We start from the raw sequence: 144179 nt of genomic DNA on the forward strand, positions 1-144179 counted from the left end.
AAAAATCAACCTTTCAGCATTTTGGGCAATGTTGAGTTCAACAAAAAACTGTGTTCAACTATTGTGCCTTCAGAAATTGCTCATGTGAGCAACAGCCTACAGAGCACCACAGAAGAAGTGGAATTTCCCTCTGAAATCCTCTACCAAGCTCTGTAAATGCTAGAGCCTGTTCTCAGGGCACATCAAATTCCATGGCAACCGGCATGTATTTCCCCACACTGATGCTGAACCACAGCCTTTTGTTTGGAGGACTAAATGCAAGTATTTTGAGATGTCCTTCAGAGGGTTCCTCAGCAGCTGAGCCAGTAATTTGTATACATTTCTTGTACTTGGTGCTTAAATTACAGAATGCTTTTATGTTAGAGTTTTCAACATGGATTAATACCACAGGGTGGTGAGAAAACAGCCAGCGTTAAAGACATAGCCAGGCTCACAACCATTGCAGCAGGTACACACTGGAGAATAGGCTCACAAATCTCCTGCAGCATGTGGAGAACCTCCCATGAGAGTTCACACTTCTCAGCACTACAAGAGAGCTGAAACAAAACCAGATGATGAAGCAAAACACTCGGTCTTCCACTTGTGGTGCATCTCCAGAGCGTAGTTAGGTACGGTGTATTTTGTCTCTTCCCAGGCAGAAGAGGCCTGGTAGGCCCCTTCTTTGAAGGGTACTGGCTATATATAGCACACCCCTAGATAAGCGGCGCGGTTCCATGAGAGCCCATCCTTCACCATTGCTTTGTGCGACAGGAGCATCCAAACAAGCTCTCCACCCCCAGTGCTTCCTACCTGGAAAGCTCATCCCAGCTCTTCTGTTCCTCAAAGCTATGTCAACACGGATACCTACACCTCACTCCCAGCAGTGTTTCATCGCCTGCGGGGCCGCCCCTGACCCCGGCCAGCCGCCCCGCCCGTCCCTCACGCCCCCGCAGCCCGAGCGCAGACCCCCGGCGGGCAGGCGTGGCCCCGCTGCCCCTCACGGCGACCCTTCAACTGCCGCTTCACGGCCCCGCCCCAGCCCCCCGGGCCCGCTCCCGCCCGCCGGCCCGCCCCCTTATCGCCGGGCCACAGCCACCTCCCTTATCGTCCCTATCTGCCTTATCGTCCGAGGGCAGCGACACCGCTGCTCGCCCGGCCGCGCCCCGCCAGCGGCAGCCCGGCTCCGCCACGGCGGTGGGCGCACGCTGAGACTCGGCCCAGGGCGGAGCAGGGCGGAGGGGAGCGGCGCCCGGCCCGGCACGGCCCCGCCCAGCCCCGCCCCGCCCTGCTCGGGGCTTTGTTCCCCCGCATGCAGCCCCCGCTCGGGAGGCGGCTGTGCCCGCCCGCCCCGCGGAGCGCCCGGGAGGCGGCGCGGTGGGGTCGCCCCGGCGGCAGGCCCGCCCAGCGCGGTGCCCGCCGTCACTGCCGCGGGCGCTCCGGCCGCCGGCGCCTCCCCCGCCGCGGCGGCGGCCTGATGCGGCACCCGGCACCGCCCCGCCCGGCTTTTTCTCCCTTTCTAGCGGCGAGCCCTGCGCTCTGATATCTCCGGGGGCGAGGCGGGGGCGGTGACGCCCCGTGCCCGGACCGCCGGCCATGCGGGGCGCGGCCCCCGGCGGCCCGGCGGTGGGCGGCAGGCGCTGAGTGCGGGCGCGGCGATGCCGCTGCCGGGGGGCGACGGGGCCGCGGCGGCCAGGCAGCCCCCGTCCGGCGAGGCGGCGGCACCGCGGGACGAAGAGCAGCAGGAGGAGGAGGGCGAGGAGGATCTTCGCGACGGCGGCGTCCCCTTCTTCGTCAACCGCGGCGGGCTGCCCGTGGATGAGCCCACCTGGGAGCGGATGTGGCGGCATGTGGGCAGGATCCACCCCGAAGGGGATCGGGTGGCGCAGAGGATCCGGGGCGCCGCCGACCTGCCCAAGGTGAGACCCCCCCACCCCACCCCGGAGCTGGTGCGGCGCGGGGTCCCAGAGGAAGCTCCCGGAGCGGACCGTCCCCCACAGGGCGGACGAAGGGAAGGGGGAAACGGAGGCATCCCGCTGGGAGGAGGCGCCCGCCTGTCCCCTTAGGAGGCCGGTCTCTCCGGCTCGGGAGCGATCCCTGGGATAAACGGGCCCCGGGACTGCTCTGCTGGAAGCGAAGCCACACTTTAACTTGGAGTGCGAGAGGGTATCTATGGGGCTCTGCCGTGCCTGGTGCGCCAGCAGCACCCTCTTCTTCTGCGGCCTTGCTGGAAAACGGACTTCAGGTAGCTAATGTGTGAGCAGCCTGGAGGGCGAAAGGGAGGAATGGGCAGTGGCTAAAGAGAAAGACTGGATAAATGATGAAAAGATGAGGAGAGTTAAATTTAGAGGAGCCCAAATACTTGAGGTGGGGGTTTGAGACAGACGGAAGTGAGACTTTGCACCTGAAGAAATCTGATTTGGGTACAGTCTCCCACACCAAAAGGCATTCTGAAACAGAACTGTCTGTCAGAAAAGACTTTTGATGCCAAATGTTTTAAGAGGAGTTAGCAAACGCTTGCAGAGCTTATTGCTGGTGGAGGGTCAGGTGAGATTTCTAAGCACATTCCTGGCCTTGCTGCAGAGAACTCTATGAAAAGAGGAACCACTGACCATTTCACTGAGCCTTGTACCATACTGAAACATTTCAGTGTGAACTCTTGTGATTGTTGCTATCTGTATTGCATCTCAGCTGGAGAAAAATCTCTCCCTTTTATTGGCATACTGTGAACAAAGGACACTGCAAACATTTGGTGTGTCACTCCACTGGCAGGTTGTAAGAGTATTCCCATGACTCTAATAGTGGAAATTCAGATACAAAAAGATGATGCTTTTTCATCTCAGTTTTTTTTAGCAAGGACTTACCTCCTTGGGAAGGTAATTTGAAGTATGGAAGAACATGCTATTATATACTACACAAACAATCTATACTGCTTTCCATGAGGAATTCTGGAGAAGTATGTGATACAACATCCTTTGTGCAGCAGAGTCAGAGGCATCAGTGGCAGCAGCTGGAACAAATCCTGAGTCCTGATTACAGTCCCTATTCTAACTCCACTAGACTTTTCCTTCCTTTTCAGATTTCCTTCCTTTCCTGTGACTTTGTCCTGAGCCTAGGTGAAGGCTGAAAACATGTTTCAGATCAGTCAGAACACACACTACCTAATTTCCTAACCATAAGGATTGATTTGGTCAAAAAAGGTGAGGGAAATGGAAGAAATCAGCTGACAAACAAGACTCCAGTGAATGATGGGTGGGGAGATACAGTGTTCAGTCCCTTGTTTTCATCTTATCTGAAGAAGTTCCACTGTTCTCGCTTTAGAGTCTTCATCCAAGACGGTTACAATTAGGGGACACCAGTGGTCTGAGGTCTTGTGATAAGAGGCAAAATTGGGCTGTTTTGTTTTGAGAGTTGTTGGGTTTTGGGTTGTTGAGGGGTTTTGTGCATCTGTTAGCACCCCTGGGAAATAGATCTGTAAGCTGTATTCAGCACTCTGCCACCTGAGATGCCATTCCCAAGCTCACTCGCCATACATCTGTGAGGATACTGGAGTTCAGGAAACCACAAGGATGGATGAGCTCTGTTTCCTTAGCTCCTTCTCCCCTGTAGGGATGTATTTTCTTTCTTTGAGTGCTTATCACTACTTGTCTCTGTGCCATCAAGTTTCTTTGAAAGGCTGGTGCAACAGATGAGAATCAGGGCAGTAAGTGTACTGTGCAAGGCTAGCTCCTTTTAAAAGCCAGGTTCTCTCCATATGCTGGAGGGTGAATAGTCCTTTTTAGGTGTTGGGAATGGGACAGTGACTTACCTACTCCAAAATTTTGGCCATGGATCATAGCCAGCATTATGTGTTGGGGGAAATAGCTCTCAAAAAAGCTGTCAATAAACTAAAATACTATAAAATGATGGCTGGAGGAGGCTGTGATTAGACACGTGTTTACAGATCAGCTTCAGGTGCTGTGTCTCTCACTGGAGTCTGAGAGCTCAGAGAGCTCCTATAGTCTCTATTTCCTTCCAGTAGACTTGGGGTGAGTGCCACTTTCCTATAGGTTGTGTTTTTTCCAGCAACAGGGTGGAGTACTGCCATGCTTCAAGCTGCTGGAACTATCAAATGGGTCCAAGCTGGAAGTACAAAGTGATGTGTGCTTGGCTCATAAAGAAATAATGGATTTTAAATGAGATGGTTATGAGGCCAACGACAGTAAGAGTTGCATCTAATGGATTCAGAACAAGAGACCAGAAAAAATAATCTTTTTTTTTTTTCAGTCAGGCTCTCAATCAAGGCTGATACTGCTCCTGTGATATTTGCAGAAGGAAGAGTAGAGGGAGGAGCTTGGATACACATAAGTACCATAAAAGAAACTGTTGCTAAACTAGGCTGGCCAGAAGAGCACCTCTGTGATACCGAAAAGGGTGGAGCTTTGCCTGTGCCTCACTCCCATCTACCTTTCCTCACATACAGCATGGCCCACTTGTAAATGAAAATCTAGGTTGTTCTTAGGATCCCCTTTCTAAAAGCAGAGTCCCGATCCCGTGCATATAGACAGCCTGCCAGGATGCCTGAATCTAGGAGTGGGGTAATGCAGCTACTCCACACAAGTGATGAGGGATCGAGGGTGTGTTCATTTGGTCTGCTAAGCCTGGCAGAAGTTGTATACTTTGGGAAATCTGGGCTCTCTTCAGCTTTCATAATAGCTAGAGGGAAGTCAAAATAGATCTGATTGCCTATCTTTTCTGTTATAAATAAATTCTTCTCTGCTTTCTGAAGGACTGTGAAAACTAACTAATATTTATAGCTCTTTGGAGATATGCCCTGGATGATGCTGGGGAAAAAAAAATTTTAAGGTTCTCTTGTCCTGTCAGTGTGGAATTGAGGGATGGAGACCTTATTCCTCTACTTCTGCTTCTATTGTCCTATTAAAATGCTATAGACCTGATGCAAAAAGAAACTGTAGCCCAGTCTGGGCTGCAGGCCCAGATCTGAGAGAGAGCACAGTGTACTTTCATCAGTTTAATTACTTGAGGTGCAGGAGGCTCTTCCACATTAACTAGTCCCCTGCTGAACTGATTGCCATTATGCTGTCTCAGTGTTGCACAGTCCTTTGAGAAAAAGGAGATTGGGGGTCTGTACTAGTAAAGGGAGGAGGAACTACCCAGAATCATTAGTCTCTGCTGTCAACATGCACTTAATCTGTCTGTCTCCTCTGAAAAGCATTAGTCTTCATGCTGAAGAAAAAAAATCAAAATTAAATAGTCAGCCTGCCCTGATTGTTACCTCTTTCGTTGTTTCTGCCTGGAAATTATTTCCTATGACTCAGTGTGTCAGCTCACAGCATCCAAACTGACTCAGCTCATGCACTACCAGAGATGGCTCCATGCCTGTGCCACTCTCTGGAGCCTTCCCTGCTCCTGCTGCAGCTGAACAAACCAGTTTCACATCTGCTCCCACCATGCCTGTGCTGCCCCCTGCGAGTGAGGCATCTGGTGCCTCTGTGCGATGTGAGAGGCAGCACCTCAAGGTTAAGCAGTCTCTGTACACGGCCCTTGTACCATGGGGGAGCACAAGCAGAGTGCAGCCATGTGGCCAGCCAGGAAAGGGAACTGAACTGGCTGAAAACTACCCATGCTCGCTGGCTCAGCTTTCAGTTGGTCCAGGGGCCTGACCTGGTTCACCTGTCACTTGTACCAACACAGGAGAGAAGAAGGAAGTATATGGAAATGAGTGGCCACATAAATACACGTGAAGGGTGCGCTAAGCAGTACCACTGGCTATGAAACCATGTCCAGCAGAGGCAGTTGTGCATAGCAGAGTGGAAGGCTCAAAGGAAGAACTGGCTCTGACTCACTCTTTCATAGCTGTGGATAGGCCAGCTCTGGGGGAAGTCTGAGGAGGAACTGAAATGTTAAAAGCCAAACAGCTAAGAAAAGATGCAGTCTCATATTAGCAAGGCATGAGATATCTTTCAGGGAGAAAATATTGGGCTGTTTCTCCAAGCCTATCAGTCATCCCAAACTTGTGTCTTCTTTTTGTTTGTCCTGTAGGCAGGTCCCTTCTTTTTCCTTAGACACATTTTCTCAGCTGCTGACAAGACTATGGTTATCCCCTGAAAAGCAAAAGGTGAAAATGGTGAGGAAAATCTGACTGGACCCATAAGGCTGAGGCCTCAGAATGGGACAGCAGTCTGAAAGGTGAACATCCAGAAGTCATTCTCTGACCATGTAATTCAAAACAGCAGATACTGCAGGGCAGGGAGTCATGCTGTCAAGCCTGTCTTCTAGTCAGTGTCACCTCATCTGAAATGCCAGGAAGCAGTGAAGGACCTTTCTACCTTTGCTTGCAGGATTGTTCCACACTCTGGTGATATTGTAAAACTCATTGTCCATTTTTCCCTCTTTCTTTTATTTTTGTTTTGTGCCGTTCAGTTTCAATACTCAAATAAGGCCATGCTCCCTCTGATGATTCCTTTCCTGTCTTGTATCTTGCCTTGTCAGTTAATTCTATCTATTTTGTCCAATGTAACATTGCATAAATGCAGGACCTTTTCACACAGTTTCTCTTGCAGCTCTGTGGTGATGCCTCATTCTGAATCCCTTCCCAGCTTCCATTGTGGAAATAGAGGAATGTTTCTGGTGTGGTCACTTTGGGCAGCAAAAAAGGTCTGGTTTCACAGGAACATGCTCCCTATAGCTATGTGTCACTGAGTTCAGCAAGAAGCTGGAGAGGTTTGGAAGAAGTGATTTATGTTCTGCTCCTCATTTCAGATTCCCATACCAAGTGTGCCTGTGTTCCAGCCGTCTACCCCCATCCCTGAGCGCCTGGAAGCTGTACAGCGCTACATCAGGGAGCTTCAGTATCCTTTGCTGTTACCTTACTCACTGGGGTGATAACCCAGGAGGAAAGAGCAAGAGGACTTTCTTTCCCTGTGACATACAGAAAAGCTCTAGTTGTGGCTGGAGGAGAAGTGAAACTTCTTCCCTGAAAACAGGAACCTGGACTTGGGATAATGTTTTGTTTTGCTGCTCCATTTCTTTTCTTTTTTTGCCCAAGTTACCTTCTGTTTCTGTTCGCTGCAGGTAACAAATGAGCATGTTGTCAAAGGCCTTTCCCCACTACCCACTCTTCTAGGTCAGTGGCTTTACAGTGGTATTTCATTAAAAACACACATATCTGAGATCCTGACAGCCAAGTGTCAGATGTACTACAAACTGCATCACCTCATTGTTAAGATGTGGGTGAGTTGTGGTGATGGGCAAACCTTCTCAGGTCATCCTACTCAATCACTCTTCTCTGTCTAAACAACATTCAGCCACCCTGCTTTTGTGCATCTGTGGTGTGCTGCCCCTTTATATGCAGAGCTGCCTGTGTGGCTGTGTTCTGGGAATGAGATTTCTCCATTCCTGTTGTGCTGGAGAGCAGGTATATGCCATGCAAACACAGTGTAATCTCACTGATGAGATACAGATCTATCTCTGGCTTCAGCCCTAATTCAAGGTAAGAAGGTTGACCTTTTGGCATCTTTCACCCATTCAGGGTGGTTGTGCTCTGGATTGGATCCCAGTCAATCTTAGAATAAGGTACCATGAATTGCTCCATGTATTATGTGTAGATTGGAGCAGGAAGAGATTTATCAAACTGTTCTGCCCTGGTAACTGGAAAGCTGAGCAGAGCATGTGCTGTCAGCATAAACCTTTGGGAATTGGAGTGGAAGCCCATGTGTGGGTAGGAGGAAGAGAAGAATTGACAAGGAAATACAGTGGAAATAAGGAGATGTGTAAGTGGGATAAATGTAGGAAAGGGAGGTAGGGATTTTCTTTTGTTGCTGCTACATTTGTGGGATCATGACTTTGCTGTGAGAATAGTAAATAACATGAACATCTTTCAGACAAGTTTTCTTCAAACTCTACTTTCCAAGCTGCCAAGCCCTTAACTTCTTGCTTCCAGGTACAATCACACTGGGACACAATTCTTTGAGATTAAGAAGAGCAGACCTCTGACTGGGTAAGTACTGGCAGCCTCTACAGCATTTAATCCTTTCTTTGTTGTTGGAGCCCTGCTATACACACTGCATTTTCTCCATCCCTTGCCCAAGGTCTAGTGGCACTTAGGGCTTTCATTACTGCAGCTGCATCCTGCTTAGGGTAACTTTATTGTCTATTGCCTGGGGCATAGCTGTGTGTGGTCTTTCTCAAGAAAGAGAGTAGGGATTTTTTGTCATGAATCAGTAAATCCAGTAGACCAAAGATAATGTATTGCAAAAATGTGCATATTCTGCCTGTTTCTAATTGGAATGTAACTATATGAACTTCTGAGGGATTCTGAAATTAGGTCCTACCCTACAAAAGCTTTGTTAAAGCGAAGTATCTTTACAGGTCTGATTTCATAGCGCCTGTGAGTGCTTTTGCAGAATCTAGGCTCACTAAGCTTTTGGTGACTCATACTTTGAACAAGAAATTCCCTTGTTCCTTTGGGAACTGCTGTGGCCCAGAAGTTCCTGGCAATAAGCACTTGATGTTCATTGACTCTCTTGAAGAGCATATGGAGAATCTCCCAAGACTGACTTCTTACTATTGGTCTAGTCCATAGATTTATGTGGGTCTAAATGCCTTGTTTTGTAATCAGTCCAATGTCTCCCCCGTGGTACTCACTGAGTAGAGACTAGGGTTAATGCCAGAGAAGAAGGCCTTATTGTCCTTGAGCCTTGTGTGGCAAAGCTAGTTCTAGGTCCTTTGAGGGTTTTACTTGTGGACACAGTGGTGCTGTGGTCTCCCTGAGAACCCAGGCTGCCCAGTAAGCAGTTTTGCTGCAACTCACTGAAATGAATTCCTTGGAAGCAACAACAGCATGTAGCAGAGACCTGCTTTGGATTTAATATCTTCTTAAAGAAGATACTTTGTTCTGTTTCCTCTCCTCTGTGAGCCACCCTCTCTCCTGGAAACCTACCTTACAAACATAGTACAAAAGGGCTGAACTGGCCACAGTGCATAGCACAAGCCCTCTAATTGTCCTCATCTTTCCCTTGTCCCACTCTGCAGGCTGATGGACCTGGCCAAAGAAATGACCAAAGAGGCCCTGCCAATAAAATGCCTGGAAGCTGTGATCCTGGGAATGTATCCTTTCCTCTTGGAGTTGTGCATGTCTGCCCATCCTTGTGTTTTTGCCTCTGCTTTCTTGCTTGTGACGCTTTGAGGGTGATGATAATATTGTCACCAAGCCCCATGTTCCTCTTTTTTTCCTCCCCAGTTCTCCCATAAAAGCCCACCAATGAAATCCAAATCCAAGCAATTCTCTAAAGTATCAGAACAACTTTGGAGTTGCTCCTCCTTCACCAGGAAGGGTGGTGCTGCTCTGGTCAGCCATATAAGATTGTAAAAGACAAAAGAGCATCTAAAGAGGAGCAAAAACACTAGCTAGAGTTAAGTCAAGAAATCCTTTATGGATTGCATTGTTCCCTTACTGCCTGTATGTGTTCTGCATTAAAATAACTTACGGATCCTCCCCAACTTCTAATTATGGTGTATGTCACTTACTAGCTTAGGCAATACCTTTATTAGTTCTAGATGTGTGTTATCTTTTAAGTACACAGCTTTCCTAGCCATCTTCCAGATTTAGTTTGTGGTACTTGGGCTGTAGGTTCTTCATGCACCTGGAGGGGCAGAGATGGTGAGTGAATGGTTCAAAAGTTGAGGTTGGTGAGTTTTTCTCCTGAAGGTGTATGAAACAGTAGCTAGTGAAACAGATTAAAACAAACTGAGGAATAATGCTGCAGTGTTAACAGTTTGGGGGCTATGGAATACAGTACACTTGAGGTGCTAGCATTGCAATTTCTGCATCACAGAACTGCATCAAAATTAACTTCTCTTTGTTGGCTGTCTCCTTGAAGAGGCCAAATCTGTTTTCCCCATAACCCAGATGAAAGTAGGGCAGCTTGCAATGAGCTGGGCTCTTGACCTAGAGAACAAATCCTGTCTATGTGATGCCTGAATCAATGGGGAATCTGTTAAGCAGGCTGGGAGGGTCTGGAGCAGGTAGGACGTGTCTTGTCAGGAAACTGTTACCACCAGTTATTTCCTGAATAATGGCTGCTGTCAGTTACCTCACCAACAACATGACCACACTGGACCGTTTCCCCATCAGCTTCAAAACCCACTTCTCAGGGAACTACTTCCGACACATCGTGCTGGGGGTGAACTTTGGCGGCCGCTATGGGGCACTGGGCATCAGCCGCCGTGAGGAGCTGATGTACAAAGCACCTGTCTTCCGCACACTGAGCGAACTCATCTTTGACTTCGAGGAGGCGTATCGCCGCTGCTGGCACACTCTGAAAAAGGTGAAGCTGGGCCACTGTGTGTCCCATGATCCACACAGTGTGGAGCAGATTGAGTGGAAGCGCTCCATCCTGGATCTAGATAAGCTAACACGGGAAGACTTTCGCAAAGAGCTCGAGAGACATGCCCGTGATATGAGGCTGAAGGTAAGCAACAAAGATGGAGTAACTCACTGCTACATCATCTGCCCTGCCTGGGTGCTGGTGTACTGGGGGAATGAAGTGACAGGAAACTTTTACTTCTAGATGTCTGGAGTGGAAAGTGAATTGGAGGCTGGGGCCTCTTTCTTACTGAATACCACCCACTTTATACAAGCTGGTCCCCTAATGGATGCTTGTGTGCAGTGCTGCAGTTGTGATTAGGCTGGACTGTATACAGTCCTTGGAGCCATAGCTGTCACTGTAACTTGTTTTTTCTGGCTTTTGCATTTTTGATGCACTTGCCTTGCCTTTTTGTCTTTTTTTAAAATAATAAATTATTGTTAGTTTTTGTGGGTTTTGTTATTACTCACACTGGCTTTCTGCTCATGCAGCTCTTAATTTTATTTTTCTGGCAGATTGGGAAAGGAACTGGACCACCATCTCCCACCAAGGACAGAAAGAAAGATGTCTCCTCCCCACAAAGAGGTCAGGCCAGCCCCCATCGGCGAAACAGCCGTGGGGACCGACGGTGAGTGGGACTGCTGGGCAGGAGACCTATCTAGAACATCTGTTTTACTCAGACTCCACGTTGCTGATTGGTTTTGGATCCTTTTGATGTCCTACTGTGTTTCTTTAGAACAGTGGATATTTCTCTGACCTGCAGTAGCATTCTTCCCTAGTCAGTACCATTGTGAATTTACCATTGCTTAGGGATTTGAGGGGACAGTTGGGTTTTTTGGCTTGCTTGTTTTGGCAGAGAGGAGGAGGCAGCTAAAAGAGACAGTGATGTTGGTAGCTGACTTTTAACCTTACGCATAGGTCTGAGCTCTGGTGTCTCACAGACCTGTGCCTCAAAGAGATTCCAAAAATTATTCTGCTGTCAGCAAGATTGTTTTCCTGATAATAACCTGGGATTCCAGAATGGTCCTCCTACTTCCTAACTTGCATTCTGTTGAGATCATTGGGAGAATTACTGGAGGCTGCAGAATAGTTCTGTCCTCAGTAGTGCAGGACTAAGGCTAAAGCTCTGTGTACCTTTTCCTGTGCTGCCATCTCTATGTGCAGCATCACCTGACTGAAAACAGTTTCTGAAGAGCTGTTACCTTCTTTTCTCACAGGCCATCTGGTGAGAAGAAGCCTGCCGATTCCAAAGCCATGCCAGACCTCAATGGGTACCAGATCCGGGTATGAAGAGAGCTGTGCCTTGTGTGCCTGGCTCTATGGACTTCTTGCTGGCCACAGTTGGGACCTGGATCCACCTGCTGTGATTCTGACAAATGGGACAGGGGAGTGGGAGCAAAAGAGAGTGCTGATTTTCCCAGGTGCTTACTAGTGGGCCAGTCCCAGAGCTGGATCCCATGGGTCCCAGAGGATTCGCCTGCCTGTTTCTGGGAGAGGTGACCATCTTAATTCATTTAAATATTTTTAAAAAAAAAGAAAAAAAAAGAAAAAATATGTACATTAGTGGGAGTTTGCTTCAGGAAGAATATTAAGTGAGTGGGGTCAGTGGACTTGCTATCTTTGCCTTGACAGCAAGCAGATGGAGCATCTTGTCAACAGTACTTCTTCCGTGTGTGCACAGAAGTTTTCAACCCCTGCAAGGCCTGCAGGGCTGAGGGAGAAGTGATGCTGGAACGGGATGGCCCCTGAATCTTGTACAAAAACTCCTGGTTTTGTCATTATGAACACTTTGTTTATCATTGCTCTTGTGAGAGTAGGTCTGAATTTCCTCAGCCTGATTTATTGACCATACAAAGTCTTCTCATTCAGAAAAAACACATTTTGTACGCTTAGTCCTGCCTATTTCAAAGTATTTCATTGTTGCTGAGGGGGTAGACAGTGGAATGCTGGTGAATTGTTGCTGTAGGTCCTTTGGTGGTTGAGTGGATCAGGATATGACTATACCACTGCTACGTGAAAACAGGCATAGAGAGCTCAATTGTTCGAGCAATGGGGGAGATGGGGCAGGTGGGGGCTGGTGGAAAACCTGAACTTCACATCATCTGTTCATCATCCTTCTCTCTATTAACTTCTAGTGGCTGCTACTCAGAAAGCTTGTGGCAGGCATTTCAGTCACTGAGGTACAAGTTTTAAGAGTAAAAAGTTAAAGAAGGATGTAATAATGTGTACAGGTTTTACAAGCATTTTTTCCTTTCCACATGGCTCTTGCTCCTTCCTTTGTGTTGTGTTAGTGCCAGAGTTGCACACACCTGTTTGTAAGCTCTGCTCAAGGAAATTGCAACTGCCTTCCTGACAGCTCACCCTGGAGCCTCCTGAAAGCAGTTCCCCACCCGAGTGCCAGAGCTGTGCTTGTGTTCTGGCTCTTTGGATAGCCGCAGTATGTAACAGCGCCACTTACACTAACCTTTCCCAAAGGGCTGGGCTGGGCCTCTCTGCCACTTGTGGCCTTTACTTCCTATGCTTCTTTTGGGGGAGTGTTGTATTACTGATTCAGCAGTGTAATGCTTGTCAGAAATCTGGAGTATTGTCAGGATCTCTCTGTTTGAGGCCTAGGCCATGGGAACAGTGGGATTTCCAGAAGTCAGAACAGCATGGTCTTAAAGTGGTTTGGATGCATGGATCTGGGGGATGCATAAACTGAGCTTGGGAGTGGGAGTATCCTGGAGAGAAACAGTCTTGTTTTATCACAGCACTGACAAGCAGCTACACTTTCTGAAATACCACATATTTAATTTTGTTAGAACTGAGCTTATTCTTTCCTTTCTTTCTTTGTTAGAAACATGATGGAACTTAGCTCTACTAGTTTTTTTGTTACAGTATTCCTGTGCCTCATCCTCATAATAAGTAGAGCTATTTTGGTGGCAGAGAATGGATTCTTAACCCCAAACAAATCAGCTCTTCTGCCTAGTTAAAGCAGTTAATCCTCGAAGCACCACCCACAAGCGATTTAACTCAGACCTTACAGGTTCCTAATTGCACGTCCTTAACTGTGATGTAACTTGCAAGATGTATCCATACCACTGCAGTCAGTCCTTCCAATCTCCCTTTGCAGTCTGTACTTTTCTGCTGTGTTCTACAACCAGGAGAAAAATCTGCAAGAAGGTGTCAGAACTTGCTGCTGAGCCAAGAGAAAGTAATCCAGAAGAGGATGCCAGTTTCCACAGTACAGTGCAACACCTGTCCACTCCCTTATATTCCAGCTACATGCAACAACTGAAGTTAACAGCAGCAGTGAGCCAAACACCCATTTGAACATGTCCTCTGGTCATTTTTGTGTGGCTGTCAATTAACATATTTAGTGTCTGGATGCTAACCATGATGTTAGCTGTAAAGGCACCACAGCTACCTGTAAATAATATGGGCCACTTGGAAGCCACAAACTGCCTTTGCATAATGTTTACTATGCAGCAGACTGAAAGTTCAGATGCCACTGTGAATCATATGATAAATACAAGCAGCAGTCAGCAAGGGAAACTGTCAGGTTTTATTATAAAGTGGATGAAATCCAGAACTTAAAGAAAATTATAAAAGATGCCTAGAATGCGTCTTCACTATGATTTTGTTTAGTCAATTGGTTAGTTAATTCAGAGTAACTGGAGAGCTCTTGAGAGTAATTAGTAGTTTAATACAGAGAACATTGAATAACTGGACAGACTTGAGCTTTGTTAGATGGAAAGGGGAAATGTGGGGGTGGGAGGAAGACTTTACAACAGATGAGACAAGTGAAGGGTCAGCTGCAAGTTATTGATGCTTTCTTGAGAGCAGGGCAACAGGGGTGTTCAGCAGTGTTAGATCACCAAGGCAGAATGGCTTAAAACAAAATGCTTTGTTTGACTTTGTAATTAAGAGCTTTCCTGCAGGATGTAACTGAGGCCAATAGCTTAGAAAAAGCTATTTAGCTTAGAAAAAGCAAAGGAAATGGATGTTTAAGATATGAATGACAGGTAGAGTTCAAGGTCTCTTAATCCTCAGCTGCAGCTAGACAAGAACATTCTCTTTCAAGATCTAGTTGCACAATTATATATGTTAGGAAGTATTTAATTCTTTGCTTGTATCTAATGTTGATTAACTTTTCAAGATGGACGCAGGAGCAGACAAGTGCGCTCTGCTAGTGTTACCATTTCAAGCCTTCTACTGCATTTCTATGTGTAGGATTCCTGCTCCTTACTGTTTCTGTATCTCCAGTTCAGGAGATGGTACAAGAAACTGTAAAAGGACCACAGAGTGTTCCCCTTCTTGCTCTTGCTCCCCCCATCTTTGTAACAGAATGAATCACTTCAATTCAAAGCTTAGCTTCCTTCCTAACAAAACCACATCCTTCCATGACAGAGAGGATTAATGCAATCTAGCTTTATGCTGTAAGAAAGCTGAGGGTACAGTGCAAGACAAAGTTTAGCACTTCGACTTCTTTCCCCCCCACCTACTTGGTCTGGTTTCTGGTCTGTCTGCCTTTAACCATAAGGAAAAAAGGCTGGTGATGAGAGTCTTTTTCACTTCTGCAGGCTTTAGAGCTACACAGAAGGAATGATAATATAAGTAGTTCTCCTTTAGTGCTGGCAGAACAAGGAAGATGGATCTCAAGGAGTCCTATTAATTTTTTAATACTAAATATTAATTGGGTCGCTCATGTAGCTCTGTGATGTAAAATTTCACTGTTTAGTAGGTCTCACATGATGTCTGCTCTGCAGTACAAGTCCTGTGAACTCTGTGGAAAGGAACTGTGTTTGTACACTAGGAATGGATAGACACTGCCTGCATTTTATGTGAAACTGAGGTGAGCTTTGAAAGACTTCAACAAATGCTGACCTATTACTGGCAAAACTATTCTAAATGTAATGCAAACCTTGAAATAAGAGGCCCTCTTTATACTTTATGTAGACAAGTCCCTTGATACATAGCCAACTGCAATTTTTTTAATGGACAGATTCATTAGTGAGCAAAACTTTCAGCTACAGCATCACTCTGATACAAACTTTGTATATTAAAGAGCAGGGTTGGGTGTCCATCAGTCTGTGACACACTAACTTTTTTTTTTCTGGTAGAAGCTAAAGGAGTCTTTAGGAAATTGGCGTGTGTTAGCAAGTGTTTTAGGTGGGAGTGGAGTCTGTTCACATTGTAGCTTTATTGCTGTTTTCAAATCTGCTTAACAGGATGAATTTTCTTATAAGTATTTCAGGTGAAAGCCTTAATCAGGTGCCTGCCCCCTAAGGCAGAATCATGTGTGGTGTGGTATAGACTGGAACATGACAGTCCTTAAAATTTCAGAGTTTAAGAAACCATAATGAACAGAAGAAAGCTCCTGTTAGCCAAAGGGCAAGAGTCTGGATTAGGCTGGCTTGACCTTGCTCCAGTGGCTCTGGCTAGTCACTTCAGGTGGTTGCTTTAGCTACCTGCTTCTTCTGAATGAAGTATTATCAAGTGGTCCTGATGATCAAACAGTAGGTATAGGCAGGGGACGTCCCAAGTGCATTGTGTGTGAAGTCTGGCTGAAATAACACCACACATCCCAGTGGCCTTGCACTGTTGTCCTGACAACATTTAGACCTGCATTATGGATTTATAACTTTCCTTAACAAAGCAAGTGCTGTTCTGGCTTGATGTTTGCTCTCCCTGAGAAAGGTGGAGATGGCCCCTCTACAGCCAAGCTGAACTCCTTAGAATTTAATATTTTTGTGTGTCTTCTGAGCAGGTGTTTACTTGTATCACAACCACTCTCCTTCAGTGGTGCCCTGGCCCTTTCTGCTCCAGAGCAACTCAGTTCAGGCTCAGAAGGCTCCTGAATCCCCCATACTCTCTGCAGAGCAGAGTTTCCCTCCAGGTCAGGGTTGAGATGGTGCTAGTGGGACCAGAGCAGTCCCCTTCCATGCACACCAGTATTCTACTCCAGCACTGATAGGGTGCTCCAAAACCATTTACATCTTTATCACTGGTACAGCTCAGAACTAAGAAATTGAAAGTTTCTTTCTTTAAGAACAGTATCATGTGTGTCTTTTTGTAATTAATCAGTGTGGTTCTGTGTTCTTACATAGCCAACACAGAATTTTTATTTAGATTTAGGTTTTTACTGCACTTCCCATGGCCTTCATGTTGATACTTCTTCCAGCTTCCTTTGACACTTAGACAATAAAATTCCCTCTGTACTGCTCTCAGCTTGTGCAGAGAAAACAAGATGTCTGTACTGTCCTTCTTTTTGCTTTAAACCTTCCCATTACATGTCAGCAGAAAGTCAAAGGGATAGCCTTGAGTGATGGTATCAGGCAAATTATGTAAAGATGTACTTTACTTGATACTCTAGCGGTCATGGAAGAACCCTTATCCTCCTTTAATCATCTGAATAGGTGAGTATGTCTGTGCACACAGAGGCAGTTGCCAAAGTACATATGTGGCTGTTTAGCAAAGGCTAGAATTCATGGTTTCCCCCTTGAATTGCCATCAGTCAGGCTGGATGGGGGGAAAAAAAAAAATCAGTACAGGCAGCATCAAAAATTTCACTCTTACAATACTGTACCAAACAATACTCTAAGAGTTAATACAAACTTCTTGCACTGCTCAACTTTTCAATGTACAATTCAGTCTCCCTTCCTGGCCTGAAAAGCAATTCTCCTCAAAGTCTGTTTAGTGACCTTCCAGACTAATGACCTCACCAGGACTTCTCAAGACAAATGCTGGGTTAATAAAGGACAGTCAGCTGCAAGATTCAGTGCAAGGATTCCCAGCAAGGGGATCCAACTTTATTCAGACTATCATCTTTCAGGCATAACATACCCTCTCTCTAAGGAAATGAGTAATAGCCGGGACCAGGGCCAGGATGTAGGCAAGCCTACAGTCTGTATAGGAAAGGAATAAACATTCTCTGACCTGTTAGTCCAAAGAGAAAGGCACATGCAATAGTCCATCTTAGCCAAGTTAATTATATGAACTGCTTCTGCCCTGAGGGAAAGCAATTGCACAGTTCTAAACATCTACTTCAGATGCTTGCTTGAAAACACCCTCTACTCCATGCCTTATAAATTTTGCTTTAAATCAGGTAATTCCTATATCCCCCTATGGATGTATAGATCAGGGAGGAGTGAGAACAGCAAAACAGTGATGCATCCACAGACTTTCTGCTCCCTCTTACATCAGGCTTTTCCCCTGCTACTGGTTGTTCCTGCAGTTTTAGTTTTCAAGTCAGTTAGAGATTATGCTGCTTGGACCTTAAGCAGAAAATCTTTACTGTGGGAAGGATAAACAACATGCTGAAGCAGAAAATAAAAAACAAACCAAGAAACAAAAAAGCCACACCTTGTCAGTTTTTACAAGGAGAGGCCCAAGACTTAAGACTCTCACATGTCTAAAAGCACACAGAAATTCATTCATGAGAGAGTGAGACTGAGCCTTAAGAGCACCATTCATGCAGCAACTGCAGGATTATGGCAGGCAAAGACATATGCTGTGGATAGCAGGCCATTACAGAATTAAATTAACCAGGTTTGTTTTCCTAGATTATATTTTTATTTTGGCAAAGAGTGAGTGCTATCCTATCTCTAACCTCATTTTAAGAGAGGAAAGGAGGAGAGGAATAACTATAGAATAACTAATGCATTCATCTACTCCCACTTCAAGAGCAGCTCCAGGCACTGGCCAATAACTGAATATATAGAATGAATATAAGTAGAAGGCTTTGCATCCAGAAAGAAAATAACAAAAAACTGAATAAAATTGCTAAGGCTTGAAGCCAAGGGCTTTTTTGGGTTTGTTTTGTTGGGGTTGTTTTTTTTGTTTTGTTTTGGCAGTCTTTTGTTTTTGGGTTTTTTGTTGGGTTTTTTGGGTTTTTTTCTGGTGTGTAGAAATTAAAGACTGAATGGAACAAATACATCTTTTGTTGTAGCACAAGCCAGTGTCTAGCTTAGTCCTCCCAGATGCCAGGCTTGGACCTTGAAAGCTGCTGTGTTTGTCTTATCAAAGTTACAAAAAAAATTCCAGCTATTATACAAGAGCACAAGAATGTAGAGTCTAAATCTGAAAGAAAATAAATAAAATTTTAAATAAATAAAAAGAAAATTAGCTTCAAGACTAGAATGACATTTTCAGTTGAAGGAGGAGGACAACTTGCCTTGACAGGAGATACCAAACATTTACAGCTGACCGAAGGAGTTAGAGGCATGCCAGCTGTTTAATCTGTCATCCTGGTTATCATTGTAACAGGTGAGTTCCCTTCAGAAACTCAGTATCATAGTTGGAAACACAATGCAGTATATTCAATTCAGCTTGTGCATTTCAACATGACAGTGCTATGGGAAGCACTACAGGCCAAGCAGCTGCAGTCCGGCAAGAAGCAGGTCACAGCCAGCAATTCAATTAGTCTGCACAACAGGAAGCCTGAAAGGAGATAGTATCCCACTAAGGCTCGTGTGCTTCCCCTTTAGGTAAGCAACAAAAGGGTTCATCTGCATTTGGATGACCCATTGATATGTCTGCAAATATCTAAACAGTACATCCAATAAATGTTCAATACTGAGGTGGTGGCAATGGGAGTAGTTATTGGACTGCAACAACACCCTGCTTTGCAGACTGTTTGCCAACACCATCATCAAGACCTCGTTACGAACAGGACTCATACCTTGATCTGCTGAGATGCTGAACTTCTTACGCCCTCTTGGAGACTCCTTGGAGAAGACAAACTAAGGTCAAGTATATTTCAGAGTTCTGCCTTCACAAAGCAGGTGGCGTACAGAGCACTAACAATAAATCTGAAATCTGGTTTTTTTGTTTTATATAACAAGAGTTACTCCCATATAAGTGTTTGTTCCAGAGCCCCCACTCCTCCCACTTAATTCTTCAGGAGTGAGGAAACCCACTATCTTACATCTTGACACAATTTATATGTTGCATTTATAATAACACTTAGCCCTAGAAAATTGCACCCATAACTTTTAACTGAAGAAATACAGCTGCTGAGAAAATAAACATCAGTAACTCAGAAAGATAACTGGATAGAGTAGTCATGGGAAAACAGCTGCTGGAGAGATAGCTCATAAGAAAAAGGCATGGAGAAAGAAGACCTCAAACAGCAGCCAAGTTTCATTTATTACAAACAGGAAAGAAGCTAGAGCAATTATATTGTTTACCACTCCTCCCATCCCATGTAACTGGGAAAAGTGATTTTAAAGGGCTACCTGCTGAAGCAATGAACTTAAAACTGAGAAAATGTAGGAAGTCCCACTTCTATCTAAATAGAATAACTAAATACAGCCTAGCAGCTGTGGTGCAAATTAAACTCTTTTTTAGCAAAGATACTTAGTCAAATACTTGATTGCCTCAACAGCTGCATGCTCCTGCAGCTTAGAAGGCTGCTAACAGGAAATGTACACACACTGCCAGCAGACTCTGGCATCACTTCCCCTAAGCATCAGTCTCCCTGAACTCTACATCACTACTAAGGTCATGAAGCTGGCAATTAATTACCTCTGTGACACCTTCCCTTTCTGAGCATTGCAGATACTGCTGTTCTACTTTCATAACCATTTACAGATCCCTCTGTAATTCATCAGAAAGTTGTGTTAATGAAAACTCATCATGCATTTAGAAATGAAACAGTTTTAAAAGCTACATCTGGAATCTCAGTTCTGCACCCCATTACAATGCTCATTACCAGAGGCTCTGATTGTATGTGTGGGTGCTATTCTTAAAGCATGACAAAACACATTATTTTTCTCCCAACAACTATATGCTAGTTGCTATTTTACAGTTAGGAACTTTCTACCAACCCCACCTCCAAACCTCTCCTATAATCCCACACGGTCAAGAGGCATTCATAGGTTTCCAGATCCAGTTGATATTAACTCCAAATTGCTCTAGAACACAGGGGTTTTTATTTTCCTGAAACAGACCACCTCCATAAAAGTCCATACAGAGCTCCTGTGACTGCGGCCAAAATAAACACAGAAATCAAATTTTCAACTCTGCCTTTGTGTCTGTATACAGCCACTAGCCATGGTCCTGTATTTCTGCCATAGTTTCACCTATGAGTACCCAACAAAGCATGAGTACGCCAGGGCTTTGAGAGCTGAAAGTCATCCTGGGAACACTATAACCTCCAGAAAGAAGAATAAGGGGACTTGTAGGCATTGTCCATATCCAGTGTTCAAAAACTTAACAATTCCAAGTGCACACCACATTATTTCATGCATGGAAAGGGAAAGCATTAGTTTGAGCTGTGCAACATTAGATTTTCCAGCAAAGTATAGCTGGAACCTTAAAATCTCCCTGAGATGCTTCCACGCAATTTGCCCACAAGTCAATGTTTTGGTTTATATAAAATGGAAAAAGCACTTGTGATACTGGAACACAGGTCCTCCACCTGAGTTGTATCACAGGACTGGCAGGGTGCTTCAGGCAGTACAGGGGCAACCAGTTCATCTGCTGGTGTATGGTGCACACCTTATGGATCTCAAGATGTTATGAGTAAAAAAAGGGTTACCCATTTTTTTAAAGGTTGCAGAATTGCAAGTTGAGCCAGTTCTGGCAGAGAAGAGATCTTTGTTAGCTTCATGTTGTAATCACCCGTTAAGAGTCGGTTGTTAACTCCCTACTGTTGAGAATTCCCCTTTTTGTCAGTACCACCATGCCTGCTGCCAGGAGGATGGCATCCCCCCAGATGGTGAAAGGAGGGGTCATTGGAGTTGACATGCAAATAACCTCAGACCCAGAATGCCACGAGAGAGCCTCCCCGCCCCCCCCACCAAACCCAGGAAAAAGACCTCTAAAACAACGAGCCGACACAAAATTAAGAAATCAAAGTGATGTCTGGACGTAAGGAACAAAGTCCAGAGCCTGCAGAGATGCTGAGACCCTTTTCTGCCCCTCGCCCTAGATAGGAGGACATCAGCTGGAGCCAGGACCCTGGACGTCAAACTGAAAGATCAAACGAAGGGTATCCCTAGGGATCTTGTAAGGATGGAACCCCAGCTCTGCCTACTAGTGGACAAAACTGCACTTTCCTCCTCTTCTGAGCCACTCTTGGGAGCAGCGGCAGCGCGTGGACCTGTTAGGCCTTCCCACGTGAGCTGATCACTTTTAGTAAAGGCATTAAAAAGAAAATAGATCTCCTGTCCTGTTTATTTCAAAGAGAGCTCAGTCTGGCTCTCTTATGGGCAGTTTTCATACACACACACCTTTTCAACTGACCTCAGACTCAGCCAGCAATTACAATAGCAGCAGACAGCTAAAGTTCTAAGTGCCAACACTATGTATCACAGAATTTTTATGGTGCTTTTGGTTGGTCGTTGTTAAACTTTTAGTGTCTTCTAAGGTTCCTATTACAATGTTAACAGCAGGAGGGAGTCATCTGCAACCAGGCTGCCTTCTGGCAACCTTTATGAGCCAAACAGAAAGCAAAGCTCTCAGTTTTCACTCTTTCCCTCCCTTTATAAATACAACTGCTTACAAAATCAGAGTAAGAGTACTTGCAGAAATCAGTCAAACTGTGAGATAAACACAGTCATACAAATGCACACCTCTGCATCCACCCCTCCCCATGTACCAGTGCCATGCCAGATCTATTACCTAAGGGCAAAATTATTCATACCACCCCCCCCTCCAAGACTGCTGTTCACTTACAGAAACTCACAAATGGTAGCAAAAGCCAGACACATCACCAGACAAACACCATGTGGCAGGGCAAGGGGGGAATATGCAGTCCTTACAAGCTCACAAGGGCACAGAACACAACTCCCTCTCCCCCCCCCCACCTTGTTTTTGTAGTTTACAGAAGTGAGCTGTAAAAGATCAGCAGTATTCCCTTCTTAGGGAGGAAGGCAAGGGTTCCTGCATGCAAATCTTTTGGATGGGGAGGTGGGGGATGGAGGGGGCAAAACAAGCCCAATGCCAAAGAAGCCACCTCTGGAATTTAGGGATGTCTTGGGAGATTAAAGAAGGCTCATTTCTTCCCTCTCTTCAACCCTCATTACTTTCTTGTGTAGCCAATTTGCCCTCTTTCACCTTGCAGTCAGCAAAACCTTGTCAAGCAAGTCTTCAGAGGTTCAGCAGCCAGAAACACAAGGTGCCACAGTTACTTTGTGGTATTTTCTGAGATTAGCAGTATTTTATTTTTCAATAAAGAAAGGAACATTTAAAATATAAAATATCAAAGTCCCTCAAATAGATCATGAAGAACAAACAATGTTTCAAGTCTCCTTTACCTTCCTGCAAAATCATGAGGTGGGACCAGATTTCCTGCCTTGTTTGCAAACAGAAGATTGATAATGTTTCTGCCAATATTGGTTTCTGCCAAGACTGGTTTCATCTCTAAGGGAGCACCAAATGTCAGGTTGAACTGGAGAATTTACTCTAGGAACAGGTACAGCTCGACTGCTTTTGTACTGGACAAAAAACAGGACACCAAAGGTACCCTGGGATCCAAGTGACTGCAGTGTGGCTCCAAGTTACACAGCCCTTCCCTCCCAAAGCATGTCAAGAGTCCTTGATCCTAAGGATTCTATCTACACCTAAACAGGGCTGGGTGCAGAAGAAGGATGCAGCAGGGACTTCAGTCTGGCACAGGAGATGGATACTACAGGTTAGCTATCGACCCCTGGCAGGATGAATGCAATAGGGAGTGCACAAAGAACAGGGCAAGTGACAAGATCAGCTCTTCCATCTGATGGCTCTGCTGACTCTCACATGCCTTCCTTTTTCAACTCTCTTTTGGGACAACCAGAGTTACAACCTTCTGAGGTTATCATGCCTTACAGGGTAATTTTTTCCACCGGATATTCACTGGGAGGATCCTAAATATTTTTGCTAAAAATGACAAATTAGGTACCATTCTGACACTGCTAAAAAGGAAGGAAGCCTTCCCCAAGGTCTCTAGGCTTTTACTGCAATTCTAGAGCTGCTGTGGGTAGCTCTGTAGAACCCCTGGTTCCATTCCTGGCAATCCCATTCCCTGGTCCATTAGTCACAGCAAGTAGTTTCTTGTAGAAACTGTTACACCACACAAACTCTTCCGTCAGCAAGTCAGTCCTTACAGATTATTAAGTAAAAGACATTTCTAAGCAGTAGCAGATCCAATCTAAAAGGCAACGCAACAACTAGCCCTGAAAGTACTGAACTATTACTGAGAAATTAAAAGAACTAAAAGAATTTGTTTTGGTGTGAATGAGCATTGGAATATATATCCCATGCTTTTTGGCAGCAATTAAACTAACCAAAAACAGATAGCATTGCCCCTCTCTTTTCCAGCTCCCGGAAAATCTTACACAATGACAAATAAACATGGCCATTATGTTGGTTCCTGCAGCACAAAAACACCTGCTAACCAAGGCAGTGGAACAACGATCTCTTAAAGAGATACTAATGCCTGAATACACCTGGCAGCCCACTGGGAACACAGCTCAGGTTTGCAAAGATGCAGAAAATACCAATGCAAAAAGTGCTCCAACTCTCCCATCCCTGTATTTAGTGAGGGTGTGCAGGGAGAAAAGGACTTCTAGGGCATGACATGGAAAAGGGTTTTCTCGCAAGCAGGTTGTACAATCCAGAGTCTCAACTGCTGTATGCAGAAAAACTTTTCTTTAGGGAAAGGGAACCAACACTAACTCTCTCTGAGGCTGGAGATCTCCAAGCCAAAGCTAGCCAGCAGGCAGAGATGATCAGATGAACAAAAAGGATTTGGTAAGCCATTTGCCATCAAGAGGACATCTTCAGAGAGAAGAGAAAGACGGCCAAGCAGCTTCAGGGCTCCATCCTTGTACAGCCTGCGACCTGACAAAGAAAATGGGAAGAAACATCAACCAGAGACTGGCACCACAGATCAACTCTACACACTCACAGAGGGATGCTTGTCAATCTTTCCCTGTTCTTTCCCTGATAAATGAAGACTGCCTGCACAAACACTACCTGCACCTTTGAGCCTAGATGTGAAAGCAGTGAGCACCCTACAATACTACTACTCATGGCTTCATATACTTGCAGGCATAGGAAGCAAGAATACACTAAATTCACCAGGTAGCTGCTTACATGAGAAGTTCCTTTCTTGAACTGTGGCCTAGCAATAGCTTCAGATTCCCTGAGGAGGAATTAATCTCTTCATTCCTAACTGGTTCCCCAAACTTGATTCTGGTGACCCAAATCAGCTCCAAGAGAGTTCCTGGATGCATTTACATGCAGTTGTTCATCAACAGATCTCCTGTTTCAGGAAGCAGAGAGAAGATGCCACTGTAAAAGAACCAGAGTCATCTCCTTCCAAGAACAGCATGTGGTCTCAGACTGACCAGAAGTCCAAGCCTTGAACTCAGGACCCAGCACTGCCTGTTATCAGGAGCACAAGTAAGATATTTATAAAGAAGAAAAGAATCTATTCTGCTCTCGCTTCCTCAAAAGTCTACATGAACATAAGCAGCCTCATTTTTTTCACAGCAAAGATAAACCAGTGTCGTCTCATGGTACATGAGCAAATGTTACTTCCACCTTGCGTATTATTTCAAAGACAGATCCTGTAGATCCACCAGATTAATGAAATGCACTGCCCATCTGGCCTGTCTCACAGTCCTCTTCCAATGTCACAGGGATAAGGCCTGCACTGCCACACTCACCTGCCCTGTTCTCCACAGGCTCTGCTGAGTAGAAAATGTAATCAACAGTGGCTCCAAGCCCCATGGGCATTGTTGTGACCTCTGGGCGTCCCCTCTGTGGCAAGAAGTGGCTGTAGACAGAGGTCAGGTTGAGGCCATGCTGGATAACACCTGAACACCTGCACACAAACAGTCACTGTTTACCAAGAAAGGAAAGAGACTTATGATTTTTTTGGTACTGCAGTCATAGCTGAATGTTCCCTTGCTGATGCAACTGTCTAAACTACTCCTACTTTATGAGCACATAAAATCTTTCAGAACTATTTGCTCCACTTACACCAAAGCAAGACAGGCTGTGAATTTCCTTTGTCTTCAATACCCAGTCCTGTATATGCCTATGCCCTTCATTCTCAATCTCACCAACAAAATGCTGACAGAGTAGCATCCAGCTGCTGGGACAATCCTGGGTGAATCTAGCTCTTCCAGATAGCCCTCCTTACTCTCCTTCACTCTCACATTTACTTCAACCAGATTTTCATGGCCTAGGAAAACAAAGCTGATTTTGAAGATTGTGGCCATTGAAGGTGCACCAAGTTACCTTGGGACGAATGGCTGAGGATCAGGGTCTTTCACCATGGCAGCAGGCTTGGGCCAGTGTGCAGGGCGGTCTGCAAAGGAGCAAAGAGATTCCAGCCAGACCTACACAGATCCCAGAACAGGCTGTTCATCCCAAGTCTGAGAAGCTTCTGAAACCAAATGAATCTTTTTGCCCAAGAAGAGCAGATAGCTTCCAGTCATGAACATCATGAAGGAAATATCCAAAGGAAACACAAGCTGTAAGACTAACAGGAACACCCCTAGAGCAGATCAGTGCTAACAACTGAGAACTCATTTTCTGTCCTGCTGAGGACATGTCCTTCAAGCATTCAATATTACCGAAGTCCAGGGTATTTCAACATTTGCTCTCAAAAGAAAGTTTGCTTGTCTTAGCCTACAGCTTACTCAAAGGGTGTCTAAAAAGGCAGAACAGAATGGAAAAAGCAGAACCAGCCATGCCACAAGGCCCAGAGGCGCAGGAATGTCTACTGGGTACCAGCTTCCAGAGACATCTATATTAGGACCATCATGTATCACTACAGTCTTCAGGTTGTTCTCCGCCACCAAAATTTTGAAGCAGAAAAAAGAAATATACGTATCTGTTTCAGCTTAAAAGAAGTTTATAAGAAAGAGCTTCAAGAAGCTGAATGTCAGTGCATCTCAAGGAACACAGTCAGTGTGTATGAGGGAGGAAAGTGTACTTCTCTGAGCTCTCATGGAATCTAATCACAGTCACAGAAGGCACCCTTCTGCCTTTCCCTTTCCTCACCAGGCATTGCCTCCACCTCATGTTTTCTTTGAAATCACAGAATCATACAGTTATAGAACAGCCTGGGTTGGAAGAGGCCTTAAAGATCATCTAGTTCCATCCCTCCATCCCATGGGCAAGGATGTCACTCACTGTATCAGGCTGCCCAGGGCCCCATACAATCTGGCCTTGAACATTTTCCAGGGATGTGGCATCCACAACTTCTCTGGGCAACCCAGCCCAATGCCTTACTATTCTCTATGTAAAGAATTTTAGGAAGTTTAAAACCATTTCCCCTTGTCCATCACTATATGCCTGCATAAACAGTCACTCTCCCTCGTTTTTCATAAGCCCACTTTAAGTACTAGAAGGCCACAATGAGGCCTCCGTGGAGCCTCCTCTTCTCCAGTCCAAAATCTCCCAGTCTGTCCTCAGAGGAGAAGCTCCACTGATCTAGGAGAGTGACAAGTTGAAAAGTCTCCCGTGAATACCTGGTTTAGCATCTGTCACACCTTCCAGGAGGACCAGCTGTGGTGGTCGTTCACAGGCAACATCGCAAAAGCGGAACTGCAGCAGGAAGTCACGGCTGTATTCGCGTCTCCCTGCAGAGAAAATCCCAAATTAAAAGAAGAAAGTAACTGCAGCAAAGTCACACCTCCAGGGAACACCCACCTATATTTTAGACCTTTGGGCCTCTTAGAGCTCTTTAGTTTGAGAGAGGCTTTTGCACCCAAGCACTCTGATACCATGAGAATAGAAATCACCTAAAACCTACATGCCAAACAGATGTGTAAAAGTAGAAGAACAGAGCACAGCTATTGCTATCCCTCAAATGCAACAGTCATTGTCAGCACAAAGTAAGAATGTCCTCTCTGAGACACCAAAAGTTCCAGGGACTTACAAGCAGATCATTTAGTGTGCAACTCCAGGAAATGTCTGCTGAGAAAAACATTTCTGGAGATCAGGCTGAATACAAGTTCTACATTCAAGATTTTAACAAATGCTATTTGGAGTGGGCTCTATTTTTTTAATCCTCTCTATGGATGCAGAGAACAGACATGATTGTAACTGGATCTTAGGAATGATTTCTTTACAGTGGTTTGTAAATACTATCCAAAACCACACCCCAAACACCCGGAGATTAAAGCAATGCCTGCTGAACATAGTTTACAACTGCACAAAAGCGTAAGTCTGGGAATATGAAAGAGACACACTGAGCAAGTGTTACTGGTAGAGGAACATTCTGCTCCTGACTAGAGAAAGATGGCAGAAATGGCAGAAATCCAATAGGTTCTGGAAAAAATTGTATTTAATTCATATACAAAGTAGAAGGAGAGAATCTTTGTCAAGTGGCTCATGCAGCACATGCTCCAGCTACTCAGAGAGACCAGCAAGGCCCACAAACTGCCCATCCTCAGCAAACTCATATTGTCAGTGCACACTGGAGCTTACCAGGTTTCTTTGGCTGGCACAGGGTGACATACTGGCACTTGTCTGTTACACCCAGTGAGCTTGGCCACAGTGGGGCCAGCAGCTTTCGTGAATACAATTGCTGGGAAAAGTCTTCCTGACCAGACACCTGCAAGAAGGCCAGGAAAGGAGAGCAACCATCAGTGACAGAGAGCAGATGTACAAGCTATAGAAAATGTACATATATACACTTGCCAGGAGCGAGACAGGAGAATGCCCTCTTAGAAAGGCATGAACTAAGCTATTCAGAGTATGGTAAAGGCATAGTCAACCTTCAACTGTAGGGGACAGATATAATTAGCTAAAAGTCACCTGACAAGATACTTTACAGGTATCTTATTGAAGTGATGATTTAGCTTGAATGACAACCATATATTTGATCACAGACACACAGTAAGACAACCACAAGAGACCCTTCAAACTTTTTTAGAACAAACGTCCACAAAAAATTTCAGTAAGTCTTGGTGGAGTTGCATTTCCCTACACTTCCAGTCACACAGGAACAAAAATTCCATAGGAAAGGGAAAAAAAAGACTTGACATTAAGCGATCTATTATCACAAGTGTGCCCCAAGAGAAACCAAAAGAGCAGCGATGGAAACAACATGCATGCACTTGTCCGCTTCTTTCCCCTGCAGTGCTGGAGACATTGGGGAAGACTGCTGAATAACTTAATTCAGTATTAAGACTATTTCTTCACAAGAGGAAGAATACAGCCATGCATTTCTCTAGCAGCAGACAATAAAGAGCTATCCAATCCCAATTCTGGCTGGCAACTACCTTCCAGGCTGGCATCCCATGGTAGGAAAGTTCACCATTCCGAATGAATTTGTAGAGTGGAGAATCAGGTACAGAGTTCAGGTCTCCACACAAGATGACAGGATAGTAGCTGCCTTCAGTAGTTCTTGCAATTTTGTCAATCTCTGCTAGCAGCAATGCCACCTGGGCCAGTTTGATATCTCCTCGACGGGGATTGAACAACACATGAGTGTTGGCCACACACAAAGGACTGACTGCCTTCAGACCTAGACCTTCTGGGAGCACAGGCTGCAGCAGTAGCACCAAGCCCACATTATCCCGGTTGAGGATGTCCAGGCCAGGCCGGAAGTATTCTATGGGGCTGAGACTGATCAGCTGGAACCTGCTACGCTTATAGCACACTGCACATCCATCTGTCTTCGTCCCGGTTCTCCGTTTATAGAAGCAAGCAAAGCCTGAAAAGAAACAATCACCTATTAAAAGGTTTATCCAGTCACTACCTCAGGCTCAGCAAGTCTGTATAGAAAAGGTTCCTACTACATTTGGGTACGGCAATATACCCAATTCTTTTCCAGTAACTACCCTTTATTATTAATTACTGAGGGTATTTTCTCTTTCCTTGTCCTTCCAGGGCCCTCCGTTTTGTTACTGATCCTTCAATTCAGAGACATCAATTGCAAAAGAAAGGATAAAAGTCTAGGCAGATAGCTCAGAAGTAGGGCCAGCAGCCACCTGGCAAACAGGAAGAGGTCTCTTGAAACTGAGTGCTTTGAAGATGTTAAGCAGGAAGCACTGCTTGGCCAGTCCCATGAGCTGGAGGTACAGACCCACAAAAGCAGGACATACCCATCTCCTTGAATGTTGGTTCCAGTTGCTCCCAGTAATGGTTCTCTTGCACCTCCTGGAGACACAGAACCTGGAAGGAAGACAGAGACCTCACTTGCTCCACAAGTATTTGCTAGTTACCTTGTTTTGGGGAAGGAAGAAAGTGGAAAAGTGCATTCACGTGCCAACCCTCCAAACAGAAATGTGATCACTGCAACTCTATCCTGCACTTTCCACATGAAAAGCACTAACTTTCTGGGTCACAGTAGCATATCATTCAGTTTTCCAGTAATGAGATAAAAGATCCTTCACCCCACAGAGAGGACTCAAAGAATAGAAAAATTCATGGAGTCCTCTTCTATGCAGGCTTCCCCTCCTATGCTGCCTTAGAAGACTGGTCCTTCTTCCTCTATTTCTGCTGTTTATAAAAGTTAAGCCCTGCTATTGAAGTATGACTAGTTTCTACAATCAAAGCAAGACAGACACCAAAAACAGGGTCTGTGAAAGTCTCAGACCAATCACTGCTCAGTTACCAAGCAGGTAATATCTTCCTAGGACTTGCCCCCATCTTTTTCTTTTCTTAATACTGTTATATCAAACAAGGAATTCAAATTCTGGTGACACTCATGTAGAGAGGGCTTAATCATACTTACGTCAGGATCCCAATGCTGGATCTCCTGCAAAAGGTTTGGAAGGCGGTAGTTCCAGTTCAGGATGTCTGGATGACAGTGTACATAGAGATCAAGGCCCTGCTCCACCAGGTCCTGGGCAAGGATGTTGTAAGACATGACTCGAAATTCAAAGAGGGGAGTGTTTTTTGAGACCTGCTCTAAAACACAGGGCTGGACAGAAAGATCCTCCCAGTCTCTCCATAAGATCTCTATATGCAAGAGACAAAAAGCAAAGTTACAGCCGCACTGGGTTCCTTGCTGATACTTCGGTTCCCCTGGGACCCAGAGACAGCCATTCTCATTCCCTAAGCTAGGGCACTCTAGCCTCTGACTAAACCCACACCCACTCTGGTTTTCAGATGCTCTTTCTGGATATCTTTGGATAGTTGTCTGTAGGGATGGCATAACACATGACCAGAGTCAAGCATACTGAAACACAAGACCCAATTTTCAATGCTTCTTAGAGTACAAAGCCAGCATTTGAGAACAATAAGGAATATATATTGATATTCAGACCAGACAGTCTCACAGCAGAGAAACCACTAGCTGTGACCAGTCCCTCCTCAGCAAAAACTCACTTCAGTTTTCACTAGCAGATCCTGTCAACTCTGCAGAGGCAATCAATGTCTTGCTGATAGCAAGCCCAAACACAATAACCTGACCACATTCACTACAAATTCCAATCCCAAGCTAAACATTAGATTCAGAGCCATCACTGACCATGGTAGGGCACCTCCATTGAGACAGGATAAAATGGCACCGCATCCTGAATGGGCTGGGCTGGGAGCACTGGTGGCACTGCCTCTGCATCACATGCTAAACTCCAGGCCAGCACAGCTGGGTCATCATTCAGCACTTCCACACTGATACCAGCACAGCCAGCTGTCTGGTGATCTGTCTGTGGCACCACAGCTGCCCAAGGGGCACTGCCTGCTACAGTTGCTGTTTCCTCTGATGGTAATCTTGCCATTTCAGCCACTGCATGATCTTGCAGTTCTGAAGGAGCCAAGGCATTTAGCTCTGAGTGCTGCTGATCAGCACACCGGGTGACTTCCGGAGACGTATTCAGGTCACTGAGGCTGGTCATCAATAGCTCTGAACCTTCTAACCAGTCACTAGTGAGTGTAACTGATACTTTCCTCACTGTTGGAACACTCTCACTGGCTGGCAAATTCCCTACTCCTTCCTCCAGACACTGCTGGAGAAGGGCTTCTTGCTCTTCTGGAACTGATCTTCCTCTGGTTGCAGCAAAGAGACCTTCTATCTGGGTGGACGGGCTCTTCGCCAGAAGCACATTCTTTCGATAGGTAAAGAAAGCATCTGTCATTTAAAAACAAAATCAAAATAAAACAGCTTTCAGAAATGCCTTCTTACTCATTATTTTCTTATCACAACACATTTGCTGTAACTCTGTGCAATACAACCATTCAGTATAGCAACCCAAACAAATTACTTCTCTGAGCGAAAACAGTTACAGTCTAAATAACTTCCCCTGCCTCCTCCAGAATGCTAAGGCACAGTCCAAATCCAGTCGTATTAGTCCAAGTCACTGAAACTGCACACAATAGCAATGGCTTTATCAAATCTGGAGAATGCAATTCTAACTCATGCAGCAGCACAGAGAGTCAGCAAAGCTGAAAGGCCGTGTGGAAACTATTAGCTCTCAGAAACATATGTAAAGGCAGTCCCTAAAAGTTAGCTGATCAGGTGCATGGGCTAAGAAGCCAAGGTCTTGTAGATCATCATTTGGAGCAAGTTTCTTTCCAGGGACTGAGCAAGAAAGCAGTCAGGTAAGAGAGTAAAATACATCATAAGAATGCACTGTAGAAGAAAAATAATTCTGTTACTAAGAGATGAAAAATAAAGACACATAGGGATTAACATATTTCTCATTAGAGAGAGTATATGCACAGAAGAAATCCTGGTAAGAATTACAGATCACCTGATGACTGACATGGGGCAAAAAAAAAAATTTCTAATGTACAATTGAATACACTAATATTTGTGTGGTAAAGTAGAAAAAGACAGAGATTCTTTTCACTTGCATCTATACAAGAGATGGCTTTTATGCTTCACTATGAATTCTACACAGACATTTGTCCCTACTGTTAAATAGCAATTTCTGTTGACTACAAATCACTTTTTTCTCTGCATCCCTGTCAGTCAGCCAGAGCAGTAATACAGAGGAGTCAGCAACATTCATGTATAGTTTTACTATTTCGTGTCAAAATTTTCTGTATGTGTCAGAAATTGAGCTTTAAGAACCATACTCCTCTCTGTTTGTAATTAAGTTCATTAATGTCAGAAACACCAACGCACTAAGATAATTTTTCCACACGCCATGGGCCAGGCACGATGAGTGCCTACAAGAGCCTGTTAATACACAATAGGAGCTGAATTTGAGAGGAGTCAGCTCGCTGCTCACTATGAAAAAAGACTGTGTGCCAGTCCAGTAGTTGCAACAGGCCCAGGACAGGTTCAGGCTGGAGGGTGGCTTTACATCAGCTGAGTAATCAGGGACTGCGAAGCAGCAGCAGGATCTAAGGAAACTACGTGAAATAGCGATGCACACAAAACATAAGTCCATCCACGAAGTCACCCGCAGGTCCTTGGGGATCACAGATCTCTGAGCTGCCCATCTCCAAGGATCTCTCCAAGCCTGGAGAGCAGGTTGGCGGCAGGAGCTAGAGCCCCTGCACCAAGCGCAGTCTGCCTCTGCAGCACAAACAGCTGGCAGCTGTTCCCTTCAAACACGCATCTACCCGCGCTGCCCGGGGCCAGCAGCACCGACCCGGCCCGGCCCAGCAGCCCCACGCCCCACCTGCCAAGGGCCAGGGCCTTGGGAGTTCTGGGGCAGCCGCGCCGATCCCGGCCGCCGGGCCGCACCCCCCTTAGGCCGGGGCGGGGGACGGCGAGGGACATCCCCGCCCCTCCGGGCCACCTCCGGCAGCCCCCACCGCCACCCGTCCGGGGCCGGGTTACCTCGGAGCACCTGGAGGAGCCGCACCGCCGGCAGCAGCACGTAGCAGAGCACGGTGCCGATCATGCCGCCCGGCCCGGCCCGGCCTCCACCGCCCCCGGCCCGGCCCCGCCGCCGCGCCGGCCCCGCCTCAGCTACGGCCTCACGGCGCGGGCTCGCCGGCGCCCGGCATGCCCAGGCACTCACCGCGTCGGGCCCCCGGGGCTCGCAGCCGGCTCGGGCCTGGCCCTCCCCAAGCGCCGCTCCAGGGCCGCCCGCTCCCGGGAGGCCGCGGCCCGTGGTGGGACGGCCCCGGCCGGGGTGGGGCCCTGCCTGCCCCGTTGTAGGGTAGGAGCGCAGCCGGGGCCCAGGGCCTGGGGTGGGGCTCGGCAGCCGTGCTGTGCCTGAGGGGGTCAGAAGCTGTAACCCTGGGCTGAGTGAATGTTGCTTCATGGCTCCTCCACCCTGAAATTCGTGGTTTCAAAAAAAATTGTCACCCTCTGTTCTCCAGGAATACAAACAGGAAATTTTCCATGATTTTTTGTCCCCTGGGAAGGTACCATTTGCTCCAGATGTTACACAGGCTTTTCGAACAGCACTGATAATTGCTAAGGTTTTGCAAAGCGCAGCCTCTATGCGGCAGTGGTGATGGGGTGGGGGAGACAGCAGAGCAGGAGTGTGCCCTCACTCGGTGCTGCTGATAGGTCATCAGAGGTTTGCAAAATCAGTCCTCAGCTCGCTGTGAGTACTCTGGCATTTGCAAGTTGAGATCCATCACATACTGAAACCAGGCAGTTGTATATGAAAAGCAAAGTCCTGGTTGAAGTCCAGAATTTCAATGTTTGCTTCACTCCACAATCCAATGTTTTCAACATCTGAAGGCAAACAGATAGAGCTGAGCACACTACAGCTTTTTTACACCAAATACACATTTCTAACTTGTAATCTCAGTAGCCTTCTCTGAGTACCTGCAATGAAGTCAAGATTCATATAATCCCTGCCTTTTGCACTGGTGAGTGCTGCCAAACTGTCCAGAGTGATCAGCTGCCATCTCATGGGTCATAATTAAATGAAACACTTGCTGATGTGCAGAAAATCACACTGTGAAAAGCCAGTGTCCACAAGAGACAACAAAGGAACCTTGCACCTTTAGTCAAGCAAAGGGATAGAGTCCACTAGACCGTACTCCCATGGGGTCTCTCTCAAATTTTTGGAGGACGCAACCTCCTTTTCTCCTAAACTGGCTGCAGGTTGTCCTCTTCCTTTCCCCGTTAGCTGAGGCACTAGGAAGGTACAGACTTCCTGAACCACCTACTACATATTGCCCTAAAGTTTAGAAGCTCAAATTATCTGGATTCTTCAAAAAATACAGCTTAATATTCATGAAGACATTAAGGCACATTTCTAAGACATTAACACCCATTTCTCCTAAAATCCCTACAGCCATTCTTCCAGAACCTGATTGGTTCTTTCAGCTCAAGTTGTTGTTGAAGACATTAAGACCCATTTCTCCCATTAGTAATTAGCATGATGAGTGTCCACAGCTAGGATCTGAGATGATGTTATAATGTATATAAATAATAATCCTTCCACTCTTTTTTAAATCCCCGTTTATAGAACACTGCAGACCACAGAAGCAGGGACTTGTCTCAAATCCCACAGATGTCTCTGGCAAAGCACTGGACTGTGGTCTCCCATCTCCTGTTACAGTAACCAATCCATCATTAGTTTCTAGTCAGAGAATGTAGGGTGTCCTCCAGAGGAAGGATCTGCAACACTAGGAGCTCATGACTGGGTCATTTAAAACCAGCCTGTTCCTTGAAAGGAAAGATCTAAGAAAAGATCTTCAGACCCAACCCACATCAGAATACTCAGACTGAAATCAGAGAAGAATGTTCGCTGGTGCTACAAACAAACAAGCAGCTGTGGCCAAATAGCCACAGTTGTTTGGCCTACACTAGAAAAATACTTACAAATTTTGGCAATAAAATCAAAGCTGACAATGGTCACCTGCATCAGGATCAAGCCTTCCATTGGGTTTTGTGGTATTTTGGTTTTTATCCAAATATAACCCTTCCACGGTCTCTAATGACTGGACTATTTGAGAGGTCTATGTAGAACCTAAGGGAATGAAGCCACAAAAATTATCCTCTTCTTAGGGAAATAAAAATATTTCTAAGCATATGAATTATTATTATATCAGAAAGCCTCTTCTGTTACAGTTTTGGTTTTAGCACCTTAGGAAAAGTCACAAAGTCCTCGGTAAGAGAGATGTACAATAAGCACTGAATCACTTTTGGTACCAACAGTAGTTGGTGGAATGAGTGAGTACTTGATTCAAGGCCCCATTAAGTGCTGATATGTTTACAAGCCACACTTTATTACTGAACATACTGGGAATTTGGCAGTAGGGAAGTCTGAATTTGTTCCAGACTAAAAAGGTGAATACATTCCTATCTTCATCTCATTTAACACTATAACTGCCACAGTCTGACTTTATAATGAAATTGCACAAATTGGAACATGAACTTAAAGGAGACGAACACTTAGCAATGGCCTTGCGTGACTTTTTAATACATCTGGGGGGAAAGAGGGAAGGTCCACAGCAAAAACCATAGCTATTCTCAGTTAATGTGAGCTGACTGGATCCCAGAACAATGGGGTTTCTGGCACTGAATGTCACTGTTAGGAGTCAGAAGGTGCAGGTGAGGTCACATAAGGGTGATGTGGCAGCAGAGGGCAACCGCAGGCTCTGCAGGGCTTTCTCACAACACCGGGACAGCCCCTGCAAACAAGACATAGGATTCTCCTGTTTATAAGCAGCATAAATCAAGAATCCAGGTCTTACAAGAGGCACCATTCCTCCTGAAGATGTTTTAATGCCAAGCATACTTTTACTATGTATGTGTGAGAAACATACAGGATCTAGAAGGTGGCTGTGAACTCTTCATTTACAGAAGAGAAAAAGTAAATGAACCTGTGACTCACTGGAGCTGACGCAGAGAATGAGTCTGAGAAGGATGCAGGTGCAGGGTTTACTTACTAGCAAACTCACTCCAGAAGTTGTCAGAAATGGCCAAAGAAAAATCAGCAGCAGCTAAGAGGGACTGTGGTTGCACCAGGCTGATCACCAGTTGGGAAGGCTTCTCTCCCTAGGCCAGGCAGCAATGAGAAGAAGGGTGGTGAACAGGGATCCAGAGTACCAGTGGCCAGAGGTGGGAGCTGCCATCCGGGAGCAGTTGGAAAAAGTGAAATGAATCATTAGAGGACTTGGCAGTACCAGCTGCCAGGACACTCCACCAAGCTGCCCCTACTGACTGTAAGATATCTCAGAGCTCAGCATCTTTTGAGACCAGATCTTGTTTGAGCTTTTCATTGCCCAGAAGGAGAGGCAGGGCATGGGGGCAGCAGGGTTTTCTGAACCTGCTGCTCTCAGGCTCTGCTTGTACACAGCAGGGTCAGGTGCCACGGCTGCTCACAGCTCTTTGGCCTGACTTCCTAGCTTAACATAACAGTTCCTCTCAAAATTCTAAACCTTCTTTGGGCTGTCATTTAGTCATTACATGTTAATTTCTTATTTTCCTTTGTTGTTTCGTATGCAATTGTTTCTTAATGCAATTACTGTAAGGCATGGGGGACAACAACTCTTCTAGACTTGTTTTTTCTATATTTAAATAGCACACAATGCAATTTATGAAGTGCCAAAATTATTTCTGAATCTACCTCAGAAGGCTCAATCCACACACTGTGGGACTGACTAATGTACTGGGCACATGACTTGTCTCATGACTTTTTTACATGGGATTTAAGCCTATTTTTACCCTTCCTTTTGTCTTTCTCACACTAGAGTAATGCAAGTAAACCCATCATTTGACTAATAAAATCTGGCAGAAGGAAAGGGTCTTAATAAAGGAGATGCAGCTGCAGAGCTGGTTGAAGTGTGGTGATGTGGGTGCCAGCTGGCCAGTCTTTTCCCCATACAGAGCTGAATGAATAGCTAAACTGCTCCACATTCCACATCAGTGCTAGGTGACACCCAGGAAGGGTACAAAATTGCATGTTAATAGCCTAGAGCTCTAAAGGGAAATAGAGAGTAAGGGAAAAAGGTAGTAAAAGCAGTGAGAGGGACTGGCAAGGAAGATTCAGGGTAGAAAAAAAAATGTATTATACTAATAGCCAGAAATTATTTTGGCAAAATAACACTTCATAATTTTTTCATGCATTTAGTCCCCTTAAAAGGGAATTTTCCAAATTCTCTTTCTCTACAACTATAAAATAAACTATGAATTGTGGACAAAAGAAGCTGTATCACTTCCAGTGAGTCTGCTTACACTCAGTCCCAATGTATGGTGGCATTCAAATGCTTTTTCTTCTGCTATGCAGGACAAGTATACTGCAAAGCATTCCCAGAGTCTGATCACAGAGTCAGCCCCTGTGCCTGGGGAATTGTCAGTCAGTTCAAGAGCGGTAGGAGCAGCTGGTATGGTTTTGGCTTGCATGTTTGTGGGGAAATGGGATGAAGATAAAAAATTGCTCTGCCTGGTGGGCTCAGAAATTGAGAAAGTGGAGAAAAGTAGCTTGTGAGGGAACAAGAACGTAATGTGGGAGAACTGTGAGTTCCCTGCACATGGCCTGAAGAACTTGAGGAGAGCTTAGCCCCAGAGTTAGCCCTTCTCCACACTGGGGCCAGCACCACATGCATGTAGTGCACAAGAAGTGCTGGGCATGAAGAAGGGTTGCAGGAGTACATCCCCAGCATGTTGAAGAGGGGCTTCAGTAAGACAAATGGAAGACCTATCACATCCAGGGAGTCACATCTCTGCTAGGCTTGCACTGACAAACTGAATCTGTTTCATGGCAGACCAGAATGAAATGTCCAAAATGAGTGAGCCTCAGGAGTCTGTCTTGCTGGCTGATGCCTCAGCAGAGAAGGCAATGTAAGCTCCTGACGCTGACCTAGGGGTTGAAACTGAATGTTTTCTGACCATCTGACTCACTAGCCTTTCCATACCATCAGAGCTGTACCTACCAACTGATATGCATCCAAAAAGGAGGTCAAAGACATGATCCTACCCGAATTCTAACAGCCACATGCAATCTGACTATTGATTAAGGTGGGGGGAGAGAGGGAAGGACTGGGAATTTCCATTTAAGAGCTCTCCCTTTGACATCAAACATCTTTTTCAACTGCTTTCTACACACCAGGGCTATTTCTTTGTTACCTGTTGTCTCCTCTAGTTGTTAATAGAGCAGCAGGAAGAGCGAGCTGAAACCAGGAATGGGACTGCATCCTTGTTTGTGCACTCCTGATGAAACAGTGTAGCACTTGTGCTCTGCACCCCACGGGTTTGCCACAACCCTTCTAGTCTTTTCTGGTGGCTCTCCTCTTATTTTCTGCCTTATGAAGTCAGTCATCTGATAAAACAAGTATTGCAGACATTTTTGTAACAGTAGGATTTATCTATGGTCTAGGAAGAGAACTTTCTAACTTGTTATAAATGGAAGGAAAGTCAAAAAACGTAATAACACAAGAACAAAGACTATTTTGTTGAAGGCTACAGACTGAACTGGAAAATTACTTTGTTGAGAGGGGAATTTGTCTTGAGGTTAGACTGCTGAATGCATATAACAGCATGGAGAAATATGACCTCCAAGTATGGGGTTTGATGAAGGAATTCCAAATGACAAGTTTTTGTGGAAATACAGCCTCCAGCTGCACTGATGTCTCACTGCAGCTGTGTCAACAACACCAAGATGAAAATGCTGGCATTCTTTCTGCTGGTTGTAAGCCAGAATGTTTTGAGCTGCCCTACCTCTGCTGGCAAAATCAGCTGCATGCTTAAATTAAGGGGGGAAAAAAAGTTTTTACCTGATGTCAAATGTTCTCAATTACACCGAAAAAATTCAGTCACATCGCAGACTGGTGAGAAGCTGCAGCAAGTCACTGGATGACAAGTGCATAAGCAAGGAGGATACATTTACTCCTGAAAGTCTGGGATAAAGGCATGGGGAGAACCAGGGGATGATAATGCATATGGAGTAAAACTGTGTTGTTGTTTGTTGCATAGTGTTAATTAATTTCATTAAGTGGTTTAATTTATTTAATAGAGATGGAGGGAAACAATGCATCACTTATCAATATACTTTTTCTCTGTAGATCCTGAGAAGGCCTTTGCTGACTTTATGGGCACAGAGCCCATACTTGGAAGCACATAGCCTGATGGAAGTGGTGCCTGCCTCACACTTGATTCAAAATTTGGCTAAACCTTACATAAATCTGAACCACCATGGTCTAGGACCTAAAGTGATGAGTAGCCAGTAATGGTGGAGCCAGTGTTCTCAAGAACAATAGGAATTTTAGGCCTCTCTCAGGCCTGAAAGTCATCAATGAATACACAGTGTGGGAGTAAAAAAACCATAGGAATCCTGGGAATCCCTAATGTTTCTCATCCTCTGCACATGAAAGTTTTGTGTGGCAACTGATATCCTTTAATGGAGTTACCCCCAAAAGCAACAGATGTTCTTCCATGAGACACAAGCCCTCAGTGCTTCTAACCCCTACAGGGCCACAGATAGGGCTGGAGGGACTCCTGTATGTCTTTGTTTACTTTTCTGTCTTCCCAGTCCAACACAACCATTACACAATAAGAGTTTGAAGACAGCTGCATTTTGGTAGAAGGAGCTATATGCATAGGAGAGATGTTGTGAGAGAATTCATCTCTTCAAGAACTGGTACCTGATCTAACATAGTTTGTAGTCAAAATTATTGCTCATCAAGTTCAATCTTCTGAAAGAAAACCATTTTTAACCAAACAACTGTTGTTACCAGGCAAAAACATTCACTTTCTGAAAGTAATGATATTTTCTGCTGCAATACTTGTATAATGTACAAGCTTCTGAAAAGCAGAAGTGTGCATATAGTGGCAGTCTGGTGAGTCTGGAACTGTTATCTTCATTAGCAGATGTGACAGTAATTACCATAACTAAGTCATTCCAGTCTATACTTGGTCAACAGAAAACATGTTTTGGTCAGAAAATTTCATTCTCCGATATGACATGGAGAAACTTTTCTAAATAGATTAAGGGAATAATGCTAAATGTTCAGATATGAACTGGTAGAAATGTTCCTTCAGTTTGAAACAGGGATATACAAAATACATTTTGTTAGGCCGTGGGATCTGTGTTACACTGAAAGAAAAGATTCTTGGCAAAATGCCTCTTGGCTCACTGAAGACAGAGATCTATGTGAAACTGATGACTCTAGGGCTTTATGTGTGTTAGGAAGGATACAGGGTTAAATATACCTATAACCTACACATTAATTACTGTCTGGCTAACATTTCTCATGTTGCTCATCTTATATTATTCCCTTGGCATCCTGGGCACTAAGAAGACAGTAAAACCAATACAGTCTTTGGACCCACCCTTCTTATACTTCCTTCTTTTCTTCCAGAACATCTCTTATAAGCACCTAGACACATCAGGACCTGAAGCCATTGCCAGTTTCCTTTGGATAATTTGTCCTACCTCAATGTTTTTCAGCTCTTGGGGGTTGTATGCACATAAACACTGATGGCAGTAGAAGTGAAGTAATATGTGTTTCATTCCAGTCTCTCACCCTGAAAATATTACTCGGACTATGGGCAAAATCAATCTCTCAGCTATATCTCTGATGGGAACCCAGATTAAGAGTGGAAATCTAGACTGAAATGATTAAATATTTGACCTGCTCAATTTCCAGCAACTCTGAAAACCAGTCCCTCAAGAGGAACTTAGTTAACTTCTGGAGCATCTCCCACATCTTTGGGTAATTCCACTCCACAGAGCAAAGTAGTAAAGTGACTAACTTCCCTATCAGGTTTGGCTGAGGTGGAGTTAATTATCCCCATAGCAGCCCTCATAGTTCTGTGATTTGTATTGGTAGCTAGAAAGGTGTTGATAAACACAGGAAAGTTTTGGTTCCCAAAGCATCAATCAGTGTCTCTCCAACAGCCCCCCTCTTCACCACTTGGCTGGCGGTGGGCAAGATCTTCAGAGAAAACATAGCTAGGACAGCTGATCCAACCTCACCAAAGGGATATTCCGTACCATATGATATCTCCTTAGCAATAAAAGCCAAGAGAAAGGAAGGCAGGGGGTAAAGGGAGGGAGGATGGGAATCTACAGCACCTTTGTTATTATAATATTTGTCTTCTAGACCACTATGTGTATGCACCACTATATAACACCATGTGTACTAAAGCCTGACTTTCTGGGAAGTGATGGGAAATAGAGAATAAATCTTTTCTTTTCCTTTGCTTTAGTGTGTAGCCTTTTGCCTAATTAAACTGCCTGTATCTTTATTCAAAATGGCTTTTTCTAGCTTGTTTTCTCCCTCATTCTGCAGAGGAGGTGAGTGACAGGCTTGGTGAGCACCTGATGCACAGCCAAGGTCAACCCACCACAAATTCTTACAGCCAGATATGGACTATGATGGACTGGAGATTTTACCTAAAAGCACATCTTTCTGCAGACCCCAGCACAGCACCGAAGGAGAGATCAGTGCATTGTTAACATACTTTTCTTCCCCACAAAACAACTTTGGAGAGGAGACTGCACCATACTTTGCTGAGGCATGAACAGTGAGTTACCTGAAATTCAAGGTCATTTGCAGCCCTCACTTGGCATGGTTTCAGTTGGCAATGCCCACATGATTTCCTGGCATAATTCCGCTAAGTGCTTAGTTCAGATATAAGAGAGTCTGAGAGGATACAGTGCTGGATGAACTGCATTGACATTTTTTCAGAACAGCTGAAAAACAAACCTTCAGAACCTTCAATTGTGTAAGAGAACACAACTTCATAAAAGTTTGCAATTCTCCAGTAAATATTTTTACTGGAGATTCTTGACTTCTCTGGACAGTTCCTGTCTCAAAGCCTTTTAATCATTTGGTACCTTCAGAAGATGCCCTGAAGCAAGACCTTGATCTCATAGCAGAAAGAGCTTTTGGTCTAGGGACAATGGTGGGAGTGAAACAGGGACAGGAACAGAATTGTAGGATGTGTTGCTGACCAGACATGAGCTGTATGAAAGAAGCACAACACAAAGTCCAACTGATTTTGATGTTTTGGGAGGATAATCGCTGTGATGTTATATGCCCATCTGGGGACACGCAGTGCCACAATTTCTGTGCTGCTGATGTCCCATGTGCTGAAGATTTCAATGCATCTGATATCCCTCTCTTTCATCCTCATGTTGTTGCCTTGGTATGGCATCTGGCTGCAGCTGGCTGGAAGATCACATTACCTCTGCAGACTTGTCTCTCTATAGGGCAATCAGCAAGTGAAGGAGCTGAACCTCAGCCACAAGGAGTTCTCTGAGAAAGTAGGACAGCTCCTGGGATAGATACTTGGTAACTTATTATTCCTGCAAAGCCAGGATGTCATGGTTTAGGAACAGCACTAAAAATGTTCTGGTTTAAAATACAGCATGAAAACTAAATGCTTTCACCTGCTCTTTTCCAATAATGGAGAAAACACTGGTAGAGATTATAAGATATAATCATAATTTACTGAAAAATAGTACTAACCACAACAACATTAATAAAAGAGTATACAAAAGAGAGAGTGTTTTACCCACCACATGAAGAGAGACACTTTGCAAAGACAGCACCAAGCAGACCTAAATTTCCAGTTAACTACCTGAAAAACAACAGAAAACTAGGGACAAAACAAAACCTGGTGGGACCGGACGGGGTTCTGAAACAGGTTGGGGACCCTTTTCCTGGGCCTGACCTTGTGGGAGCAGAACTGGAATGCTTGGCAGTTCCAGCTGCATCTTGGGCTCCAGCTGCGGTCATTGTGGCTGCAGCTTGGAGCCCACATGGCCCAGCTGGACTCCACTCCACATGGCCACTGCTCTCTCCCTTTTTTCTTTTTTTTGTTCTTTTCTCAGAGCAGCATCTCGGGTTCACTGACTCTAACCTACAGAACCAAACCAGAAAGGCCACAGCTCAGAGAAAGGAGAAAGGGACTGCTGGTGGCAGAGAGGGGCTAGCTCCACCAGGCTGACCCCAAAACATGCACACCCCTGAGCCCAACCCCAGCAAAAGATGATGACTCTTCCAGCTCCAGCTTCCTGTTGCTAAACCCATGCCCCTGCCATGATGTGGGTGGTATGGAATTAAACATTGCTAGAAACTCTACCACATTTCTCTATGACCATGACAAAATCACAATCTCTCTCTCGAGAGAGAAAAAAGGCAGAGAGTACAGTTTGAGAGAGGAACAATTTACCGGAAACAGCAATGAGATAAGAAAATGAACAGTAACAGCAACAATGTTAATAACAAAATTATACAAAAAGAGGATGATTTACATGCAAAAAATGCTCCCAAACTGACTTGATGCATGTGACCCTGACCCTCTGCACCCCTGCTTCCCCTGGTCTGCAAGTCATACCCACCTTCCTCTTGGAGGTAAGAGTCCTGTACTTCGAACCCTGGCAGTGACATGACCTGGTGACAATAACAAGCTAGACATGCCCATGTGGGTCCAAGCTCTGCCCCCTCATGCTTACTGCAAAAAAATTAACTCTATCCTGGCCAAAAACCAGGACACAGGAGTACAGGCACCGGGGAGCTGGATGGTGTCAGCACAGTGAACATGGATTTCCTTTTCTAGCAAGAATGCCCCATGACCTGGTGGGTAGTACAAAAAACAGGGCATCCAGATCCAGAGCTTTCTGGCTGGCTCACAGGCTCACCCTCATCCCCACAGGTGACTCTAGCAACCCTGAGTCGTGTATGAGAACACACATGCAGCATGAGAAACCACAGTAACAGAGCAGTCTGTCAGAGAGGAAGGAGCTGAAAGAGAAGTCCCTCAGGGCATATAAAGCTGAAAATTACTAAAATCCCAGAGGATTGGAGCCATTGTTTGTTTTGATTGCAAAGTTCAGGAGCTACTTCAGTTTTTCATAAGTGGCCCAAACATAATGGTTTTAGCCATTGCACAGTAAGCAGCAAGAGACACAGACTATAAAGGAATAAAATAAAGCTGCCTAATCTGTCTGTTCAGACAAAGTAAGAACCCGAGTGTGCTAGGAGTCCTTCAGAGGAAAACAAAACAACTAGTATTTCAGTAATCTCAGGTGCTGTTTCTACACTGTGAGAGACTTGCTTGAATATCTGAATGCCCTTCTTCCCTCAGTATGTTCCACACACCTGCTACCATGATGGCCACAAGCATGTGGTGTGAGCATCCAGTGTTCCTTGAGCATCTCAATAATACAATGCCTTCCATTTCATTAACGCCTTCCTTCTCCAGGTTCAGTATTTCCACTGATATGTTATCTCTTTCTAATAAAAGTCCATATCTTTAAAGTATGGTACAATTACAACTGAAGCGAAGGCAAGGCAATGTGCTCCTGCCTTGAAAAAGCCTGCAGGCAACACAGAGATCAGTATTAAAACTTTTGACCTTCCTAGTCCAGAAAAATGCCTCTCCAAAATTCAAGGTTTTACATCTCTTCTCTCCTTCAGCTTACTTGAAGCAGGAGCAGTAGAGATTACTGCAGAATCTGTTTCTTTCTGTTTTGTTTCTAAAAGGAATATTTTTAAGTCAGCTAAATTCACCATCTGCCTCCATCCAATCTTCCATACATGGAAAATTTGGATGAGAAATTCTCCCTGAGAATGTGAAGAAAGTGTTGGCAGCAAGTCCTATCCTTCCCAATGTCACAGCAGACACAAATGAATTCACACATACCCTGCTCTAAGTAGAACTTACACCTTGAGGTGTGTGATGCATGTGAATTGGCATTGGCACTCGTACAGCTGGGCACAGCTATCATGTGAAGCTGAATTCCTCTCCTCTGCTAATCAAACATAAGTAGAGTGAGTCTTGATATTTTAGATGTGGCAAGGAGAATCTGGCCATTTTTCACAAAAACCAGGCAGTGTCTTTTAATATAAGAAATCCTCCCTCTCTCTACCTTTCTCCTTCATAATGTAAATGATTTGCTAAGAATTTATTCAAGCACAGGATAAACTGTCTTTGCTACAGCAGGGCAATGCCACAGCACTACCTAAAATAGAGGAGTATTACCAAGCCCTGGCAAAAGAAAGCCAAAACTGTCTTCTAGTAAGACGGGTCAATAATCCCTGAAAAGGCAAAACTGAATAACCAGCTAAGATTCCTCCAGAGGTGTGAACTGAGAGCTAACACACCTTCTCAATCCAAGATCAGACTCTAGGAATTCAGCTCAGAAAAGCCAGCTTGCTTACAGAATGCTTACAAGCTGCATTCTCAGCTAGATCTAGCATCACCATCCTGAGAGCCCACAAATGACACCGTGGTGGCTGAGAGGCATCTTTAAAGCTGTTAATGTAGGCCTGTTTCTGGACACTGCTGTCTTTGCAAATCACTGCAACCACACCAGTCTTTGGGCCCGCTGTTTCAGATTATGTAAATGAACGTGTCTGTGTGCCTTGCTTTTAACCTGGTTTGAGGTAAAGTCACTAGCTCACCCAGAGGCATTCCTCCCTCTCTCTCTGTAGCCATTCAGATTGTCTTAGGAGCTGATAGCACAAAGGACCCAGACAAGAACGTGCCTTCTGCTCACCAACATTAACAAAGAAACTTTTCTTTCTAATTGTAGGAATGGGGCTGCATGTGAGGTCCAAGGTGAGGGAGAGATGATGTTCATGCACTGAGAAAGGCACATGGCAGTGCCAACCCTGTAATGCCAGATAGCCAGACCTTGTAGCAGGCAAACAACCAGCATGAGCTCTGGTCTGCTGTGCTGCCAAGAGGAGCCAAGCAATTGGGAAATGTCCCAAGGGGCACAATCTCATCCAGAGGGGGCCTACTAGCAAGTACCCATTCAAAGGCAGCCCATTGCCTCAGCCTCCCCCCATCATGTGACTGAATATGATGCACATCACATCCTTCTGCAAGACAGATGGATGGATATATGGAACTGATATATGGAATTTCACACTAGGAGACAGAGAGAAACTAAGAAGGCAACTCGACTTGGAAGCTTGCAGACTTTTGTGAGACAGAGACAAGATATGATAAGAGACAAACCCATTCAAAGGGACCGCAGTCTTTCCATGTGCCTGCTGAAGAATGGGCAGAAAGGGTCATCCTTGAGGTTACAGCATGCCTTCTGCTAGACATGACATCCTCATTCTCACCATGTCTGGATCTATGTCTCTTCTTTTACAAATGGCCAGTAATCCCCTGACCACAGAAGATGCCATTGCACTAGTCACAACCATTAGAAAGAACAGATCTCCCTCCAAATTCAAGGCTCCAGGACCATACACTATGCATTTTTAAGAAGTGGGTGGATCACAGAACTGCCCATTTCCAGGAGCCATGCAGAATCTAGTTTTGGTCTAGCTCTGGAGAGGTGCTTGTAGTTTCACCACATTTCACTCACTTCCATTTTCTAACAGCAGAACTAGAACAAGGAGTGAATTACCAGTGGAGGACGAATTCTGTTCATCCCCTGAGCTGTCTTTCTCCAGGGCGGCCTAAGATGCTAGATACTGTGAAGTACTTTGATACTCCATCACTATGCCTGGAGAATAGAAGATGGATGCTTCAAGGCATTGAAAGCAAAGCAGTCCTATTTTTAAAAAATGCAAATAAATCATTAAAAGGCTGGTAGGACGGAAAAAGAAACCAAAGAAACCAAATCTTAGTATACTCTGTAGCAAGGTGGGAGCATGACACATATTGTTGTAACTTCATGTGCTGCCTCTATTGTTTCGAAAATAGGAGACTGAGAAATGCTCCTAAGTTCCTGAGTGAGAGCAGAGGTTGTATTGCAGACCAACACGGGGTAGACACCTGGGTATATATTAGTCCAGTCCTGGCCTTCCCATCCATCCACTTGTTCTTCATGGCAGTAGTTACAGAAGGTGTCAGGGGCCTCAGGGCCTTCCATCCACTTTTGGGAGCACCGTGATTAACGGAGAGTTTTCACAAAAATTAGATTTGGGACTTAGAACATATGTTCACACTTGAAACAAGCTAACCATAACACTGATGGGCAGTTTTGGACACTCAGGTAATAGGTTGTACCTAAGTTACATTTACATGTGTTTCTTTGTTACTATGTAATGAAAGAAACTAAAAATGAGCACAATAAATAATATTCATCCATAGTCTTTCCTGAGAGTATCAAGGGCTTTCAGCTGAGATAATATGAAAAACAGGCATCCCTCTAGGGTAAAGATTTTTTCCTGCATAAATTAAGATCAAAGAGAATTATTTTCCAAGTCTGCAAGAAATGAGGCCTCATTCTGCAAAAATGAAAACTAAAACGGGCTGTATGGGTGCAAAGAACAGCATTGCAATAGAGATAGTCCTGCTAGTTTTATTACTAATAACCTAAACAATTAATAAAATTGGAAAGAATAATAAATTTTAGCTAAATTCTGACAAATTAAAAGAGATTATTGAAATGCATTTATTTAAAAGGAAACACTTCAGAAACTTTGAGGCAAGGAATTAATCTTCAACCTAAATCTCACTATGAATCTGCTTTTTAAGGTTAACAGTTGTTCTCTTCACCTCATCCTTGCAAAAATCTAAATTACCTGGCATTTCACAAGAGAAATAGTCAATAGCATAAATTTACAATGACATTTCAGTATCCTAATCAAATGCTTGTAGGTAAACATCTAATCTATCTGACAGATTTCATTCCACTGTGATGTAGGGGGGGATACTGTAGGGAGGGAGTCTTGCATTTCAATTCTGAGTAATAGTAAATATATAGTGCCAAAGACCTTGAATTGTCTTAAATCTTTGAGACATTAGTAAAGGTGTTAATCCTTTACAGGAAACTTAAGGGAAGACATGAATAAAAGCCTTTTCTGCCCCTTTTCTCAGTGATGCATGCTTATCTTGACTTCTAAAGAATTAATAATTAGTGTGTCTATAAGAGGAATTTGGAATAAGGACATCTAGAAACCTTTGCATGGATTTGACAGTACTAGCAATGGTGCAACAATAGAAAGACACATTTTAAACAACAGTTTATCCCTTCTGACTAGATTTCTAAGCATGACTGTTCCCTACATTCTTTTTATAATCTATTCTTTATAGGGTTCCAACTTGCAGATACTGACAATCAAACGTTTCAGAAATCATGAATCAAAGTAGCTGGCACATGCTCATCTTCAGCATCACAGTACACTAGAAACTACTGCTGCCTTGCAGCTGCCTGCGTGTTGTTTTTCTGGACTGGACTGACTGTGTCAAACATGCAGAAATGCCCAAGCTGGCTTCCTCCAGGGGCTGCTGACCCCAGCACTGTTTGGTAGGCCAGACATTGTGCTTTGGCTATGCTGCTCCTGAGGCTGCACTGGCAGCTCAGCAGCTTTGGCATGGGCTTAAGCCAGACTGACAACCCTAGGGAGAGCCAGCAGCCTTAAAGGCAGTTTGAGCTTTCCTGCAGTGCATTCCCAGGAGTAGGTCACTCTGCTGCTGTCCATAGTGCAAGGATGTCTGAATGGCTTCATCAGAAAGCCATTCCACATCCATGAAACCCTTGGTGCTGGATGAAAACTAAGAAACCCAGCTGCACCCAGACTGGTTCAAGGCTGGGTTTGAGCAGTAACAGTCAAGAGCTTATTGCACAGTAGATGATTAGCTTGTAATGGATCTGTAGAACAGTGGGTCTTAAGTTTCCAAAAAGAATCTGTAAGAATGCATTGTCAAACTATAAATAAACTTTAGGGGAAAATACAGTGCTTTAACTTTTCACAATAACAGAAACAAAAGCTTTCATAAATTTTCTGAGCTGCCTTGAAACTTTCAACAATTAAGTATATAACTAACATAATATATGAACAATTCCCCTGTCATCATGGGTATGAATCATAGTCATGTCTTTAAAAGCTCAATCAATGCAAAGTAAAATTTAGAGGAGTAATTTACAGTGGCATCAATAATATTTGCATTGACTTTCTAACATTTCTAAGGTTACTTTCTAACATTCCAAATCCCTGAATCAGAACACTGTGCTACTGCCCATTCAGTATAAGTTAAAACATAAAACTTACAACATGAACTCTGAAATGCTGAGCAGTCATTGCCCTATTTGAAATTCTTAGGAAAAAACAAATGTCAGGCCTTCTTCTGCTGACTGGAACTTCTTAGGAGTACAAAATGAAGCAGAGCTTTCCCAAAAGTTCTGTTCATCTGAAGATACCTGGCCCCTTCCCAGAGAGGATCATCTTTCTTGTGGGCTATAAAGCCCCATTGCTGGAGATCCTTTAAGGTCTTGGGTGATTCTGATTTTTATTTTTCAGAACTCTATGGCACATTGTGGCCATTAACTATTCAACTTGCAGTCTGAGTCTTAATAGAATGGAGAGGAGACCCGTCCAGGACTGTCTCAGGGATGAACATGAATCACTTGAATGGCTGAAAATAAGAGGTCTTTGGTAAAGACATTTACTAATGAACACCTACCTTGCACTAAGCTAATTTCTACACAAATTAGTAGATTTTTTTCTGTCTCAAACATGGAAAAAGAGAAAGATGAACACTTATTTATGGTTGGATCTCCAGGGTTTCTTGAAAGCGAAGAGCAGAGATAGCAGAAGGCACCATCCTTAGGAGAGAATGGCTAATATATTTATGAACACAAGATAGGTTTTGTTGTTCTCTGAATGTCCACACTGCACTTTCCTTGCCCTATGTAGCACAATGAGTTGATGAATGAAACTTTCATCACGTTGCAGGATTTGGTGTGTCAAATGCATCCTGAACTAGATGTCATCTACAGTAAGGTCAAAGGCTGTATCACCAAGATCCCAAACAGCATCCAAATCCCATGGAATTGAGTCAGACAAGCTACTGAATTGTGTTCTTAGCTCCGTGTACACAGTACACATGCGGTGGACACTTGGAGGGATGGAGGTTCAAAGGGGTAAGTTTTCTTTCAAGTAAGAAATTCAGCCAAATTCCTTCAGAAAAGTAAGTGCACAAAGAGAATCACAATGTTCACACATCTCAGTACACACAGAGTGACTAAGCAAAGCCTTTGATCCTCTGGAGAAGGTATTTCTTCGGGATCTTAGAGCACTGAGGGGAAAAAAAGGAACGTGAATAGATACTTGCTGGCTGTGTAAAACAAATGGATTGATTTCAGGTATGAGCCAAATAAGTGTCCATCCTCATCACAAGCCCATCCCAGTAGCTGAATTTCATAAAACATTTCTCTGACAGTTTTGCTTTAGCATCAAAATTAATGAGCTTCGTAAAAGTAGGATATGGCATTACAAGGACAAGGTGTTTACCTTCTGAAACAGACATTGCTCAGCTTTTCAAGGTCTGCAGTTTCCATGGATAGCAGGAGATGGCGCTGTCCTCCTTTATGGAAGCCAACGCAAGCACTTGAGGCTTGCTGAGCTAAGTAACACTTTTGCACTACCAGCTTCACTGTGTTTCCTAACTGCTGTGCAGATTTTCAGCTAACTGGGTGAGAATTAGCTGTGGATAAGGCTTCAGATGAACTTAAGCAAAGCCTTGGGCTGTTAGCTCACATCAAATAATGCTGCTGTGCTTCACAGCTAGTGACACTTGCACTACCATGCTTTGCAGTTTTTAATAGCCATTCAGGTATTCAGGTACCCTCATTCAAACAGAAGCAGAATTCAGAGAAGAGTAACTAAAGTGATCAGAGATCCGGGGGACAGAACTGTCTTGATTAGACAGCCTAGCCAAGCAGTGGCTGCTGGGATGAGGACCAAATACGCATATGCAATTATAAGGGGAAAAAAAAGCCAGGTTTACTACTGAGTCTTGTTTCAAGGTAAGGGGAGAAAGAGATATAACTGAGAAGAATGGAATTAACCCGAACAAAAGGCTTTTGTTCTGACAAAAGTCTGACTGCACAAGGAGTTGAGAACTCACATCTCTCAGTGATGGGCTGAATAAAAGCAGGGTGATGGAAGAATAAGAGGAGAGCTGGAGGCAGGTATTAGTGGCTGTTTCATGGTCATGCCCATGTTTTATCTCTGCTTCCAACAGAACTCTTTGAAAGAGCACAACCTTCAACTCTGAGAACTTCTTTGGGAATATTGATAAGGATGGAAACATAAAGACTCCTATGGCAGCCTTCTGGAAAGCCATGATGCAAGTATGCCTCTGAAAGCATGGCCAGAACGCTCTTCTGGTAGGCTACTGCTCTAGGGAAACCTCTCTGCTGCAGCACAGCTACCAGCCAGCTTTGCTGGTGACATCATGATGCTTCTGGGTCCCTTCCAACTCAGACTATTCTGTGATTGTTAAGGTTAAAAGGCAAAATTCACTCATAGCAAATGTTGAGCCTAGAATGAGACCAACAGAAATGCCATGACACCTAGTAAATAGTGTAGATAGCATCAATGATAATGGATCAACTTTAGAATATCACAGACAGCCACTGTTTGTATAGGATATACAGGATATTGATAGATTCTTATGCCTTACTGCTGTGGGAAAGTGAAAAATAGACATCTAAACCCTCGGCTGTACAATGGGGTAGACAAAACCACTGTGGTGCTTGGGATCAGTAGTGATGGTCAGCCAGACATGATGTTCTTTTGCAATAATAATAATAATAATAATAATAATAATAATAGTAATAATAATTTTTTAAAGGCTACAATTGCCACCCTGCCACCATTCTGGATTTTTTCCGTCTCTCTTCCTCCAGGCACCAGGCCATCTGCTCACCTATTAGAAGATAGCCAGGCCCCACTCTGATATGGAGAATTTTTCTGCTTAAAATTAGCCAGGTTTCCTAGCACTTCCCCTCTTACCAACAAAGCATCCCACTGAACTGAGTCCAAATTGGTGAACTAGTGCACAATCTAGACTGGAATCAGACAGCAGTTGTGAATTACAGGTGAATGACTCCTGGCTTGTCTTTCTTTCTTTAATTCAGCTTGACACCAAATAAACATAACCTTATTAATCTTAGGATGTGAAGGGACATATGTTTTTGGCGAATCCACTACTCATGCAAATAAAAGGTAAATGAAAAAACACCTTGTATGCTTAGAAGTTCTGTTGAATCAAACTACAAGTCTTATTTTCCAATTAGATAAACTTGCCATGAGAATCTTGCAGGAATCTCAGGGCTGAATGGCATTTTCATTCATCCTAAACCTAAGATGAGAAGCATCAGCTCAACACTATCCCCCCTGCAGCCAAAGTAAGATTTGCAAAGACAGCATACCTGTGCTGTCAGAACTTTTCTTCCATCCTCAGGGACTCAGGTTTTTTTCCTTCTCTCTGATTCCTCTTCTTAGGAGACCTACTTTTCTCTGGAAATCCACCTTCACACTACAGAACTTTTCATTCTCTTGAAAGTGCCTCTTCCTCAGTGCCTGTAGCAATCATGTCCAAGTTCTGAGAGCTGAGCATTCAGCAGCAAACTCCTAAGAGGTTTTCAGTTGCTGCAGGCTAAAAAGCTTGTCATTGGACCCAAAAGTCCCCCTAGATTTTCAGTCAGTTCTGACACGTGACTCATCAGCTGAGAGCCCTGTTAATCATGCCCAAATATTCCCATCCCTCAGCACATACTAACATGTTTAAATGTATGCTGTAGTCTAGTTTTAAAGCTAGAAGGAATGGATCAGTTTTGCTCTTAGCCTCCTAATATTTTTAAAGAGAAGCAAATTAATTTGTTTGGTCCAGTCTTTATTCCTTCACAAATAGCAATACCATACTAAAAGCATCCATGCCCAGATGCTAGATGTGCTTTAGCCTGGTTAATCTTCAGTCAGAGGTTACACAGGATTCCCAGCACTTCAGGCACAACTTAGAGAACTGTGGTTAATCAGTAAGCAGGTAAAACTGTTGAAACCCAATGGCCAGAAAAGACTTCATCTGATGTCCTTAACATGGCAGAGTTGATATAAGGGGGAAAATAGATATGGACAAATATACCCCTTATATAGCTTCTTGATACATTTTAGCACTGTAGCATGTGTGAAATTGTAATATTCACCCTGCAGACAAGAGTCAGAAAAGTTGTGATCTTTGCTGTCCTTACTGTTCCTACCTCAGGCTGTTTCCTCAAGATCCTCTCAGCAGCTTGAAGATATCTGACAGAGAAGGTTCACTTTACTAGAATAATACTCATTCACTTCTTTTCAATCAGTCACTTCAAAGACCAGGAGACAGCACAGAAGCCTGTGGAAGGAGAAATAGAGGAGGAAGAAAGGGAAGAGACATAAAAATGAAGCAAGGAAGCAGATCAGACAATGCAAGTTTGTATGAGAACCACTGAAAGAAAACTCAGAGTGGCTCTGGGCTTGGGGAGGCCGAACACTGGGGATCTGTGATAGTCTGAGTTATTGAATGTAAAAATGAAGCTGATGTTCCATTACACAGCAGATTCCTATAGAGTTTGGTCTTTTTCCATTAAAGAAGGATTGATCCTTTGAACCTGTTTATCTAATCTGTCTTGCTCTGTATGCTGACAGTGATGAACTTACTTACAGAGATGAAGGCAAAAGGTGGGAATTGGGAAATGAAAACACTCATATATTGTTGTTATCTCCTTTTGAGGTAAAGCACATGGACAAACACTGAGGTAAGGGCCGTCAGTCATCCCCTGCCACCTTAGCAGATCTGACACAGGGACCTTTGCAAGAGAAAAAAATAAATTCATGAGAAACTACAGGTCATGTTGTTTAAAAAGTTATGGGTGATAGAAACTTCATTTAATGTCTCTTTGGGAAAAAATATGTTAGAAAGATGGGAGACATAACAGATTGACTTAGACACCATACTTTTTTTTAAACCAACAATAAAAAAATACATTTTACAGTTCTTAAGAAGGAATTAAACCTTGCATATATTAACATTTATTTTAAAATAGAATCTAGAAGATGTTAATTTGTACAGGAAATACATTTTTCCATGTGACCAACTGCCAACATAGACTTTACAACAAAAATCTTGACACACTGGGAAATGTTGGCCACTTTGGGAAGATCAGCTTTCGGTGGAAAGGAAAGAAGATAGTTGCAGTCTGATAGGTCTCTCTTTCCCAATGGAATTAACATGGAGAAAAAAAAAAATCTTTGAAATATCTTGAAACCTCTCATAGAGTTTAGGCGGCTCCAGTGCCTAATCAGAGGTCAAGATGATGGCTGGCATGCTGGCATTGGTGGTATCTGCTCAGCAGTCACCTTCAGAAGGCTTTGGCTCATTATCCCAGCAGGTCTGTGTCCTCTGATGCCTGTGACTCTTCCAGAATTGCCTTGCAATTGCAGTCAGTGCCACCTTCACCTATGGAATATGTGGGGATTTGAGATGAAGAATCAGAGCAGCATTTGAAATGCTGGCCAGTTTGCACATGCAGGTGTATAAGATTGGGGGGGGGGGGGGGGGGTTCTGTTCTTTTCCTAATCATTCCTGAAAAGTCATTACTGTTTCTTGACTACTGCTTAACACTGAGGTACATTTTCATAGAAGCTGTTGTGGTTAGAGTTGGCATGGACCCCAGCCAGCAATCAAGCCCCAAGCAGCAACTTGCTCACTCCACCACTAGTGCAGTCAGGGAGAGAACTGAAAGGGTAAAAAGCTAGAAAGCTTGGCAGTTTAATAGGAAAAGCAAAAGCCACACATGTAAGCAAAGCAAAGCAAGGAAAAGATTCACTGCTTCCCATGGCAGGCGGGTGTTCAGCCATCTCCAGAAGAGCAGAGCCCCATCACCTGTAACAGTGACTTGGGAAGACAAACACCATCACTCCAAACATCCCACCCCTCCTCCTGCTTCCCCCCACTTTCTATACTGAGCACGATGTCACACGGTGTGGAATATCCCTTTGGTCAGTTGGTGTTATCTGTCCCCAGTTTCCTCACCAGCTTAGCAGTACAGAAAGCAGAAAAGGCCTCGGCTCTGTGCAAGCCCCGCCCAGCAATAACAAAACCATCTCTCTATTATCAATACTGCATCCAGCACAAATCCAGAGAACAGCCCCTTGGAAGAAAATTAACGCTATCCCACGCCTAAGGAACACAGGAGCGTACACCAACACAGGATCCTACTCTGGGGCTCGGGGAGGGCGGGAGCTGTCGGTGTCCGTCCCGGAGCTATCCGAGCCCTCAGCCCCAGCAGGCCCCGGGGACGCCGCGCTCGGCGGGACGGGCCGCGGGCTGTGCAGTGCCCGCGCCGGCCGCCAGGTGTCAGCACAGCCCCGGCCGTGCCGCTCGGCCGGGCCCGGCACAGCGCGGCACGGAGGCCTCGCCCGGATCCTGTTCTCATGGAATCATGGAATGGCCGGGGTTGGAAACGAGCTGAAACATCATCTACTTCCAATCCTAAGTCGTTGACAGGCACATCTTCCACTAGATCACCTTGCTTAGAGCTGCATTCAGCCTGGCCTTAAACACTTCCATGGATGAGGCATGCACAACTGCTCTGGGCAACCTATTCCAGTGTCTCATCACATTCACAGCAAAGAATTTTTTACTGATTTCTAATCTAAACCTATTCTCTCTCCGTTTGACATCATTCCCCCTTGTCCCATCACTACATAATCTTACAAAATGTCTCTCTCCAATAGGTTCCCTTGGAGAGATGGAAGGCCACAACTGGGTCACCCTAATGCCCTCTCTTTTCCAGCTGAGCAGTCCCAATTCTTTCAGCCTTTTCTCAAAGGAAAGGTACTCCTTCCCACTAATTAACTTGGTGGCCTTCATTTGGACTCACTCCAACAGGTCTATGTTCTTCCTTTGCTGTGGAACCCAGACCTGGATGCAGGCGAGGTCTCACCAGAGCTGTTCTTCCCTCAAGTACCTCAGTGCTGCTTTGCTGCAAAGAGCTGCCAGCGGGAGTCTCACTGTGCTGTCGTACCATGTTCCTCCAGCACCCTGCTCCAGAGGCTGGTGCCTCAGCAGTGGCTGTGGCACGTTTTGTGCTGGACTCAGTGGGGCTGTGCTTAAGGGACTGAAGATACCTGACATACCAGTGTGACAACTCTCCCATTGCTTGTTGGCCCACACGTGTGATGTGTCACTGCTACAGGACAGTCTTAGTATCTCTTGGACCCACTGAAGCTACTGCAGATGATCCACAGACCTGAGTGCAGATACTCTGCATTTCTGGGGCTGTTGTTTAAAAGAGGTCATGTCCTAGGATGTTCTTCAGTGGCTCCTATTCTGCTGACCAACTGTTCACCATTCCCTGGCTATGTCAGTGAAAAATATCTGTGCCTCTCTCTTCCCCTCAGTCCCAAGAAATCCTTTTTTAATCTACTTTTTTTCAGCCTAAGAGGCATAAAATGAAATACCAACACATGCAGAGTCAGAATTAAGACCAGAGAGTTGTGAACAGCTAATGATTTTATATTTGCACCAAAAAAAAAAAAAAAAAAAAAAAAAAAGAGAGTGTTTTTTGGTTTTGGGTTTTTTTTTTTTTTTTTTTTGCATGACACACAATTATTGTTACATAACAGAAAACAAGATTTGCAGCATCCCAGATTTTCTTTTGAAATGAGTCTTCTGGCTTATCAGCAGGCAGATGATCTAAGGTCATTTAAGCTGGATCAGGAGTGAGAAGTTTCTCACATGTTTCCAGGGTGGAAAACAAGGAAGACAGAACAATGGAATCTCATGGTACCTGATGTCAGAGAGTGAAGGTCCTGCTTCACTGTCCTTACAGGACAGTTTGTTGTTTAGGAAAAGGGTGAACTCTGGAGTACAGGAGTAGCACATACATCCTGTTCAATATCTTTGGTGTTTTCTTCCCACAGTATCTTGGGCTTGCATATGTTACACATGGATCTTTATCTTATGCAAAGTGCTGTTGTGTATTAGTCATGCATTACTATTCCACTTAGGTTTGCACAGAATCAGATGCCCAACTAAACTGATTTGTTCAATTATCACAGTTAAGTTTCTAGATTAGCTACAGCCATCAAAAATCTTCTGTAAGAAAACAACATAATCAAATAGAGATGGGAACTGGCCTGGGGCAGGTGTCACTTTTATTTATCTGAGTGTCCACTTAAACTCCAGAGTAACAACAATGTGGCAGCTAGATTGTACCTTTATACCAGGAAAAACCTGCAGGGAGATTGAATGGTTTCTTTCAGCTGAAGAGTTGGAGACCACATTTTCATTCCAGAAGGGCTTGATAAATAAAAATTATTTATTTTGCCTAACACAAAATCAAGAGATTGAACCTCTGGGAAGGAACTAGATGCAACCTTCTGTCCTACTATGTGGCCTGATGCAACTAAAATTGAGAGCGGAGATTTTGGTCACATGCAAGCAGTGTGGTAGAGGGATGTAGCTGCAGTTTGTATCATGCAGATCTCTGAGCATTCTCAGATCAATAAAGCTTTTTTAAGCTTGGTGGCAGCATTTGTCCCCTTGCTGGGAATTTAGGGATAAATTCTGGTAAGACACTGAACAGGGGCAGTAAGGGAATGGAACATGAATTACTCTGCTGATCCTGCACCTGTGAAATGGCGCAGAAGGAAATGGTTTGGCTAGCATAAATTAAGGCAGCTTTGAGACTCATCTAACATACCTCAGGAATTCAGTCTGCCAGCACAAAATTAGACAGTGTAAAAAGCTGGCTAAACACTACATATCTTCCATAGCTTCTGAGAGTGACACAGCCAAGTGACATTGTCAGAACTCTTCAATATTAGAAAGAAAATAACACTGTTTAAGTAATATGTTTTGAAAACACAACATGCACACTAGGGTATTTAATGTGTTAGATAGTTTAGATGAACCTTTGGGTATCTTGCAAGGAAAACAATCTTTTTGTAACGAATCCCATCCAGCAGAAAGAGATCCAATTCAGACTAATTTCCTAGGCACCATCACAGTGCTTAGGACAACATCACTAATTAGAATCTTTGGAAATCTCAGAGTAAGTATAAAGACTAATCTTTTATGACAAACTATCTCAGCTTGTTCACAGTGAAGACCTTTGATCTGTCTAGCTGAACTGGCCTATGGGTTTTTGGCTTTTAGTTGCAAAGGAGAAAACTCACAGGCTGCCGAAGCGGGTACACTGATCCTAGTCTTCCTCCTTTAAACTTAGATCAATAGTTCTTTGTTCCAGTAGCTTCCCATCCACATAGGGAGTGTTCAGTGCATATCAGTGGACATGCACCCTATGCAAAAAGGTGTCTTGCAGCCATGCACGAAATCAAGCATCACAGGACTGGGAGAATGCCATGCACAAGGTACTGGTCAGTGCAACTAAGATGCTTCAGGCCCCTCACCTGAATCCGTTACAGCAAAGTCACGGAATCTGAAGAAATGATGGAGTGAAAATTTGCAAGGACAAAATTAAATTTTTTCAGCATGAAGCAGCAGATTCAAGTTAATTGACTGGTGCTAATGGTTTTTACAAGACACTGGTAAAGGTCAAGATGATAAATGGACATTTCAGCTCCTGAAGATTTATGTTATAGTTGTTCTTCTTAAGAGGGTCAGTCTTTGTCGGTCAACAATACTGATGCTCTTCCATAGTTTCCTAATCCAGAAAGCCCAACCAAAAAGATTTCCTTCTGAATTTGGCACAACAGAAAATTCAGTCAAGCCAGAGTTCATGCCTTGCCACCCTCTTTCTTGTAGGCTGCTGAAATGGCAGCCAGACACATGCTACAGACCTGACAGATTGTTCTGGTAGCCCTCTCTCTTCCAGACGTTTCATGAAGACCTTACTTACCTCACTGACATGCAATTAACTGTGCAACTCTCAAGGGACAAATATGCCAGCTTTCACGGCCTTATGGGAAGGGGATACTCGATCACCTGACAGGAGGACAAGAAAATAACGTTCTGCCATGTAACCTTATTCACAGGATCCCCCTTTTAGGATACAGAGTATGTGCATTCCATGGTGGTCTGTGTTTCCATCTGGAGACACAGGATAAAGTGGTCGTATAACAGAGAAGCTCTTCAGGATATGATCCTCCATAAGGGACTGAGACTAGATCTAACCATGATTTTCCCGTGCAAGGGAAGATCAAGCCATTTCAACCGTCCTCTTTGCCAGTGGTTTCTCCCCAGCCTATCTTTTTGTGGCTCTGCAGTGGGAGCCAGCTACAGGGGGTATGGTCGCTGAGAACTCAAGCAGCGAGCGCAGCTCGAGTCGAAGGCGTTGCAGAGCGCTGAGCGCCACGACCGGCCCTCCCTCGAGTCACCGCGGGGGCACGGACGTGTCCGTGCACAGGCTCCTGCGGGCAAGTGCCTACGCCTTGGCAGCAGCAGGAACCTTGCTTCTCCGCCCTAGAGCTGTACCTTTGCCTGTTTTTCCCCCCTCCCCAGCGAGCAGAGGGCGCTCCGCCCTCAGAAGTGGGACCTCGGCACATTCCTGAGATGTAGCTAAACCACACGCACACATGCACATCCTAGGAGACAAAAAACCCGAGCTCAAAACTGCGAGCTGGGTAAAGGGTGGTTGAAAGCCTCGGGAAAGCAGGCAGGCAGCAGCCGGCGAGGCGGGCAGGGTGCGGGAGGCGCGGGCGCTGCGCCGCCAAGGGCATCCTGTGCCTGGTCCCCGCACCGCCCAGCGGGATACACCCGCTCCCACAGCATTGTGCGGCGCAGTGGAGAAGCCACAATGCGAGCTGCCCTCTGGGGGGATGGGGGTGGGAGGTGGGGGGTGGAGACAGACACAGGCGGAGTCACGGCTCAAATTCTTGAACCTTTCACATCCTTTCTGTAATTTGAAACATACTTGTTCCCATGCCAGAACCTTTTTTCTCTCTCTCTCTCTTTTTTTTTTTTTTTTTTTATTTTCCTTTTCTTTTTTCTTTTTAAAATTCCTTCCTTGAGGCTGTGGAAATACATTCAGAGAAAAAAAAAAAAAAAGAAAGTAAGAAAAGAAACGAAGAGAAAAAGCAAGCCCACTACTTATCCGAGTCTCCAAAACAAAACAGAGAAACGTGAGAGCCCGGCCCTCCCCAGGCACAACTGCTCGCGGGCTCAGATTTCCTTTCGGAGGGGTCATGGCTGCTGCAGTCACGGGTTTGGAACGCAGCTGGTCCTGCCTGCAATAAGGAGGGAAAAAAATCCCTGCTCTTCTGCAAACGGCAGTTGTCTCCTTTCGTTTCACAAACTCATTGTGCTCAGACGAAAAGAAGCCATTTGCAAAACGCTTGGGGCACTGGATCCCCGTCATCTTCAGTGTGTTATTCCCCCTCACTACCCAGCCCCTTCCATCCACCCTCCCAGCTGGCCTGGGAGGGAAGGGACACATGTCCCTTCGAGTCACATACCTATAAGCACTTCAGTTTACCTCAGAGAGTGCCTGTGATTAGTGTTGTGTGCACACATATGACAGAGGAAAACTGGCTAAGGTACTGTCTGAAGCATTTTGCATGTCCCTAAGCACCCAAAAGGCACAGAGAAGCATGGAGTAGCACAGAGCACTCTCTTGCATCAGCTGGGCCATACTGCCCACCCCTTTCCCCCTGGGTAAACCACAGCAGGTGATTGTCCTGGTGCAGCAGGTATTTTTGTTTGCTTTGTGTAAGGAAGTAACAATTATCAGTGACAATAAATGCCTCCTCGAGTCAGAAGTGACCTGAAGCTCTTGAGTTGCATACAAGCAGTTGCAGTGCAGGTGCCTTGCCGCTGCTGGAGCAGGGCTGCTAAACTGACAGAAGCATCTACCCCTCTTTCCTCCACTCAGGGAGTCACATCCTGGTCTTTCAAACCAGAAAAACAAGGATGAGGAAAGAAGCTTTCATGTTTCACTGCCATTATCATAGGTCATAACTGTGTTAATGTGCTATCAGGCTGTTTACATGTGTATGTTTATGGATGGGTGTGAACCCTTAAGAAGGCATGTGATTTTCCAGAGGAGACTCAAGTGGGCACATGTGCATCACCTGAAGCAGCTGGATGAGTGCCTTACCAGGAGTCATCTCTGTACATGGGGGAGAAGCCATCCAGAGGGAAGGGCAGTCCGTGTCCACAGGATACAGTCCTTACACACTGAACTACTCTGTCACAGCCCCCTGGTCTGCAGAGCTGAGGCCAGCTGGGCAACTTGGAGAGTATTTTTATTTTTCCTCGAGTGTATAGCCAGAAAAGAAGGTACACTACCCTCTAGAAGACAGAGAAGGGGCAGATACATTTATTTTATTGAAAGGGACAGTGTGACATTTCAGGGTTTCCCCATAGCCTTTCAGCCATATGGCCCAGGTAGGACAGCAATTAGGTTATGCCCACTGGGGAACTCCTCTCCTTAGTCCAGCTCCTGGCACTACAAGACACCACACTTGTTCTTTGCAGATTGGCAGGAAACACCATGAAGCCCATGTGTGCTTAAATACTTCACATTACACAGCAAATGCTGTTCTGGCTGCCTGAAACACTGCAGCATTTGGGCTCTCTCTCTCTCTCTGAGAAGATAAAGCATCCTCATAGCTTAGCTGTGTTTATCCTGAAACCTTCAAGACAGTCTTTGTCTATGAGCTGGTCATTTGGAGCTCGCAACGTCTTCTGAATGTTGCCCTCACACGGAAGCCATCATGCTCAGGATATACCTACCACCACTCTGTGCCCATCCTTTGCTCTCAGCCCGAATTCCAGCTTTTTAGCAACACTACTGTAGCTGAGCATCTTGGTAATCACATTTCTATCACTTTGCAAATAAGCCTTAGCTACAAACACAAATGCTCTGCTGATTTTTTCTTAGGCATCATGGATACTAAAGGGTTATTAGTGCTCTATTCAAGCCTATGTTGGCAGTCTCCACCCTCCTCTAGATTGTTATGCAAGCCCAGTTGGAGTTGCTATTAAATATGAGACAAGACCTCAGTTAAATATGTATTAAGTTACAGATTTCTAGGGTGTTACCAACTTTCTAGAGATACCGCATGTGACTCATTGAACTAGATGACAGACTATGAAATAAGTTATTTCATCTGGTCATATTTATCAGAGCAGGTTTGTCCTGCCTTTTTTTACAGGGATCACTGTCTCATATGTAGCAAGCAGGTGAAATGAAATCTGTTCTTACAGGTATTGCTTTCTGCAATTCATTTTTACTGTATTCCAGTCCCACATGCCTGATCATACCATGGTTAGCTGACATTAAACAATGCAGACCCCTCTGATGCAACGATTTTGGAGGAAGACACCTAGATTTCTTTTGGTCATTGTTCAATGGACAAATTCTTTAGATAGGATTCCTATCCTAATCCAAATGGTGTGTTAAATTATGGAGAACAATCAGCACTTGTCATTTTTCTAGTAAATAAAATGTCCTGGAGCATGCTCTTCCTCCCTGGCTGCTTCCCTGTACCCATCACAAGTCCCAGGCGCCATCTGTGAACCTCTGCCAGAGCTCCTGCCCTGAAACAAACAGCATGCCAAAGGTAAGTGGGCCAGAGCCTTAGTCTGCAGATTGTCACTGTTGGGGTGTTGGGCACCTCTAAAAGGATACTAAGTCCTTCAAAAACATAGCTGAAAATTCTCCTTACATGGGGAAATTTCTGTCAGATACTAGCTAAGAGAGGCATCCTACCCATCTGGTTGTACTGCAGAAACAGGTGGCATTTAGGCCACAAGCCAAGAGCTCCTTAGCTGTTCAAACTGGGGACCTTTGTATCTTCAAGACTGAAGGCAAGTAAGAGAAGCTCTTATCTTTCTTTGTCCCTATATCAGATCCTAGTCTTAGGACATGTGTCTGGGATAGACATGCCAACAGCTGCAGGAAGAAGAAACCTTCTGTTTTATAAATACCAGCTTCCACCCAACTGCCTTTTACATACTAGGCTGGTTTTTCATTGGTGAAGTGAGTTTGAAGAAGGGAAGAGGACAGTAAGAAAATGCAGCCCACAGTCAGAGGCAGTGAAGTAAAGACTAACATGACCTCAAAGAAAACAGTGAGACTCTCTGCTAACAGAACTTTGCAGGGGTTGAGAGGGGACAGGTTATGAGAGGCTGGCTGGAGTCGTAGAAGTGCTGGGAGATGGAGGGGTGCAAACTTGGGAGCATATGCTCTTCAATTACTTCAGTTTGTGCAAAGGAGTGTGCACAGCTTCATGAGGGGTGAATGCAGGGGACTGCTGTAGCGGACTTGTCTTCTCTGCTAACCTCTAGAAACTGGTTCCTTTAGAAGAGATAAGAGCACGTAGGCAGACTTGAAATGAGGACAGGAATCCTGAACTCAGCATGACTTCTAATTGCTTGTTCCAGACACAGCCTGTGACTCCATTCCAGGCTCAGGGAAGACCAAAGGACAATTCAGCCACACAGGAGGGATCCTCCTGCATCCTTGCATAACATAGAAGCAAGGTCCCTGGGTGACAACATGGCTCAGGGTGGCAGGGATTCTTGACCCTTTAACACTGATTTGCAGTGAAACATTTGGGCTTGTAAGTCTGTTTCTCCCTCTGAGTTTATCTTATCTTTTAGAAAATGATGCAAATAAAGCTAAACTGCCTCATAGCTTGTGGATACTATACTAATTAGCCCTCAAGGAGAGGAGTAAAAAAGGGTAAAGGACTAATATGAGTCTTTGAATGGACCTGTGTTCATGCCAGGAAAAAGTATGATCCACAGTCCTGCTCCAGATCAATTCCCCAGCCTGTTCCAGTCAACTGTGACTTTTGTTAATGTCTGTCCTGGGGCTAGAAGAAGGCAAGGCCAACAGTTTAGTTTGCTTTGACAGGACTGAGCCCTGCTTGAAAACACTAGGAAACCTCCTGAGTCAGCAGCTCACTTGCTCCTACTCTTGGAATAGCTGAGATTCCCGGACACAGTAACTTGACTCTACTTCTGGCTCAGGGCAGCCACAAGCTGAAAGGCAAAAAAAATCCCCTCCTGGCCCATTAACGAGGCCTATTCTGGGTTCAGGAGAAACCAGTCTGACTGATGAACTCCCCTGGCTCAGGGGCTCTGGCTGGGGCTGGGAGAGTTATTCTTTCCTTATTCAGCAGACAGGAGGATGTTAATGGAGAGCATATGGGAGGGGAGGGAGTACTGTGGATATTGCTGGAGGACAGCCAGACTGCATCAAAGCCCCAAGAAGCCTATTCTCCATCCGGGCAATGCTAAAGCAGGCCATGGAGAGATGAGAAATCCAGCTGTGATATGGGGGAGTTAGGAAAAAAACTCTCTGCCTTCCCCCGCTTTTTTACTCCCACTCCTGATGGGACAATGGGGCAGTATTGTCACATAGTCCTGTAGGCATGGTATTCATAGTGAAAGCCTTTCTGGAGAAGAGCACAGGCCAGGCACCCTGTCCTGAGAGTCATGCTACTTCAGGGAAGCAAGAACTGCCTCTGTGCTTGCAAAGTGCCATATAATTTATGGGGCTATAGAAATGACGAATTACAACAGTCCTGCAGTATAGAGACGGAAAAGCCCTTTTAACTCCTCCAGCCCATCTCCCAGAGCTGATGCAGTACTGTTGCCTCTCACACATTTCCTGTGTTTGTCTGGACATGTTTAGAACAAGCAAGCAACAGAGGTTCGTTTATTTTTCACTTCTTAATTCTACTTTGAAAATAACCCCCAATGTGATTAAGGCAGTGTGGATTACTCAGCCACTTGGACGTGTCAAGAAGGAAGGAACAGGGTGCATCAAAGGTAGCCCACATCTGCCTTACCTTAAAGATAAAATGGAGGACTGGCTAGTGAAGACTTGATCACAGTTTGAACTGAGAAACTTGCCATTAAGTAGGAGGGCAGCTAGAACCAACTCTGGTAAAAATTGGGTGTGTCCTTTTTGGCTCCTGACAATCTTAATGTAGCCCTGACCGAGGCAGATTTTGGGCATCCATGATGCTTGGCCTTGCATCATTCACCAGATCTTAATTAACTAAGGAGCCTGGCTTGCTTAGCCTAGTGAAGGGGTATATAATTGCAATCTATAAATAAATACTTCAGGGGATGAACACATGGGGAGGAGAAAAAAAGCTATTTAAAGATAAAGGACAATGCTGGCACAAGAACCAATGGGTATGAAATAGCCATGCATACATTTAGGCTAGGGATTGTCAGGTTTCTAATGCTGAACACATTGATGCTCTGTGAAGGCCCATTAAAGGGTTTAGTAAGGCCAAAAGTCCAAACTGGTTTTAAGAAGCAGCTAAACACATTTCCTCAGGTGATTGTACAAAGTGGCTGGCTATGCAAGGAAAGGAGCTGGACTTGGGAAACCCAGAAGGAATGTCCTGAGGTATTTTGGGCTGCAGTAAGTACAGGATGAGTTCTGGCTAACCAGCTGCAGAGCCCAGTAGGAGCAAGGTGGGAAAAAACAGAAGACTAATAAAAATTTCAACTGCACCTTCATACTGCCTTCCAGTACCTGAAAGGGCCTCCAAGAGGAACTGCACCTTCATACTGCCTTCCAGTACCTGAAAGGGCCTCCAAGAGGAATGCAGGGGGACTTTTTACAAAGTAATGTAGTGACAGGACAAGCGGCAACAGTTTTAAAGTGCAAGAGGGTAGGTTTGGATTGCCTACAAGGAAAAAACATTTTACAAAGAGAGTAGTGAGGCAAGGGAACAGGGTTCTCAGAGAAGATGTGGATGCCCAATCCCGGGCAGAGTTCAAGGACAGATTGGAACAACCTGGTCTAGTGGAAAGCTTTGCTGCCCATAGCAATGAAAAGTAAAATAAATTATTAAATTTATTAGTTAATGTAGGGGGGTTGGAATTAGATGATTTTTAGGGTGTCTTCCAACCCAAACCAATTCTATGATTCCATGATGATTCTATAAAGCATAGCAGGCAGATTATAAATTCAGGTAACACTGAAAACTGAAACTAACCCTTCTCCAATGAGTAGACTGGCTGGCTTGGTTTACAGATGTTTATGGGGACAGGAGGAGATTACGAACAGGCAGGAAAAAGTATCTGTGATTCGTTTGTGTGAAAACCTAGGCAAGAGAAAAAAAGAAAAAAATAATGATTGGTTTTCCTGTGAGTTGAGGTAGGGAAGCCCTTAAATTTTGTTTTACCACCCACCCTCAGAGGCAAAAAGATCTCCTGAGCCAGAAAACCTTTAGCCATGAGAACATCTTGTCATGTTCTCCAGTGAAGTAACAGCTCAGCCTGACCTCAGGCTGAGACCAATACATGGTCTGCATGAAGTAATCCTTTTCTGTGAAGTCACTTGCCAAACAGACGGTGGGTGTCTTTCCCCATTGCTTTCCTGCAAAACAGAATATGAGAGACCTTGACCCTTGACTAATGCATGCTGGAGAGGCAGATGTCCAAATCTTAGCTGTCTTATCCAACTGGAAGCTATAACAATAAATCACATACCCCAGTTTACATCACCAGTGCAAACAAGATAATGGACCTTATACCAGAGAAAGATCTGTTGTAATATAGCATTTTGTTTCATCCTGTTCCTGCTGAGAGTAGACCGACAGGCAGCTGAGAAACACAGCTATACAACTGGCACAGACCTCTTGTACTGAGGGAGTTTTCCTGTGGGAATCTCCTGCCTGTTTGAGTTCTCTCTATGCTCTATAACCAGTGCAAAGCAAATTTAGCAGAGAGCAGAGAATCCATCTTAAAATGCCTTAGGGGGGACAGAAAATACGGTATAAATGGAACTGCAGCGATGTCTCTTCTAATTCTTGTAATCTGTCACCTAGCTGTGGCAGTGATAGGTACTTTAGAAACCCACAGACAGTCTGAGTATGATTTGATCACATTAGTGGTGGCCTGAGCATCAAGAGATTCAGAGGTTTTATTCAGAAAGGCATTAAAATAAAGATGGTTGTGCTTTCAAATCTCTTTTGTCTGGAAAGAGGTTATCTCCTAAGGCTGGCTTTACTCCTGACATTTCTCATTCTTTGCTTTTCTTTACAGATCAGAAATAGAACATGAAATGCCTTGTCTTGCTATTTTCATCATTCTGCAGTCAGTCTCAGCATGAATCTGAGGCTATGAGGGTGGGAGGTGATGAGCTGAGTCAAGTCTGAAATATGGTTCCTTGCACTAGAAGGATATAGATGTAGTTTCTGTGTAAGCCACCAGTTCGGGTCTTCTTGGTACTGAAAGGTGATGACTGTTATGCTCTGTGAGAGCTGTTATGTCCTCTTGAATTGAGGTAGATGGTTTCCATCCAATTACCAGCCAACTTTATGCAGTAGTCTAGGAAGCTGAGAACTGCGTGAATGAAAGCACCAACATGTTCACTGGGGAAGAGCACACAGGGGAAGTTTGTCCTGTCACTACTTGCATTTTCCTGTCTGAATGAAGCTTTGATATTTTTCATTCCCCATGTTTAAAGTTCTTGGCCTGGTAACCCTCATCAGGTTGAATCAACTATAAAGATAGGAAAGAAGATGAAAAATTATTTTCCTTTGAGGGAGGGCTTTTATTTTAGAAGCAAACCAACAGATTTTTTTTTCCTTTGACCTCCAAAAACCAATGATAATTTATTGGTCATTTTCACATTTTAAACTGATATTTTAATTTTCTTCACAGAAACATCTCAAACATTGAGGACCTCAGTAAATCTCTAAAGCACATGGTGAAAAGTGTTCACACAGACCATAAAATTGTAACTCTGGATTTGTACAATTCATGCTTATGGTCAGTCATTGCAAGCTTTAAAGAATCTACCACTTCAGCCATCACGAAAAAGCAGTAAATCTGGATTATGCACTGAAAGTGTTTAGGGAGTCTGGGTATTTATACCAATGAAATGCCAAAATATTTTACTGACACGCTCCATTTTTTGCATTCTTTTACTAGCAGTTAATTTTTTTTATGTGTACATATATATTTTAATGCTGACAGTTAAATTTTGGCTGTTATTAGTTTGCAACTGGCTAGGCCTTCTCTCATCAAAACAGGAGCAATTCTGAACAATTTCACGTACATGGCACCTTGGGCAGAAGATAGTGGAAACCTTACAGATATTTGCATGGCCTGGGCTGGATATAGTTAGAGCTACCTCTTTGGAAGCTCTCCAGATGTCATACACAGAATTCCTGGCTGTTTCCATAGCAGTGATTCACTGGGGTGCTGCTGCAAAAGAACCTCTGTCAGCCCCTGGTGTCTTCTCATGGGACCAGAGCTGTGAAAGCATGAAGGAGAAAGGGGTGACTCAGTAGGGGATCTTTCTTCTGCATCAGGAGCACTTTAAATTACCAGATTACCAGGCAGCTAGAAATATAAACTGAAGTGTCTGTTGGGTGTTCATCATATGGTGCCATTAAGGGAGGTCCAAGTCAACCCTAGTACCCAAAGCAATGCAGTCATGTTAACGTAGCCCAACGGGTCTCTTTAGCCTCTATTTTAAATGTATGCACTGCACACAGATACATTTCTTTCCTGATCCAAATTATGTCTCTCACTAATTTTGAGCACCTCTGTATGATACTGCTTGGTGCTACACAGGCGCTTTCTACTTTCCAGTAGAAACATGCCAGGAGCACATTTTATTTACAATAGGAAATCACTAAGAAGAGGCCCTATTCATTTTGGATTGACAATGAAGTCACACAAAACTGGTGCATAAAATATTTAATTATACATAACTAACTCAGACCATGCTCACTGAGGCTAAAGGAAGAGTGGAAACATGTTCATGGAGTCCAGATCCAGCCTCAGCCATTTGGTGAACCCACACAAAAAAAAATGGAATTTCTGATGCTGTTTTTAAACAGTTCACAGGGTTTCAGTCCTGAGTGCCAGGGCTCCAATACCCTCACTTGGGTCTCCCCTCACCCTGCCCACAGCCCAGGACCCCATTTCAGTCCCTAACCAGCAACATCACAGGACACTGGTCTCCAGCTTCCATGAGGGAGCTGACATGGCAGCCCAGCCTAGGATGGGCCCCCATTCCCAGGGAGGTGCCCAATGCCCAGGGCTGGGACTGCCTTGGTACTCTTGGCTGGGGTAGTGGAGTGAGCCTGAGCTGGCAGGCTCTGCCCTGCTGCCCTGTGGCTTTCCCTGAAGCTCCCTACACTCCATCCCCAGGGGTCCACCAGCCCTTGCTGTCCCCTGGTTCTGATTCCTCTATGCTCAGTAGCTGCTGCCAGGCTCTTTCCTATAGGTCAGGATGTTAAGAAAGGTCAAACTCCAAAGATAATCAGTTAATGCTGCAAAGCAGAACCAAACTAATGATCATAACCATGGTCCCCCTCCTCCTCACAGCCGAGACTACATACTTATAGGCATAATTGAATATAAAACATGTACTTTAATTTCTGGCAGAAAGAGAAAGTGCTTTTGGATTTGAAAGCCCAACTACCTTCTCACCCCATGAGGAAGGTTTGGTTTTATTGTATGGTCTATTCTCTCCTCTAAACAGCTCTCATTTCCCGCTTTGAGTCCTTCTGGCAAGTATTGATATGCTTCTTTCTTGCTGGGAAAAGAATACCATGAACCTGTCATCCTTCAAACTGTTTCTCAGCTCACTTTTGCTATGGTGTCTCTGTGAGTTAGGTATGAACTCTAATAATTTAAAGATAGTTAATCCACCATGGTTTGTTGAACTTTGTAAATATTTACAAATATTTGGCAGAGCAAGTGAGAAAAACTCAAACCAATTACATTCCCAGCTTTGCATCCCTCTCCAAGTATGATATGATAGTTATGGATGACTTTCCTAGAAACCTCAGGGAAAAGTCTAGGTATCAAGTAGTTTTAGGAAAAAAAAAACAACAGAAATTCAGAGATTAGAAAACATTCGAAAAGTCAACTTCTGCCAGATTATGGCACTAGAGGCCATGCAGTGAACCCTTCCTTGCTCTTTGTCCTTGACTGTTCCCTTAAGTCCTAGATGCTGAAGTGAATCAACAGATCAAATGGCAGATCATGACTGAGGCCATTTTTCCAGGCAGAGGAGGCCCAGGCAAAGCAAAGCTGGCCAGTTTTAAAGGGAGGCTTCAGATTTGCCCTGAATATCTTTCAATACAATGCTGGGCCTTGCCATTCAAAAGCCAGAGGGACATTATGTTTACTTAATGTTATATTTTAAAGCAGATGCACAGGGAAGACAACTGTGTTCAAGACCTGCAGTATTACACAAATGTTTGAATCATGTGCTGCTGACCCTGATGACAAGAAGTCTGCTCTGGCAGCAAGAAAGCCACTAATTCTTAGGTGCTGTGGTACCATCAACAGGCTCATGCTGTGGGAAGACAGCCTTGTGTCCTATCTCAGGGCACTCTGTGGGGCATTAAAAAAATCTATACTGTAGCAATGGTATGGAACATAAGGGTGCTTGTATGGGATCTTTATTTTCAGGCCATAGCCATACAATTTGAGCCAATACAGATGGCACATATAGCCATGTGGAAGATTTCATTCTTTCCAGCTGGTCCTCATTACCATTTGCTTTCAGTAATTTCAAGGAATACTGTAGCTGCCATTTCCAAGTCTCTGTCAGACTTTCTTCCAGAGAGAGGGATTCAGACGCCTTTAGCTCCATTTTTTTTCACAAAGAAATCAGACTTCTTCTCATACAGTGTAATAAGGGCACTGTGTCCCCAGGAGGGACTAATTCTCATTTCCTGGCTCAACACTGGATGTAGGTAACTTACAGAAATAATTCTGCAATCTGTGACTACTGTTGCACTCTGGATCTGGCACTCTTAGGAGAAGGTTTGGAAATTAATTGCCTGTTTACAAAGGAAGCCCAGTGTATTCAGGACTGGCTTGTTCTCTAAAGAATACAGAAGGACTCCCACAGCACTACTAAAATAATAGGAAGAGTAACAGGGATTGCTACAGGAATGAGTCATAGGCATGCAGAAAACCCAAAGGAGGCACTGATTTTGTCAGATGCACAGAGGTAGCTGTCACCTCCTCCCAACGGCCACGCAGGGAGCGGATGGTGAGCAATGCATAGACAGCCATCTTGTTTCTAGTCAGACTCAAAAATCCTTGTTTGCAAAGTAAGAAGGAACAAAAATGTGTTGAGCAAAAGATTTAATTTCTCGGTGTCTATGGGGAAATCAACAGACAATGGGAAGCAACATAAAAAGCACATACATGAAAGACTGTTATTTAAAACCAGTTGACATAGTCATTTTCAGTGGAATCTGGCTGGCTGTAGCCAGTATTTAATTCAAAAAATCTTCAGGAATGAAGGTCTTTTGCAGGCCAGCTTTATTTGGCTGGGGTTGGGTTTTGCTTTTTCCCACATCCCGCCTGCTGGAGTTAGAGGCTGATGGCAGGGAGCCCGATTCCTCTGCCTCTTCCTGTGCCGGACACAGCCAGCCAGCATCACCTCTTTGTTCAATTGTCTGCTAGAACTCCTGTATTCAAGAAAGGCTGGAGTGAGGCAGGGAAGGAATAGAATCACCTGATCTCCTTTCTGAGAACATAGCAAAAAATTACCTGGGGGATGATCCGTAAGGAGTGAAAGAAGTTAAAGAAACCACATACAGTGGGCTATGTATGGTCCCATGGCAGTAACAGCTTTCCTGTTTGATAACCCAGAAGCCATTAAGAAATGGCTTCTCTTTGTAAAAAAGAGGCTTTCTTGCACAGCAGACAACAGCAGCAAAACACTTGCTCCTAGAACTAGACACAGAAAGTGAAAATAATGACAATTCTAAAGAACCTTTTTAAGCACTGACCCAAAAAAAAATTACATAATAATTTTCTATCCCTTAAGAAAAGTACAGTTGAACTAAGGGCACTTAGAAACTCTGCCTTTATGAATGAGGGATACAAAAATTAGTCCTGCTCAAACGCTCAGCAACACATAGCAGGTAGAAAATACACAGCAGGCTGGTGTGGTTGAGCTACTCCCATGCAAAGCCCCTAACATGAAAACAGTAAGGTAACCAACCCAAAGTCACTACACTCCTCTCTCTTGTACACCTCACTTGATTTCATTCTGTCTCCTGGGATGTTCAGCCCAGGTCTGCTAAAACTGAGCTGTTGACTCTCAGGCAGGGGAGGAGGGAGCAGCTGATATGGCAACTCCAGATGTGCTTTTTCTGTTCTTTGAAACTGTTCATCAGAAAAACAAAAAGCTCTCAGTTGCCATGGAGACAGTATCTCTGGCACTGATGTACGCAGTGGGCGGCAGCAGCTTCCTGGCTGTAGAGACGCCCAAGACCTGGTGCTTTAGCAAGCTCACTGCTGAGCATGCTCTGGCGCAGAGGGCTCAAGCTTGGATAACCGGCAGGCCTTACCCAAGGTGGCCAAGAAAATGAGAAAGTGGAAGATCCAAGGATGTGTGGATTTTGCACCTGAAAAAAAAAAGTCAAAGTGATGTTAAAGTGCATTTGGAGTCAAGGAAATGCTGTACAAATCCCTGAGAGGCAGTACACAGAGAAAGCTGGTAGCCTCTTTTGAGATGAAAACCTTTCCAGAGATTTGAATTATTGTGTTTATAGAGATAATACTAGGAACAGTGGAGAAAATAAGCAAGATCTTTTTGCAGATGGAGATTTTTTTTCCAGGAAAGCAGTAAAAACTCTATCTTTTGAATCACTTAGAACTTATTTCTGCACTCAGTAAAGGAAATGATCCTCTGTTGGTCCCCAGGAGTCACACGAAATGAGACCAATTAGGATTTCTCCAGCTCTAAATATGAGGACTGTGCAAAGACATACTTTACCCTTATTATGTTTGAAAGTGAAAATGAATAGTGTATTCCCCCGCTGAATTAAAATCAGGGCTTGCATTATGTAAAAAAACAGAGAAGATGATCTGTTCTGTCCTTAAAATCTCTGGAAACATGACCAAAACTGATCAACTGGGAATACCTGTTATGGAGGCCAGTCTTAACAGTGTCCAGTTGATGATATCTCAGAGGATAGTGAGAATAGCAGATAATCCATCTGGCCATGAGTACATTGCATTCTACAGGGAAAGAAATTTTACTGAACCAGAGATGTAATCTCAAAAATTTGAAGCTTCTACCTCTTGTGTATACTGTATTTACCATATCTGATTACCACTCTATTCCCAGGCAGATGCTGCCAGTAATCAGAGATTATCCAGACTCTTTTACAGCCCAGATCTTATAAATGGGCCACTTTCATTTCTGGTATAAAATGGCACATCCTAACTGAACTCACAGAAATTACTTGAATTATAACATTACTCTGTTTGACTCTGAAGTGGGCAGTAGGACAAGGATCCACAAAATGTACAGAGTAATCTCACTAATAAAGATTAGGCCATTGGATTGCTAGAATTGAGTTCTGGGTTGTCCCGTGACACAGAAGTAGATGTGACCTGCTGGATGTGCTCATAAGAGCACCGGAAAAGGTCTGGAGTTCTGCCCACTCTCATCTACATTTTTCTTCCCAAACCAGTTTTGCTTCATTACTGTTCAAGAAACTGAGAAGGGCGGCTGATAGGAAGAAGCCCTATTAGCAGAGACACCCTCCTGGAGGTGGTAAGGAATAGACATTAGGCTGCTGTCTAAATCATGCAGCAGTCTAACTGGCCAGGGCTTATTCCTCCTGACATCTGCTTTCTGAGGTACTGCCATCCATATTAGATTCTGTCAAAAACCATTTTGCCACCAAGCTGAGGAGCTTCCTGGGACATGTGTCGCTGCAGGGGGCCCACCAATGTCCCATCCTTTGTCCTGGAGAGATGCCATCCTCCCTAGCAGTAGGGCCTGATGAGGGTTATAATGCCTTTGTCCAGAAGCATTAGAGATCATTCCCCCATGGAGATACTCTGCATTTGGGTGGCTAAAATGGAACAAATCAATAATTTGCCACTGCAGAGTTAGAAATGCAGACACTCAGGATGTTTGCTCTGAAGCAATCTAACTCAGGAGAGTGTTCCCATCAGGGCTCAGATACAGAGGTGTCTGAGTGGATGATACTTTTTTAGATCAGTCTATATGCTACAGAATGGGACCTGGAGAGTTCAGCAGGTGGTAAGGAGTGACCCCACAAACCAGTGCTATCTTAGGCACATGATATAGCCAGAAGACTCACCTGGTTTTCAAAACTGAAATTCCTTTTCTGGACCTAAAACAATACATGGCTCTATTGGAGAACCATGTGTTGATTGGTATTTCAATCCGACCAATTTAATTTTGCTTCCTAAATTTTCCATATCATAGATGGTTGGATGCAGCATCCTGCTACTTCAAATGTTCTATAGCATTTCTATGCTCTGTTAAATTAAGTTCCTTCTCCCCTGCCAGAAATAGCTATGTTTCAGTAGTAAGTAAAGAGATCTTAACATTTATCATTTCTAGAGCTTCTAGTTGGGATTGCTGAAATGTATAAACATAAACCTGTTTTGATTTTGCTGTCTGGAGAAGCTGCTGTTAATAGGGAGGAGCATCCAGTATGGTCAGTTTAGCCAGTCCACCAGAACCTGTCAGATAAAGGACATTTCTGCCCAGCTACCCTCTCCTCTATGCTTTCTGCTGATCTCTGTATTTAGATGACCTGGAAGACACTACTCTGGAGCCTGAGGAAGACAGGATACTTCACTAGTTCTGTTGTAAACTGTGTTTTAGGCTCTGTGACAGAATGTTGAGGTGGTTTAGACCTTGAGCAAGCTGATGGTGTTCCCCTTTCTTAGGAGTCAGCCCACTCAATAACAATGGAGGCTGAGGGAGCAGTCAGAGTCTCTGGCAGGGTGACCGGGAGGGTACTGCTGCTGGCAGGAGTGTCTGAAGCAGTGAATGTGCCCAGCATGCCAGTGAGCTGTGTTCACTCATCCAAGGGCTGATTTAGCTCAGAGGTGGTTCATGAGACCTTGGCCCCTCTCCAGCTCTAGCCTTTCCCCTTCTCTCAGGAATAACAGCATGGGTTAAAAGCAGAAGGATTGAAGAAAGCACAGCCTTACTTAACCACACATGGAAATAAAGAAATCTTGTCTATAGCAATATGGGGAATTAAGGGAGAGGAGATAAAAGGAACTAGGGAGATAGAAGAGGGAGGGAACGAGAGGATGGCAGGGGATCTTTTCCAGCCCTGCTTACAAGGTGCGGGATAATTCATGGCCCTTGTTTACACTGCTCCAGACCACATCACAGACATTCCTGGTTAATGGCTTCCATCTGGAGCAGCCATGTGCTGCTCAACCTCCCCCTCACCATGCTGCCAGCAGAGGAGTGTCTCCCTCCAGACCTTCCAACCCAACTACCTCTCACAGGCTGCCGTCACTGAGGGGATTGGTGTATGCATTGTCTGCCCCTGAGACATCACTGTCACGTTTCCATGACCCAAGATAAGGGGGCTGGGATATACCTCAGACAGCTGAAAGACCCGTTAACGTGGGGCCCACAGGATGTGCTGGAAAAGCAATGCAGGGACACCTAGTCATTCTGCACAAGCTCAGTCTAAGTCCAGCAGGGATTATTAGCTCTGGCTCAGCATCAACCCTGCTGGACCTGGGCTGCTTCCCAACAGGACCGCTCAAGTGTCTCCACATTGCGCCTCCCAGCACTCTGCATTTGGGAGGGTTTATTAGTTTGGGCACAGTGCCAGACATGAGCTGTCTTTCTGCATCTCCATAGTGCTTGAACTAAGTGAGTTTCACTGTGCTCAGAGCACAGTGGAAAGACACCTGCTTGGCTCTAGGGGAGTCCAGCCCTGCTCAGGCAGGTACTAAGCCAGCCCTGGTGAATCCAGCAGGATTTGTGTGAATTCTCTCATGTGGCTTTGCACCATGGTTCCCAGCCCTCACAGCCCCAGCACCAGGGTCCTGAAACAACCTCACTGGTTCTACCTGGGCCAGGTTTATCAGGTTGGGATCTGCATTTGGCAGAAGTGGCAAAGCTACTCAGAGATCTGAACCAGATCTGGAAGCAGCAAGGCCACAGTCACACAGTGCAGCACAAAGCCTCTATTTCTGGGTCCTGCCAAACCTGATCTGGCTCAACTTTCTCTGCATCTGCAGCAAAGACTGAAGTGCGGAGGCAAAGCTGTGTGTGGGCTCCACAATCAGAACAGAGAGGATGGTGGAAGTCAAAGGTGCACAGTGGAACTGGAATGGCCAAAGGAGACAGTAGCAGAATCTGCTGCAGATCTGAGTGAGCTGCATCCAGAGGATCCAGCCTTCAGCTGACCCACAGACAGCAAATGCAGCCTGCAAACCAAATTTAGGCTATTATGACATGCAGAATATTCAGTAAAGTTGGAATCAAACTGAGGCTACCACAGCAGTTAAAAGTTAATTTATTTATTGAGTGTCCTACAAAGTCTTGGAGGTGTGATCACTGGTTAAACGGAGAGACATGGGAAGATCAGTTTCTCACTCTGCTCTCTTTGTTTGTGTCATGCTCTCTCTCAAACTCATTCTCTCGGCTAAGCAATACATTCCCAGCATCTGTCAAGTTTGATCTGCTCTAAGCTCCAATGAGAGGCAAAAGTGGAGCCGAGATGGGAATGAAACAGAATCCCAGTCTGTGACGAGGCACTGAGACTCCTCACTGCGCCCCATGTGGGTTGCCCTGTCATAAATCATCATTTGTCAAATTCAATAAGCATCCTTAACACAAAAATGATGCTATCTCCTGGGAGCTTCAAGTGCCTGAAATTTTGCACAGATGTGGAGATACAAAAATATAAGGGAAGAGGGGAGGACAGGGGGGAAGAGGAAGAAGGACAGATTTTGCATGGCAGAAAGGGCGTTCTCTACCCTCTGCTCCATTCCCATCCTGTTGCTCTCCACCCCACAGCCACATATGCAGCCATGTATGCTGTGTTCCTGGGATCACTGCGGACCTGACTCCTGGCACATCTTTTGCATACTCTAAAAGGAGAAAGCAGGCTGTGTATGCAATATGGAAAATCCATCTACTTTGGGGGTCACAAGCCCACCACAAAAAGCTTCCCTGCTAGCCCAGAGACGTGGATGGCAGGAGGCCCCTGGATGACGGTATCCTGCTTTGGACAGAAGAGGTCATGGGGCACTTTCATTAGAAATCATGCTGCTGCCATTTCCACTCCCTGCCAGCAACATGAGAGCTGTAGCTCCGGTTAGACACCCCATCCCTTATTGTGCAACAATAGGAGGCTGGAGAATAGGGCCACCTCGGGGGATTGGGGGGGGGGGGGGGTGTTGAGCTGTGAAATCTCACTCCTCAGTGGAATGTGCTGCACCCTGGCCAGAGCCAGGGACCAGCACTGTTGTAAGGAAAGGCTGAGTGCAGGCTACTGTGACAACTGAAGCTTGAAAGCAGGCTCCATTTATGCACATACAGGTTGCATTGCACCATACATTACCTATGCTTAAAATGCCACACATAAAAAGGAATATATGCAAGCACCCACAACAGCCATTTTGTCTCCCCCTCAGGACTACAGTGCCTGTCTCCAAAATACAAAGAGAGAGTCTCTGAAGCTGCTTGAGCTGAAGTAGCAGACAGAGGTGACATGCCAGCATCCTCCTCAGATCAGGCAACCATGGCACACAGATCATGACATACTGTCATGACCAGCTGAAGCTTAGTCCAGCTGCTCGAAATGCATCCCAGGCAGGGTCCTGCTTATGTGACACCAGCATGACTGACATCTGGGCCAGGGAGGATAAAGAAGGCTCAAACAGCCACACTCTGGGGCTTTTGCAAATGAGATTTGGGCACAGGGAGACAGTGCAGTGGTCCTTGGTTGATGGCACGTTCACAGGCAGGTCAAACTGCACAGCTTTCTTTGCACTTGCTCATTGCTCAAAACCTTTGTTGTCAATGAATCATTCAGGTCACTGTAAACAAATCTCTAACCACCTATCACCATTTATCCTTCTAAGATATGTGTGCTACAGAGCAGCCATTTTAGAAAGAGTGTGAAGTTTTCTGAAACATTTTCCAGAGGGTATTTTGAATGCCCTACTTGCTGAGCCATGCAGATACCCTTGTACCACAAACAAATTGCTGAAGTAGCAGAGGGAAAGTATAAAACCACATTAAAATTCCAAATAAATATGAAAAATACCTTCAGTAGATAAATATGCCTTGACTTTGAAGGTCAGAGTATTGATCCATCTGAAGGCTAGAAGCAAGTACCTTGTGCTCTACCTGTGATCCTCCAGTTGCAGTTATTATTATTATTGGCATTATTGTTGCAGTAGCAACACCTCAAGGACCTATTCAGGATCCAGATGCCATTGCAAAAGGGACACTGAATTCAAATGAAGAGATCTGTGATGAACTGTCTGATTCAAAACAAAACCAAACTCTACATGACAAAGCAAACACAGCAAATCTTTGTGAATCAATCTCAGTGCCACTGCAGCCAGACTGCTCCCAGCACCCAAGCCATGATGTTAGAGGAGCTGTAGGGTCTCTGTACTGTATCACAGTCCCTTCTGGGACTGGAGTGTTGATATACCCAGGGATTAAGCCCATCATGTAAGCAGCACATAAATCACGGATCCATGCACATGAACTACCTTTCGGGATGGTCCTCTTTTCCATCAAAAAGTTTGCGTGAGGAAAAAGAGAGGAATAAGGATACTTGGAACAAGGACCAGCTTCCTTATGCCACCACAGCTCTGACAATACTCCTGCTGCCAGCTGGTCCCCAGCAAACAGCCACTTCACCCACAGGCAGGTGGAAGGTACGTGCCTGTGCACTCAGTGCAGGCATGCACAGATGGAGAGCGTGTGCCCTGAGCCATCGCTCCACGCAGGCACAGATGAGAGGCCCTGTGCAGCCTCTGCAGGCATGGAAGACGTGGCATGCCTGGCTGGGTGCTGCCCCGTCACCCCACATGCCCAGCACACTCACCCTGCATGGACCTGCCTTCTGCCCTGGCAGCTGCAGAGCAGGACCTGCAGCTAAAGGCAAACACATTTCTGCCCAGAAATGCAAGAGGACTAATTTTAACCTAGTGCACATGAAGAGAAGGAAAAGGGAAGCACAGAGAGATGGGTTGCAGCAGAAGCAGTGGGAATTCCTGGGAATGGGGTATTTGTTGAGGCTGGTCACATTTCTTCAACAGCAGTGGGTTAACCTGTGTTAACCCAAGGAAAGCTAGCTTGGGTGTGCCTCTGTGTTCTGCAAATACGCCCCACATATCCGGTTAGAAGAGTATGCCCAGAGAAACCTCCTAAAAGACAGACTATGCTATTATATAGGTCAGTTATTTCAGACATGGAAATGATTAGCTGAAACTGGGGGAAACTAATCTTAAAGAATAAATCAAATGAACTCTTTCCCCCACCATAATTCCTTGAAAATAGCTTTCCAACAAGATAAAGCTGTCTTTCTTTTTTTTTTTTTTTTACACCTGCAGGGAGATACCAAACTCAATGACTGCTGGTGTTATAGGTCTGAATCTTGCCTAACTTAAGTCTTAAGCCAAGTAAATTCTGTTTGGTGAAAGAAGTAAATATTTTTTCTTTAGACTACCTTTCAAGGAAAGAAAGCCTATGTGAGTGTGCTGCCTACACACCTCTCTCCTTGTTATCCTTTTAACACTGTGATTAGTTGCAGTCCAATTCACAGAACCCTCAGGGAATTAAATCCCAGGAAAAACCTCATGCAGTAAGTTTCAAGAAAATGAATGGCTGGATCAAGTACTGCAACACAAATATGTGTCTCCGCAGAGTTCTGGAAGGGGGGCAAAATCTAACTGCAGCACACTCTTGTTAGCAGCCAGCTGACCAGTGAGCCTGTACTGGTGCCCAGTTGGAACACAGGTTACTTGTGTATGTGCAGTCTCCTACCCAAGTGGTGTGTTGTAAAGATGCAGAGATTACATGGGTTATTGTACAAACTAGGGAGTTGTAGGCAATGAATCAACAGGAGATGAAGCATCATTCATTTACAGAAGATTCCATCAGCAGCACCCATTCAAAGCTGTTTGAAGGTCTGCACTGCCAGAGGCAATCTCAATAAAGACTAATTGATAAATTACAGAGTGTCTGTAACTCTGATATTAATGCAGGAGGGGAAAGGAAAATACGTATGTAAATATTTTTCACACATGGCTCCACAATTAATGAACACGATAGTCACGCCATACACATATCCATATATCTCTGCTCATATCCTTCATTTCTCCTAAGCCCCTAGGGTACCCATAGCAAAAGTTCACAAACACAAAGCAAAGGTCATGATGCTGACAAGATAGCTTTATTGCTAGACAACTCCTCAACCCACCCATGATAAATTAAGGCACTTATTCCTGCTTAACCTATAACCTTTGTAGTAGACCCTGAAGGTCAGCCATGGCAAGTCTTCCAACCTGGGGATGGGGGCAGATATGAGACCCACACTCAGAGGTCCCTTCTCCTCCTATCCAATGTGCAAACCAGTTCACAGAGCCTCAGCTGTATATCCATACCCCCACACACAACACAGACACAAATGCACAAATGCACTGCAGTGGAGATAAAGCTAATAGTTTACATGCAAACACATGCCCAGACATGTGCTCCTTCCTGGAGATGCCCCCTCCCCCTCACGCTTTACACATTATATAAGAATTTTATTCTGTAGTATGCTCTGAGGAAGGCGGCATTTTGCCAGATTTCAAAATGGCCTCATTTATTACCTAAATCCCCTACGAAAGCTAGGGAATAGGGTTTGTAAAACAGCCCAGATTAATGAGGCTGCATCTACATCTTAATAGCTTTTGTGTGAGCACAGTACTTCAAGCTGCACTTGTGAGCAGTGTGTATTTCTGTGGTTTATGCACTTTCTTTCTTCATCTTACCAGGTACGTCTGTGTGTGCTGCTGTTCCTGACTAATGCTGTGTGCCTGCACTGCCTGTGCCCAGCACATAAAACCTCCTTCCCTGGCTGTAGCTGGTTATGCTGCATGCAGGTGGAATTCTCCGTGTGAGCACCTCCCAATTTGCAAATGTGATCTGCGTAGGGAACCTATTTATGCCAGGGCTTTGATATCCATCGGTATACTTTTGTGCATGTTAAAGTCACCACTTCAGTGCTGGCTCCTTAGGCAACAGAGGCCTACATTTCTTCTCTGTGTTAAGGGAATTTCATTTTGATGCTATATATAAGAATTCTGGTGAAGTAATTAAGAGAAGCCTCCAGAGGATTCGTTATGAAAACAAGGCACCACGTGCCAGATTCAGAGGAACCTTGTACTCCTTGCAAACTCCTCCAGGCAAGGAAGATATTGCAGCTTCAAAGGAAACATAACCCAGGGCAGGGAACAGCAAGCACCAATGAGGTCCGTTTCTCAGTCCTTGAAAAAAGCTTTAGCAGAAAGCTGGAAAATGCAGCAAATTGAAAAAGGACGTTCCAGATGGGATCACAAAAGAAAAGGGCATCAGTTCCATTGACAGTGAAGATTAATTTTTAAATTACATACCAAAAAACTCTTCCAAGAGCATTTGACCTGTGTCAATCTTGTGGCTCCAATCATCCCTTATGTAGGACAGAGGGAACACTTGGAAATTCCCCTTTCAGAGTTTATCCTACGGCTCTTTCTTAGCTCCTTCTCCCTGGAATTTTTTCATCCTTTCCTTATCCATTTCTCCTTCCATGTCTCTGATGAGAAACTGCTGCTGCTCCCTTCCCTCCCCACTCCCTCCCCCTGTCTGCTGTCAGCCATTTCACTTGGTTTTTTCTGCTCTTGCATTCACCAGAGCTGAATTCAGTGACAGCCTCTTGGCAATTTCCCTTTGCTGGTGACTCAGGTAATTGGATCTGGTGCCTTGGGGAGCTGCCAAGCATGATGTCACAGCTCTGCAGAAAAAAATACCCTATGTAATTGCTTGATACAGTAGCTAATGTCTCATCCCAGTGGAGGGAAGAACTCTGAGTTTGGGGGTTGCCAAGATTTCAGAGACTTGGGACTCTGGTCAAAGTGAATAAAGAATTACCAGCATTTTTTTGTTTACACACGTTCTTGCTTGTTTACTATTTATTAACTCTCCCCCGACCAGGGAGTCTCAATGTTCATAATAAATACTGCAGTCCCTTTACAAAAAGGGAAGGACTGAAAACCTTTCATTAAACAAAAGAAAATGGGAATGAAACACCAATACAGTACAAGAACAAACAGCTTTATGCACAATGGTGTAAGCCCACATCAGGGTTTATTCTGTCCTTTAATAACATTTGCATACCAGTACTTAAATGCACTGGGATCCTTGATTTCTTCTAAGATTGCAGGAAGACACCTGTCTTTGCCTAGCTGCAAGGAATGGATTTGGAGGACAGGTTAGGGATCAGAAGGGATCAGTGTTAGTCTCAGGGTAGATATGAGAATGTATCTGAAATCCATTAAGTGAAACAGTAAGACGAGAATGAGCTAATGGGTGATTCTTGCTAACACACTAATAAAATGGAACTGAAAGTTTCTGGCTCTTCCCTAAACTGCCCCATCTTGTTTGGAAAAGAAACCCTTGGGAATTTAGTATTCAGAAGAAGCTGACTGTTCCAAGTTCTGCTTTTCAGATGTTTTATGTTGATCTTCCTTCTTTTGTAGACTAAAGGAATCTAGCCAGCAAGGATCTGGCGTAGTGAGATTTTTGGACCTCGGCTCTCTTCCCACAGTTCATCTGCAAGGCTGAATCCATTGCTAGAGGTATTGATTGCTGTGCCAAGAGGAGGGAATGAGAGTATGAGAACTCAGAAAGGAAATCTTTGATTCTCTTCACTGTATGAAACATTTTCCCTAAGTAAAACAGGACCTGGCTTTGCTTGTAAATGCCCCAAAAGACCTCACAAGAAAATTGAAGCCTTCTGTAAGATATTATCTGCTCTAGATCTCCAGTATGAACACAGGTTAACTGCAAGAGTGTTTTTGTCCTCTCCACTGCTGCAACTGGAAGGATGTTGAATAACCTGGAAGACTTGGCAAGTCCTGAGAAACAATCAATCATTTTTTGATAGGTCCCATTTTCCAACTAGAAAAGATCTGTCCTGACTTTCCACCATGCTCTGGCCATTTCAGCAGATGATAATTACTATTCCACTGAGCTGGTTCTCACACAAGCACAAATATCATATTCCTCAGCTCTCTGTCATAAGTATTTGTTCAGGCATGTCACCAAATTTGGGTTAGGTCTCCTGCTGTGTTCTCTAACACCCTTGTATTTCTAATCCTGCTAGTCTAGGCCTTCCCTGGACTTCTGTGGCTTTGATGAAGGGATGAAGTTTCCAAACTTTGCTGCATTAGTCCAGCCCTCCTGGAGTGACTCACAAGTTTAGTTTCCTCTGTTGGTGTGAGACCTGTGCAGTATTGCAGCTGTTCTGGGTGGGTTGGAAATTATTTGGAGAGAGTCTGGAATAAAGGCAAGAGGGTTTCAGTTCCCATTTTTCCAGACTCTTGCCTCCTCACACTCTGCCTTCCAAGGGCACGCTGTTATATAGGGATCTAAAGGGTACCATAGCTGCAGAAACCTGCCATGCAGATGACACCACTACACTTCTGGAAAAGGTGTTAGAGGCCTTGCTGGGGAGAAGAGGCCACACCTATCTAGCCTCTCTTTAGGACCTCAGGTATCCACAATATATTTACCTGGCTTGTCCCAGTGACACCACTCAGACCTTGCCAGCACAGCTGATATCAGCAGGATACAGTTCAGATACCTAGAAGGATTGTCAAATGGAAGCCTCTTCAATTGGTAAGGAACTAGCAATGGCCTCAGAATGACTTTTTCTAAAAGGAGAAGGGTAATACAAATTTTCATCACTTCTCTTATGAGGGTAATTTAAGTGCTAAGTGGAGAAGCATTATGCTCTAGAGAAGCCATTTGCTGAGAAGTTTCCCTCTGTCCCTTAAGGGACAAGCCTCCCTCACAGCTGCACAGGGATGTCCACTGCCATTTCCAGGACAACATATGCAACTGGTAGTGTATCCCCTCAAAAAAAAAAAAAAAAAAAAAAAAAAAAAAAAAAAAAAAAAAGTACAAGCATGTATGATTTGTGACAAGAAACACAAATCCATACCATTTTATCCTCTCAGATTTCCTCCTTCGATCAGATGAGATGTTCAGTCTAGTCATTCAGATATTTATTGCTTTTGATTTCTCCACTTGAAATTCTCAGTCTACCAACAGAAGTTGTGTATGGATATAAGGACTTGGAAATAACAAGGAACCTGTGAATAATATTCATTGGTACAAATAAAACCACTACTGTATCATGACAAGACATCAGCACAACAGGGAAATATGAATACCTTATTTGAGAGCTGGTGTGAACACAGAGGAAGATAACACTAGCAGTAGAGCATACAAGGGCTCAAAACAAGCTATTCCCAGTGAAAGTAGTGGATCCAAAGGCAGCCTAGCTAACTGCCCTCAAAACCACTTTAGGAGACTCCAGTCTGCCAGTCTGAAGACAGGGTGAACTTATAGAATGGGGCACCAAGATCAACAGATATAGCCAAAAAGAGCAAGCTGACTACATACTCAGCCCTAGGGTGGAGAACAATTACAGCAGCTGACTGCCTTGGCAAGCCCAGAGATCAAAGCATTATTAAATACTGCCATTATAATCATTAGCATGGTGCCCAGTAGTTCTGGTCAAGGACCAGTACCTCTGTGTTAGCCAGTGTGCAACAGAGAAGAAAAGAATGGACCCTGCCCAAGGAATGCTGAGTTTCAATATTAAATGTGAGACAGCTACAAAAGGAATGAAGGGGACAAAGAAGCAATAGTGTTAGAAGATAGTGATAGAAGATAGAGGAAAGATGCTTGGAATCCAGACCAACAACTTGGCTACCAGAAGGGCAGCCTCTCAATTACCTGGAAACAAGCAGGTAGCTTGAAGGTCTTTACAATGTACTCTGGTTCTTTTAATTCACTGAGATGGTTTATAGAGGTGTCAGATACCCATGGTTTGTCTCTTGAAATGGCAGCTGAAGGCATGTTTCGGTTAGTCAGAGTAAAGAGAGGAGAATAAATCTCCACCTGGAAAAAGGCTGATTGGACACTGCAGGTGCTCTGTGATGTCTTCTCCATGCCTTCCTGCACATGCTGCCTGTTCCAATGCTGCCCACGAGACAGAGACCACAAGTAATGGCCCCCTGCAACCAGGGAAATTGCACTACCTGTTCTCAGTTCACATGGTTCTCACCTTCCAAAAACCACATCACACCTGGCACTTCTTCCTCTCAAAGGAGGAAGGCTGAAAAGGCTATTCATCCTTGGGTGGTCCAGGACTGGTGTGAGGCACAGCTGGACCTGACAACTGATTCTTAAGAAAGAGGATACCAGATACTACTCGCCAACACTGCAGGGATCAGATGAGTGATATGCCCCTGCACTGGAAAAACTGTCCCTGTGTCACTTCTCTGTTTTTCATCACTGACAACATCCATTCTATTTTTAAACTAACAGCAGTTCATGATCTTCCAAATGTTTCTAGTCAATGTTGTGACTAACAAATCGTGGTATTTTTGATCTTCTTTTAGTACACCCCCATGAAGAGCTTACAATGTTTCAGACATCAATTAGTGTAATCTCCCCATCTGTAATCTCTCATCTCCCTGTCATGGTCCATTACCCCTGTGTCATCAGTGGAGACGATGGTGTTTTATACACAAAATGACCTACTCAGAGCCACACAACCAGCCAATGATGACTTTGGAATTTGAAAGGAGAAAAGACATGTCTGTCCACACTGGGTCTTCCAGCTCTAGGCAGAACTCTCCCACTCCCATGTGATTCCCATATAACCACATCTGTGAAAATGTCCTGCTTAAAGCTTCCTTTTAATCTTTCTTCTGATGTTTCCACATTCTTATTTTGTAATGGTCATGCTCACATTTTGCTCATTTTCCCAGTGCTCTCATAACCTCCTCAGATGGAAATTTTTTCCCCTTTAAAAAGATATTCCAGCCACTTCTTGGAAACCTCTGTATTTTACAAATCTCTAGATCAGACTGTTAAATAGACCCTATTCCTCAGTACCTGAATATCTCATAATCTCTTTTATATTCATAATGACAATATCCCATGAAGGAGACAGATACTTCTTTCTGCATTTTAAAGCCAGGAAGCAGAGGCACCGAGCAACTAACTAACCACTAGCCAGTGCTAAGCATTCATTGCAACAAAAGTCAAGGACTAGAGCAAGACAATTTCAAATTCCAATATTGTTGTTCATTTTCTAAGACTGCTTTCTGAAATTGTTAAGGTGTCAATTCTGCCATCTTTTATCTGCTGTCATGAGGTTGTGTCCATGTAACAAATCTTGAAAGTACAGAGTCTCATTACTCCAGGAACAACAGCTTAAAGAACAACTGCACAAAAAAACACTGTCCCTGTGCTTCCAAATTTCCAAAAGGAGATATCCTAACAGCAAGTAGGAGGATTATTGCCTTAGTATTGTTCTCCCCACCATGTCTCACAAGGAACCCGATTTGGTTGTAAGGGCAACACTGATTTGTGTAATATCTCTTTTGATCAAATACGCATGCCTTCCCCAAATACAGTCTCCAGCTGGTGCTGCTGGAATCAGAAAACTCAACAAGGTGAATCAATAATCTGACCCAGCAAGATATTTCTTACACTGATACAAAGGTCTGGAAAAGAAATCAGCTTACAAAAAAAAAATATGAATCTGAAAACTCTCATTTCAGTCAAACAGTCAAGTAAATAGAAAGTAAAGACATGCAGGACCATAAAGGCTCTCAAAGATTGCTCTTGTTCTATGGCAGTCTATCTTAAGTATTCATTGAACTCTGTCTAATCTATGACACAAAAAAAACCCTTTTTACTTGTACTGAACCAGGTATTGGCCATTTCTTCATTTACCAGAAACTTACAAATTCTGATCTTTAAGTAGGACCAGCACAGACCTGGGGGCTTCTTTTAAAATCCTAGCCATGCCTTTGATAGCAAACAGGTTACTGACAACTTCTCCTACAAAGTGTATTGCCACAAATTGTGCTTCCATTTAATGATGATTTAGTTTACCTCACATTTCTGCCATATCCTAAGGAGGTTAGATGAGACATTGAAATCCTTACTGAAATCCAGATATAAATACCTATTACTTTGCCATTCACTGTTAGGCAGTTACTCTGTCAAAAATGGATTTTGATTGTTTTGACATTATTTGTTCTTAACAACTGAAGCCAGGTTGTTCTAGATTACCTGGACATCCTTTAGGTGCTTATGAAATGATTATTTGATAACTTATTCCAGTATTCTTTCAGATATTGAAGCTAGCTGACTCGCTTACAATGTCAAAGTGTGCTTTTACCCCTTTTTAAGATGGCTGCTTCCTGGCTCTCTATTACTTCTCCTTAACCCTTCCATACAAGTATTAATGCTGAGAAAATGATTAAGTACTCTGCTTAACAGTGATGTGATCAACCAGCATCTCATGACCCACTGTGAGGAATCCCATGTTAACACTTTCCTGACTTGCAGCCCTGTTGTTACTTGAACCCTGTTAGTTACTCCAGAACAATAGTTAAGGTTTTCAAATTTTTCTCTAAATTTAATGCAATATGGTCTGTAAAACTAGAATTTGCTAATGCTAAAATCCAGCAAAACACTTTGCAGTTAGACCCTTTCTGGGAAATGGGGATGCACCCTAATTTTGCAAGTGGACTACTTTAAATGCAGATGAGAGAAAGAAGTTTTAGGTGGACTGTAATATAGTATAGCAGAAACAGAAAGAGATGGTTCTACCATAGATGGAATAAAACCTGCTAGTAGTTTACACAAAGAAAATCTAGGGAAGTATTTGTCTGTTGGTAAGGCTGAAGTGCTACAAACAGCACTATCAGGCTTGCTCTGTGTCAGAAGAAAGCTTGAGAACAGAATGTAACAGCGACTGAGATATCATTAAAGATTTGTGCTATAAAATGATAGTAGATATGTGTGTTTATTTAGATTTTTGTGTTTTAATTGTAATTGATGTGTTTTAGTATCACAAACCAATTAATGATTAACTACACTTTTTTAAACCTTTATGACACTGACACCAAAGCATGACACTTGCATGAATTACAATCCTATTACAATCCTATTGAGTCTCTTGGACTAAAGGTTTTTGGGCCTTCAAAAGCATGCACATGGGAGTGGGGATTCCTGTACCCATGACAGACTCCTTACACTGACATTGATATAACCTCACGGTGGTCCTGAGATTGCTGAGTATCTGTGGATATTGCAGTTGTTTACTGTTGGTGACCTTCAGATGAGTGTATTACTATAGTAATTTTAAAGCTTCAGAATAGAAATATCAGAAAAGACAAAACTTACATGCCATAAAAAGCTTATGATTTGGGGTGCAATGCCCCATGGATCCCTGCTGCCAAGTCAAATGCTCTCATAAATGACATTAGAAAACAGCTGCAAAGCCCTTGGTATAGGACTTTGTTTTGTTAATGCACTGCACAGAGCTAGACTGGCCTGAGCTGTATAAGCAGACACATCACCTATATAAGCATCTCTCTTTGTACTGCATGGAATTCCTTTCTCCATATGCTCATAAACTCTCTCCCTAGAGTATCTAAGAGCAGAACAATGCATGGCATCCCACTGGGCTGATTTTCTTTCCCACATCTCAGGAAAGGTAAAATCTTTTTCTTCATTGTAACTGATTTAATTGTATTTTCAAGCTGCTTCTTTCCTCACTCCCTCTCTCTCACTGTTTTAGCTCTTTTCAATCGTGCTTTCTTTTCATCTCTTTTTTCTTTCACCTTCTTGTCTTTTCTCTGCTGTTTTCAGATCTGTTTTCAGTAAAGCCAGAGAAAGGGGATTTATATCTTCAAGCAGAGTGATCTGTAAAGCCATGATCCTGCTTACAGAATGCCTTGTCTTTCATTATCCTAAGGTTCTAAGAACAGTGCTATCAACATGCAAAGAAAGCGGCTTTTCTAATATATTCTTGGACAGTTTCACAGGCAGCCTTGAAAATAAACACAAAGACCTAGAATTGATGTAGAAAGTAGTGGGGGAAGGCTGAAGCCTTCTGGGGCTCTACACATGACTTCTTTGAAGGCAGAAGAAGCAGCTGTCCATATCATATGAACAAACATTCTTATAAGCAGAAAGGATCCATTTCAGAGGCTCTGTAATTATCACTAGGGTCTGGAGAAAGAAAGTTTTGCAGAGGCTAGCTGGAGCTAGAAGCTAGCACTGCAGGCTAGCCCAGGAGAATGAATACAGAACTGCCAGCACCCTCTATACAACAACCAAACCTGAACTTCTGTTGAGGACTGTCCTAGATTTCAGTGACAGATAGGTGCACAGGAGCATTTCTTCATGGGCCACTTTACTATCTTGTTTGAATGTGAGAGGTTCAACACCAATGAGCAGCTTGGAAGATCTGATTGTTCCAGAGATGGTATTGAGAGGACTGGCTGAACAACAGTATGACTCAGAATTGAGTGGAGCTGGACCTCTTCTTCAAAGCCAGTGTTAAAATTTCCTGTCATCTGCAGCTTAAGCTGCTCCTGGGCATCCCTTGCCATCCATCCCAGCCACAGCAGACATGTGTCTCAAATATAAGTGGTGGCTAATGCTTTACAACAGATCTAAGGGCTCTTATGATATCAAAATGCCCTAAATTGGAGAATGGGGGATGTTGTGTAGCATCTTAGGTCAGAGTGTACTCTCTCATTGTGTTGGTGGTGGTGAACTTCTGTAAGCAACGCCCAAGAGACTTCCCTGTACTCTGAAGTGCTCCGCTTAGGGGCATAAAACCACTCTTGGTTAACAAAAAGAGTGATTCAGATATTGTAACTGCAGAATTCTTCAAGCACAGCATGCCTGTAACTGCATGGAGTGGAAAGATGAGCTTCATCATACATGTCTTTCATCACCCATGCAGACATACCATCAGGCCACAAGCCAAAAGCAGCTTCTAAGTCTGCATATGCAAGTAATTAGAAACTGTGTGTGTGTGTGTGTGTGTGTGTGTGTGTGTGTGTGTGTGTGTGTGTGTGTGTGTGTGTAGTGCTTTCTTCCCCTCTGTTTTCTACAATACCTAAACCACTGTATAAATCAAAGCTAGAAAAATTGTATTTAATCCCATTTAAACCGTTCCTTTATAGCCAACATTGAGTGGCTTCTTCCAGTCCCCAAGCACTTTTTTCCGATCAGTTTGGTTGTGTGCCTCAGGCTTTTCCTGTATTTGGTGTGATGGAGATTGCCCACATCCACTTTGAGCAATTTAGACTGTAATTGTTTCTGTATTGGTATGTACATGATTTCTTATCATCTTTCTCAAAACACTTAATAGGTAAGTTTACCCATGTCTGCATTTGACTACACCTTACATTTGTCTCCATAAACAAACTTCATATGCTGAGGGACCACCTCAGTGTTGATTTGGCCAGAGGTAGATTCAAATGTGCTACTGTCCTTATGCAATAGTTAAAGCTCTTTCTTGGAAATAGCCATAGATGCCTATCTTATCCTGCAAAAAGGAGCTATTGAGTTGAAAACTGTCTTTTTAAGGATCTCAGAAAAATCTCTCCTTTCTGACCTGAAACTGCCCTAAAATTCAGTTGGTTTACTTGTTTGTGAAAAACACCTCCTGCCATGCTGGCCAAAACCAATTGATTTCCTGTTAGTCCTTCCCATCTCTGCCCATTGTTGGTCTCTTGTTTTACTATTAGACTGTGAACACTTTGGGGCAGAGAGCCTTTTTTTAGTATTATGGTATATAGTGATCTTGGACCATGGCTAGGACTCCAAGGTGCTACTGGAAAAAAAAAGTGACCACAAAACTCAAGTGATCTGCATCCTCATTTGGCAATTTGTAATTCTGAGTTTGGCACCTCTACAAACACTCAACACAGAAGGAAGGAGACTGGGCTCTGGAATAATTCGTTTTACTATTAAATGTTAGTATGATTAGTTATTCCTTTGAAATCAGTGATGTGTCTAATGTCAGAGAGAGAAGACAGGTCCTATACCCTTAGGCTTTAACAACCTAAATGTGATTATATAGCGTGAGATTTGAAAGCCTGAGTACATGTAGTTTGTTGAGTGTCAAATGTGGATCAGGAAACAAGGGTAACTGCAGCATCTGAGGGAGGCAAGTACCTCAGGCAGATAAAAGGCAAGAGAAAAAAATTAAAATATATTAAATTGGGAGAAGGAAAATGCAGGATGCTCATGAACAAGCATTCCCTTCTTGTGCAGTGTGTGAAACTGCAGAATACTCTGAAACTTTACAGGGCTTACTAAGAAATATCACCAGTTTCAGTTGTGGGCCCTAGAACTGGAAAGTGCTCACTTTACTTGCCTGCTGATTGAACGTATTTATTTACTGCATGTCGAGAATGACCGAAGAGTGACCCTGCAAGGAATGCACTGCACAGATTTTAAGCATGTCCCTACCTCTAAATGCGGGGGGGGGGGGGGCGGGGGGAGAACGGTGAAACGTACAAGTACAACAGAAAGAAAACTTTGTACAGAATCACTGCCCGGACTGTTTGAATTTTGAAATGCCTCCATGAGCCATGAGTGGGAGGCAGACAGAGCTTCCAGGGAACGAGGCAGCTCTGTGCGTGCAAAAGGAGCCCCGAGCAGCAGCGCAGCGCGGCTCCCGCGGGGCACGGAGTCCCGCACAGCCACCGAGCCTGGCCGCGCACGGCCAGCAGGCTGTGTGCTCGCCCCAGCTGCTGCTCCTTGCTCCTTTGACGTGTATGTGTGTGTTACATGACTATAGAAGGAGCAATCAGTCAGCTCCCAGGAATCTTAGCAACAGCCGCGTCCCCAGAAAAGGCTTGTAGCAGCTGGAGCGGTGATGACTCAGCAGCATAGGCTCTCTGGCCTCTTGCTGATCCCTGGCAAGGACTGCAGTCCAAGTTCTGGCTCCCTTGTTTGGGTCAGTGCTTTCTTGCTGGCACTAGTAGATGAATTCCTGGATCCTGCTGGCCTTGGCATTTGAAAGCAACCAAAAATTAGCTGATAGCTGCAGCCAAGAAAGTTTTTTTGTTCTCTTTTTTCTTTAACAAATTTAAAAAAAAAAAAAAAAAAACAACAAATCAAAACAGAAGAAAACTGAACAAAACCCGCAGAATCCTGTTAGTACACTGTAACAGGAGACAAATGGCAGAGTTCATCTGTGGCAGATGTGCAGGGAAGATAGTCACATGCCAAGAGACCCAGGTCCCTTTGGTCCCTTGGGGAGTGAAACAGATGGGTGGGTTGGGGCTGGGCTGGAGACTATACAAAACATCACTAGAAGGTTTGTTTATTTTCTGTACCGAGAGTCTGAGGCTGTGGTGTTGAGTAATTCTGTTGACATTTCACCTAGTTCAAGTCACTACCGCAATGAATCTATTTGGCCTCTAGTTGTTTTCTAGTCCGAGGATGTTAATGTCAAAGCCTCTATCCACTCTCCTGCAGTAATTCCATAGACGACCGAGAAGAAAATTTGGGATTAAGGAGTCAGGGGTCAGGACTGCAGCGTTGTTTGCACAGCGGGACGAACCCAATGGGGCAGTGAAGGGACTCAGGTGTGGGTGAGCAAGGGGTCTGCAAGGTCTCCGGTCAGTGCTGCCCCCGGGAAAGGGGCCGCTGAGGAGCCGAGGGAGGAAGAGAGCGGACAAGAAGGGGCCACAGGAGCCGGGGCGAGGGGCTGGATGTCTGGATTTTTTTGGCAGAGGGCTGCCGGGAAGCTTGCTGGTTCTGTGCCAGGCTCTAGCGAGCTCCGCTTAGTCCCTCCCTTTCACGAGCACTAAAAATTCATCCTGAAACAAAAACATCCATGTGTGTGCGTGTCCGTGTTTAACAATCTGCATTCTCAGCAGCACAACCGCCACCCCGGCATCGCTGGCCTCATTACTGGGAGCAGGAAATGAGTAAAACACAAATGGCCGGGGAGGAGGCAGGAGGGGCCGCCCCGCTCCCGGCCATGGGGGCTGCTGGGAGCTGCCGCGCCTTGGTGCAGATGTCGCAGACCTCAAATGTCTGCCGGAAATTACAGCTCATGTCGGGCGGGGAGACGTGCGCTTCCCCGGCTGGGGAGCCCAGCGGGAGCCCCCCTACCCCGGGCCACCCTCCCCGCGCTGGGGCCGGCAACCCCGGCCCTCGCCAAACCCAGCTCGTAAATTAGCTCGACTGGAGAAAAATGCACGTAGGAAAATCTCTCGGAGCAGGAAAAGGGGGGAAAAATGAAGGAAAGAAAAAAATCAAACCGAAGAAACCAAGCAACCTTAGCCTGGAGCGGGTGGTGGAGGGGCCGGGGCCTGCTGGGCGAGCAGCCCGGTGGAGCCGCTACGGCTGCAGCCCTTTCAGGGAGGCGGGGAGGAGCGAGGCGGTGCCCCCCAGCCCCGCGCAGGCCAGCAAAACTACCGGGAGAGGCCGCCCCACCTCGCTCAGCAGCCCGGAGCGTTTCCCATCTGGGAAACGAGGGCCCTGCGTCGTGAGGGCTTCGGGTACCGTCCTGCTGCACACCCGCGGCAGGGGGGAGGCCGGTGTGCCGCGCTCAGATCTGCAGTCCTGATAGCGGCGACCGCCGGCAAGAGGCTGGGAACGTGGGAAAGGGACCCGGTGTGCGCGGCGAAACTGGTTACAGGAGGGTATTGTAAGCGTAGCAGAGCGTAAATGAATTCTGATGCCATGGGGAATGTCTGCCAGAAAAGCGAGAGCAACACCTCAGCTGCCTCACAGCAAAGAGCAGGGTGCCTCATGGTGTGATTCCTGCATTACTCACCCCAAGGATCAGGCGCTTCCCCACCCAGATACATATGACCAGGAAATTACAGGCTGCGCTGCTCCCCGCCTGCCTGAGCGGCTGCCATATCATATGATACACACCAGAGCGGCTGATGAAACAGCGCAGCAGCGTGTGCTTAGTGAAACGATAATGTTTTGTGGAAAAGAGAGGCTGGGCTGCGTCAGACTGTCATTTGGTATCCTGAATGCATGCTTCCTCTTGCACATCTTGCCATTAATTACTGGATAAAAATTAAATGCTAATCTTTCTTGCTCTTGTTGCTCGCTGATTTTCTTCTGGTAGACTCCAAAGCCAGCCCTGTGTGGCTTAGGTGTTTTAATTCCAGTCTCTCCTTACTCACCCATCCAATTTGTGGACAAGCTAATTTTTCTTCACACCCAGTGTTCACAAGATCTTTGTTCCTATAGCCATTGTATCAAGGGCTCTGTATCTCTCATCTTTATTACCATAGCATTCATATCCCAGATCAGATGTGCACCTCTCCTCTCTGCAGTACACAGCAAATGGAGCTAGAAAGGTCATCTCTGCAGCACACTGTCATGTCCCTGGCTTGAATTTATCTACTACTTCCTCCTTAACTGAGTTTAAGGAACTTGTTACAATGAAAGTCGCCTGTGCAAGACTGTGCATTCATCTTTTCCAGTACGCTTCTCACTGTCTCCTTCACTAATAATGTGAGCTTTTGCTAGCCCTGTCAGTCTCCTCACGCCCTTTCATGCCGTTCTCTAATACCTCTCTGCTCCACCTTTTGCAGCAGCATCTCTACTCAGGTCAGCTTTCTGCAGCTAAGGTAGCCTGATCTCCTATAGTTTTGTGTTCTATTGATTCCAAACACCAATTAAAAGCTCTTTCTTCCATGTGTTTTTAAGAGCTGCAGCCTGTGTGAATTTTCTGAAGTCTGAGAAAATACAAAGTCCTGTTGCAACCTGCTTCCGAGCTGAGAAGAGTCTTCTCTCTGGTTTTTTGTTTAATGAAATTAAGTGTATCTGAACCAGCTTTCTCCCATCCAATTTGCTGTAAGTTGAGGCTGAACCAGCTTCTCACCCATCCAATTTGCTTTTACTTAACCAATGTATCAAAAATCATACATGCATCTGGACAGACTTATGACGTCATACACTCTCCCCCCCCCCGCCAAAGGTCTTGTGATCACACTTGCCTTTCTTTGCAAAACCAGACATAAATTGTGATTGCAAAACCCTGTGCTGCTTCTCATTACACCCCTTCTATATTAATTGTTTTCCTTTCACTATTGGTCTGTGCTTGCCTATTTAGAACTTCTGCTCCTGAGGGCAGGGTCTGGGCTCTTTTCTGTTCCTGTAGAGTGTTAAGTGCCTTACAGGCATAACAATTTCATTAGTTAACAACTACTAACAATTTGCATTAGTATCATACAGTCCTGCCATGTCACATCAGACCACTGCTCCAGCCAGTCAAACACGTACCTCCATCTCATGGTGCTCTGAATCAATTGTCCCCCTGTGAGTTGGGGCCCTCACGTGTGGTAGTGGTTGGACACCCAATTCCAGTCTCATTTTGCAGAGTCTGTTCAAGACTTGCTCATTCTCAATGAATCCATGGCCCAGCCAATCTTGGATGTGAGCTCCAGCATAAAGGGACACTCTAGGCTAGTTGAACTTGGTAGCGTATCTGACAGAGTGACATTAGTGAAACTGTTCAGAGGCAAGGATGATGGCTCTGTAATACTCCCAGCATGGCAGTAATCTAGGGTAGACAAAACACAAGGATTAAGCAGGACTTCTCGCTGACCCCAGTCCTTCTGTGGCTCCCAGCACTAGGGATTGGAACTTCCTTTCACCCAATTCCCAATGCTTTTCTGTTTCTTAGAGATGTCTCTCTTTTCTATAAAATACAGTATTTGCTTCCCTGATATCGTGCAGTAGCAATTTCCACAGTTTATCCTATAATGCTTTGCTTCAAGGAGAGATAATATGTTCTTGATAAGATCAACTGATTTTTTACATCCTGTATCAATCACACTGAATTATGAGGAAAACTAGCAGTCTCCTGGGAGAGTTTGATGGCTTTACAGTGGAAAGAATCAGGAATGTGAGACTTGGGTGAAGAATTTCAATTAAAAGGAAGCCAGGAAGACTTTTGAGACAGGGTGGACACCTGTATTATATTCTAAGAAATATTTTTTGTTTGTATATCTTATATTTCATATCCTGCACAAAGCCTTTTTCAGCAGAGAATCCTATACTGAGTATCAGCAGATGGATGAATCAGCACAAAAAATAACACATTCAGGACAGGGGAAATGAGCTACTCCTTGAACGTTGTTCATTTATCTACTGTTTGGTCTTTTCAGCATGACTGTCATCCTGCCTAGGAATGGGAAGGCAGTTTCAGGCAATGAAAGCCTTTCAGTAAGGGAAAAGAGATGGGACAAGACTGCATTACCACTTGGGAAGATTGCAAGGATGATTGAAAGTGCTGTTGAACTGGGAAGAGCCAGAAACTGAACTACTCATTGTATGCAGCTGGAAGCCATGGTGAACTTTCTGCAAAGGCCTTCTACTGGGAGATGACTCTGGTCACTGTTCCTTCCATAGCAGCTGGTCCCTGTAAGACACTGTACCCTCAACACCCCTCACAAATGTGGCTGAAGACCTGAAAGAAATGCTGGTGCACCTGATGTTTATGATATACTGTCCCAGGAGTCTTATGAGATTAACAGCTTGTAAATGATGGCATACCTGGAATAAGTTCTCTGTTGGCACTCTTGGGCAATATATAAGAAGAAAACATGCATCTTAGTACAGGCACACTTAAACCATATGAAGGAGACCTGTATTTTTGGAATGACAGGTCCTCCTCCATGTCTGGAGCATGACCTAGTTGGTGACTGAGATATCTGTTGTTTATAGGCAATGATTCCTCAGAAACAAATCAACTATATGAACAAACTGGGTGATAAAGTAGAACTGAGAACTGCATTGTCCTCCTCAGAGTCATAAAAATTCATCCCTTTTACAACTGCTGAGTGCTTTGCCAATATCATGCCAAGGTGAGAGCAGTGGGGGGAAGGGAAGGGTATTGAAAAGAAAAATAAATAGGCCAGGTAAACAGTGCTGCTGCTGCTGCAGCAGCCGTGGTTGCCACAGCAACCGGGTGAAGAGGAGGAGGAGGAGGGGGGAGGCGGATTGATCGATAGTCCTGTGCTGGCTCATCTGGCTTCCATCCACGTGCTACTACAGAGGGAGAGAAAATCAAAGAGCCACATGCAGGATGGCCAGGTCTCCAATTCAATACATGGCAGCAGCTTGATCAATAACTTGTTGGAAGGTGGGTAATTGACTCCCCTCCTACCCAGGAGAAAGCGGTGCAGTGACAGAGATGTGTTCGTTAGCTACTGATTCTCAGCTCTACTTTATTACCCAGCTTGTTCATTTAGGTGATTTGTTTGTTTGCTTGCTTGAGATCCCTCTTCAGTCTGATTTCTCCCTGTACCTGTCAAAGATGAGAACCAGCTGCTGGAGCAGAGCCAGAACTGCCCCCAAGTTTCTGAGTTGCTTTCCCTCTCTTCTTCTTTATCCTTTCTTTGCTCATATTGGGGTTTTTATCTCACACTGGCAAAGGTTTGGACAGGGAAAGCTGGAAACAGGGACAACCTTTCTTCTGGGATTTCTTGAGCTTCCTGTCGTGGGGTCTGAAGTAACATGATTATGGCTCATCTAAACACAGAGGAGCACAGTAATCCCTCAAATAATTAAATAATTAGCTCTATTTTTGCACCTCACAAACCAAGTGAATTATAGGGAGAGATTTACAACTATTATTTTTGTATGTCTGCCCTTCTCCAAAGGAGTTATCTGCAGAGGGTGACTAGGTGATGCTATCAGAAAAGACAAAAACCAAAGAGAGGTATCAAAGGAAAGGATAGGAAATCAGGGCATGTGAGGAAAAAAAAAAGAAAAAAAGAGGAAGATGCAGAAAAAGAGAAAAGAGATATTTCTGAGGAAAGCACATACTCATGAAATACTGAGATAGTGTGGGCTAATTCTCCATTGCTACCTAGAGCAGGGCAGGGAGCCTTGGCACAAGGTACCCATTTGACCTTGAGGCAGGCAATGCTGCATTTTGTAAACAAGCCTGTATGATACAACTAAGTTCACCCTCATGCTAAACAAACTTCTGCAGGTGTTTTTTCCAACAAAACAGTTTAATTTGAGTGGCAAAACCAGGACTTAATGTTTCATCTTTTGTGTCAAAGCAAGAAGCTCAAACCTTCTTGGGGCACTAGGAACATAGCTGACCTCAACAGGAAAAAAAAATTTCCCCTTTTTGTGGTGCAATACCCATCAGCAAACTGAGCATAAAATGGTAAATCTAGACTCTGAGATGCTCTGGACAGCAAGGATCATCTCTTTTTTTCTATACTTGTCTATTTTCCAGCTTGCTGGACTTCTGTACAATGAGCACATAGACATATAGTAATAAGAGCAGTAGTCCATTGCCGGGTAACTGATACTACTTTGTAGAGCAACCAGCCCCTTAGGGTATAGCTAAGAAGAGGCAAACACACAAGAAATATCACTTCCTTCATTTTCCTGGATTTTTCTTGGAGCTAACCCATCTAAATGGGTTCAATTTTATTTAGCTTCTGAATTAAAAATGAAAACTCGCTTGGAATTCTGCTTCCCTTAAGTTAGTTGGCTGCAGTCCAGTTCTCAAGGCTTGTGCTTTTAGAGCTTGATCCAACCCCAGAGAAGTCACTGAAAATTGCTCCACTGATTTTAATGAGTCAAACCCACTGCATGAGGAGTAAGCTGTAAGTATAATCTCTCAAGGCTTTTTCTTTATTATTTCTTTTATATGCTTTGAAGCACAAGCTGGTGTATCTCTCAGACTCTGGATGTAAATCACAGTGGGAAGAGGGGGCTGTATGAGCACAACTGCTCCCTGTTGCATAACCTAGAAGATGCAGGTTAATTCAGGCAATGCTTACAAGGTAGAGACTACAGCTCTTTTCATTCTCCAGTATATCTGCCTCTGGAAATATTTTCAAACCACACAAAGATGCCTCTGTGCCCTGCAGATTATTTTCCTTTGGTTCCTTTGTGAGTGGGAAAATAAGAGCATCCTAACCTCTGGGCATAATTTATGGCAGAAATAAATAGCAGAATGATAGAACAGCTCTAAAGTAAATTACTGAAAATATTCACCTGCCAGCTCTCCAGAGAAAGCAGGCAGGTGGGTGAGCCAGGATCAAGTCAGACTAAAAGCCTTAGAGGAATAGAGTAGTTTTTTCTAGTCATTAAGGAACAAAAAAGTGTTTGCAGCACCTGCAGTCTGTTTCCTCTCTTGAAGGATGCTGGGAGGTTCAACAAAATATTATAGTGACAATGGAACAGTCTGTAGTCAAATTTGCACTAGGGCAAGATCAATAAAAGGACATATAATGTTCAACATTGCAAATGCCTGCACTACCTGCCAACAAGAAGTATATGTATTTGCTGAGTCATTATGCCTGACACAGACTGAAAAAGGAGTGGGATACATGGAAAGGCCTTGAAACAAGGATCATGCAGCAAACCCAGGAGTGTCTAGCACAGACTGTCTGATTGGCAATCTATGTGCTGTGATCAGGCCATGACATTTTCCTTTGAGTACGATCTTGGCAACACAAGAGATAGGAAAAGCTGATTAAGGAATCCCTTGAAGGCCATTTTTAGTTCATTCCTGCAAACTTGAGCCACAGGCTCTTCACTTGCTTTCATGTCCAGCTAGGAGGGGGAGGATAGTCTGGAAAGCTGCTTCTCACTGTACCTGCAGATCATCACAGCATCCACAAGGCATCTGAGAGAAAACAGTGCTGGCTTTGGGTCTTTGAGCACTGGAAAAACTGGATACCTTGGTAGGAACCTGACAAACTGTTCTAGGGAAAACACAGAGAACAAAGAGTGCATTAGATGATAATCTGCTTTTAGAAGGGCAGCCAGTGGACATGAGAGACTGAGGCCCTGGTCTTTGTAAGGACCTGCTTAAACTGATATAGACTGGGACATTTCTTGGGAGGGTCATTGCAACTCTCAGACCTCCTTCAAATCCACAAAGCGTGATGGTGGCTTTATTCCCTTTCCCTCAGCCCCAAGAGTGACTTGTGACCTGGAGCACTCAGCATGCTCAGCTGAAAGTCTGTTCTTGTGCCTGAACAAGCAGCTGTCTACATCCTGGGTGTCCTACATTACGCCCAAAATGTGAGCAGAGCCTGAAGTCTCTGACTTGACCTTAGAGCACCCTCAACCTGAGAAGCCAGGCCAATGCTCATCAGTACTGTAACTTGGATTCTGAGCTCTTGTGCTGCTGAGATGAATCGTTGTATGATTAATGGATGCCATTAAACTAGAGAGACTCTTCAGCCAGCAGTGAAAACTCAAGAGAAATATCAGACAGTCAGCCACAGTCAGGGGAGCTTAACTGAAAAAAAAAGCTTGTGGTTTAATAAAACTGACTTTGTCTCTTCAGGATTGCTCCATTCTAAATTGCTAATACACACTGATCCACTCTAAGAAAGTTGCTAGGGCCACCTCGTGCCCATGAAGCTCCTAAGGCAGGAGGAATGGTGTGAGTCCCAGCAAGGAAAGGCCATGACAGAGGAGTCAGTCAACACTGGTGCTACCCTGAGTCTTGTTCCCAGTGGGAAGGCAAAGCCTGGACATTTTGCTGATGCTACCTCAGGTTTATTTGAGACGTAACTGGTTACACAGAGAGGTTGATATGAAGAAGAAGAAGGTAGCATGCAGCTGGTAATAACTTCAGCTGTGTCAGTGCACCTGCTCCACTGGTGATGGAATCCTACATATGCAAGTATTTACACTAAGTGGGCCAAGCAAAGTTAGCTTCTAATCGTAGTAAAAATGCACTTCAGTTAGCTCATCTGAATGTTGGTGATAATTTGGGGGTTTATGTTGCTGATAACCTTATCACTGGTTACAGATGCTTGAGTAAAGACTGTACTTGAATACAGACAGGAAGTACCACATACGCTTTTTTGGCACGGCACAGAAGAGAGTGAAAATTGTGTGTATTAAGCAATTAAAATTCCAGTTACTTGTGAATTTGGACCATATCTTATGGGTTAGCATTTGATGATTTCTCATGCTATGCAAGAGGCCAGCTGTTTACACCAGTGAAAATCCTGAACCAGGGAGGATGTGACAGACAGAGCCAAAGGGGTGGACAAAAATGTATCTCAAAATCCTGGGAACCTGGAGAAAAGCAGGCAGCAGGTAATATAAATGTATAAGGAGGGTGCACCCCTAAGCAGGCAGGATTGCAGATGCCTCCATCCCTGCACTGCCACATGGATGGTTTTAAAGCAGATCCAGTTACCATAGCAACAGCACCTATCAGAGCTGCCAGCCATCAGGATGCACCTACCAAGGAAGGTAAAGAGCTGACCTACCTCCATGATAACCCCACCCGCAGCACAGAGCCCTGTCCCAGGCCAGCAGTGCAGCTCCTAGGCCAGAGTTTTCCCTATAAGGAGCAAGGCCAAGAGCTCTTCACTCAAGCTCCCAGTGAAAGCTGGATCAGCTGAACAGCAGCTCCTGATTTGCAGCAATGCTCAACCAATTTTAGGATTCCCAGGAAATTGAAAGATACTGAGCTAAATTTTGTGGTGTTGAGGGATAAGTCAGAGAACATGAGAACATGCAAAAGAATCCTCAGCAGAAAGAACAGAGGGATCCCCCTTTTCTGACATACTTTCTACAAAAGACAAGTGCTTTCTGTTCCCCTTGCACCTGCCTTTCCATCTTGCTTTTAGCTACTACTGCTTTTCTGCTGTTGCTTTTTGTTCATACCCTCCCTTTCAGTGCTCCAGCAAAATCTTCTGCTTTGTAGGCATGATGCCAATGAAAACTGATGTTTACCAGCTCTAGTAGGGTTCATTTTCTTGCTTACACAGTTCACACTTTCTCCCAGAGAAAAAGAAGTTGTGAAGGAGGGAGGCTGCCATTAGCAGGATTAAATGTCAGATACCTGAGAAAGCTGACACTGAAGAATTGATGGAGGCAGCTCTTCATAAACAGGTGGCTACATCATGAAACTTCTTACACTTGATAGTGCCAAGCCCCAGGCTGACAGCCTTGGTAGAAGGGTCAGTGGCCAAATGGGTCAGAGACCTCTCATTCCAGGCAGGCTTCTTCTAGGTCTGGACTGGACTGTACTGCAGTGACTGAGTCTACGCTCTCACCAATGCCTGCTTCTGCTCCTTCCTCTGTTGTCTTATGTGGGCTGTGAATCTCACATCTTTCAGCAGTATTGAATTAGTCTTACACTGAACAACAGGGATAAAAAATACAGGGAAATTGTTAGGGTCTGATAAACAAACATTTTCAGGAACAATTTCATCTTACTGACTGTGGAAATTTGTGACAGTTCTGAGCTCAGGCAAATCAAGCAAACTGTTCATTCTGATACTGTGAGAGAAAGCAGCAGCAGCCAGAGAAATGGAAAGATCGACAGTTAATTGGAAATGTTACATCTGCTGTTTATGCAAAAGGCATAAATATTTATATCCTGAAGGCTGACTTTTGGGTTTGCTCCTCAGCAGGAAGATATTTACATTTTGAATAAAGACTTTTTTCTTTCTCCTTCTCAGTAAACGTGAACAGTTTTTTATCCCTTTAAACAGAAATCTGTAGCCAAGTCCTCCAGTCCTGTTGGTTACATGCATGCAGATTCCCTTAGCTTCAACAGAAATTACAGGTGTGTGCAAATTGTGGCACCCATCTCCCTCTTTCTTATAGACAGAAAGAGAGTAGTGGGACTGAAATGATGGGGCAGGAACTGAGATCACAAAATGAAAAGGCAGAAAACGCAGTGACAATTCAAAGCCACCTGAGATAATAAACTGTTTTTCTAAATCTGCTTTTGGTAGGAAAATAATCAAAGTTTGCACCTTGAAAGATTTTATAACATTAGCTGTATAGAGCAAAGAAAGAAATACTTGAAAAATTTAAGTACAACAATACATTGGATTGAGCTGCCTTCACCACTGTGTGATGAGTGAACCAGCTAACAAAAGTATTTATATATGCAGTGATTCTAGAAAAGCCAGGGAAATATGCTGAACTACAGCAATATTAAGAAAACCAATTAAAAGTGTTACCCTGCAAACCATTTTGTGCCCTATCTGGCCTCCACACCTCCTGTTTCTCTTTGCTTTTCCTTGCTCCTATACGTACTGAGCCAGGCTTCATCTCCATCCCTGTCCTGTCCCATGCTGCTGTGTCAACTGCATTGCCTTCAGCTTGCTCATCCTCCTATCCTGTGGTCTCCCGTCCAGCTCCACTCTGTATCCTCATCTCTACCTGCTTCCATCCTTGTTCTGTCTCCCAAACTTCACCTGTTGTCCTACTCACCTCTCACTGCATTTTTTTTTACCACACATGGCTCCAGCCTCCTCTCTCATCCCTATCATTTCCCAATTTGAGGCTCTCCTCCCTCACCTTTCCCTATTACTCAATCTATTCTTGTCATCTTCTCTCTCCATCTGCTCTCTTCTCTTTGCCCAGTCCCAGTGTCAGCCCTTGTGTCTGCCCCTATTACATTCTCAGAAGACCTCAAACCCACACATCTCTGTGTGGATGCTGAAGCTGTTTGCCTTAGTCTCTTCTACAGCATCATTCATTTCTCGTTTTAATCATTCCCTCTGATTAGCTGTAACATTAAAGCTAAAAAAGAGTTACAGATAAACAATAACAAAACACTTTGATGAGATGTAGGATGTTGTGGATTATTCTCTTTAGCACTTATCAAACACACTGGTCCACCCCTGAAGGCCAGAGCACACATTGCAGTGCTGCCAGGCATCCAGCCATTGCTTGAGGATCCCAGACTTAGGCCTTGGACATCTCAAACAGTGCATCTTGCCCCCTATTTAATGATTAAAAACATGCTTCTTTCAGGGACTAGAGATTCTCCAAAGATATGATGCCATTATTTGGAAGCACTTGTATGAAACATGGTTAGGTTTATAGAAGGAGAGCCTGCTGTGAACAAGACAGATACCTGACAGGAGTACTGATTTGTGCCTCCGTGGCACAGAGCTACCAAAAAAAAAATGCAGAGCATTCAGATTCCCAAAGGATTAGCAGACCAGGCCAAAGGTATGGTGGAATTTCATTTTCAATGACTTCTCCCTTGCTACTCACCAAAAAAAAAAAAAGAAAGAAAGAAAAAAAAAAAGGGGTGCATCAAGATCATGAGAGTATGCTGGCATTCTCCTCTGGTTTGCCCCTTGTTTCTGAGATACTAGAATCTCACAGCAAGATTTTATTTTCATTTAAGGGAATTTTTGTGTGTGTTTTAAAATGCTTTGTCCTCTGGGACTACTTTTTCTGGCTCACATCGTTTCTGTTTCCATAGCAACTACAGCTGGCTCAGATGTGCAGTTGCCATGGCAACTGTCTGGTCCTCCATTCAAATGACGCATTGAAACAGGAATGATATTTGCATCCCCAATGCTGTATGGAACAAATCTCTTTCACCGCACATGGGGAAGACATAAGACAACTGTATAAAATCAGCACAAAATCCAATTTAAATCCTCTCACAGAGGGTTTTAGACAGCTGGCGATATGAGAGAATTGCAAAGAAATTGGGCTTTTCCATTGAAGGGTTTAGGGGGAGGCTGGCACTTGACTGGCATTTTCAAAGTCTGTTCTAGGCAAAGCAGTATGCTTGGAAATACCCACATGGGAAGAACACAAGATATTCCAGGAACAGCTAATTCATGTAAAAGCTACCACATCTTACTTTCTGTAAGGTCTCAAGATAAATTATCATGTGTTAATAAATACATGATAAAATATACCGTAGTATTTCATTCTAAAGAACAGATCAAAGCTTGCATTACTCATGATTGTATCTTGGATATGGCTTCTGTTAGGATGCCTGTGACCCTCTTCGGTATGTTAGAGATTTGCAGAATAATAACACATATCCAACTCATGTCCCCCTCTCTGCATGTGTGCCCCCCAGACATCAGGTGGGAAGTGCCCTGTTGATGCATGGCAACACCACAAGGCACCATAACTCTACCTGCTCATCACAAGACATAGTAGCAGAGGTGTGTTTATCTCTTCTGTGACATTAGGCAAAAAGGTGACAATGATAGGATTTATTGTGTGGCATGTGTAAAGGCTTTGTCTTTAACTTCCTAGTGTCATCTACATGTACCTGCATTCACTTTGTTATTTGTCTTCTTTGTTTTTCTTTTTTCTATCTTGTTGCTGCTGTTAGGACAAATTGTGAAGAAAGGCATAGGCAGGTCTCTCTGCAAGGCTCTACTGGTTCTGTCCTCTTCACTTGTCTTCTGTAGCTTCCCTAAGGATTTTGATGTTCGTAACAGGTTAACAAAAGACAACAGCTGTGCAATGCAGTACTGTGGGGAAAATGAGTGCATTTCCTTGGGGAAGCAAGAAGTTGGCACCTTTCTTTTACACCATCAGCAGCTGTCCCTATGCTGTCTTGGGCTTTGTCATGCTACTGGGCTGAACATGATTCTCCTTGGAGGGGTGCAGTTGAATTTGAATGTTTTGCTTTCCAGATGGGCACTGTCCTGGCTGCCTCACCTGCAATAGTCACAGTCCAAAAGACTGAATTCCTCAATTAGTGCATGGCTTTGAGGTGAGGTAACTTTGGTATCTTTCTCATCAGCCAAAGCAATTTAAAAACAGTGCTGTTAGTAGAAAGGAGTAAGAAAGAGCAGGAATAATTAAAGAGCAAAAATTACCACAGGGTCCAGGCAGCTGCTGCTAATTATTTATCTGCAGTGTACAGGCCTAGCTTCTCTTAGGGCACAGGGCTTATATGGTACACCTTATTTTTGAACATTTCTTCCCTATAATGTTTCATTAACTTCTACTGTTGTCTCCCCAACTTACTTGGTCCCATTAACCAACAGAACATTGTAGACAGTCATGAACAGTTATTCTACTGTCTAATGTCAGAGGAAGATCATTAGCCTTACTGAATAAACGAGACACTTAAGAGCCAAGAAACTTGCCTAAATCAGGTGGTCTACAAGAGCACAAGGACTGGAACTCAGGAGGCCCGCTACTTAGGCATTACATCCCTTCAGTGAATGCATGGTTCCTTTTCACTTCATTTGTGCTCAGAGCTTTTAAGCAGTAACACCTCTGCCATCTGAATACAGTAAAAGCCTTCATGTGAAAATAACAGGTCAAAATAAATTTCTGAATAAGGTGCTAAATTTTGCATGGCTTTCCTTCCTCATTTTGGGGATTTTCAGCAAAACTCACCTTTCACTCAAGTGTGATTGAATCAATATGTTTTTCCATCATTTATGTTGGAAGGAGCACCATAATACAACACTCCTTCAATTACAGAAGATGGAATCAATACATTTCACCTCCATTTATGTGGTTAAGGTCTAAGTCAGCATAGCCCACCCTGTATTTATGGGGGTGGCCTTAATACAGTTCACTTCCATTTAATGGGGAGGAACTAATATGTCTTGCTTTCACTTCCAGGGGGTGGGAAGAAAAGAATCAATAAATCCACCATCATTTATTGGGAGGGATCTATAGATCTCACCTTGATTTACCAGGGAGATCAATAGCTCAACCTTCATTAAAGGGGGTGCTATGTTGGATTAAATAAGGTTCATTTGCTTTTAAAGCAAATTGACAGAATATTTCTCTCCATGTATGAGGAGATGATTCAGTATGCCCTTCATATATATATAGGGCTTGGACACCATATGCTTCACCACCTAACAGAGGGATACATGCATTTCAGCTCAACAATAGGACTAGGAAGACAAGGGCACGTTCAATACAGTGGGAGTGTGGACTCTGTATGGTAGAGCTTCTGACTTAGAAATCTGTTTATGCTTTCCCATTTATGAAAGGCAAAGATTCAATTTGTACTAGTGTGTGTGGAAGCCTCTGGATTCAGTGTAATATATCTTTCTCTAAAGAAGGCACTCTAAAGGCAGCTCTTCATTTATGCAGAGGTAGATTTGATGGGCTCCCTAATTTACAAAAGCTGGATTCACTATTCCTTATCATGCTTATTAGGGAGCTAATATGAACTGTACATTAATTGTAGAAGCAGAGAAAGGGGTATGATGAATTCCAGGAGGATAACATTGTGGCAAGCTATCTGAATGTCTGAGAAGGAAGTGCTTCTTTACAGCTCCTCAGAGCACAGTGAAACAAGCTGAAGTGGGTATATGGCTATGAAGAAAAGGCTAGTTGCACAAGAACTTAACCTACTTCTACATCGGACCTGTTACTGGCATGATTTTTCTCTGCTGCATCGCACAGTCTGCAGAAAAAGCTGATCTCACTGCATATTAGAGCTCCTACTTCAGGCTGCTTCAGGTTTCTTGTCTTTGTCTCCAAAAGACACTAATCACCACCCTTCATATCATCCTCCCTAAAAACACCTCAAAGCACAGCTGAAAAGAGTGTGACTTGTCCTTTAATCACCTATTAAGCATCTAACACCACAGGACTCTTGTGGACACCACAGCAGGGAGCCCTTCAAATTTAGGCTACTGATTTGATAGAAGCTCAGATTACCAGTGAGTGATCAGAAATAAATGCTAGTTGATGCAGCCAGGGGGCTTGCATGATATCAGTTAGGGGGCATCAGTACAATTCCCAGAGGAGATATGTCAGAACAACTTAGTAAAAAATATCAACCCAAGTGCCCACCTTGTTGGATTTCTCAGTGGGAGGCCTGTGGACTGAAAGGACCCCAGAGATTGAACTGCCCTGTCACTTTTCATTATGTGCAAAAGCTGCATAGCATACAAGCACCTGCAGCTCCCATTTCAAGGTGAAAAGATAAAAAGCAAATAGACAGCACTGTAATAGTACCATAAAAATACAGTGTATTGAAAACATGGCAACCCCTGCTGACCTCTCCTGACCAGGCAAAAAGAGGAAATGGGCAAGCAGGTGAGGTGAGGAACCAAAAGTATAGACTGGTTTTGACTCAAGCTAGCTGCTTCTTTTGGCTGGTGAAAGGGTGCAGCAGATTTCCAGGAGGCAGATGGGATGTGCCTTTTCTATCCCTGAAGTAGCAGGAATGCTTATTTTCATCACTGCATTGCATCAGCATCACTGCTTCTCCATCCCAGCTGCTTGTAGTGCCATACTTATAACTGTGTGTGGCTCTGTGCAAAAGGACTTCTCACAGTCTGCCTTTTTATAAAATGATACTGGGTTAACTAGGTAGACAGATTGTGAGAATGCCTATTTGCACATAGTATTTCTATTACAAACAGGATAAATCCACAGTGTATCCTCCTCTTCCAAGGCTCTCATGCTACCTTATTCTCTTGTCCTCAAAGACACTACCACTTCCCTTTTTTTGTTTCTTTTCAATCCAAAATATAACACCAGTGTTTCTGAATCTCCCTTACTTTATGCCCTGATGTCCTGGCTTTGCCCCCTGCCTTCCTTCTGTTTCTCTCTGGGGTCTTTCTTTAAGACACCCTTCCTTAGACCTCCAGGTAAGCTTCTCAATATTGCCAAAAAATATGAACATCCTCCAGTAACTTCTATAAACCTACGCAATGTTATATCTCTTCCTAGTCTAATACAATGATAAATTAGAGAGAGAGTTTTTCAGTATGCCACCCTTTTTCCTTAAAGCTTTCTGAGAAATCTTCAGCAGCTATGGATGGATGTGTGAGTTCTGATGCTACTGAATTCTTAAGGCACACAATACAGACAGAGTCTCCCATGGCTACTCAGATGAACCCCTGGAATGTGATTTGGAAAAGCACCAGCCATGTGAATGGGATCCAACAGGCTACCTCAGAAATTATTGCAAATTCCATCCAGAGCTGGAATAAAGCAAGGGAAGGAATAAGAATATCCTCCTTAGGGCAGAAGTGTGCCTTAATTACAGAATATAAGAGACCACACGGTATGATGATGGGCTTGTTAGAAGAATCTGAATTAATATCCAGCTCTTACATGCTGCTTTTTGTTAGAAGAATTCAAAGTGCTTCAACAGTGGCACAAAAATGATGATATTACGCCAAAACCAGCCAGTGGCAGGACCACAAATGGAAACCAGCTGTCCCAAGCATCCTGGGAGAGTGTGCTAGTTCCTAACCATACTTTCTCCCATAAAAGGAATAAGAAATGAGTTCAGCTTCTTGCATGTACTCACTGTAAATAAGCAGAAGGACACATGTGAATACTTTCAGAGGTCACCTTCATAAAAATACCTGTTTTCTGTAATTCTACAAACCCTTCTCCCAGGAGGGCATGGTAAAGACTGCATGATAGAGGTACTCAGCATATGTTCTCCCCCATCTTTCTGCCTTTGTCTACCATAGCAGCCAATGCAGCTTGGGCATAACTTAGAGCAAGCCTAACCTGCAGGGAAGTCATTGCAGTTCTAACTGAAAGCAGCACCAACTTCTCTTTGTCTTGGTATGAGCAGATGAGCAAATTCAGAGCAGTTACTGAGAAGTGGTATTTTGTGGCCCACAATATATGGCCACAACGTTTTAACACCTTTTCATCATGAGATGACCAGGCAGGCTTTTTGAACTCTTTCCATATCTATTTGATTGTGCTTTCAGTAGCTGTAAACAGGGACACAGTAACAGTCTTCTGTCTGCACGGAGTCTTGTTCTGCATTATTCATACATTGCCTTCCTATTTCACACACTTATGTCAGTCCTCACTCAAGCAAAATTCATGCTAAATGATTCATGCTCTCTTTCTCTGTGTGTGTCTTTCTCTTTTTCTCTTTGAAATGGGAATGAGAAAAAAAATGTAAAAAACTGGTAATCTGAGCTTCTATCTCTCCCTTTTTCCTTCTTCCCTCCTCAGCTAGACCCCAATTCCCAGTGACATCCATATCTGGTCTCTTGATTTAGTGTGTCTGATGCAAAGAAAACGAAGCAGAGGAGCCGCCATTGTTAAAAAATCTCATCAGTATTGTGCTGTTATGCACTGATTAATTCTAATTTCTGAGATTAAAGAAAGAAACCCCCCCATCTACAGATCCTTATCATCGTTGCTGCTGCCAGAGATCGATCTTCTCTTTCTCCTTTCCCTGCCCTGCCCTCAGGTAATTTGCCCTTAGAAGCTTCCACACCTGTTCTAGCAGCATACTAGTTGCTTCAGGGCACTTGCTGGGTGTCATGCAGTTCTGTTTTGCTACTTTCATTATTTGAAATTCATATGGGATTAATAAAGGGCCAGCAAGATGGCACACGTTGTGTGATTCTGTATACAGGGATGAATCCCAGCTTTGTGGTTAGTCTTTTTCTACTTGCATATATGATGCAGCTGAATGACTTAACCTGCCTGACTGTAAGTCTTCAACACTACATCAAGAGATGACTGAGGTGCTGGTGATGGGTTGAAGAAAGCAACTAAGAATGCTGGAGCCAGTTTTCACAGTTCACCCCACAGGGAAGGTATAAAAGCCAGAAGGATTTTAGATTACCATACATGCCCGTGTCCAATACTGCATTTTTCTATCTTAATATGGCTAAAGGGTTGCAGTCATTCCCCTCAGAGCAGAAATCCCTACTGTCATCTATGATTTACGTCATGCTCAATGCACTCTAAAGCACTGCATCAGGGGATGTACTCTCAGTGCACTAAGAAACTGAAACTACTGTTGAATGCAGATGACTGCCAGCTGAATAGACTTTCTCACTGGGAATTACCAGTGCTTGCCAAGCTGCAGTGGGTGGCCATTGCTTTTCTTGGGGAATGTGAAAGGTTCCTTTGGTTCATTAGAGCCCTCAGTAAGACCAGTGTAACTGAGAGATACCTACCTCCCACTGAGATCCTGCAGTGCCATAGTCAGCAGAGACACTTCTGCTGATGCCCTGCCTGTAGTGACAAACGGGCTGAGTGCTTCTGACAGGCCAAACCACACAAGAGTCTTAGTTGAGGGGGTTTTTCCTCCTTATGGTCCTGAAATATATTTGTATTTTACATCTCATCTGCTGCATTTTAGTGTCTGCTACAAAAGCCACCTACTTTATTGGAACTGCGGAGCATGAACTTTCTTTCTGGAATCAACCAGTTAAGTCCAGTTATACTGTTACCTTTCTCTGAAACTGGCCCATGTCAGAGGATTATGGGGAAGGTGGAGACAGACCATTGATGACAGATGGTTTGAGTACAAGGATTATTGTAGTAATACAGTATTTTTCAACTACAGAATTGTGCTATATGAAGACTTTGTAATGTTGCTGAGAAATTATCCTTTCTAAGGATTAATATTTCTTATCTAAAAATGAAGCAGGTGTGGCTTTTTGCATTAGGAAAATTAGGGAATAAAGTAAGCAAGAAGGACTTATTTGAATTAGTTTTTTTCTGATACTGATAGTAAATGCGCTTTCATCTTTCTTGTATTCTTCATAGTTAAAGGCTTTTGAAACAAGGTGAACTTTTTTTGTGGTCTTTACAGTTTAGATGCCTGTAAGCACATCACAGTGCTTTTCCACATTAGCAGATTTTTCTAGCAACATCAGCCAAAGGAAGCTCTCTGCTGCCAAGGAAGCTCTGCAATTGCGAAACTGTGTAGAAAGACACACCAAGAGGAATGGGAATTGTTTTATCCCTTCACACACCAAGACAAAGGAAAATTGTTTTATCCCCTCCAAAACCTGCCCCATTCTGTGCAACCTCATTTTCAGAGCAATGATTATCCTGACATCTGGGTATGCTCAGTTGGGTTTGCTCTTGCTGGACTATATCAATCAGACCTAGCCTCTGTTGCTAGTGATGCAATCTCTAAGTGGCTTCTTGGCTCAGTTCACGGGTGGGATCCTCTTTTTTTGGGTTAGGACCAGCTTCATCCTGGCCTCCAACAATGGGTGGAACAGTTTCCTTGCCCTGCCTTTCTCTGCAATCCCTTCATCTGACTGTTTCTTTGGGGTGAAGAGGGAATGCTGACATTTTTGATGCTTTGTTTCCCACCCCGCCTTTTTTTTGCATCCAGAAGTCCTCCAGAGACCCAAATCCATCTTCCACACAGTGAAGCAATCCTGGGGAAGAGGAGGGGAGGGACTGCAGACTGATTTCCAGGGGACTGCACTGCTCAGCAGAGGGACTGTATCCAGGCAACCTGCTTCCCATGTCTGAGACAAGGACACACAGCTGGGACATTGGAAAACTAAGAAGAAGCTAGTGTAAAGAGTGGGCTACATGGGGGCAGCAGGGGAAATGGTGCAGGGGGGAGCCATGTTATTTTGAGCAGGTTATTTCTGCCCTGGCATCTTCATGACACTGGACCCGGCTGCAGTAGCCAGCTGAGCCACCCAGCTGCTCCTTTCCAGGTCCCCACCAAGAGACAGGAAAGGGAGTGGATTTTTCATTCTCAGACCTGAGGATTTGCCTGGGGAAAGGGCTTGCCCAGCCGTTTGCAGGAGCCATTCCCCAGTTTTTGAGCAAAGAGTGTAGTACACTATAATCCTGCCTCCTGGGGCACAGTGAGAAAAAGCCCTATATTGCTTGGAAAGCTCAAATCCTGCACCTGCATAATGGATGGACAGACAAAACAACACAGAAACAAAACAAACAGACCAAACAACGCAGGCAGAAGATGCTGTGAGACATCAGAGTGGCCCATGCTGAGGTCCTGCACAGACAGGCACCTCAGGATTAAAACCTCCTTTATTGCATTACTTTCTACCTCACCTGGTGAAGGTGTCTTAGATCCTGCAAACCTGCTTTGACCAAGTCCTAGGATTTGGGCCCAGCTTCAGACCTCATCTGTTGCTTTACCAGCCAGGAGCAAGGGTGGACTGCCAACAGCTCTGCAAAGCATAGGAAAAGCCTCTCCACAATGGCTGTCTCATTCTCCCCCTAAAGGCAAAGACCTGACTTTCTCCAGGATTCAGCACCTTCTTGCTTGTCAGCTGTTCATCGTTCACTGGCAAGTCCCATCTAATAGCAAGGTAAAAGGTGTGTCCTTCAGGTGGAGCTGCCTACATGTCTTCTCCTCACACCTCTGGAGGTCTGGCTTTTAGGGATATTTAGGGACTCCGGGATGAGTAAGCCCATCGCCCTTTGGCTAGAGATCCTCCAGGCTTCCAAAGTGAGGGGAGTAAAATTGTTTTTCGTTACTCTTTCATGCTCAAACAGTGCTATTGTCCTTCACTTCAATTAGTCCCCTTTGTTTACAACAACTCTATTGTATCTCCCTATCTCTCTTCCTACTCTTCCTTTACCGTCTCCTCTTCCCTCCTTCATATGGTTTTTCAGATCTGAGCCCCATCACCCTGTCTGCCTGGGCTGGCAAGACTGCTTATTAAGGAGAGCTAGGCTAGGAGGGGCTCCTACCCACGGTTCAGGCATTTCCTGACCTTTCAAGTGCCTCTCTCGGAGGAGTTCCTCCGTTGCCTGCCCTTTGACTTTTTTCAGTGCTTTTTAACCTGTGACTGAGTAGCTCACAAAGTGCCGTTTGCCAAGAGGAGAGAAATGAACTGGGGGGAGGAAGGGGAGGGGCAGGGGGCTTAGAAAGAACATTAAGGAGCTAAAAATAACCATGGGTCAACTCTGAATGAGCCTGAGGCACTTCTCCTCTCCCTGCCCCCAGCTGATGCCGCAGTCAAAGAGCGGACAAGCAACCATGAAGTATTCTGTCTGTCTTCAGAAGCGGCTCCTCTCCCTTCCCTCAGGGCGTGCCTGCTGCCAGGACGGTGATTGCTACACTGCTATAGAAAGAGGAAAACAAAATAAATTAAAAGGATTGTGCCCCAAAATAACCCCTCTGCCTCTTGGCATCACGTCAGCCACAGAAAATTTCGTGAACCACAGATGTTAGGCAGGAAAACACCTATTAGCTCCCATCGACTCTCCAACCAGGAGGAGGGAGAAGGAGAAGTTAGTGCCAGATTATCCCCTCCAGTCAAGTATATCAGACAAGAAATTCTCTTCAGAGACAACAGAGACACAGCTCTCCACAGCCTCCACTTTGAACACGGTGACTCCTCTTCAGGTACCCATCCAGGTCTGATTCAGAATGGCTTCATAAGCATGGAGCAAAGAAGATTATAATGCCCCATGACATAACATCTGGTGTTTGGTAAGATCTGACTAAGAACTAAAAAGAAAGTTTTGATTGTCCTAACCCATGACTTGCATGAGGAAGTTTCACCAGCTTGCATGAGAATTAAGGAGTAAGAAACACAAAGAAGCAGAGACAAGTGTTTCTAATGTCTCTGGAGAAAGTAGTATTACTAATTTAAACACACTACACATTGTATTTTAAAAACTACATACAAGTGTAAAGATAGCAGAGGCCAGCAGAGGTAAGAAATGCACGTGCAGCAATCCAGTCTTTAACTCTCACTTCCCTTCTTTCAGATCCCTGCCTATTCAGTATACCAGACATCTTAAAGCATTCAGCAAATGAGGACACCATCAGCCTTCCTTCCAGTCCAGTGAATTGAACCAAACTCAGATTTCAATGTCTGGTTTCCCTCTCCAGTCTTCTTACAGCCTGAGCTTATGCACAAGAGACGTAGGACCACTAGAAGGCTTGATGTTTTTTCAAATGCATGTCCTAGTAAAGAAAGTGATGCACACCTTGCCAGCAGATTTCACAGCTGTAAGCTGACAGATGAGAAATATCAGTATATAATGAACTGTGAACCAGATTCTGTAGGAGAGTGCTTTATGGTTGTTTATTCTTTTCCCAGTTTCATCAGTGTTCCTGTGACCTTTCTGCTGTCACTCATATGCTTCCCCATTCTTCCTATCTTCTACACCATCTTCTTGTCTGTTCCTGCCATCCAACTTCTGCTCCTCTCATGCTTTGAAATTTGAGAGAGAGCTGAAGACAGGAACCAAATGATACTAGCCAGGTATGGATGCTGCAGGCAATAGTGATGAGAAGCGTGACCACGCAGATTTGTCATGTACAGTGCTACACCCTGGGATTAACTTCAAGGTATGTGGAGCTTTGCTTCTCTAATTATTTACAATATAAAACAAAAATAAATTAGCAGCTCTGCAGTGGAGAGGGGAAGTGGGCAAGAGCCTCACAAATTTTGTGAATTTCCCTCCCTTTGACAATAAAATGAGAAAGAATAAAATTGGCTACAGAACTGGCTACTTCCCATTTGTCATCAGCCTGCAAAGCACTGTACAGTCCAAGGAAAACATGAAGTTCAGCCAAACTGAGACTTCACAGCTCTCAGACTGAGGACATTCCCACTGTGTTCCCCGAATTCTTCTGCAAGGGCCCTGCTGACACCTGTGTACGTTCAATGGTATAACATAGAGGTGGGGGAAACTGAGTACATCCAGGGACTTGCGAACACATAACCCAGCTAGTTACCTCTTCAAGCAGGACTAGCTCATGCAGAGCACAAAACAGGGATAAAACAGCCCAAGAGTTGTGGTGAGGGAGATGGTAAACTTTTACAGTGTACAGGCCTGAAGGACCTAAGAGGCTCTTGTCACAAAGCCCCAGGAACAATCCATCTAACATTTGCCATGAATATTATCCTGTGGGGAATAAGGGGATGAATGGAATTATCTAATCCTACCTTCCAATCCTGTGACCAATTTAACTAATCTCAGACATTGGTTTAAAAGGTTGTCTGTAGGATGCTCTTACAAGGTACTTCCTGAAATCATTTGCTCTTGCATCATGAAAGTAGCCTCCTAGCTTTAAGAAGGTACTGCTTGACATGGCTAGGGAAGTGCAGAGCAGAAGCTGAGTCTGTGAGAAAATCCCTACTCAGCAGCACCTTTAAATTCCCAGCACCTGACACTGGAAGGCTGCCATTCTCCTCTAATCCCAGAAAACAAACCAGACCAGCCTTTTCCCACTGCAAGCTGCCTTAAGATACCCTGACTGCCTTTTTTCAGAAAGGCAACCTGGACTGTATCAATGAGCGGTCTGGTGTCCAGCAGAGACGTGTGACTCATTCTTTCTTTGTCACAGTCACAAAAGCCACAATAGAACATGTTGCCCCTGGTGGCAGGAGACAGGAGAGGATGACCCAGAAGGTCATCCTTGAAAACCCTTTCTTCCATTCCTGCGTTGCTTGCCCAGCGAAACTGAGAGAGAAACAATGTTTTCAATGTTGAGAGAGAGGATCCAGAGACTTTAATTTGTCCCTGCCTTGCCACTGACTGTGAAGGGTTTAATGTATCCCTTCTATTACTTTACCTGTAAAACATGGGCACTAAACACAAGAAAAGTGTAGAATTCAATGAATGGATAATTGTGTATCTTGGGAACAAAGCATACATTTCCAATTAACTGAAAACATTCTCTATTGCCACCAGCCTTTGTAAAGCACCTTCATTGCTCAGGAAGAAACATGTAATACACAGTACCCATTATTAAATTAGTCATTCACCCTACAATTCTATATACCAGCATATTTATAATGTGCCACTTGGTTTGGTTTCTAAGTGAGGAATGCACAATATTGAACTCAAATTAATGAAATCAAATACTTCATATATTTCTGATTAGAAATGCTACAGATGATTTCCAAAATTATGTTGTTAACAGAACAACATATGGCTAGCCATGTCCAGGAGGTTTTTATTGCTGCAGTTGGTGATATAGTTTGGGATCCCCAAGACAAAAGATGTTACATAAATACCAATGCAAAATTATTTCAACAGTTTCTCGCCAACAAAATCCCAATGGCTTTCTGCATACTTTGCATAGTTGCTTATTACTATTACTATTTTTATTATAACTTTTTTTTAAAGTCAAGTAATATAATATATTAATTATGGTTGTAACTATTATTCCAGGTTCTCTGATGTATTTCCTTTGAGATGGGACCAGAATCCCAGTGATTCCCAATGACTGTGTCCCAGTTTGGACAGTTCTATCTTCTCCCACTTCTATTCAGTTTCAGCTGGATATAATCTGATTCCTTCCATAAGAGATGATGAAAGTGCTACACTGTACTGTTAAATAATTGTCATGTTCAGCCCTAAGAATGACTGCATTTCAACAATGGGATAAGCAATTTCTGTATTTTATCTGTAAACATATTTCAAATTTAAATGCTTACCTAAAGAGTTAATTTCAAATATTTGTGCTTAGTGATCTTTATCCCTTGTCTTTTAATTTCTTTCTAGTCCAGATCCCCTAGTCTAAGTGGGAGGGAGGATTACAGAACTCAAAGTGTCTTTAAGCTACTTAAATACTTCTACAGTAATTCTGGGGCTAGTGGCAGGTCAGTTTAGCTCCTAGGGATCATGCCAATGGCATCACCTGCTCAAACAAGACAGAGCTAGAAGATGGGACCTGCAGATCTGAGCATTCATGGGCCAGATGAAGAGAAATCATACACCAAACTAAGATGGGGAAGCACAGCTGCAGGATGAAAGGGCAGCAGCTGTAAGAACTGAAGATTTCCAGAGGGAGTTTTTAACCAGTGGTTTGAGAATCAGCTGTGATTTCAACAGCCACATCTACCCAACTGGACTGAACCACCTCCAGCACAGAAAAAGCTTCAGGGAAAAGATGAAAGTTTAATTAATTAATGCTTGTAAAATGCTTTGAGACCCTCAGATGGAACACACTAGAGAAGTAGAAAGTCTTAATTATTTTTACCACCGATATTGGGGGGGGGGGGGGGCAGGGCATTGATAATATCTTATTTAGATGCTATAGTCCTTTCATTCTTTTTAGGCTGGATCTGATCTGCACATGGTATCTGAGACCTAAAAACAGCTAGCAGAAATGGTGAAATGATAATCTCAAACATTTGGTTTGTAAAAATCAAATATCCCTTTTCAGGGATATATGCTCAACATTTTGTCAGACCTGCTGGTAAAAAGCAATCAACCTACAGCATGAACACACCTTAAACCAGCCACTGAATGGGGCCTTTGTGTCCTGCCACAGCAGTTCTTTTTCCCTTATTTCCCTTTATATGACTTTGCAACAGGAAATGTAGCTATTAGCTAAATGGCAGCAAAATATTCATACTGCCATTATCAAAGTTAACCTGCTGAATAAGCACAAAGAGATACTGGCTAGTTTAGCAGGACAGGAAAACAGACTCCAGATCCTTTCACCTCCATGTCACCAGGTCCAGCCCTGTCTAGATTGATAATTGCAAAAATGCCATTTGACACCTTTTTGGCACACTGGACAAAATGAACTGGGCAAGGGAAGCATGGAAAAATCTCAGCCCAAGTCCCACTGGGACAAGTGTCAACACCACAAATGGCACTGCTTGCCAGGTCAGAAAAGAGGCCATTGCATTCCTCAGGCACATTACTTCCAGGAGGGCAGGAGGAATAATATCAAGACCATGTTAAAGAAATGTGCCCTACCCTGCATGTACCTTTTAGACTCCAAAATTAACTGAGTGCCTTCCATCATAAAAAATACCCACTTTAAAAAGCAGAGGTGAGAAAGTGGGTATCAGTCAGATAGGGAGTGTTATTTGCTGGCACTTTCCCAAAAGTAGCTGTTTCAGGAATGTGCTTGAGGAAAGAAATGGGAATCTGGGAATTACTGTTAGTAACAATCTGTTGTAACTTCATGTTAGTAAAATACATCTGCACTCCTGCACTGTATCCATCCCTGGTTTGTTTGCTGCAGGAAGCATAGCTCATTTGGAATGAAATTCGGTGGAATGAGTGGCTCACTCTCAAAGTTACAGTACCTTAGACCCCCTTAAGTCTTTGCTATAACACGTGGGCGCTACCTTGTTATTAACACATTTTTCATTATGATACCCTGATGCCCCTTCAGATGTTCTTGTAAATGCTGCAGTCAGCAGGGATCTTACTGCAGTTGCACATACACCTCACATGAACAAGTCTGGATTTTTTAAGCAACTGTGTTTGGCATATCATAGAATTATAGAAAGTTAAGTGCTGTAAATTATGGAACTAAAACTGAGGGTCTGAATTTGCAGCAAAGCTACCCTGAACTTTCTCTCTTGTGACAAATAGATAAACCACTTTCTAACACTCACAAGGAAGGTTAACAGAGAGACAATTTGGCTGATCTTTGTCCATGGTTCCTTATGGGATGCATATATGATAAATTATGTCTGTTACATGGAATAGATAGCTGTGGGTTTTTCTATATGGTGCAAGACTTATGGAGTTTCTTGGTACTGCAGAAGTCCAAAGACAAACAATGAGAACTCACTATTTTCATGTGTCTGTAGTGGTTTGAATTCTGGATGAAATGGGTTTACTCCTTGTAACTCCCTGTGCTGGCTGACAGGATAAGAAAATTCATAGGTTAAAGTTTTGAAGCTCAGGCACAGCAGCATAACCGAAGTGCTGTGTAACTATTGCCATGACAGGATGAGCAGAAGGAAGGTCCCAGCTCTATTCCTTGAGAGCAGAACAGGAGCACCTAAGTGGCCACAGCTCCTCCACAGCCACATTTATGTGTAGATGTACAACCCTGACCCAAGCCTAAAATACAGTTAGACCTTTTTAAGGCATGAAGAATCAAAGCATGAGGAAGGGACACCCAGATTCAAAAGCTATTTAGACAGCTAATAATACAGATAGATGCCAGCTAGTATTTTCAGAAAACGTTGTTCAGCAATTAAGAGATCAGTAAAAATCTGCCCCAAATCAGCCTACAGCCAAGAAAATCACAGGGTCAAAGGCAGAGAGGTCACCATAGGAACAGCAAGCTGCTGAGTGTCAGCTGCACTGCAGGAAGCACAGGTTTAGTGTGGCACACACCTTTGTGTAAAAATGGATATGGCACTGATAGTCTTTTGATACAAAGGTAACTTACAGAGGCAGAGCATTACAGTTCCTAGAAAGAAATCCAACAAACTCAGAAAATAAAACATTCTGACCTACTTTCACCTCCACTAACCTAGTCCTTCCTTAAAAGCTTACGTAGATACATTCACTTGTTGCTAGGCTCTCAGCAGCAGGATTTGAAGTCCAGGGATTCCAGTTATGCCTAGCAAAGGAGCATTTAGTGCTGCCCAGAATACAAAGACATTGTCTCTCACCCCCATTCTCACATATAGGAGGAATGATAGCTTGAATGCTTTTGCAGCTCTCAGTTGAGCTCAGCGTTTTTGAAAGTCTGTAAGCAAAGAGATGGGTCTCAGAGCACCCAGAACAAAGCCCATTAAACCTTCACGGGTCACAGCAAGGCCTTTCACAGCTGGGGTCACCACTGAACTTTGGCTAAATCACTCTGACCAGCTTATCGTAAATGAGGATGATAACATGGTAGGGTCTGACTTACCAGGGATATGCAATGGGTGAAGGTGAGGCTAAAAAACCAGATGTACTTGACCTTTCATCTTGGGTCCTCTGAGGACTTGCAACTCACACCCTGTCTGAGAGCACTGGTGACCTGGCCTCAGAGATGGAAAGACAAGAGGAGATGCAGAGGATTTTAACAACAAAGTGTGTTTGTAGTTCCACTAGAGCTGAATCCAGGAAATTTCATTGTTCACAGCATGGGCCATGACCGCTGCAGCCTGCTTTGGAGGCAGTGACCTCTGCCAAATGGTGACAGAACTCAGCTCCTACGTTCAGCTTAATCCTGACCTGCAGCTCCACCTTTTAGCCCCTGGCTTCCCAAATCGCTTTGACAAGACACTGAACTCCTGACCTACAGAATCCTCTTTTAGTCCAGTCCTTATCCCCCTCTGTCTCTATCATTTCATCACCCTGAGCTCTGCCAAGGCCTCTCACTCTGGATCTGTCTCACCTTTCTTACTCCCATACTGAATATACTAGCAATGCCGTTCTCAATAGTAAACTCTTCTGCCCCACCCTTGCCAACACTCCTTGACCCTTACAGTACTAGTTTTGTTAGCCACACTGATGGGTTAAACTGAACCCCTCCCAATATGTAGTGCCTCTGCTACTACAATTCAGGGCTCACCCTTCCTCCAGCCGTGTTGATGCACCTCCTTCTTAAGAGGCCCTCAGCATACTTTATTCTTAATGGCCACAGCCTGCAAGGATGCTGAAACAGGAAGCCAAATGAATGCTGTGCAACCTTGGGAACACAAATTCCATGTGTTTGTGAAGTCAAAGCAAGCCATTTCCTTCCCCAGTCCCTCCTCCCTTCACAGACTCCAAGCTGCAGCTAATAGGAAAACACACAGGCACACACAAAGCTTTGTCCATGCTAATTGCCAGGAGCTGAGGCCCAGTCATCCTGTTGACTAATTTGTCAGCCGCTGCTGACTCAGCAATCTGGGGGGGCAGTTTCTCTCAAGCGCTTAAGTGCATTGGGAAGTAAATGGCTCTTATTGTTCTTTCCTTCCCTTCACTCTGGTGTCTGTATTTGTGGACAATTCTTGCCCCGGGCTTGACCTTGGCTGAAGCAGTGACTGGAGGGCTGGGATTGCCACGACTAGTGGGCCTCTCATTAAACCCTAATGGAAAGGCTGAGAGTGGTAGGACAAGGAAAGGGGAAAATGTGTGACCTCATCTGGAAATAGCATGTACTCCAGCAGGACAGGACAGAGAGGAGAGTGAGGAGCTGACCCGAATTCTGTGCCTTACATGAGTTAAAAACAAGTGAGATCAACAAACTGGGCCGTCTGGAACAAATATGTCTAAAACAGCCTGAAACATGCAAGTTTCTCACTCACTGAGTGTTTCCTCTGCCCTTTGCTTGAACAACAGATCTGGGCATAAGCCCAGACAAAACTCCTCAGGCCCAAGGGAGAAACTGCTGCTGGTGAACTGCAGATGACATAGGAAGAGGCAGAGGCATCCTTGGGCTGATGCTGCAGGCAGGACAGACACCTGCAGCCCTCCATGCAGCAATGTGCAGTTCTGAACAGCCATGCACGGGGGCCATCCCATATCCTGGCTGTGTAAGGAGCTGTTTGCAGAAAAGCTTACTGGAAAGTGAGAGACAAAGTAGAGAAGGAGGCAGAAAACAAAGTCCTACGGATTTCCTTTTACCCCAGACTGTTCGTGGAGATTAGTGCCCCAAAGGGCACAGGTAGGACAGCCCATAGGCACATCTACCCCAATGCACAGTGGCCATGAGCATCTATTTGTCCCAAAACTGCATGAGCCCATGCACACTTTTAAAGCACACAAACCTATGTGGAGGGAGAAATGCTACCGCGGGCTAATCAGGTGTCTCATATGCACCTTATATTTGTATGTGAGGCTTCTGTTTGGGCATAGCCCTGGTGTACCCCTGTCCTGAGCATACCCACAAGCTCAGCTCTGCCCATAGGCCTGACTGTCCATCCAGCCCACCCCTGACTGAGTAGGTCCGTCAGTACTGTGTAACTTTGATTTAGCTGATAGCAGCAGAGTCAAATCCTCTCCTGGAGACTGGCAAGCAGAGCACATTTCTGCAGTCACTGCGAAGGGAGTGCTGTGAATGCAAAAGACTTGTTGGCAGAACAGTACAGAGAAGGATTGTGTTGGAATTTTGTCTGGAGGTGATTAAATAATTCATTATCAATAATATTGAGAATTTTGGCAATATTTTCACTGAACAAATATTCACAAATATGTTTCCATTATTTAGCTAGCTTTGTCTCTGTCACATTCCATTTAATATGCAGCTCTACCGAACTTTGTTTCCAGGGTTTCCAGGTAGGAAAATAAGCTGGAGCCTGTAAGATGCATGGATCCCTGTAAGTTTCAGCCAGTTTTGCAATCAGCAGGTGGCATTTATCTAATTGTCTCTTTGTGAGAAAGGGCTTTGCTATGCAATATTTTCTTTAGCAGTCTGGGAATCCCAAAAGTGTTTATTAAGAGACTTAGACATTTACAGTATATACAACTTCTGTCTGCATTTTCTTTAAATTCTTTTGTTTGTGAATTCTCAGAAATACCAGGTTTGCTGTTTTTCACTTTGACCTGTAGGCCCGGTTTATTGCACTTTAAAGAAATTATTCTTCTTTTGGAGAGTGCTGTGCATGTCAGAAAGATGAGTAGGTCCTCTGAGGGTAACAGGCATGTTTTTTCAGGGTCACTGTTTTGAGAAAGCCTTAGAAAATAAACCTTCTTCCATCTTTCTCTGGCTGCCAAACCAGATATAAAACAAATCTTTGCAGGTTAGTCCTGTGGGTTTTTTCCTAAACATCCTCAGTATAGCCTGCTCTGTTCCTGAGTTGCAGGAGTCTAGATCATTGTTAGGCTGTTAAAGAATTTGCTTTTATTCCAGGCTTTCTGAATTTTACTTTTCCCATCTCTTTCTGTCCATCTCAGTTTAGTTACAAATCTCTCTCCTCCTGGGAATTTCTCTGCTCTGCTAGTGAGTCTGCATCCTTTTATATGGCTCGTAAAGAGCTCATGGACTCCTGGGAGGTTCAGACGACTATAATGAATAACTCAACAAAATAATCATTCCACAATGTAGAAATACTGAGAGGCTGTAATTTCTATTGAGGACAAATCATACAAATGTGGCCCTTCTAAGCCAATTGATTTTAAAACAGAATATTCCAACAATCACTGGAAGACTTTTCAGGGATAAAAAACTTCTCACTGTCCAGACATCACCTTTATTAAATGCCTCATCTAATTCACTGGAATCTCTCCATATTAGGCATAATACCAAACACTAAAATATATCAAGTAGAGAGAAAGATGAGAGTGATGAGAGTGATGAAGTTGGGACCCCAATTGTCACAGAAAATTACTTCATAATGTTAAATTGGACTCATGGCCACAGTCCCATAAAAGTGGGTATTTATCACAGAAAGAGACAGATCCTTATTCTTGCTGTACTCTATGTATGTATGAAGTTCAAGGACATAGGTGATCTTAAACCACCCTTGGTGTCACCAGTCATAATGTTCTGGGTTCTCTGATGTAAATTAGAGCAAGCAAATGAGTCTTACTAAAGGGGTTTAATATTTTTTTAGATATTGCAAATCAGTCACAGGCACAAAGACCCTTTATCATGGATGGGTTCACAAAGCCTGGTAGTAAAATGTGCCACAGCACTTCTCTCTGTCTGGAGAAGTGAGACCCTCCAGCAATCTAGGGCCTACACTAGAGCCCCATTTATTCACCAGCACCACACTGCAACCTGCACCTCTTGACCAGCTTCACAGTGTGAAAGCAAAAAGCTCTTTGGACTTCTTTGTAAATCAAGAGTTAGAGTGGACTAGTGGCCTGTACTATCTTGTATTCTTACTGCAAAGTATTTTCCAAATAAATGTTAGCTTTTCTTTCCTTTCCTGAGAATGAGGATGTTTCTCCAATGTATGAAGAACACATGGAAAAGGAAAATCCTGCCCTTTTTATTTTAGTGGGGGTACTTTTATTTTATCTATGAGAGAAAATAATTTCTTCACCCATCAGCTTCTCAAGTGAAAATTATGTTTTCTATAAAAAAATGTGAAGCCAAATAGAAAGAGATGAAAACATGATCCTGAAATGCTACAGTCTGTTTCTGTTTCCCCTTTTCCCTCTTATTTCCTTTCTCCTCTGCCTCCTAGTCCAACACTCTCTACCTTCTCTGAAGCAGGAATGAATGATTTCAGTAAAACAAGTTTTAGCACTGAAGACGTGTAAAAGCTGGGTAGTTTGGAGCCAGGGCTCTATACCTTGCACTGTGCTTCTATCTTAGTTACTGCTGACATATCCTTCAATCACAGCATGGGATTAAGTACACAGGTTACCAGACAATTTTGTCCCCTCAGTATAAAACCGCATCACTGGGTTCCCACCCTTTGTCTTCCACTTCAGTTAACTGCACCTTTTCCCTCCTCCTATTTCCACTTGGGATAACTTATGCCAAGAACATTAAATAGTGCATTGCCCCATCCCCATCCCCATCCTCCCGGCCCCAACCCCCACCTTTGAGGAATGAAATTGCTGAATTGTATTCATAGGTCTCATTCTACTCTGACTGTATAAAATTAAAGGTTTACAAAATCCAGTTCTGCTGCTGTTGCCGTGGTATCTAGGAAAGTCTTGAGAAGCACAGGCAATAGCAAACCAGGCCTACCTTTGCATAAGGGACTTCTCTGAAGGAGGGAAGAGGAGCCAGTGCACCCCTGTGGATTTAGGAAACAAGTAAGCAGCTTCTCATGAAAGGAAACAAGCAATTTCCCTAGAAATTGCAAGGGCACTGGTCACCTTTCCAGTACCTTGGCTTGAACAGAGAATCCCTCAGTCTCTCCTGCCACATCCCAATGGGGCCTAGATGAATTACAAAAAATCAACAGCGTACTTCTGCTTTGGGTGATCATGTTTCTGGTAGTTCAGTGCTGGGGAAGGCTGAAGGGACAGCAGAGACCTCCCATGTGTCTCTGCTCCTGGCTGACAGTACTGAAGCAGGACAGCCAGGCTTCACTGTAGAACTGACTCATTTGTTCCACACCACCAACTATCATCATTTTGGAGGGACTTGTCTAGCAACATTAGCAATATAAAAACATGGGCTAAATTGGTCCCTAAGCCCCTTCCCCCATCTGTACTTTCTGAAGGATGGATTTTTTACCCTAATTTTATCTTCCTCTCTTGCTACTCTCCCTGTGTTCCCATCTGGCCTGATCTCTGTGGGAGCGTGGACAGCTCTCTCTGACTCCAATTTGACATCTGGGATGAGCAACACCAACCTCCATTCCAGAGAGATAGGCTTGTGGGAGTGATGTTTGGTGAATTCATGTCTACAAGCACTTTGAGGCCTCTTACAGTCTCACTATAGAAAATGACTATTTTTGATTGCTGCTATCTCTCCCACAGGCTACTTCTTGGGCTCAGATCAGCATGATGCCCTGCCTAAAGCTCTAGTGCCCTTTATACAGGGACATGACAGTTCCTGAGCAGAGCCTCCTTCACACAGGTTATTTCTGTATCAGAGTTGCTGCACACTAGGCTGCCTAAATCCGGTGCAATCCAGGAAGAGGTGATTCCTCCTCTGCCTGCCCTGCTCACAGCGTGTTGTCACCTACTCTGTGAACCAGGACAGATGCTCTGCTGCAGCTTTGCTTTTACTTGAGGAATTACATGTTAAGATGGTTCCTCCTTCCCATCCCCCATATCTCCAGTCACAAAAACAAGCAAATGCTCCTGAGTTAATCCTGTGCAGAGACTTTATTAAATGAACACAACTGGTACTGGTGACTTGTTTGTTTGGGGTTGTTTTTTGTTTTTTGTTTGTTTTTTTTTTTGCATTTGCTATCTTTGGAAAGCTAATCCTCTGGAGTCCACCCAGCGATTTCAGTCACCTCCAAATAACACTTACTAATAATCTTAATAAATCCATCTCCTAAGCAGCAGTCACTACTGCCTGCCACTGAATTACACACAACATCTCAGAAGCTCTGCTTCAGCTGACGCCCTTGTTTATCTTCATTGTAAGTGAAATGGAGCACTTGCTCCATACATTCTCAAACCTCCTCAAATGGCTCTTTTGGGCAGTGTGACTGCACACATCAATGAAGAGGAAGGCAGTCAGGAGGATGTGACTTGCAGGCTTCCTCTTTTCCTCCACCCTGCTCCAAACCAGCTCCTGAGTACTTCTCACAAGGTTGCTTATATTTGGTTTAAGAGAGACACATAAAATGATGTGTAGCCATAAACAGAGAAACTGTTTGATTTCTAGGGAAAAAATAAAGCTCATAAACAAAATAATGGTCCTAATCAAACTAGGGAAACTTCAGGACATAGTCTTCACACTTTTGGTGGCTGGTCTAAGTACTCGTGGCAAGACATGGGGTGTCAGGACATAGACATTTTATTCTCATCTATTTACTTAGTGTTGTGAAGTTGAGACAAGTAATAAAAGCAGAGGTCCATCAGGCACCATGGCTGGATCATAAGCACTGCATGTGTCTAAGTTCAAACTGCAAACCTAACTCTTCCTAGGTTCCACAGCCTAATTTAGAGTCCCTGAAAACTGCAGAGCTCCTGTTTCTAACATTGCCTTTCCCCTTGGTACTTGTAGACCTTCAAGCTTTCTATGATGATCTCATGTTGAACATGCTTCCTCCACTTTGCTCCTGAAGAACTTTAGACTGGCACGCAAATTCACACAAAGACTCCTTCAGTAAGTCTCCATTTCCTTCAAAACAACTCTATAAGAGGCACTGCTCTGCTTAAGTATTATTAACTCCTGGTGGTACTGATGGGAAAATTAAAGATCAGTGTGAAATGACTAGCTTATAGCAGTGGCAAACCAGGTACCAAGGCAGAAAGAAGACTGGAGATTTCTTGCATTCAGATCCTCAGTCTACACAGCCAGACCCTTTTGAAGTTCTTAGTTTAATGATTTAATCACAGCTTATTATATGCTCTGAAATATCTGGATGACAGACATTATGCATATTACCACTTTAACTTGTCTGTATGTCTCCTTTAGAGAGGCTGACACTACAGGCAGCTTCCTTATTATACCACTGGTGAAATCCAATGCTTGCTACAGTCTGGCTCCACTTTTTCTGACTGGTTTTCAGTATTCTGTGTTTCATAGGGAGAAGAAAGCTCTTGGGAAAGCTGCCAGGGTCTTGGCTTTGATTACACTAATTGAGAAGTGAGGAAGTTCCAAACCTCTACCAGCAGAAACTGATAGAGAATTTTGTAGCACTGATGCCCTGCAATACTGGAACTGGCACAGGCAATGCTGGGCAGAAAGAGAGAATCCTATTTCTAATACAAGCTCATCCTTACTTACCACCATCTCTTCTGTGTCAAGGCAAAGTTAAGCCAAACACTAAGAGAATTAAGGGGTTTGCAGTTTTTATCCTACATTAACCATTTGGCCTCACCCCTCCAACCACCCTCTAAGGATTTTATCAGCTAAACCTTCTTCCAAGACCTCTTTGAGACATTGGGGAACTACAGATTTTGGAGAGTTTATTTTTGTTCTGCTTCCCTGTGTTGTGCTCTCTGAGATTCTGAGTGCCATAAGCAGAGGCCATATGAAGGGGAGAGATATACCAAACCAAATTGTGTACAGGAATTTGCTACTATGAGCTGTTAAAAAAAAAAAAAAAAAAAAAGATTACTGTACAAGAAACATGCTATGGAAAAGGGGCTGACTGTACAGGCAGGATAGATAACATTTAAAACATTTGTTATGGGAACAGTAGTCTGCAGTGTGATGGGGAAAAAAGGAGAGAAAAGAAAATACATGACTGGGAAGATAAGACAGAAGACTGCAGACAAAAGAGAAAGAAAGGAAAATAAATAGTCCCATTTTCTTTGTCATTCATATTTCTCAATTGTGAAGCATTTTCTTGACAAAGATATAAACAAAATGCAAGCTTTTCCTACATTTCTTTTCCCCTTAGTGTATAGTTCAGGAAAACTCATCTGTGCACAGAAAATAAATGCAACTCCGACACTTAAAAAGAAAAAGAGTGAGCAATGCAGACACAGAATGACAGATAAATATGGAGATGCACAGATACATATGGGCATAGAGCCACAGATACACAGCACCCACAGACACGAGAAAGAAACAACATGATATCCATGTGCATGCAACAGACCCCACATGCACACACATCCTGAATAAAAGCAATAAAATGCTTGTAATTACTAGAATTTTGCACTACTAGACCGGCTTCACTCTAAAGCAAACAAAAAGCTCTCCTTGTCAGAGCTGCACTCCGTGTGTCTGCCAGCCCGGCATGGCAGCATGCAAATCCTGCCGCATGCTCTCCCTCTTCCACCAGCCTGGAGTGCAGACACCCAGCTCAGCCAAGGTCTCTCTCTGCTGTCACAACTTTTTATGTGGTAGTAAAAAACTCAGCAAGTTTCAGATAGCTAAAATGCTGAAATCACTGCCTCTGACTAATCTTCATTTTCTATTTAAGCTGCCCTTCCCCCGCCCCACCTCTTTCTGACTGCGTGCTGATTATATGCAGCATTTCCAGGCACAAAAGCGAACTGTGTTTTAGCTATGTGTACATGAATGTACAATCTCCCGACCAGACCAGCATGTGCTTTTCTCGATGACAACGTTTAGACAGATCCCGAGTGTCGGGTGGCAAAAGCTGCAGCCAGTTTCCCATAAGTCTATTTCTGGTGCAATGCAAGTGCAGGAGCATGGGGCTGGATGTATATTTAACTCCACATGCTTTAATCCAAAGAGGTCAGGAAATAGGAGCATGAATGCTCTTGTTGTGGCAGATGGGAATGTGTTGGATTGCCCACATTGTCAGGCAAGGGGCCCTGGGCCTGGAGGTAGTGCTGACATCATTGTCTCTCTCTGGGTTTTGCCTGGAGCTCCAGACACAGAGAGCTGTGCAGACAGTAACCCTTTCCTGCCTGAGCTCCCAGCTAGCACGCTCTGCCACAATCTCCTCTTTGTCACTGCATCCGCAGTCGCAGCCAAGGCAGCCTTCAAAGAGAATTGCTTTGGGCCTGCTACAGCTCTGATATTTCCCTTCCAAAAGAAATAAATTGTATCAACTCTTGGGGGAGAAGGTTAAACTTAACGGGAATGTGTCACCTCGGCTGTGGAAAAACACAAGCCCCCAAAGAAAGCCTTGGCATTTATCATCATTCAAGTACACAGATAGGAGTGCACAAGGACACAAACCTTCTGCTGTAAGCACCCGAACCTAAGTAAGTTTAGGAACTACATAAAAACTTGACATTTAAATACCCTTGACTTAAGGCAATCATATAAAATTAGGAAAAGGAACAAGCTCCAGCCTCTGCTTCTTCAGTGCTTCCAGAGGTTTTCAGACCTTCAGGAGATGGCTGAGGCTCAACTAGTCCAGTTATCACTTTGCTGTGCCCCACAGACACTCTGGTTTCTGATCTCATGCTCCCATTTCTCTACTCACACAACCTGTCCCTGATGCCTCAGCAGGTACCCCTCAATGTCAACAGCTCCCAGGGGACTCAGCACAACAGGGGATCAAGTGTTAGGTCTGCAGAGAAGCTCTGGCAGTGCCAAAGGAGTATGCAAATAAATCCTATAAATGAAAAAAGAGTGCACACATATCTATCACTGTGCTTCCACACATTGCTCCATAGCTTTTAAGCTCTCTCACAGTTTCTCTCTACCATCCAGACTGATGTAACAGCAATTTGGAGAATGTGAAACAGCAACACCCAATCAGTAGCTCTTGGGAATCTTTAAAAGTACCTTTCCTTGTATATCATTTTCTTCATCATTCTTCTCCGTGGTGGCATGGAAACAAGCCATGAAAAAAAAGAATTTTGCAGAAATTTTGCGTTTCCACTTTTCCACAGACTGCAATCCCCTTATGATTTGGGGTCATTTTGTCTTGCCTGCTCCTTTTTAGTCTAGCAACATTTAAAAAAATCCTTAAAAAAATACTCACACACTGTTCAAATAACAGAGAAGGACTAACTCCCCATGCCCCAGTAATGCCACAGAATCCCACAAAGCACGCTGACCTCTCCTTCGCTCCCCCCTGCTCTGCCCAGGGATTACAGCAGTCTCAATACAGGCTTGTCCATGCATGGGCTGTGATTCCCAACCACTGCATGATCTTTTATGAATGTAATTTCAGCCTTATCCACATTTCCTGACTTCTTTGTATTCCCATCAGACTTTTGATATGAAAGTAACCAACACTGTTAATACTTCAGAGCAGGAATTTTGCATTTTTACCCATATGTAAATGACCCTGCAGCAATACTGTGTCATAAAAGAAAAACCAATTTGGTGGTGTGTATCTGTGCATCATTGAACTGCAGAGGGGAGTATGAGAAAGACAGCAGTGGTTTGGAACAAAACATATTTAGGCTCTTGTATCAGGGTTTGTGAAACTGAAAAATGAGACAAGTCTTCAATCTCACCTGCAGCTTCTCTGCAGTATAAATTAACCCCTGCTTGAACACAGGGCTATGAATTTACTTCTCACACACACATAATCCTCAGCTTCATGTGGGAAAAAAAAAAGCAAAGGCAGTGCAAATGCTGCTACCTGCTCTCTGGGCAGCATTGCTGCTGTGGCTGTGGCAAAAAAAAACCCCACTGTTCAGATATAGTACCTCACTTGAACTCCTGTCCTGCTGGAATCCACACTAGCCCACAGGAAGGTCAGAATTAGAGGAGGAAAAAAGGTGGGGGCCGCTTTCTCCCCCCGTTTTCCTAAACTGCAGGTAACTATTGATTGTCCACATTCAGTGCCTCAGGCAATGGAGTAGAAGACCATGAGGAGATGTTTAAAGTGCCTGGACTGCAAAGAAGTGTGAGGCAGAAAGGAAGTGTTAAACTTGCACTCATCGTCTGACTTCATAAGTCTCCATTAGATGGCAATGGCAAAACCTTGTAAACCTTAGGGATCCCCTGCTAGCTACCAAAAAAACCCACAAAGTTCTGTGGTGAGTATGAGCTCAAAGTCTTCCTTTCTAAGGTCCAGTCTTAAAGAAGTCGACAAGTACCACTCTACAAACCTTGGTTTTCGACTGCAGACCCGGCCAGCCTTATTCAGTTGCCTTTCAGTTCCTTCATCTGGTGCCAGTTTAACCCGTCCCGCGGGCTCACGGCCGAGGCTGTGCGCCACAGAGCCTCGGTGAGTCAGCAGTCCCGAAACACCCTGCCAGCGGCTGCCTGGCTCTGCGCTACGAGGAGAAACCCGCCATTCTCCCAGAGTGCATGTGCACATGCTTGGGGCCGCGCTGGGCTGGTAATTTGCCTCAATGTACGTGGTGCGGGTTTGTTGTGTGTGAATTTACGCACAGGAGAGAGGAGTTTCGGCTGGGATCACCAGAGGGACTTTTTTTTTTTTTTGCTAGGAAAGGGTTAACCGGAGTGCCCTTGCTGAGCTCCGAGTCTCCTTGCATTCCAGGGTAAATGGTGTTTTGCAGAGCCCGGTTACCTATGGCAACAGAGGAGAGGAATACTGCAGGCGATCTTCTGAATCACAGGATTTACAGCCCGTATGTTTATTCTGCAGAGAAACACTTCCAGCCCTGCTTCTGATGTGAGCTGGGAACCGCGAGAGGGCTTTACAGAGCCATTTAAAAGGCAATGTGAGCTGGAAGCGAGGCATTTTTAATCAAAGACCAGGTTCAAAAAAGAAAAACATAGCCGAATCAGAGGAGTCTCCAGAATGAGCTCCAGTGTCACCAAGTACCTGCAGTCACACGCGCCGCCATTAAGAATCTCCTCACAACTTCATGGCTGCTCTCCGAATTTCTCGCCTCTGCCTCAGCTCTTGCACAGCCACCCTGGGCAAATCGGCAGCACGCAGCCAGCACGGCCGGGGCACGGCCCCCTCGGCCGGAGGCAGAGCGGGCTCTCCAGAGCCTCGAAGGCGCCGCGCTCCCGCTGGAGCAGTACCTGGGCTGGGCACTGCCTTGGCGGCAGCAAGAGCGCACGAAAGCATCGGCTTTCATTCTGTGCACGTACTACTGACTTACTGACCACTGCATGGGCGGCTTTTCTTATGGCAGGATAAACATTTGAACAGGATTTTAAAAAATCATCACAACTGGAGAGAGTTTTTGAGCATGTTAAGAATTAAGCATATTTACGACATTTGAAAAACAAGACTATAAATACTTTCACATATCATCTTGAAATGCCACTGGCTTTGCTGATCTAACTGCATTTCACCTCATCCCTTCTGAGAAAATAAGCAGTTCCAGGCCTGGCTAAGCTGTGGTGGGAAGTCATCTGGGAATTCAGGAAGCTAACGGCACAAGCCAAGGCGCTGTGGTTGAATGCTTGAGCAAAGATTCATTCCACCTAACTCTAACCTTCAGAAAGTCTGGAATCTGGTTTCAGCTGCCTCTGTAGTAAGCAGAGATAAATTCAGTTGCTCAAAGACAACTCATCACACCTAAAAGAAATACCTGCGTGGTTGAGTGTGTGCTTGCAGGTGCATCTTGCAGTACTGGAGACAGTAATGCAATCTTGGAACAATCAGGGCAGGTCACTGTAAACACAGATAGACAGACACATCAGATCGAACCCATATGGAAACATCCAATTTATACTCTTCTTTCTGGAACTTGAATGCTCCCATATGTTACTACTTTTTTCCTAAGAAATTTGCCATATATGCTACATATTAATCAAGCTATCTCAAAGCTTGAGAGGAAAACATTATCCTAGCTGAATGGGGAGACGGATGTTTTGCAGGAATCTGCTGCTCATTTCTGAAAGCGGAGAGACAGGTCATTCCAAACTGTACTTGCTGTAACCTAGGAGGAATTCGCCTTGCTGATAAATATTTAACAGTCACAAAGGACTTATCTGCTAGTCCTTGTATGAGACACTCTTTCAGTGGGTTCAAAGCAGTACATACAAATTTTCAGGGTTGCAGTTCCAAGTACAGTTTTTTTTCAGGAATGGAATGGAAAATCAAAAGTAAGATACAAAACAGTTGAATCACAGGGCTTCTGTGTGAGCCCTAAGAATTCAGAAATAAGCATGTGTGCTTAATTCAGATTTTTTTTCCAATTAGCCAAAAAGAAAACACTTACTTTGTCTTACTATTTTTCTTTCCCTGGATTTAGAAGAGAAAACAGAATCTGAATTTGTTGATGCATTGAAATTTATTTGGGAAATTGTTTTGCAGGCTGGACTAAGATAAACAGTAAGTCATAATATATGTAGCAAATGATCATGCACATCAAAGAAAAAGAGTAGAAGACAGTGGGAGGAAGAATTCATCCCTTAGATGGAAAATGAATGGGTCTTTAAAATAGGAGAACTGGCGGGGAATTTGCTGCCTATCTGTACGCTGCTTTCTCAATGTACCCATATATTGCATACACAGCATTAAATACACAATTGAATCTTCAGTTTGCCTATTCATCTTTCCCAGGTTCATCCTTTTTGTTTGTTTGTGCCTTGTATTTAAGCTTTCTTTACAGAAGGGAGACCTAAAGGGTTGCAGGCTTTGTATTGTGCAGTGAAATCACTCAAACTTCAGATGATTTTGGTCAGATGAAGGGAGGTGTCTTTCTTTTTCTCTGCAAATCAACCCTGGAATTTGCTTTGCATCTGGCTGAAGTTGTAAGGTTTTAGAAAAAGAACTGGCAATTCTGCTAGCAGGAGGAATTTTGCGTGGTTAAAGAATGGAGTTAAAGCAATCTTTCCTGCAAAAGCATGTGTGCGCACTCGTGTTAGCTTCTGATTCTCCACCACTTCCTGAAAACAGGGCTTGGGGAAAAAAAGCACATAGACACATAACATTTTTCCATTAGCAGAGCAAGCGGGGGAAGGTAATGGTTTGGGGGGAGGGGGTTGTAATCAGAGATCTGCTAAGTCTTCATAGAAAGAAAAATGCCTGGGCGCCTGCTTTGCCATAAATTGCATCTGGTGGTTGGAGCTACAGCAAGTTATTAAAGTGACTGCATTAAAGTCATAATTCAGCAGGTCAGCAGCACGGTCTGCAACCCCTCCTCCATCACTCCTCCCAGTCCCATTTGCTGAAGAGACCAAACACCCGTTGCCTGAATCAGCTTGCACTGCCGCACTTGGTGGCTTTTTCCCTGGAAGGGGAAGCAGAGGGGAGAAAAAGAAGGCGAGGTCATGCTACTGAGTTATTCTGCTTTGCTGCTTTGCAGGGCCAAGGGGAGATGGTGCTGCACACCCAGGCCTCGGCAATACAGGAAAAATTTCACTTCCCAAATGTAGCGTTCCCCCCACAGCAGCAGGGTGACTCCCTGGCTCCAGGCCGGCTGGTTCTCAGTAAATTGTTCTCCCAGCTTACTTGCTGAGCTGCGAGAGGTGGAGGAGGGGATGAAATCAAGATGTCAGCATACCTCAGGGTCGGGGTTGAAGGCAGAGGAATATATGTTGCTTGTGCCTGATCAGATGGAGGGATGGGAACAAAAACAACATCCCACAAACCTCAAGATGGATGCCAGAGCAGGGACTGTAAACAGCCAGCTTAGCGGAAGGCGCTCACTGTCGAGGTCAGATGCTGGCTCGGAGGAGGCAACATTTGTCTCACATTTTGTCTTATTATACTTGAGCTGCTCCCTGCCTCGCTGCTACGATGAAAGCTGCCTTCAGATAATAGCTTCCATTTTGTTCTCTTCAATGAAAAATCAGGCACATACTACATTAGAACAAAAAGGTTCAGCCATCCCCAGCAGCTTTTCTGACAACACAGTGCACAAGTGACTAAAAAGAGACTTGTACGGGAAAACCCCAATGAACCCCAAACTAAAGGGAAGGCAGATTTTCATCTCAACCTCCCAATCTAAAACCCATGATTTATTACAAAACAAGATTTTTTAAAAGTGAATCACCTTGCAAAGATCCTATTAAACATCCTCAAATGCAGAAGGTCATCACCACGACTAGGGCTGGGTCACTTTTTGTAGATGTGACCCATTTCTCCTGTTTCCAAGGGAACAGAAGTGCCCTGGACTTACCCTTGCACCCTCAGAAAGTGCTCTGGGGCTCTGTTTTTATTGGCCTGGCTGTAGGGAGCACAGCAGGCCACAGAGTGCTTCCTTTCTTCTGATGCTAAATATTTTCTTAATGAATCTAAGGAAGAACAGTGAAGCTGAAACTGCTGAGATGACAAATAGGTGTATGAGGTCATCCAGCAGTGCCAACTCGAGAAAAATGCCAGGTTTTCAGTACATGTTCCTAGAACATGGAAAACAGCGCGCAAGAGGAAAAAAGCATGCACTCTGCTATTCTCTTAGCAGCAAAGATTACTTGCTTAAAATCAACATGCAAATGTGTATTTTTCTGCAGATTACATGTGTTAGAGACACTCTCATTTTTCCTTCTGTTTTTCACTAGCAGTATAAATATATACCTCACAGTGACTCCAGCAGAACACTGGGGGATGGGTTTCTTCTGATACACAGGCTCCACAAAATTGTCATACAGCTCCCTTGATCCACAGCTACACTTATACCCACGACTATGGAGGACAAGTAGAACATGCCACTGTCTTCTGGGTCAGGGTTTTTTGTTCCCATTGAGATTTTATTATAGGCTTGAGATTCTCTGAGAATTAAATCCACTGCTTGTCTACAGAATAGATAATGGCAGGGCAACCTTCCCACATCACTGCCTCCCACCAATGTGGCTCAGCCCTGACCTGGCTACCATTCATGACTGGACAGAGTAGAGTTCGTTCTCTGTATCCCATTCATAGCCACTGGTCTTTGCAAACAAGGAGCAATTTAGAATCAAATTTGATTTTTTTTTTTTTTCAGAAGAGAAATCAACCAGCAAACCAAGCAGGAACTGAGCTGCAAGCCATAAAAATTATTTCAGATAAATTTCATTAATACCATGTGAATGACAACAATGTCAGAGAACTAGTGATCTAAGGAAAGTAAAGAATTAATAATACGAAATTAAAATACAGAATCTCCCATGGCCATACAGAGCTGCTTCAAGCCTTGTGTGTGTGGCATTCAGCGGGGCTGCTTCGAAAACACTCAGTCACCTTAGTCTCAGTCTCTATTATTAACTGAAGCAGTAGTCGTGATGCCCTAAGCACATCAGAAAAGTAAGCATGTAGGAAAAGCAAGCATGATGGGAAAGCTTGTACGGCTGAAAGCTCATCTGTATTTTGCAAGACTAAGAAATTGAAAAGATATATTGCCTCTGCCTACAATCCTCTCTTGAGCTTGCCCCTCAGTCGTGTTTGTGCTTCCGAGTATGCGGCAGTTCAGAGAAGCGCTAGGCACTATAGCTGCGATTGCCGTATTTGTTATTCCGGATGCCACAGCAATGAGACAGACATTCCTATGTGAGCTCCGCGATTTTCCCCCAAATGTGAGGATATTAGTCAAGCTCCCATCACAATGCAAAAACAGTGCGCGTGTTTCCAGTGTCATTTCCAGCAACAAGAGGGCAGCAGGGAGCCTCCAGCAGAGCTCGGGATCCAGCAAGAGCAGAGGGGTGTCAGCTCCTTATTTCCAGTCTACTTCGGGCAGCGATCATAGATTCATAGAATCGTTTAGGCTGGAAAATGGAGGAAAGCCCACTTCTTGCAGAATATAATGCAGCCAAACCCCAAGCGAATACACGGGGTCTTACCGTGTTTCTCAAGCAGACAGATTTAGGGGTATCCTACCCAACCTCTTCGGAGTATCTCATACTTGTTTCTAGAAAATCTGATGGTACAAATAAATTTTCTTCATCAAGCGTTTATGCTGTTTCACTGGACTTGTAAGGGACAAGCTGGGCTTCTCAAAATTTACATTTTCAAGAAGTCAGTTGCTGATCTTTCATATATATAATTTAACATGGTAAATGTACTGGATCTCACAATTAAAGATGGTTTTGAGGTTAAAACCACAATTTCAAACCTGCAGGTGCACCTTCACCAGTGGGACAGAAAGACCATGAGTGTAATTTCATTTCCGACAGGATTCACCACGGGGAGTATCCCTAGCAGATTCTCACCCCTCTGGCTGGCTGTCCACCTCCCTCACAGCCAGGTGAACAGAAATCCACCCACGGCCATGTCTCCCCATTCTCCCCTGAAATGCCTTATAGAGAAACTACCTGTGAAATGTCCCTAATATTTTGGAAGCATTTAGTGTGCACAGCTGCAAAAAAACTTCTTGCAGAGGCATTATAGACATATTTGGGAAAAGCACAAATCAAAGGCAGAATGGAATTATTCCTACTGTTCAGATAAAAATGTAGAGTAATATTTGTGAAGAAATCTGAGAGCAGCTTCACCAAGCAAACTACAGTTTAGTCAGACCCAGAGCTGCTGTCATTCCCTGCAACACGGCTTCTCAGAAAATCACAGCAGCTGTCCCTCTAGTGCCAGCAGTAGCTGGGAACACAAGGAACCATTTCTTCTCTTTCCAGTGCAGAAGCAACACAGGAAAGTCACAGAGCAGCACTGAGTCAGGGCTCTGCGGCACAGTAAATTTCTGAGGCTGCCTGGTATTCTAGGCACATCCTTAAGCAATAAACTCCTCAGCATCATATCCCAGTCAGGAGAGAATCTGGAGCAGCTAAAAATACAGCCTCTGCATCTCAGATGCTTGCACACAGCAAACTACTGCCTGTGACCTCCACACCCTCCTCTCCCAGCACACACTCACCCGAGGCAGGTGGGGATTGGCCCCAGTTCACAAGACAAGAACTAGAGACAGCACTCACATCACATTGTGATGGGCATTACACACAAATTTAGGAATAAAACTGGGCTTCTTGAAGGAAGGAGAATTTCTTCTTTCTTGGTACATGAGAAAAGACAGGTAGGGTCTGCATTGCCTTGGTCTTTGAGTCATTTTGCTTAGCACAGTGAAACACCCCAAAGATTCTAGCATTAGCAGGCACTATAAATCTCGAGGACACCATATGTGTGACCAGATTATATATAGCTCTGCTTTCACATTACCAACTCCAAAACACCACACAAAGAAGATAATGAAATATCCACCTCTCCAGCCGTCGCTCTCTAATCTAAAACGGCATTTCCAGGAGCCATTTTCACTCAACCACAGAGTCTAGGAACAAACACATTCTCACCCTCCCACGCACTGTCAGACAGCCCCACAACTGGCACACACGTACACAATCACACACATATTCATTCTCTACATTTCTTACCAAGAGATACAAAAAGTCTCATGTATTTGCAGTTTATCACATGCAAACATACACATCTCTCCCCTTGCAGTCATGCAAATACACAATCGAAAACGCATTCTGGGTTTAATTCTATTTTCACTTATGCTATGCAAATATAAAAGCTGAATACTTCCATTAAGATAACAGATTTACGACTGTGTAACTGAGATCAGAATATGGTGCTGACTCTCTCATACATAAATTTCCATAGTTGCTCCTGAATTTGTCTTTTTCCTCAGCCGCCTCTCTGTGCATTAATCATTCAACATTTAAATCAGCCATCCACTTGCTTCTTTTTGCTTTGTCAATGAAAATTGTTCAGCATTAATTATAAAACTCATTCTATGCTGAGGTTTTCTTGGCTTTTTTTCATTAGTGGGTGGAAGTGTCAATTTACAGTCATCTTGTTCTGTCTTCAAAAATACCCTGTGTACCAGCTATACTGCAGAACACATTCTCTGTGTGAGAGCGCCTGTAAATGTGTGTCTGAGCTAGTGAATGTGCAAGCTTGTAAATGTATATGCAAGATTGGGAATGCATGTGCATACATGTGTATATGTAGAAAAGATATGGAGATGGTATTTAAATTAGCAAGGCTAAATGTTTCTCAGGCTTTATTTTCCAGTTTGAACTTTAATCATTTTCTGAATTTGAAGATTTTAATCATAGTGGTACAGATGATTTCAGGTTACAAAGCTGAGTTTATGGCAACTGTAAATGTGTCTGAAATCAAACATCTTTGGTGACAACAACACAATACAGATCTAATTTTTGTAGCAGTAAAACCTCTCCAGATTTGCTTTCGTATTTCATAATCAAAAAGATTGAACATTCTTGGTCCAGCATCCTATGCAATTTTGCAGTACAAAACTAATGCAAGTGCCACGATGCACATAGTAAGATAATAAACCAGCATGCTGTAGCCAACAGCACACCACAAAGTAATAAAACACAAGCGCTGGACAATTTGGTTTAAATTGGAATCATTTTAGTGCATGGATGAAAAACAGTAAAGATGGAGGCTGACTAAACTTGTCTTTTCAGGTATGATATTCACAACTGTGAATGTCTTACTCTGTTACTACAAAGCAGAAAATACTCCAGAGTGTAAATGTTTTCCAATCTTTTCATTATACTGGAATGCTGCAACCTATATTTAACCCAAGGGGAGGGATGTTCTCTAAAAACAATTCACTCCTTGGCAATAATTTCTGCTACCAGTTACATAAAATGCTAGACCACTTAGCTGCCAAGCATGGATTACAAAAAAAGAGGGCAAAAAGGCAACCAGGAAAAAGCTATATTTCTTTAAAAAAAACTATTATGAAGCAACATAAGATCTGAGTCAAGAAACTACAGTAATCTCCCAGGCAACAACAACAAGGTGAACAGTGCAAGTGCAAATGCTCTTCTCCTTCTGGGATTCTGGTATGAGTTTGTCCTGTCCTAGTGCATTTACAGTGTCATGCCCTTCATGGGGGCCTTGTTTTGTGAAAAAAGATGGTTCAGGCAACCAGGTATGTTATGTGCTGACTTCCCTTCCCCTTCCCCTTCCCCTTCCCCTTCCCCTTCCCCTTCCCCTTCCCCTTCCCCTTCCCCTTCCCCTTCCCCTTCCCCTTCCCCTTCCCCTTCCCCTTCCCCTTCCCCTTCCCCTTCCCCTTCCCCTTCCCTCCCCCTCCCCCAGGTATGTTATGTGCTGACTTCCCTTCCCCTTCCCCTTCCCCTTCCCCTTCCCCTTCCCCTTCCCCTTCCCCTTCCCCTTCCCCTTCCCCTTCCCCTTCCCCTTCCCCTTCCCCTTCCCCTTCCCCTTCCCCTTCCCCTTCCCCTCCCCTCCCCTCCCCTCCCCTCCCCTCCCCTCCCCTTCCCCTTCCCCTTCCCCTTCCCCTTCCCCTTCCCCTTCCCCTTCCCCTTCCCTCCCCCTCCCCCAGGTATGTTATGTGCTGACTTCCCTTCCCCTTCCCCTTCCCCTTCCCCTTCCCCTCCCCTTCCCTTCCCTTCCCTTCCCTTCCCTTCCCTTCCCTTCCCTTCCCTTCCCTTCCCTTCCCTTCCCTTCCCTTCCCTTCCCTTCCCTTCCCTTCCCTTCCCTTCCCTTCCCTTCCCTTCCCTTCCCTTCCCTTCCCTTCCCTTCCCTTCCCTTCCCTTCCCTTCCCTTCCCTTCCCTTCCCTTCCCTTCCCTTCCCTTCCCTTCCCTTCCCTTCCCTTCCCTTCCCTTCCCTTCCCTTCCCTTCCCTTCCCTTCCCTTCCCTTCCCTTCCCTTCCCTTCCCTTCCCTCCCCTCCCCTCCCCTCCCCTCCCCTCCCCTCCCCTTCCCCTTCCCCTTCCCCTTCCCCTTCCCCTTCCCCTTCCCCTTCCCCTTCCCCTTCCCTCCCCCTCCCCCAGGTATGTTATGTGCTGACTTCCCTTCCCCTTCCCCTTCCCCTTCCCCTCCCCTCCCCTCCCCTTCCCTTCCCTTCCCTTCCCTTCCCTTCCCTTCCCTTCCCTTCCCTTCCCTTCCCTTCCCTTCCCTTCCCTTCCCTTCCCTTCCCTTCCCTTCCCTTCCCTTCCCTTCCCTTCCCTTCCCTTCCCTTCCCTTCCCTTCCCTTCCCTTCCCTTCCCTTCCCTTCCCTTCCCTTCCCTTCCCTTCCCTTCCCTTCCCTTCCCTTCCCTTCCCTTCCCTTCCCTTCCCTTCCCTTCCCTTCCCTTCCCTTCCCTTCCCTTCCCTTCCCTTCCCTTCCCTTCCCTCCCCTCCCCTCCCCTCCCCTCCCCTCCCCTCCCCTCCCCTCCCCTCCCCTCCCCTCCCCTCCCCTTCCCCTCCCCTTCCCCTCCCCTCCCCTCCCCTCCCCGGGCTGGCAGCCATTGCAATGTGGTGCCTGTTCTATACGCTCTGTGCTGCTGGGACAGAGTTGCAGTTTCAGCTCAGTTTCACAGGACTGATGCCCACCCCAAAATCCTGCATTGCAACAGGCAGCAATTGCCTCAATTGCAGAAAACCCACGAAGTGATACTCAGAATAGAGATCAAGAATGGAATCAGTCCTGAACACTAAAGTGGGGAGGAACAAGAAGCTGTTGAGAGAAGGAAGCTAACACTACCCAAGGTATGTCCTTTCTGTGAAAAAACAAGAAACCTTCAATCTCCAAGGCTGTCAGGAAGTGCTTTTCACTCATACTGAAAATTTGGAAAATAGAAAGTGTCTTTTACTCCATGATGAAATGATAATAAGTAGAAATAAGAGTCTTTAATCAAACAACAGAGCACATCTCCAACAGAAGTTCCGCTTTAGCTAAACACTCAGAGAGTGAACTGGGAATACAGCCCAGGGTTTGGGTTTATTTTTTTTTGTACAGATCTCTGCATGTTTGTATGATAACTGATGAGGTTATCATACAAACAAAGAGGTAAGACAACTAGTCAAGCAGTGTTTTCTCTCCCACTGATAAAACAGGAGGAAAAAGGTGAGTTTGATTCTCATTTAAATCAAAAGCATTTTGTATGCCCAGGGGCGAAAAAAAAAAAAAAAAAAAAAAGAGCTCAAATTCAAATCTGCATTAAGGAACACTTTTCAGGGGTAGGTGACCTGTGAAAGCACGACAAATATGCTTCTACAGGTAAGCCATGCTTTTGTGCATGGAACAGACTCACTAGGTGAGGAGACTGAAAGAGCTGTGGCCCCAGCTCTCACATGGCTTCCCACCCAGAGCACAAGCTTCCAGACACACCATGCAAAAGTGCTTGGCAACCCTCTTTACCTTCCCCTTCATGCTTGCTGATGTGGATTCCTACAGAAAGGAAGGTGTACTCCATCTTGTCTCCTTTTCTCAAGTAAAATAACCTCTTCCAAGAAAAGGTATGTCTTTGCCATTATAAACACGTTGACACTAGAAATTCTTATTAGCAAAGCTACACTGGTCAGAAATAATCTGAACCATACTCACATCAACAGGGCTAGGATAGACCAGCCCTTAAAAGGACAGAAAAGAATTTTGTGCCAAATACTAATCTACACCCATAATTTTTTTGAGTTCTTGGCAGCATGAAGGAGCATTGGAAGAAGCATATATCATACCTGTTTTGACCCTGCTTGCACTTCTTACTAGTCTGAATGAGAATTTGGAACTGTGAGTCCATATGTGCCTTTAAATTGCTTCCAATTTTTCTACGCGCTTATTTTAGCAGTAGCTGTCACCCATGTGTATGCAAATTGAGCTTGCAGAGGAGCTCTGAGTAATAGGGAGAAAACAGCCTACCACTGTATTAGACTACAGCTGATGCCACAGTAAAAAATGCTGTTGGTAATTTTAGTTCCCCTCCTCAGGGACACTTCCTGCTCTTCCACATCATTATGAAAACTGCTGGTGACAACGCATCCGATCCCAGTACTGGGAGCTCCTCAGAAAGGCTCATAACAAAACAGGCTCTTGAGCCCGGAGGTTTTTTTTCTGTAAATCTTCCAAGTCTGGATCTTCTTTATCTTCCAGATCAGAGGTGAAATGCATGGCAAGGCAGAACAAATGAGGCTTTTCTATCCTTTGCCCATGGACCTCCTTCTCCTAAAGTCACAGAACTTCATTCACAAGAACTGCCAGCTAAATTCCTTTCATAGCCATGATACTATCGGAAAGAATTTTTCATGCACTTAGGTTTTAGTATTGTATTTTCACACTTTTCATCTTAGGTTTAATTGTATGATAAATCATCTGAGACTTCGAAAGCCACATTTTCTTTTGAGTGATTCTATCTTCTTCCACTTGCCAAGTGTCACATTTTTTTGTGATTTTCTTATAGCATTTAAAGCAACAGGAACATTTTTATTTACTTCTCTCACTGGGCATGCACAGAATTCCTCATTTCTCTAGAAAAATTTACAACTCCAGGGTTACTGCACCTGCAAAATCATCCAAAGAAGGCCATCTACTTTGTCTGACCTCCAAAGCTGGTGGCAAATTTTGGTTTTTATTTAAGTGAAAATTCTGAGTTATTCAGATACATAGATTCAAGTTTTCAGCCACTTTACATATTAGGCATATACTAAATTTGAATTAAATCATTTGCACATGTGCAACCTACATTTATGCATGCAAATCAGGCAATTAGGTACAAAATTACCTGATTTGCATACATAATGCTAGAACTGAGCAAGTAATATGCAACAAAAAACATATTCTATTAATATTATTTTCTTCTCTTCTGAAATTAGCTGCAACTGGATTAGAAAATACTCAAGATTTTCATCACTCAAAATGATTATTTGATGAATATTTTTAGGTCTACTGATATGCTGGCTAATTACACATCTCAAATGATACCAATTTTGTATCATGTTTGGTAACCTACATGAAGTTTATAACAAAATGTGCAATACTACCTTTCTCATGTAACTTAAAATTCATTTGTATGAATAAATCTTGCATGCATGAATATTAAAGCATAGCAACACAAGTCCACCAAAATTTCCTTTTGAATTCAAATTGAAATTTTTTGCTGTTTGTGCAATGCAGCTGCTTTTCCATGCACACAAATATGGAGCTGCTGTAAAAGCATCTGAATATATAGAAAAAGAAGTCAGTGAAAATCATTTGTGGAGTCTGAAGGGTATTTCCTACACTACTGCAGTTGTAAGCAGACAGGTCACACCTCATAGATGAAACAAGAAGCTTTTCCTCACCACAGCAACACTAGAGGAGCCTGCCTTACTGGAAGGTAAGTGCATACCTTGGGAGGGCTCTGGTGATACCTTTGACCTTGACCTCTCCTCTCCCGTGGCTCTTTCTGCCTCCTACTACCTCCCTGCTCCACACATGTACCAACACACTTCTTTTGGTTTGCTTCCTTTTGCTGTGCTCCATCTTGCACAGAAGGCAAACTCCTCAAGCACAGACCTGTCCTATTTGTCTGCAAAGTCTTATGCCCTATTTGTCTGCAAAGTCTTATGCATTCTAAGGGGCTTTAGCTGTAGAATAAATAAACAATAACGGCACTTCTGCTGTGGTACATTTTTGCGTGTCTCTAACTGTTCTCATGGGCTTATCTCCAAACCCCTTCAAGCAGTTCATTACCATTTCTAAGATGGGGTCACCAATCCTTTCAGGTAAGGGCAGATCTCGGTTCCTGTCATGGTGATACAAAGCTCCACAAAGCATCCAGCATTTAATTCCTCATGCATCCTGGCATTCACTTTCTGATCAGATGCCCATTTTACACATAGCTTCAATAAGTTATACAGCGGCAATCAGACCTTCCCCACAAGCACCGGGGTACCTTTAATAAAACCAGGCAATAC

The 144179-nt window shown here is 44.2% G+C and overlaps 2 protein-coding genes and 3 long non-coding RNA genes across 9 annotated transcripts; 2 read left to right on the forward strand and 3 right to left on the reverse strand.

The window, feature by feature from the left end:
• Positions 1-1619: 1619 nt before the first annotated feature.
• VASH1 (vasohibin 1) lies at positions 1620-16571 on the forward strand. Its single transcript, XM_059850044.1, has 7 exons — positions 1620-1895; positions 6739-6827; positions 7919-7975; positions 9010-9084; positions 10067-10448; positions 10859-10971; positions 11561-16571. Exons 1-7 carry the CDS (start codon positions 1635-1637, stop codon positions 11631-11633), a joined length of 1050 nt encoding a protein of 349 aa, XP_059706027.1. The 5' UTR covers positions 1620-1634; the 3' UTR covers positions 11634-16571.
• A 5884-nt stretch (positions 16572-22455) lies between these two features.
• ANGEL1 (angel homolog 1) lies at positions 22456-93565 on the reverse strand. 4 transcript variants are annotated; one of them, XM_059850041.1, is made up of 10 exons: positions 93453-93565; positions 30748-31347; positions 30010-30236; positions 29378-29447; positions 28553-28986; positions 27756-27882; positions 26795-26905; positions 25557-25626; positions 24980-25137; positions 22456-24149 (listed from the first exon to the last, which is right to left on the reverse strand). In XM_059850041.1, the coding sequence occupies exons 1-10, from the start codon at positions 93484-93486 to the stop codon at positions 23980-23982; spliced, it is 2001 nt and encodes a 666-aa protein (XP_059706024.1). In that variant the 5' UTR covers positions 93487-93565; the 3' UTR covers positions 22456-23979. The 4 variants fall into 4 exon arrangements, with proteins under 4 accessions (XP_059706024.1, XP_059706025.1, XP_059706023.1 ...); XM_059850042.1 differs by lacking the exon at positions 93453-93565 and adding an exon at positions 33194-33337; XM_059850040.1 differs by lacking the exon at positions 93453-93565 and adding an exon at positions 33010-33111.
• LOC132328358 (uncharacterized) lies at positions 35174-43479 on the reverse strand. Its single transcript, XR_009486756.1, has 4 exons — positions 43430-43479; positions 38209-38401; positions 36030-36208; positions 35174-35771 (listed from the first exon to the last, which is right to left on the reverse strand). It is a non-coding gene; the product is annotated as an uncharacterized LOC132328358 (long non-coding RNA).
• On the reverse strand, positions 53830-56349 carry LOC132329219 (uncharacterized). Of its 2 annotated transcripts, none has more exons than XR_009486987.1 (2): positions 55793-56349; positions 53830-54279 (listed from the first exon to the last, which is right to left on the reverse strand). It is a non-coding gene; the product is annotated as an uncharacterized LOC132329219 (long non-coding RNA). The 2 variants fall into 2 exon arrangements; XR_009486988.1 differs by having other exon boundaries at positions 55747-56349.
• A 37146-nt stretch (positions 93566-130711) lies between the features above and the next one.
• Positions 130712-133147, forward strand: LOC132329218 (uncharacterized). Its single transcript, XR_009486986.1, has 2 exons — positions 130712-131037; positions 131132-133147. It is a non-coding gene; the product is annotated as an uncharacterized LOC132329218 (long non-coding RNA).
• Positions 133148-144179: the final 11032 nt, after the last annotated feature.

This window comes from Haemorhous mexicanus, chromosome 6 (genome assembly GCF_027477595.1).
Source record: "Haemorhous mexicanus isolate bHaeMex1 chromosome 6, bHaeMex1.pri, whole genome shotgun sequence".
Lineage (NCBI taxonomy): Eukaryota > Metazoa > Chordata > Aves > Passeriformes > Fringillidae > Haemorhous > Haemorhous mexicanus.

Coding starts and splice junctions, on each gene's coding strand:
- VASH1 (XM_059850044.1), top strand. CDS start 1,635: ATGCCGCTGCCGGGGGGCGACGGGGCCGCGGCGGCCAGGCAGCCCCCG. Junction 6,828..7,918: donor CGCTACATCAGGGAGCTTCA/GTATCCTTTGCT, acceptor TCTTGCTTCCAG/GTACAATCACACTGGGACAC. Junction 9,085..10,066: donor GAAGCTGTGATCCTGGGAAT/GTATCCTTTCCT, acceptor GGCTGCTGTCAG/TTACCTCACCAACAACATGA.
- ANGEL1 (XM_059850040.1), bottom strand. CDS start 33,073: ATGATCGGCACCGTGCTCTGCTACGTGCTGCTGCCGGCGGTGCGGCTC. Junction 28,987..29,377: donor ACCAACATTCAAGGAGATGG/GTATGTCCTGCT, acceptor GTTTCTTTTCAG/GCTTTGCTTGCTTCTATAAA. Junction 25,627..26,794: donor TGTGACAGATGCTAAACCAG/GTATTCACGGGA, acceptor GCTCCTTTGCAG/ACCGCCCTGCACACTGGCCC.